The sequence below is a fragment of the Hypanus sabinus genome, chromosome 28 (genome assembly GCF_030144855.1).
Source record: "Hypanus sabinus isolate sHypSab1 chromosome 28, sHypSab1.hap1, whole genome shotgun sequence".
NCBI lineage: Eukaryota > Metazoa > Chordata > Chondrichthyes > Myliobatiformes > Dasyatidae > Hypanus > Hypanus sabinus.
Window position 1 is genome coordinate 33203581 of NC_082733.1, and position 144179 is coordinate 33347759.

The 144179-nt window shown below is 39.8% G+C and overlaps 1 protein-coding gene across 2 annotated transcripts; it reads right to left on the reverse strand.

Moving 5' to 3' along the window:
• Positions 1 to 1785: 1785 nt before the first annotated feature.
• On the reverse strand, positions 1786 to 87509 carry LOC132382567 (monoacylglycerol lipase ABHD2-like). 2 transcript variants are annotated; one of them, XM_059952897.1, is made up of 12 exons: positions 87451 to 87509; positions 67667 to 67769; positions 66254 to 66331; positions 65108 to 65316; positions 42450 to 42625; positions 41620 to 41787; positions 29588 to 29771; positions 22429 to 22521; positions 21778 to 21891; positions 19229 to 19298; positions 17598 to 17682; positions 1786 to 11745 (listed from the first exon to the last, which is right to left on the reverse strand). In XM_059952897.1, exons 3-12 carry the CDS (start codon positions 66287 to 66289, stop codon positions 11543 to 11545), a joined length of 1338 nt encoding a protein of 445 aa, XP_059808880.1. In that variant the 5' UTR covers positions 66290 to 66331; positions 67667 to 67769; positions 87451 to 87509; the 3' UTR covers positions 1786 to 11542. The 2 variants fall into 2 exon arrangements, with proteins under 2 accessions (XP_059808880.1, XP_059808881.1); XM_059952898.1 differs by lacking the exon at positions 66254 to 66331.
• Between the last annotated feature and the right edge of the window lie 56670 nt (positions 87510 to 144179).

Consider the following 144179-nt stretch of genomic DNA (forward strand, 5'->3'; position numbering starts at 1 on the left):
AAATCCCACACTGGACAGTCTCACTGCAGAAGGAATATTCTCTCATTTTATGAGCTATTAGGTATAGCCACTGTTTGTACTCTACACTTGGTCTAAAGGTTAAAACATAACACACTTGAACTCAGTCTGTACTGAGAAACACACACAAAATGCTGGAGGAAATCAGGCCACATCTCTTGTACACAAGTGTGAAGGGGAATGACATAATTATTCCTCTGGATCCAGTGCAACACACAAAAAATACAATAAGATAAAGATCATAATAATAATTTAAAAAACACAATAAATATAAATACACAGCTTAAATACATAGATTGATTGTATATCCATAAAGTGACGCTAGGTACACATGCGTCTGTACATAAAGTGACTCTAACCGGAAATGATAAAGTAGTGGTGGTGGGGAATGTGGACGTGTTAATCAGCCTTAAGGCTTGGGGAAACTAAGTTTTTGAGTTTGTGGTCCTGGCGTGGATGTTACGTAGCCTCCTTCCTGACAGCAGCAGCACTGTGGAGGTGCTGAAGCTGCACAATGCAGAGTGATTTATTGACTGAGAGACCAAAATTCTTCGCATGCCAAGGGCCAGCTTTACATCAGGCAAGTTTCTTTTTACAAGCTTGTTATGCCACAACATTGGATGGCCATAAATATTTCGACTGCACTCACTAATAAAATAACTATCTGCTCTTTCTTTGGCCATCCTGATAGCCATTCCACCTGTCCTCTGCATTCCTGACCTCCGTTCTGCACACTAGCCTGAGGTTCCTTCAAGAACATCTGTGTCGGCAACAAATGAACTGTTGGATGAATTCAACAGGTGAAGCAGCTTCTCTGGGAGGAAAAGAATTATCAACGCTTTGGGTCAAAAACCGTGCACCAGTCCTGTGTTACCCACATCCGGGTCCTCAAACAGACTGGCCAGACCAGATCAAGCCTCTTATTGCACGGTAGTATAGTGGTTCATGCAATGCTGGTGATCACCGATCAGGGCTCAATTCCTGCCACTGTCTGTAAGGAGTTTTTTTTACTTTGTGAAAAAAATAAATAGTTGACATTTCAGGCCAAGACCCTTCTTCTAGACTGGAAAGGAAGGGGGAAGACACCAAAATAAAAAGGTGGGGGGGAAGGGGAAGGAGATCTGGCCAGAAGATGATAGGTGAAGCCAGGTGGGTAGGAAAGGTAAGGAGCTGGAGAAGAAGGAATCTGATAGGAAAAGGGAAAAGGACCATGGAAGAAAGGGAAGCAGGAAGGGCAACAGGGGAGGTGATGGGCGGGTGAAGAGAAGAAATAAGCCGTCAAAGTGGAGAACAGCAGAAAGAAAAAAAATATCAGAATGTACTGAAAAACCAGTGCAGTTCTCAGGAAACACTGCATGATTATAGGGATTACATCCCCCGTGTAACAAAATCAAAATGTTTGTGTTTTAAAAACTTCTGTGAAAGGTTCTGCACCCCCTCTTCAAGAGAAGGGAGTTTTAACCAGTGTCCTAGCCAATGTTTCACCCCCTAACATCATACTTCATCGCTATCACATTAGTCAGTGTTGTGTGAATTAGCTTCCACAGACCCCACAACAGTGACACCCATTTCCACAAAAAATCAGAAGTAGATTTAAATACTTAGATTTTAGACTTTAAACAGTAATATTATTCAGGCTAAAGGACAGAATGTGAATGAAACTTTGCCACTGCAGAGCTCTCCTCATTTACTGCAGAAGACTGGTTAATATATGCAAGGAAAGGGATTGGATGAATATATTTAAAAAAGAGAAAGCTGAAACATCTGTACTAATTCCTCAGATTTACAACCTTTATTTCAACAATTCAGAACATAAAACACACAAACTCAAGAAAACAATTCTATAAAATTCTGCAACAGTATTAATGTAATAAAGAAAATAATTTTAATACATCTTTAATTACATTGCACAATTCCATATAAGCAAACTGTTTTAAAAATCAGCACAAAGAACTTGTGCATTTTGCACATGTAGATAAACAAACGTTGCATTGCTAGTTGCTTCTTGCTTCAAAATCTCATTTCATCACTTATTTGCTTGGAAAAACAGATCAACACACACCGGTTCTTTTCAAACAAAAGGGATCTCCAATACCAGGCAGCAACCTATCAGATTTAACAGACTAGTTAGGACATCCAGTTCCTGAAGCCAGGAAAATAGTTTGAGTGATTTAGTGATTTTTAGTACTATATCTTTCACTTCCACAGGCACAATCTTTAAAGTAGGCACATCTTCTTGTTCAAATATTCTTTCTTCAACCACCAAACCAGGTTCTAAACTTAAACAGCCAATCCCTAGATTAAGATCTGTCACTTTTAACACCAATCTGTTGCCATGCATGCTGTTTATTCAGTATCTGATAACCGGCTCTCAGGTATTGGTCACCTCTGTGTGTTCCACGTTACATATCCCAACTAATGGACCGATTGTCCAGAAAGCTGTGCAAGTGTCACAGTGCAAGGCAAGTGAAATAGAGACCACTCATTCAAATCACACTAATCCAGCAAATATAACCTTCATTCATTCTATAAACAAAAGCTACAGCAATAGTAACAATATAAAGAAAAACTGGAGAAAGAGAAGTCAGTCTTTCATTGAACACTGAAATACAAAGAATGATAAAAAATAAACAGATTTGTGCTGTCACTTTGCAAAAGGCCATAATATTTTCATTGGTGTTTCGTAATTTCATTTTTGAATGGATTTTTGTTATAAATAAAACTGCAGTCTTCTCCCCTCTCCATCGCACATTATAACAATCAATATTTGCTTGCATCAGTTAGTGGGCATTGCATTTTTAGTTAAACTTTTGTTTTGCATCTCTTCCACTTGGCCCTCTTCAGGACCTTGTACAAATGTATCAAGAGGCTTTAATCTTGACCTCTGCTGAATGGAATGGGCGACTGCTCCCTCAGCTCCATTGTTTAGGAATGGAATCTAGCCATAATGTATCTATACAGCAATGAGAACCTAGTGTAAGAACTCCAAAACCTTCATCCCATCTTTCACCTCACTTGACGTTTGTACTGAATATTGTCACTTCTTTTCCCACGTCATTTTATTCTGTTTGCTCTGTCAGTAGAGTCTGGCTGTGGAAAATTAGGCCTCAGCCATGCATTAAGTTTTGGGGAATGTTTCATGAGGAACAACATACGAAAGGATGAAACTGCCTTTTCTTTAAAAAGGAGAAAAATCATCTTTGTTAAATTGCCCTATTTTTGGCATATGTAATGTCTTGCCTCAAGAGAAAGTTAGTAAAGATACAGTGTTGAAAATAAATCATGAAGATCTTGAACGTAATTAGTAGCTGTATTGTACTTTTAACAGTAGACTTCAGCATTTAAACAGAAAGGCAAAACCCACCCATCCATCCAGATTTCCACCTGGATTGGATTCAAATTCCTCTCAATAAGGAGGTGGGGGGACAATTACATATATTGGGGAATTGCTTTGGGCATCAACAAAATGGATTTTAAATTAAAAATATGCAAACAACAGTTTACAACGGAGTTTCCAAATACAGATCCTCCCCATCTTACATATGCCCAGCTTACGTATAGATCATACACAAGAACAAATGTTTCTGTGACCTGTGGGATGGCTTTGCCGGCTGCTGCAGGGCTGCAGGCATTTTTGCTGTGTGGGGAAACGTGGTTTGTGGCCGCATTTCCAACTTGCAAACTGTTCTGGCTACGAACAGTTCACAGCAGTGGAATCCTGCCTTAATTTGGGGAGGACCTGTATAGGGCAGAAAATACTGGAAATGCACAATATGTTGGTTAGCATCAGGAAAGGATAAACACCAAATACATAAATGCACACACAAATGGTCTTCATCTCTCCATTTTGGATGCTAACTTAGTAAACATGCCTTATTTTTGTCTGTTTGTGGATTATTTTCCCTATGTAGTGTTTGGCCTGAATCCTGCCAGAACAAACTGGAGATAAATGTATGCCCTGTCCCCAAGAATAATTCATGTCTATTACTACATTATTCAGGGGAAGCTTACAAGACACAGGCTGAGACATGCCAAACCAATCAGTGCTTTCAACAACACTTTAAAAAGACAGATCAGAATCTAGAACCAAACAGGAGGCTAGTATAGGAATGCTTACCATGGGACATTGCCAGAAATTTACTCAGATTTCTGGGTTTTATCAAATCTGCAAAGGTTTATTTCTAAATATTATAGCTACTGATTCCTGGTTCCCATAAGCATACTTTATTTTTACTGGACGTTATTGGAGATCATATCAATTATCTTTAAGAAAAAATACTCAAATTTGGATAACTAATTTGAGAGCTGAAATGGAAATTGTTTTTTTTGGATCTTGATCAGTATCAAGTAATAAATATATATTCATGCTAAATTCACATCAAAAATGTTAACTCTGGGATGTATGATGCCACTAACTTAAATCCATGTATCCATCTACATCAATAGACCAGTCAGATAAATACAGAAGCTTCTCATTGAAAAATTTACTGGATAAATGCAAGTCCTAAAGTTCAGTGAAGAAAGTACTTGTAACCCCTTGTTGCAGTGGCAGTGAATAGTGCTTCACCAGTTAATCCATTCACTGGTTTGTGCAAATTATCTGCAACCGCATGGCTTTCGTCTGGGTGCTCCAGTGTCATCCCACAATCCAAAGACATACCAGTTTGTAGGTTAATTGGTCATTGGATAGTGAATTGTCCTGTGATTAGGCTAGGAGGGTTGCTGGGCAGTGTGGCTTACCTATTCCGTGCTATATCACTACATTAGAAAAAAATACATCTGTTTTTCTTAAACTACTGAAATCATTTTAACTTGCTGTCAACTAATGACAGAGTATTATCTAAATGCACAAATGTATGGGGTGTGGATAAAGGAGTAGAGTGCTTACTCTTTACAAATACATCCCCACTCACAAACGACATCGCCAATAAACAATCAAAGCTGCTTATGGAATAGTACTGGTCTTCAAAGTGGCGGTGGATGCTTCTTTATGCTGCTTCAGTTAGCAGGCTCTGAGACCATTTCATAGACTACAAAATACTTTGGATCTCAACCCGGGACATTAGCTGTTTCTCTCTTCACAGATTCAGCCTCCCCGCTGAGTAAATTCAATATTTACCTACCCACCTATCTTTCCCACTTACCTTGCTTCACCTATTGCCTTTTAGCTTGTCCTCTTCCTCTCCACCCACCTTCCTATATGGGCTTCTTCTCCCTTCTCCCTTCTTTTCCAGTCCCAAAGAAGGATCTCGGCCCGAAATGTTAACTGTTTTTTCTTTTCTACAGTTGCTGCCTGATCTGCTGAGTTCCTGCAGCAAATTGTGTGTGTTACTCTAAATTCCACATTTTCTATTTCTAATTTCAGTTTTTCAGCATCTCCAGTGTCTTGGGGGGGGGGGGGGGGGTCCTGAGATCATAAAAGGCACTGTATAAATATTTCTCTTAAATGTCACTGGTATCTATTTTGTGGCATGATTCAGAAATAAAGGCTTACACTGTTAATTCTAACAAGTGGGGTTAATTATGGTAAAATGGAATCAGGAAAACAAAGTTATTCAATGTTGGAATTGTGCAGTCTACCTGAATGGAACAGGCTCAACACCAGTGAATCCTTACTGCATCTTCTGGATCTGTCTTCCAAGCATTCAAAGCAATGAAAGTCGCACAAAATAGAAAAGGGCTCAAAGGAAATAGAGGAAAGATTGCCTAGGACAGTGGAAACACTTTCACAATTCAGTATACAACTGAACATTTTTAAATCGCAGGTGAAGTAGGCAGATAATAAAAGTCATTGGAGATAATCAGTATTTTCATCAAGTAGATAATTTAAAGAAATTTTCCCAATGTAAAAAGAAATTCCATGCACTATAATGTTCTTCTCCCAGAATCTATGCAAGTTATTGTTGCATGTACAATTAATTATTTTTGAGGCACGTTGACAAAACACAAACATTAATAATAATAATGGGAGATTTTTTCTGCAATACTGTTAGCGCCTCACAAAGCTGACATTTGCTACGTCTTCCTATTTTTATTGACAAATTCAGTCAAACATTCAAGTGGAATATTATCAGTTAAGTACTATGAACTATTACAAGTCAACTGTATTTCTCTAGATCCTCTGCATTGTGCAATGAAATATCTACCTGAGATCTAAAGTCAATAAATAACTAACATTACTATTCCCTCTCTTGTCCCATCAAAAACTGAAATTACCTAGATAGAAATTGGAACAAGCAAAATACTGCGCTTAACTAAAGTCAAGTACACATCATTGACAAAACTGTGCTTTACTATCAAATTACATTTTGTATAAAAGGGAAAGCTTAAATTATGAAAGTAAAAATGACAATGGAGGATCAGGATAATGCATATTCAGCATTGATTCCAGGTTTCTGACTTCTGAGTCTACAGTCAGGTAAAAACATCTGATTTTATTATTGCATGCTGGTAGGAACTCAACATAATAACAAGTGAAGATGGATACTTCTTTTGACATTTGCTTTGGCTGGAAGTGCACAATATGTGTGGCAGCAATGTATCAGGAGCTTGATTTCAAATGTTAATGTAATAGTTGGAGTTTCAAGTAGAAAAGCACCAGGAGAAAAAACCCCATTGCGATCCTATGGTTACCTCATTTGAGATGTCTTAACAGTTTATGTAATATCAGATAACTTTCAGATATCACCAGCTTGATCTAAATAAATGCAAAAGATTCTTTGCAGTGAAGATCTTTGGTTAGGGCTAGGTTAACAAACACGTCGAGTAACTGAAACCCCTTTTGAAACTAATTAGAGCATGTTTAAAACACTGCAGCATTTTGATACACCTTTTATATGGTGCATTGCTGCCAAATTGCGAACTGCACACCTCAAAATAATGCCTTACTTCAAAAACATATTTTCCACCAACACTGGCAGATCCAAAAACATAAATGAAAAAAAATAAGCAAGGTTCCTCAAACTTAGAATTCAAATTTAACCTCCAGTGTCCTTGCTGTGGAATACTCTAGTTAAAGTCATGTATTAGACAAAACTGATGAACCACAGAAATTGTAATTATGTTTGAAATGTACAATACTGTGCTGAAATTAGGATATTTTTTGCCAGCACAACCAGAGTTGAAGTCCCTGCACATGTTCTCCATTCTTCAAGTTTCTTCCATGAAAATATGACAAGTTTTTATACCTTAGTGAAATCTTTGTAACTCAATTTTCAAGGCTTTAAAAGCAACTGCAACTTCCTTCTCGTATTTCTCTGATCTTTAGCAATGAGCCCTAGAAGAACTTGCACTTGAAAGCAGCCAAAACCCTGAATTTTCACCTAGCATAAGAGAATAGAATAGAAGAAAATGTTGAGCTAATCTACTAGGCTACATGCATCCCAGTTAAGATTCAAGACTAAAGTTTATGTACATCAAAGCACATAGTGAAATATGTTGTTTGCATGTGTTGGAGGCAGCCCACAAGTATCAGCATTCCAGCGTCAACATAGCACGCCCACAATATTCTGCAAATCAACACAGAATACAACAAACGACAACCAACAACTGCAAAAACAAGCCTTGATCCTAGCAATGTACTGCACATACAGTGTCCCTTAACCCCAGGACTGTCCTACAGCTCAAGCCTCTAGGAATCTGAAAGAAGTCTATTAACTAAAGGCACAGGAAATGCAAACCATACAGTACTTACCTGGTAGGGATAGTCACTGATATAACATAATATTGAAATTTGCAAGCCAATGAAGATTCCGAGACCAATGAAAACTATTACCAAAACCAAACCATTTCCCACTACCATTATTAATGATACCATTTCCTGATCAGTTATGGCAATAACAACATTAAACACAAGAAACATCCTCAAACAAAAAAGTAATACAACGCACCTTTCCCTGTACCTTCCTGATCCGCTCCAACTCATTCTCACCTAAGTACTGAAAACAATTAAAGAATCATAATTGTCACGTATCAAACCAGAACCTTAAAAATCTAGTTTTTCATCCCATCAATCAACTGATGCATCATTGTGAAATAATTTCTCAAAAGCAAAATACACATCTATGGGCAATTATGGCATCTGCTTTATAAAATTTATTTGTGCCATCTTACCAATGAACTTCCTATATACCAAAAAAAATCAAACTGTTCATAATGCAACAGAACTGTAATGTTTTTAACTGCTCAAGTTATTATTGATTAACCTAGTTTACTAACTTTATAAAATCACTATTATTCCCAAAATATGCGATATTCACAAACACATCAATACTTAAACTATTGTATCTTCTGCACTTTGAGATTCAAAATATCTGCAGCTAAATGCATGCAGAAATATGTAGTTGAGGTATCAATGTCATTGGCTAATTAAAAAAAGCTCCCATCAATTTCTGAATGCCCTATATGTTAGCAGGGATATTTGATAATAGATTTTGCATAGGCTGACTATTCGAGAGCAAGCAAAACTCTCATTAATACTACACGTGCTAGTCACTAATACCAGTGCAGTAACTTGAACTTGAAAACCGTCCATGGATCTGGCATGGATTCACTTCAGAATTTCAAACATCCCAATAGATATTATTAAATTCTCAAGCCTAACCTCTCTACTGCAGTTCATTTTATTTCAATTAAATCTGAAATCGATGTTGTACAGTCTAACCAGAAGAAAAATTAGGTATGTTTTCTTTGGTTTTCACTTAATAAAGATTATACAAGTGCAGTGACCTATATGAATGAGAAGAGGCATCTAAAGCAATCAACTAAACAAGTACCATTCAGTGGATCTTTAAGGATGCCTAACAGAATCCAGGAAATAATTTTAATTACAGAAGCTGAAGCTACAATCAATATCCTTCTAAATGGGATGCTTAAAGCCGGTACATAAGCCTAAAGATATTGAGCATTGATTGCATTTATGTTGCAATACCTCACAAGACCTTATCATCCACAGTAATATTTTCAAGATGATAAACTCAAATTTTAAACATTGTCAAATATCAGGAAAAAATCTTTAGATATGATGGAATAGACGTGTCAGTAATAGGCTCTCTAACATGATGTTTGCACAAGTCCCTGTATAATATCAGAAGGATTAGAAGCAGATTTCCCATGGTATTAAGACTTATAGTTGCACTGCAAAAAATGATTTGTTAAGTGTCACAATGTTTTTACCCTTCCACCACTCTGCCACCTACTCAAGCACAATATTATCAACTGATGCATCTGTGTACAGATGTTTGCGCTTCATGTTGTACTCTTACAAGGCAAACTTAAGAGCCATGAGAAGTGGGGGCTGTGAATCATAAATCATTTCTCAAACCTTAAAATACTAAAGTGCAAATGAATGAGTTTCCTTCTCAAGTAGAAAGTAGCAAACACAGTGCAGCATTGACTACATTTTGGACATAGTCAATAAGAGCCTGTACTACAAAGAGACTGTTGCTGGCATCACTTTGGTGATTAAATACAGTCTCCAGTTTATTAAGTTACAACACGAAAAAGCTGTGGTTGATTCCACAAGATGGGTAATTATTACTGGATATATCTCAAAATTAAAATTGATTTAAATTTATCTTTTATTTTTATAATTAAGTGTAATTGCATTGTGACCATTTTCTAACAGAATTTCTAAAAGTCATCCAATCAAAAAAACAATTTTAATTAAACTTGACCAAGAAAAATTTGATTTACAAACAGCAAAATTAACTGCAATCGGGTCCAGAGGGGAAAAAAATTGAGAAGAATGTATAGCTTGGTAGGTAATCCAAGATGCAGTAAGAATACAAAATCCACCTGAATGGATATCAATTTATCTTGTGCTTGTGTACATTATTCAAGAGGTAGAAAGATCTCTGGTAATGGGTTGAATTTTTTTTTACTATATTGATGTGTTGCTTTTTACAACAAATATATTTTCTGGCATTCAGGAATCCAATAATCCTTCAATCTTGACAAACTCCCATCCCTGCAATCATTCAAACCACCCAAAAAATCACATTACTTTGCTAAATCTCACATCTACTTATGGTTAGCAGCCAGTAATCACTACACAGCTACTCCTGAAACTAGACAATGTGGAGCAAATCCACAGCGGAAGTGAAGAGGCATCAATATCTACTTCAGTCTTCTCCAATCCTGATGGTGCTAATACTAAATACCCCTGGTAACAATTGTGCTTGAGGAGCATCCATTTCCAGAGTGGATGTTTCTTAACTAAATGCAGAGGATATTGGAAAGTGCTCATCTAAAACAGAGGCAAGGGCTTTTCTACTTTTTAATCCGGAAATACAGAATCTACTTGATACATTTCCTCTTGCTTATGGAGCCAGAGGAAATCAACCAATTCAGTATGGTTTTAGAAAACCTTGGCATTAGAATTCTATAGGACTGATGAGATAAATTCTAAAGATTGAATCAAGAGTAAAGCATCAGCAAGTGCCTGAACAACTTATTCCATTTCTCAGATGTTGAGCTGTTACAATGCTTAGGTACTTGACTCAGCATCAAAAGCAACAGATTAATCAGGAAAGGATAATGTCCAAATTTATACTTTACTGGAATGGTGGAACATTCACCTCGTCCTCCAGTGCAATGATCAAGATAGGATTTCTATATATAGGTAATTTACAGATTCTGTGGACAGTACAAACTCTTATTTAACCTGGATTTTCAAAGTGTGAAGAACTATTTCACATCCATCACTACAAATGCTGGACCATCCATACCATTCTTCTTGAGGAATTTTCAGAAAAACTTGGACAACATTTCATGGAAAAATTGTTTGTCTTTAGGTATTAGCGGTATTCTAAGTGGAGCTAAAATGACAATGAACAAACATAGTGCTAATATGTGCCATGTGGGAACAAATACTCTATTTTGAAAGGAATTAATTGTTGCCCCTAAATAGTGAATTTGAAAAAGGCATCGCTGACAACCAAATGGAGGTTAAATGTGTTCTGCAGGAGATTTTTTTCATGTAAGAATTTTACATTTTGTTTCCTGTGAAAGACTTAACTGTCTGCATATTTTTTAATTCAAACACCGCTGCACTTAACCTGATCACATGACCACAAAACAAAGGATTAGTCCAAGGGGCAGAAAAATAAATGTCATTTTTAAACCATAACTTAAAAATATATATATCAGAAGGCACAAGTTTTCAACAAATGAACTCCTGAAAAAACTTCTAGGACCTCTAAGTGTTGGCTCATTTGCTCAAATTGACAGCAGATCTCTTGTGATACAGGAACTCTTGTTCCATGTCCTGATGAATATAAAACTAAGTTATTGTCAAGCACAGTGAATTGTCATGTCTTGTGCACCCATGTTTCTTTGACTGAAAAAAGATACAGAAAGGGTCTTACAATCACATCTAAACTGTTGTGATAAAAGAGTATAAATTGGCCGGATGAACTACATTAATAGCTGGGAGTTGTTAAGATAATCAAACCCAAGCCAGGAATGAAATGATGATAATGGACTGAATGATTGAAGAATTTGGCAAATAAAGTTTGTACAGTGGCTACTCGCTGTGGTCTGAGCAGTTCTGATCTCCTGCTGCTGTACATTGTGGCTTGTTCTTCTCCCAGTGACAAATGGCGTTTGTGTATTCAAGAATAAGCTTATCCATCCAAGTTAAAGGTTTTGGAAAGAGCACTGCGCCTTCAAAGAATCCAAGGTGCCCTCCATGTAGAGTTAACACAAACATGACGTTTTCTTTTTTCCCTAGAAAAAAAATAATTATCAGAGATTTACAAAGAATATGCTACACAAAAGCAAATGCTATAAACTACAGCCAAATATTTGCAACTACCAACCTTTCTAAGTGCAAAAAACTAACATTTTTTCTCCTAAAATCAACTTTAGCTTGCTCTTGTCCTAATTTCATACCTTTTAGTTTACTTCATAGCTCAGTAGGTTAAATGGACTACTGAGTCCATTTAACCTACTGAGACATTGTGCTTCACTAGTCAGATAGAAGTTGATCGATTTTTGATTAGTAAGGGTGCTAGAGATTACAAAGAGAAAGCATGTGAATGAGGTTGAAAGGGAAAATGAATCAGCCATTATCAAATAATGGAGTAGACTTGATGGGCCTATGGCCTAATTCTGCTCCCATGTCTTATTGTCTTCAGAACACCCATTCCAAGTTAAAACCTCATGTTGTGTCAAATTAGAGGATCTCAACTGAGGAACTAGCAGTTGCTTCAGAATAACTATCAATGGGAGGCAGAAACCTTGGTCATTATCCAATAACATCTGCCAGAATGTTTGCTTATGCTTGGTAGGCAGGGACAAATTGAACCAAGTTGTGATGGCAACGGGAGAGTCAATAAGAGGTTGAAATCCCACACAAATATAAATTAAACCTTCAGTTGCATTAAGTGAAGCATGTGCTTTGTGCTGTTTATTAAGTACCATCCTTTAAAATAATATTTCAAATGCTGAGGCTTTATATGACATTAGTTGTACTGCACCTGGAGTACTGTCAACAGCTTTAGGTCCCTTATTGAAAAAGGGATGAATAAGATTGCACTGCAGTAGTAGAGGACTCATGGGTTGAACGGTCTAACTCTGCTCCTATGTATTATGGTCTTACATCCAAATAAACAGTAAGAAACATCACAAAATTAAACACAAAACAATTCTATTTAACTTTAAGTTACTCCAGTTTCTGAATACATCCACTTTAAAAGATAAAGAACAGTGGCAAAAAGTGTAGAGTATTTGTTCAGGAGATGGTATTGAAACCAAATATTTACCAACAGCACCTGCTGTCCAACTCATTATTTGCTTGATGGCCTCATAGTCAATCAGCACCGTGTGAGTGCAAGGTAACTAAACAAACATAAACGAACTTCAGCAGTCACCAATGCTGAATAGTGTTTTTCACTGATCGACCCATGTTCCTGTGTACAAAACAGGAAATCAACTGCTCCGCTGAAGCAATTGAGAAGCTTCATTGGTTTTAAACAACATCTTTGCTCTAAGAGGGGAGTTATGTTTACTGCAGGCAAAATCAAATTGGAAGATCAAAGATACAACTAAATGATCAAAATATTTTCCCACAAGCTTTGAACAAGGATGAAAATGAAGATTTGTGCTATAGATGTCACAGTATTTATATCACTCAGTACACAGCAGATTTGACCTGCATTCTTTAGCAAACTTGTTTTCTTCTACAATAAATGGCTTCTAGGAATAAAACACAATTAGGGTAAATATTTGACACTTTTACAATAACCCAAAGACTGCAAAATAAGGGCAAAAGGATGGGGGAAAAAAAATCGAGCAGCAGCCACAATCACATTAATCTTCTAATTAACAATACAGGCAGTCCCCAGCTTATGAAAGGGCTCAGTGCCTAAGAATTATCTATATGCTGATTTCCCCACAGATCAGAAACCTACATTTTCAATGATAACCCAATTGTAGTGCTTGACATATACTTATTGTGATTCATTCACTGAACATTCATTTTAACGCTACTCATAATAAAGTAAATAGAATTTAAACTCTCTCCAATCATTCATGAATACTGCATCACAAAACATTATTATTGTTTCCTTGAAAATGCTTTAAAAAATTATGGAAGAATTTGCATAGTCATTTCATCCATAACCTGGGGAAACTTTGTATCTTTCCGCTTTGCCAGGGTGGCTTCTCCCTGAATATCTCTCAGGGTTGTGGCAGAAGGATCAAGTCCTTTTCACCATTCAATTGGTTTCAAGGAGGTCACCCCTCATTCTCCAAATTCTAATGAATACAGGCCCAGAGCCGTAAAATGCTGTTCATATGACAATCCATTCAATCCTGGAGTTATTTTTGTGAACCTCCAATGAACCCTCTCCAGTTTCTGCATTTCCTTTCTAAGATAGGGCCCCAAAACTGCTCAGAATACTCCAAATGAGGCCCCACCAGAGCTTTATAAAGTTTCAACATTACATCTTTGCTTTTATATTCCAGTCCTCTTGAAATGAATACTAATATTACATTTGCCTTCCTCATCAGACTCAACCTACAAATTAGCCTGCTCAAGGACTCCCAAGTTGCTTTGTGCCTCAGTTTCATATATTTTCTCCCCACTTAGAAAATAGTCAACACTTTAATATCTTCTACCATGACCATAAACTTCCCAAAACTGTATTCCATCTGCCACTTCTTTGCCCATTCTCCTAATCTGTCTAAGTCCTGTAGTCTCTCTGCTTCCTCAAAACTGCCTGCCTCGCACCTATCTTCATATCGTCTTCAAACTTTGTAAAAAAGCCATCAATCCCATCATGCAAATATTTAGAATATAATGTAAAAAGAATCGGTCCCAACACAGACCCCCATGGAACACCACTAGTCACTGGCAACCAACCAGAAAAGGCTCCCTTTATTCCCTCTCTTTGCCTCTTGCCAATCAGCCACTGCTTTATCCATGCTAGAGTCTTTCCTGTAATACCAATATCAGAATCCAGTTTATTATCACTCACATATGTAATAATTCTTTTGTTTACAGCAGCAGTACAGTGTGCCTAAGACCTTTGCACAGTGCTGTATATATACAGACCACAGATAACATTGGTTTGACAAAGTCATCTTCACTTCATAATCTTAACCTGATTTTCCTCTTTCAGATTGTCAACCACATATGCTTTCCTAGATGCCTTTAAAATATCTAAAATTGACTGAACACAGCCACTCTGTCCTGATTGTCAACACATTTTGCAACAGAATGTTGTCATCTACAATTTGTGTTGCAAAGATGGAACATAACCACAAGAGCACTTAGCCACTTACTACTTATGGAATAAATTAATTCCTGCCCGTGCAGAGGATTAGTTCACAGCAGTCAAATGCCTCTGCTGCTTAACTGCATGCACCAATTCATTCTGCTTAAATCCACAGCTGTTACAGTTGAAAAATACATTCACTGTATTTTCCAGTGCATCTCCTGCACCTAATAAAGTGCCCAATGTGTTTGTTTGTGATCTTCTGCTGCTGCAGCCCTTCCACTTCAAAGTTCAATGTGCTGTGTGTTCAGAGATGTTCTTCTGCACACCACTGTGTGTGGTTATTTGAGTTACTATTGCCTTCATGTCAGCTTGAACCATTCTGGCTATTCTCCTTCGACCTCTCTCATTAACAAGACATTTTCACCCACTGAGCTGTCCCTAGGGAGATGTTCTTTCTTGTTTTTTTTGCACCATTCTCTGGAAATGCTAGAGACTGTTGTGCATGAAAATCCCAGGATATCAGCAGTTACTGAGATACTCAAACCACCCAGTCTGGCATCAACAATCACTGCATGATTGAAGTCACTTAGATCACATCTCTTCCCCATTCTGATGTTTGGTCTGATCAACAACTGAATCTCTTGACCATGTCTGCATCCTCTTATGCAATGAGTTGCTGCCACATAACTGGCTAATGAAATATTTGAATAACAAGCAGATGTACAGGCATACCTATTAAAATGGCCACTGAGTGTATCTATTACACCTGTGACAGTTCTGTAAGTGTTATCATTACTAATTCATATCTTAAGGGGTTTCTAAACTAAAAACATTTGTGTTTCACTGAAAACATCCTCCTGCTGACAATTGACACCAATCACGAACAAATCAACTGAGAGCCACTGACTAATGCTACATTTTGGCTGCTGAAAGTTATGCTTGATGTCTGAATTATAGGATAACAGCAAATCATTATGTTCAATTACTGATTTGTTACATCTGTTACAAACATTTCATTGGCAGAATTCAACCAAAATGTCATTGACTGCTGGGTGTTAAGAAGTGGATCAAGTTAATTTAAATATTAGATCTATATTGCAGTAAAAAGTTTGAAAGGCTTGAAGCCTATAAAATCAGAATCAGGTTTAATATCACTAGTATACGTTGTGAAATTTGTTAACTTTGCAGCTGCATGATGATATAGAAAAAAACTGAATTACACTAAGTATATGAATGCCAAATAGTTAAATTAAATAAGTAATGAAAAAACAAAAATAAAAACATAGTGAGGTAGTGTTCATGTTTTTAATATCCATTTAAAAGCTGTTCCTGAATCGTTGCGTGTGTGCCTTCAGGATTCTGTACCTCATTCCTGATGGTAGCAATGTGAAGAGGTTATGTCCTGGGTGGTGGGAGTACTTAATGATGGATGTTGCCTTTTTGAGGCATTTTTAAAACCAAGTACAAATATTACAAGTGCAGATAAGTTATTTTAGTAAAGAATGATATTAGTTTCTTTGCATAGCAAGGTTTAGAATTTGGAATAATGGCAGTATTTAAAATGCTGATTTACCAGCCTACAGTTCTTAATTAACCCCGTTTTGCAAAATTAGCACTATTCTTCCCAATTTTCTTTCAATATCACACACAGTGTCCTGTACATATAAAGTTCATTCACTGGTAACTGCAAGCATTTTTATACTTCAACCAACAGAAGGCGCTCACAGGACAAAAAAGCTTATTGAAGATCATACCATTTTTGTAGAGTGTGAAAATTAAGCATATAATACTGGGACTGACACCTCTTTTATCATCTTATTTTAATATTACTTTGAGCCCAATGCGAGCATGTAACAATGTTAAAAACAACTAAAGAATTCTACAAATGCTGAGAACCCAGAGTAACACACAAAAATACTGGAAGATTGTCCTGATGCTACATGACCCGCTGAGCTCTTCCAGCATTTTCTGTGTGTTACAAATAACTGCCTATAATGGAAGCTGTGCAATTTTTCCCCTACCTTCCCAACTTTCCCTTACCCATGCAAAACTTTTGAACTTGACACGCCTTGCATCTAGAAAGTGCAATGTGTGATCTAAAGTGATTAGGAGGCCTAAAACAAGCAAACCTTTGTTGATCCCTGGTTGATTTCCACTTAGGAAAGGTTGGGAATAGAGTAGAGAAAGTTTTCTGGTCTTATCCACTGCCAGGAAACACTCACACAGTCTGTGAAGTGGATCTTGAAAGCACAGCCCTTTACTCTTAGTGTCAGTAATACTTCTTGTAAAGCCCATGAGATGACTACAAATAATATGCTGAACCTGGATTAAATTGCAATAAAATACTCTGTCAAACATAAAGGTGTAAACTGTATGCATCTCATAAGTCACAAAGGATACAGACAGCATTTGCATTACTACATGCAGATCCATTTCAAGACCACATCAAAGAGTTGGGTGTTGACTTCTTTATCTCCCCTACCATGTGTAAGGTTCATGAAGCAATGAGGCTTCACCATAACACATTCCGTAGAACTGCACAAACTTTGGTACAAAGGGAAAATTTAGTTCAGTGATGCTTGGATATCCTGTCTCATACATGCCCCAAGATGTCACATGTGGATCCAATAAGTCCTTTCCTGATAGCTTGTGGATGAAATGATTTGTACATGTAAATGATTTGTACATGAAATGATTTGGAGAAAGGAATGCTGAAGTAGTTGGATAGTTTGATTTTATGGATTTTCGATTTCTCATCTGCACAGTCTGTTGAAGAGCATTAAAGATTGATGGGTCTCTAAATATCAAACTGTCAAAAAGGCACTCTGTTTTAAACAGCATTATTATTTAACTTACCTGCAAGTGAACGAGGAATGGTCAGCAAGCTTTCATGCACTAGGGGGTCATCTAAAGCATTCACTAGCAGTAGAGGGACCTGGATCTGTGTAAGGTACAGACATTATATTACTAATAGATTCCATTTAGTGATAGGAAGAAGAAAAAAAGTCTTTCACCTTTTCATTGGCATTCAATTAGTCTTTGTACCAGTTTTAGCTAGCCCTTCCCTCCAAGTACAAGTGCCACAGAAGTGATCATTCAGAACACTTAATAGTGGGTAAGAGAATGTTTTATGAAATACTTGGCAAATTTGTCTTGCTTGGGCTCAAAATCCAGAATATCAGTAAAGCAGAATGTGTGAATGTTTGTTTCTCAATGTGGAAAAATAGTACTTAGATAAATATTGTCTCAGGGGCTTTTTTTTTGCAAAGATACCACTGACTAAGGATCAGTATTGGTAGGGCGTTTCCAAGAATAGCAAGGAAAATAAGGGTGAGACAGAAGAGACTGCACATATTGGAAACTGGAGCAACATACTGTACAATCTGGTGTAAGAATTCACCAGGATGAGCAGCATCAGTAATAGGGAAAAAGAACTGTCAACATTTTAGCCTGAAATCCTGCATCAGGGCTGAAAGTGGAGAGGCAAAATGGCTGGCATAGAGAGGTGAAGGGTTTGGCGAGAAAGGTGGTAATTCAAATGATCTGACTTTTGCAATTTTCCCTAATGTTTAAGGTTAAATAACCTATGCAATAGTAAATTTGAAGACCAATATAAAAGCTTGTCGCCAGGGGCATTTATAACCAGTGATCCAGTATTAAAGTTCACCGTGATGGAGGTACTTAAAATGCAACCATTGAAATCAGCATTAACATTTATAAAGAGTATGCGTTATTGTGCATAAGCATCAACATCTGCATTTTAGAAGATAAGCATTACACCTGGTTAAATCAACTTTTGTTTTTTAAACAAAAGAATTGGGAAGTGAAGAAAGCAAAACCTCTAATCCTCTTTACCTTAAACAATTCTAAGTGGGCACCCCACAGTTCTGTCTAGTCCATTCTCCAGGAAGATAAATATAAATCCTACAGTTGCAAGACATACTTACAACACACTTTCCGGCTAGGGATTTAAAAGAATGACTTAAATACAATTCTTATCTCAATAGCACACGATGCTTTTGAAACAATTTAGACGTGTGTAACATAACCTAGTGCTTTCCATCACCTGCATGGAATTGTACTCGAGCTGAAAGATGACATATTCTGGGAGCCACAAAAAGGCTTCAGTACACAGTTTTCCAAGCCAGGTACTTCTGCAATTGTTCCACTGAACACTGGTTTGTGTTTCAGTTTGCATTTGACCGGCGGGCATGCTGAAGAAGCAGGCAGCATAAATGTGCCTTTGAGGAATGTTGAAGCCTGAAGGGGCAATGTTTGGGTTTTAAATTAGCTATCACCAAGGACAAATAGGAAACGGTGGGGTAAACTGCTGCTGCCTGTCATAATCAGGACTATCTTGCTGAACACATAAAACGTTTCGCTCTTTAGAATATTAAATTAGCAAGTCTTTTTATTGAATTTGGGGAATTCAATGCATAGCACAAAGCAAGAACCATTACAAATTAAAGCAGGATCTAGTAACTTACGTTGTGAAGATAGTGCATACAGCTTTCTTGCTCATAATATTCTTTTAGTGTGTTATAGCCATGGAACTTTCTGAAATAGACAGATAGTATTGTAGATTCAAAATGCACCAAGCAGAATTGCTAGTTATTTTGATAGGTAGGTAGATAGATAGATAGATAGATAGATAGATAGATTATTGATCCCAAAGAAAATTACAATCAAAATAGCATTACAAGTGCACAGATATAAATACTTGAAGAGAAGCGGAAGGAATAAAAAATAAGTTACCACAAACAGTCTAACAGGAGGGGTCATCACTTCCACAGCTATAGGCTGACTCATTATAAAGCCTAATGGCCGAAGGTAAGAATGACCTCATATAGCGCTCTTTGGAACAGCACTACTGATGTTCTGGTAATTTATTTTTATATATTGTGTATTTTACATATTACAATAAAAGTACACATTCAAGTAGAACAGCTAGAAGTCAAACACACAATGTCTAAGAATGAATTACTGGAATATTAGCATCTTCCTATATAATAACAATCCATGCATTTACTGGGTGAACTAAGAGTTATAATAGAATTGAGAAAAGTTATTTAAACTTCAAGATTCACACCGATGACACAAGATAGGGTACGATAGCATGGTTTTAAGGTTGTTCAGGTTTATACACAATGGCCAGGAAATCAAAGGAACAATTAACGCTATATTGTTATAGAACACTACAGCACAGAAAGAGGTCAGTTGGACCATCTAGTCCCTGCCGAATTATTAATCTGCCTAGTCCCATTGACCTGCACTTGGACCATAGTCCTTCCATCCATGTACATATCCAAAATTCTCTTAAATGTTGAAAACAAACACGCATCCACCACTTCTGCTGTTAGTTCATTCCACACTCTCACAACTTTTGTGTGAAGAAATTCCCTTAAACACTTGACCTTTTGCCTTTAACTTTGAACGGCTTCCATAATTTTCTTTGCTCTTTAGCTGTCTAGAGAAGATGAATCTCAGAGTTAAATTCTGCCTACATACTTTAATAATAAATGCACTTTGAACTTTTTAACCCATGACCTCTAGTGCTAGTCCCACCCAACCTCAGTGGAAAAAGCCTGCTTGCATTTAGCCTACATATAGCCCTCATAATGGTTCCAGATTTAAATCCAGCCGGCTCCTTGCACGAGGTCCACCTGTGCTTGGTTGAGCATCGAGCTAGCAACTCAGTAAAACAGACAAACGCTAAAGAAACAGCAAAGTTGACACCCGATGCGCCAAATGAGGCACAGAAGGAACATACCCGTCATGCTGTGTACCTCTACTAAATCTCCTCTCATTCTCCCACACTCTGGGGAATATAGTCTTAACCTATTTAACTTTTCCTTATAACTGACGTCCTCAAGTCCTGGCAACATCTTTGTAAATTTTCTCTGCACTCTTCCAATATTATTCACATCTTTCCTGTCGGTAGGTGACCAGAAGTACAAACAATACTCCAAGTTACATCTCACCAACATATTATACAACTTCAACATGACATTCCAACTCCTGTACTTCTGGTGGCATAGTGGCATCAGTGCCGGACTTCGGAGCTAAGGCTCCTGCGTTCGAATCCAGCCAGCTCCGAAAGACCTGGACAGGGATGGGCTCTGGCAGGTTTCAGATGCCCAAGACACGCCGTATGATGAGCAATCACCAAAAAAAATGTTATGATGGCGCCCCGACGACGCCACCAGGAGTTAAGGACAAGAGCGGAGACGTGCACACACAGACACACAGACACACCCTGTGATGCCACTTTCAAGGAGTAACGGACCTGTATTCCAAGATCCCTCTATTCTAATGCCTTACTGCTCACCATTGGATGCAAGTTTGTCCATCTTTATAACAAAGGAACAGTTGAGAATTTCAATGAGATATACTGGACAGAGGAGGGTGATTCCATAAAAGTGCAATCTCTTTTTAATTTTAATTTAGAGATACAGCACGGTAACAGACTCTTCTGGCCCAGCCCAATTACACCCATGTGACCAAATTAATCTACTAACCCTTATGTTTTTGGAATGTGTTAGGAAACCAGGTCACCGGGACGAAACCCATGAGGTTGTGGGGAGAAAACACAAACTCCTTACAGACGGTGGTGGAAATGAACCCGGGCTGCTCTATATAATTTTTATCATGAAAAGTTGATTTTTGAAATATAAAAGAAAACTATCTACTATAGTCACTAAATCAAAGAAATCAGTTAACCAAAAGATGCAAGTCCAAAGGAATAATCTCCTCAGCCATTTATTGAATAAAAGATTTAAAGTTAACTTGTACTGGCATCTAGGAGGAGTTGAAAGAGAACTGTAGTTTTGGAGTCAGGTTTTTCATTGAAATTCACGGACATTTCGATACACATCTGAACATGCACCTCCACCTATGTAGCACTCCCTTCATAATTTGCTGGAGATTAATATTAGATTAATTTAGATTAATAGGCTGAACTTCTATAGAGATGGTAAAGCACAACTTTTAAGAGGCAAGATCACTTTCAGTACCACGGAAATAGATCGTCACTTACCTCATGATGTTGTCATCAATGTGCATGAGGGAAGTTGCTGTGTAAAGTTTGCTCAGATCTACATCTACCAGAGCATTAGGTGATTTGCAACCGTTTTCCCCAAACAATATTTTTCTGCAACAAAATATTAAAACCAAGAACAGAATATTAAATTATTCATTAATATTCACAGCAAACAATTGAAAAAGCCTAAGATCATGAACAGATATTAACCACTAAGACCATCTTATTTCAAATTTGTAACAAAGTCAACTTTATTTAAACTATTAAATATAGGCCTAGGCTAAAATTCTTTACATTAGCTTTATTATTAGGAATGGAAAACTAACACTTAAAATGCTTCTCCAAGACTATCTATGCCTCTGGGGTATCTCACCTCTGCAGACATCTTATTCCATGTTGTAATTCAGTTCATGGTCGAAGTTCAACTTGTGAACAAATCAGGTGACAAAGAGCTCTCAGGAACAGAACCCTGCCATAAGTAGAGAGGACTGTGGAGGACCTGCGAGCTTTCCCTTCAGTAAGCACATAATTATGCAATAACTTTACTAATTGGCTGCTACATAAGTTGCTCTTGTTCAGTAAGGATCACTTAATTTTCAAATGCATCTATAATCACAAAAGAAAATTAACAATGAAAATAAAGGTCACCTGTGAAATAAAATAATCTTTTTCATGTTGTCTGCCATTAGGAAGTTGTAAAATCTCCGACACTGGTCCCACTGCAGGAAAGTTTCCTGTGCCCTGAGAAAAACAAAAACCTTAAGCATAAGGTACAACAACATAAACACTCCATTCATGAGGTATTATACAAAACTGGTTCCTCCAGTAAATTAAGAGACAGATAGAATTGGACCTCATTATAAATTTAAGAAGTGAAGTAACGTTCTATTATCTACATTTACAGCGAGCTAAAAACCTGGATTTCAATTCTCAGGAAGTTCTTTGGCACAGTCCTGACATTCCTGCCCAGGAGGCAAGCAGCAGTTTCCTGTCTGTTGGACAATTAGTACTCCTGCCATCTTCAGTACAACTTTTCTACGGTGCATCTAATCTACCGATCTGGTAAATCACTACAGATCCAAAATTTACTCCTGACATATCCCAAAAGGCTACGCCTTACAATGTTGTGGTGTGGTGTTTTTTTTACATCAAATGATTCCTTTTAGGATAATAAAACTTTTGAGCCTTGTAACCCTTACAAAATTCAACACCATGACTGTGTGATGTACATTGGTTTCCCCTTATTCACTTTTGACCTGACTATTGGCTTACTCAAAAGGGAACTGGTCCTCAATCTAGACAACGGCAGTTGCCACAACAGCAGACTTCATAAAAATAACCACTTCAATAAATAACTTGCAACAATTTTTCTATAATTGAGGATAAGACATAGGAGCAGTATTAGCTCCTTCAGCTCATCATGTGTGCTCTGCTATTTCTTCATGGCTGATTTTTTTACAATTCCATTTCAATCTCATTTTCCTGCCTTGTCCCTGTAACCTTTGATGCCTGACAAATCAAGAACCTATCAAGCTCTGCTTCAAATATACCCAATGATCTGGCCTCCATAGGTATCTGTGGCATTTTATTCCATTATCTAGCTAAAGAAATTCACCCTCATTTTTGTTCTAAAGGGATGTCCTTGTATTCTGAGGCTGTCCCCTCTCGTCCTAGAATGCCGCACTATAGGAAACATTCTCTAATCTGAGCTTGTGTCCTCTGGTTGGCAGACATTATATTAGATTAGCTTTATCTGTCACGTACATCAAAACATATAGTGAAATGTGTTGTTTGCGTCAACGATCAACACACTCCACAATTGTCATCATGCTTCCAGCACCAGCATAGCATGCCCACAATTTTTTTACCCTTAACTGGTATGCATTAGGGCTATGAGAAGAAACTGGGGAACCCTGAGAAAATCCACAGTCACAGGGAGAACATACAAACTCTTTACAGATAGCGGCAGGAATTGAACCCTGATCTTCTAATCACTTGTGCTGAAAAGTTTTGTGCTGCTACACTACCATAGGAATAGTGGTAAAATTCAAGTATTAAATAACTAATAAACTGAAAGCAGATATTGCATTAATAATCCAAAGAAATAACATTATACAAAAATGCCAGAGAAAATCAGGAGAGATTCATATGTACTGCAAGTACTATGGAAGGAATAACCTTCATGAAGTAAAGTTTCCATTTCTTCAAATATTTTCTAATCCATTCAATTATGCAACCAACTTATTCAGTATACATTCACAAGGGAGAAAGTACAATTTATGTACATTAGGCCATTTTTTGTGATTGGGAGTCTAAAAACAGTAACATTCCTCATTGCAGAGTCAGTACCCAACCTGCATATTTAGAAAAGTTGATTTCCGCTGTATATAATCAACATTGCTGCAATAAAGAGAATGGCAACAACCAGATGTTTTTACTTCCAACTAATTACTTCTTGTTGTTAATTACAGAAAGCCAAGCCAGAAATTGACCCAACTATGGAGTCATCTGCTGATGCATCAAAAACGCAGACTAAATGATCACTGCTCTGTATCAGACAGGGCCACGCTTGATGGACTTGCATTAGCCTCAGAGCTCTGAAGCAACAGCAAATAAGCTCTGATTTACATCTGTGTTGTATAAGATGTATTTTTTTAAAAAACACAGAATATGCACATGAACAGCTGTCTATTTTAAATCTACAGGGCTTGTCTCACATTCTTTTGATACATATGTAATATATATGTATATATTAAGAGTAGATTCCAAATAATTGGAGCATTTTTTTTGGGACAACTCTTAAAGAACATAAACTAATGGATAAAATATCAGGGATTCCCTTTGTTTATTTGGGACACAATGCCACTTAATTGGGACAGGAGACTATTGCCGAATAGTTTCTAAATTGTGTCAGTGGTGTGCATTTGTGTGGCCGTTAAGGCACTACAGTGGGCTTAGAGTGATCAATTGCATGTGTTTGTGTTCGAAAAGCAGGGATTTTTTTTAAATATCACTGAGAAGTAAGCAGTAAAACAATTTAGAACTATTTTGCTCACTGCAATTCAAACTTTCAGGTGTGGAGAAGTCAAAAACAGTGGGGAATGAAATGAAGTGATTTCACTACCTCAGCAAGTTAGGAACTTCAAAGAATTTGTAGGTAGTTATCAACAATCATCTTGAAAATGAAAATGAACACTGTAAGATAGTCTATTATCTGCACTAGGTGTCTGCAATAATTTTATTTACAATCAATCAAAAGAGCACGGCAGAGTTCCCAGGAAAAGTTCCTCTGTCAATATCTATAAGAACAAATACACAATTTAATAGTACTATAGCAATAGTATGTTCTAATTTGTTCTGTATTTCATATAAGTACATAATTTGTTGCTCAGTTGAATGGTAGTTCGACTTTTTTTTTAAATAGCTTTTTAACTACTTCCAGGAAACTTCAGCTAATTGGGGCAGTCGCTTAATTGGGCCAAAATGTAGTGGTCCCAATTAACCAGAATCTTCTGTATATGTAAATAAATACACATATTTACATATTATTTAAAATCTAAGCCAAAGGAGCATGCAAACCCCTTCTGTTCAAGCGAAGTAAATTTTCTGGGGATAGCTTGGTGTTTAGTCAGCCTGCCAAGTTTAGAGTTAACAAAGAAGAAAATTCAGCAGATGCTGGAAATCCAGAGAAACACATATAAAATGCTGGAAGAACTCAGCAGGTCTGGCAACATCTATGGAAAAGATTTTAAAGTCAACGCTGAATTTTATAAATCAAATGACGTTTTGAGGCAAAACCAAAGTGCTGCTTACATTCCATGACATGACTCTCACTGCTAAGGGCGGAAGTTCCCACTTGCTTCAAAAAGGCAACAATTATACCAGTGCCTAAGAAGAATAATGTGAGCTGCCTTAATGACTATTGTCCGGTAGCACTCACACTGACAGCGATGAAATGCTTTGAGAGGTTGGTCATGACTAGACTGAACTCCTGCCTCAGAAAGGATCTGGGCCCATTGCAATTTGCCTACTGCCACAATAGGTCAATGGCAGACACAGTCTCAATGGCTCTCCACACGGCTATAGACCACCTTAACAACACAAACACCTATGTTAGGATGCTGTACATCGACTATATCTCAGCATTTAATACCATCCTTCCCACAGTCCTGATTGAGAAGTTGCAGAACCTGGGCCTCTGTACCTCCCTCTGCAATTGGATCCTCGACTTCCTAACCAGAAGACCACAATCTGTACGGAATGGTGATAAAATCTCCTCGCTGACGATCAATATTGGTGCACCTCAGGGGTGTGCGCTTAGCCCACTGCTCTATTTTCTATATACACATGACTGTGTGGCTAAGCATAGCTCAAACACCATCTATAAATTTGCTGATGATACAATCATTGTTGGTAGAATCTCAGGTGGTGACATGAGGACTAACAGGAGTGAGAAATGCCAACTAGTAGAGTGGTTCCACAGCAACAACCTGGCACTCAACGTCAGTAAGACAAAAGAGCCGATTGTGGACTTCAGGAAAGATAAGATGAAGAAACACGTACCAATCTTCATAGAGGGATCAGAAATGGTGTCAGTGAGCAGCTTCAAGTTCCTGGCTGTCAAGATCCCTGAGGTTCTAACCTGGTCTCAACATATCGATGTAGTTTTAAAGAAGGCAAGACAGCAGCTACACTTTATTAGAAGTTTGAAGAGATTTGGCATATCAACAAATACACTCAAAAGCTTCTATAGTACTGTGGAGAGCATTCTGACAGGCTGCATCACTGTCTGGTATAGTGGGGCTACTGCACAGGACTGAAAGAAGCTGCAGAAGGTTGTAAATCTAGTCAACTTCATCTTGGGTACTAGCCTACAAAGTATCCAGGACATCTTCAGGGAGCGGTGTCTCAGAAAGGCAGCGTCCATTATTAAGGATCTCCAGCATCCAGGGCAGCCGTTTTCTTGCTTTTACCATTAGGTAGGAGGTACAGAAGCCTGAAGACACACCGTTAGCAATTCAGGAACAGCTTCTTCCCCTCTGCCATCCAATTCCTAAATGAACATTGAATCTTTGGACACTACCTCACTTTTTTAAAAAATAAACAGTATTTCTGTTTTTGCACGTTTTTTAAAATCTATTCAATATACATAATTGATTTACTTGTTTATTTATTATTTTTTTCTCTCTGCTAGATTACGTATTACATTGAACTGCTGCTCCTAAGTTAACAGATTTCACATCACGTGCCAGTGATAATAAACCTGATTCTGATTCTGGCTTCTGTATTTAACTACCAAACATATGTGGGCAGAGGATAAAATTTACCACCAATTGTATACTAATGACAGGAACAAGCAGTTTTCCTTGTGATTCCGATCATTCTATAACACAATGTGCATGTCTTGTAAATAATGAAAACCCATTCACTTTGTACAATGAAATAAAAACATTTCCAACACCTTTTAATTAAAGGGATTAGTATTCCAAAGCTGCAGTGCAGTTATTCAAACACTAGAGGTCTCATGCAGTGTACAAGGAACATAAGATCTGAAATGCTGTGAAAGGTCATTTTGGGATTGTTTGGGCTCAAATTTTATAGAGGAACTCTGCCAAAGGGGAATGTTCCAATCTTGATAAAAATTTAGCGCATGTTTCACTAGAAGTACTATAAACTTACTTATATTATTGGATTTTACAAACCCACAGAACTTCAACAAAAGCTGGCATTTTAATACTAGAGAGGATAAAAGGAAATTCTACACAGAGAACTTCATCAGCTCTAAAGTACTCGGTTGATTCTCAATTTATTCCTGTCAGTTGATTTCTAAAAAAATTTTATTGGAAAGTTGCAGCTGCTACACATTATTTTGCAAAAACATCATAAAAACCTCCAAGACTTTTCATTTACCTCTTGTACCTTGTAACCAGGCACTAAGTTTTGGAAGATTACAAATCTTTTATTTCATCCTCTGTAATATGATGCTTTGCTACACTCTTCACTTCTGAAAACACCACTTACCAAAAATATATAATTTGCTGCTGAATCTAGAATAAATCTTTGACACACTTTATGTTCTGAATATAAGAACATAGAACAGCACAACATAGGAGCAGACACTTTGATCCACAAGGCTGTGCCAAACTAATTAAGCTGGTAACACCTATTGACACCAATTCCTTTTGCCTGCACATGACCCATATGCCTCATTCTCTGCATGTTCATGTGCCTAAGAGCCTTTTAAAACCTAAGGTTTTTGCCTCTACCGCCACTCCTAACACTACATTCCAGTCATCCAGTACTCTGTGTTTTAAAAAAAACTTGCCCCATGCATCTCCTTTGAACTTGCACCTCTCATCTTAAATACCTCTCCTCTAATTTTAGATGTTTAGATGCTGGGTAAAAGATACCAGCTATCTTCCTATTCCTCTCAAAAGGCCTCCGCTGCTAAATTCAGAAATTTGAAAAACAATTTTTCAACATTGTGCAAATACATTACAACTATTTTGTACAGAAAGATCTAAGAATACTGAGTTGAACTAAATCCATTTTCTTTATTTACATAGAGAGAATAGGTAGGCGAGCAGCAAGTCCTTTTTATTGAATACAAGAAATAGAATCACTGGATCCACTAGTTTAGGCAAAATATTTTAAAATATTATATATTTTTACATCCTTTCAAACAGAATCAAAACAACAGCTTACAGCTAACGTCTTGAAATCCATTTGAAAGGAAACTCAGCTGTCAGCTACGTACAAGACTGATGGGAAAAGAAAGAAACAATCTGAATCTCTACAACTAAATATTTGTAAGGTTCAAATATATAGCAACATTAGAAACATTAAGTTGGAACAGAATTCCTCTTAAACTGAACTCAAAACTGCTATCCCAAAGTGATGTTACAAAGCTTTCTGTCTCTTAGGCCCAAGTGAACAGTTGTACAAAAATTAATTCAATGCATTCAAGGTCACAACTTTGAACTGTAAAATGCCCTACTAGTCTAAAAGATTCCCTTTGATCAATCTGCATAAAATCCATACTTCACAACACTTAGTCAACGTGATTCAACTAATTTGTATTCGCTTCCATTTGCAGTAAGCATCTCAAAGTTATACATCATAATATTGAAATAAAAAAACAAATGGCAGATCATCTACCTCTTACTTCTTTCAGAAGTTAATGGGTACTTTCATTCTTTCCTTAAAAGGAAACACTTTTTTTTTAATGAGCATTCAACTGCGGTCCAGTTGCCGCTAAAGCAGCTTTTTATTTCACATTTTATTAAACCTTTAGTATAAAATTCCTAGCAAATTGAACTTGTGATTCCAAACTGTTAGTTTGGGTCTCTAAACTATTAGCCTCATTATGTATCCACTAAACTGCCTTGCCGTACATTCATAACCAAAGTTTCAATATTTTCCATCATCAAGGAAGTAATGGCTGATTGTAGGGTGTAAAGGCTCCCCTGTGTTTTGCTCCCCCATACAAAGAACCATTCATGCCTGGCTCTAAACCAAGGTCAATTTATTACTGAATGAAGGAGACCATCACAGAGGGATCAGATCCTGACGTTGTGCATTAATCTTGGTTACTATTTTTCCAAGTTCTTTTGCGCATGTACATGGGAATTCGCTATTTATACTTACCTAGCTCCAGTACACTGAAGCCAACCCCAGCAGCTTCAAGTGATGTCTTGGTTCGGATTGAATATAACAAGAGGTAATTGGTTTTTAAGTACAGTTAACATTTTTTTGCACCTTGGCAAGAACTACATAGATATATATCTTTTATTTCAATTCAACTTACCGTAGTGCACTGTAACCTTGACACACACTGATACAGCAAAGAACCTTTTCCTGATTGGCTCGATTTTCTCCAAGAAATTTGCAAACTATGTTTCCACCAAGACTGAAACCCACAACCACCAGCTGGGTCTGAGGGAAGGTTTTCTTTATGTAGTTTACCATAGCGCCAAACTCCCACGTACAACCTACACACATTTTTAAAAAAGATTAGTTTTCAATACAATTGAAGATAAAAACAAATTTCAGACCATTTATTTGAAGACTTAAATCACCATTTTACTTCAGTTCTCACACAAACTGCGGTCCAAATGTTCCAGTAATCTGACAAATTTAAAAATGCTAGTTTACGGTTAAAATGGCTCAAAATAATGAATATTTTAATGAATTCCAATGATTGTCAGAATGCAAATGCTGCTAATGTTTTAGAATTCATTTTCAAGGTTCTTAATTCAACTTGAGGCTGACTAGTAAACCATATTATATGCACTTTCATTCTATCTTTCTGTACTATATTTAAGTTGGAAGATGTACCTAAGAAATCCTAAGTCAGTATGTTCTGCAATTCTTTAATTTTGCCCAACTATGCTAACAAAAGTAAGAATGTAATTCAGACAGACAGGTAGGCTGCAGATGGATACACCTCCAAGTGCCAGGAGGGATATTAGTGCAAAGGGATAATGGACAAGGAAATCATGGAGGAAGCAATCCCTGAAGAAAGCAGTGAGTGTGGAGAGGTGAAGATCTGTTTGGTGGTAAGGTCCTGTCGAGGATGGCACAAGTTGTGGAGGATGATGTGTTGGATGCAGAGCCTCATAGGGTAGTAAATGTGGACGAGGTTCTGTTCCTGATAAGGCGGCAGAAAGATGGGGTAAGTGGGTAACATCCTTGCAAGCAACAGAAATGCTACACCTGCCCATTCACTTTCATACTCACCTCCATTTAGGGCTCTAAAAAGTCCATCCAGGTGAGGCAACACATCACCCATGAATCTACTGGTGTTGTCTACCATATCCACTGCTCTCAATGGAGCCTCCTCTACACTGGTGAGATCTAACATATGCTGGAGGACTGCTTTGTCGAGCACCTCGACCTCATTCACAAAAAGCAGAATTTCCCATGGCCAACCATATCAATTCTAACGTCCTTCTCCCCCCGCCCAATCTCTTATTCTGGAATCCTTCCCCTTCCTTTCCAGTCCTGGTGAAGGGTCATAGTCTGAAATGTTGACTGCTTATTCATTTCCATGGATGCTCCCTGATCTGCTGAGTTCCTCCAGCACTTTATGTGTGTTGCCCTCAAGTAACCAACTCCTTTATCATGTTAATCTTGTCATGATAAGGAATAGAAAATGAGTCAAGGCCCACAGAGCAGAACACCAGAATAAGAGATGGACATGGCTATATGGCCTGTGAATACAAGGATGCCCCTTTAGAACAGAGATGAGGAGAGATTTCTTTAGCCAGATGGTGGTGAATCTGTGGAATTCATAGCCACAGACATCCAAGGAGGGCAGTATATTTATGTATATTTAAAAACAGAGGCTGATAGGTTCTTGATTAGTAAGGGGTGTCAAAGGTTACAGGAGAAGGCTGAAGAATTAGGTTAAGAAAGATAACAAAACAGCTGTGATGGAATGGTGTAGCTGACTTGGGCCAAGTAGCCAGACTCTGGTCTTATGTTTTATTGTGCTGTAAATGCCAGAAAAATCACCTGAAATTTGTAAAACCAAGATGAAAGGAAGCATTTAATAGGCAAAGAGATCCCAAGTTTTGAGTTTCTACAAAAGGGTAGGATTAGAGATGGCAATATTAGCTTGATTTTAAAACTCAGTGAGTGTGCAAGGAAAAAGGAACAAGTGAAGAAAATTTCTGTTCATTTTATTAGTGTGATTAAAACAGTAAAACAAGGAAATTTTATGATATAAATTTTATTGTATAAATTATAAAGCATTAATCTTGGAAGGAATCAACCAAGAAAATTTAACATTGCCATTTCTCTTCCAACTCCCACAGCAATTCTTGGCAAAGACAGTGGAAGAATCATGTCTGCATAGAAAAAGAAGATTAAAAAAAAAGAGGATTCAGCTGCAAGAAACTTTGGGACTTCATCAGATCTCAGAAAGTAAGAGAACGGATACAGAAGAAGAAGCGCAATTCCATATCTGGGTTATTTCTTTCCATCTCTTAAAACCAAACTGAGCTTATAGGTTGTGCAGTTTCTCAAGTGATCACCATCTTCCTGCAATATGTCAAGATAGTCTTAAGAAGAGTGTTAGTCAGTCACAACACCAAAACAGCTATGTCAAACCTAATGCATTAAAGAATTTACAAAATAATCTCATGTTCTAAATTTGTAATAAAAGGGTTTTCATGGCAAAATAAACTTAGAGTTTATTGGTTTTCCAAATAGCTAGCTTTCTTAAAAAAATAAAAACAGCTGGACATCTTCTTGGTACAATCCTTTACAACTGTTAAGATTGATTTAAGGAGAATTAAATGAAATTAAGTTTTGCTTAACTAATAGCAATAAGTTTTTAACTATATGTATGCTCTTCTGGCACATGCATGGAAGATGTATATGTAAAGAATGAAAGCTGTATCATCCAAATTAAGAATTAATTACAGGGCATCAGCCATGACCTGACTGAACAACAGATACAACTTTTAAAACAAAATGACCTGTCTCTGCTTTCAGCTCTGTGCTTTTATTTATGGGATGTAACCATCAATAGTTGAAAAGCTTTTTCATTTGTATTTGGCTGATTAAATCTGGTCAAAATATGAGTAAGTTATCAAAATGGTATTTTATAAAAGACAGAAAATGAGTACAACCCAATGCCAAAAAAAAAGCAACTCATGGGATTTTCTGCAAATCAAAAAAGGAAGTGGAAATAAATTATGCTTCAGCATAAGAGCCAGAACATTGCTCTTTGATTACACATCTAAACTAAGGTTTTGAGATGCAATCATAGTGAATAGTTATTAATAATAAAATTTTCCAAATAAGTGGAACATAATCTTAGTAATCTTTCAATTATTCCAAAATTATATATTCAGATTTTTAAATGTAGTTATGAGGGTCAATGAACTAAAACAAAACAGATATGCCAAAACTTGAATGATTAATTAATCTTAATCATTTAAATGATGTTGAAAACTCCACTTGAACTGAAATTTAAACAAATGTGAAACGATAGGTTTTTAATTGATGAAGTTTTGTCAGCTGTGGAAACACTACAATCAGTTGACTCCAGCATCTGAAAATAGCAACATCCAAGAAGCACATCTGATTCAATAGTTCCGGAATATCCACAGGTGAGAACATGTTTTCTCACTACTCAATCATGGGTGAAATTCAGGTAAAAGTTTATTAGAAAAGGGCTTTAGGCCTTCCTAATTATCTAGTTACCTATATAAAAACATCCCTTGTTTTAATTTACACCTGCATTCAGGCAGCCTGGATCAAATAGTAGGTAACATTCAATGGTCATGACATACCCAACTTCATACAAAAACAGTATCTACCTGAACAAGCATTATTACAGCCTTTGGCAATTCTAATCAACAGAATCACAAAAGAGATTTAACACAAATGCAGAACTTTGAAGTAAAGCGGTGACAGTAACTCACACGAGAAAATCAGCAGAAGCTGGAAATACAAAGCAAAACATACAAAATGTTGGAGGAATTCAGGAGGTCAGGCAGCATCTATGGAAAAGAGTAAACAGTCGATGTTTCGGGTCGAGACCTGAAGAATTCTGAAGAAGGGTCTTGGCCCGAAATGTTATCTATTTACTCTTTTCCATAGATGCTGCCTTTCCTGCTACGTTCCCACAGTAGCTCATACTAACAGAAACAAATTACAGAGTTAATCCAGATCTAAAACAGAAAGATACAGCCGGGGAACCTAGGGTCATAATGCTGGGCACCAGCAAGATTAATGAAGTAGTAAGCAAGCACATTATATTGCTCAAGTGTCACAGAATTCTGAAGTTCATGAAATTATTTGCTCAAAGCATCTATGCCAATACTTCGCAAAAGCAACCCAAATTTGCCAATACTTCGCAAAAGCAACCCAATTTAGCAAATACTTCACTTTAAAACTTCTTTAGTGTCATGATGACATGCACATACTTGCCCCTTACCTTCCAGTACTCCAAGTTTTTAATCACTCTTACAGGCATTCAATTGCTCCAGCATTTTTGGTTTATATTTTTTTTAGGGTATTGCCTGTATAGTTTTGCCTCTTTGACTACTTCATTCTAGTGAAAATACAGTAAGATGCTCATAATCCTGTAGTCAGAATTTTGATGCTGCCAGAATGGCACATCCTACTGACAATTGGATGGTATACATATTATCGTCTCAACACATTTCAAGTTCATTTCTTAAAGATGTTACATGATATTATGAACTCTCCAGTAAACCCAACAAACTTAAAGGGTGTGTGGAAATATGGGCCTCAGAGAGTTTCTGGGGAACACAGCAAATGAGCCATCAGTATATCCAAGTATATAATATAAACTTCCAAATTATACAGATCATTGGACGTTCACTCTGGTCCCAGTGTCTCAAATGATTTTTGTTTGCGCTTTCATTCTGTTAAATTTATACTCTCAACAATTTCATTGTACTTTCTATAGCAGATCTAGAAAGCACAGTGGATGTGGCCTGGTGTGTTTAAATTTAGCACTCTTGTACCTATGGATGATTGCCCAAACTCAGGCTAATAATTTAGGTCAAATGTATCTACTTGCATTTGCAGATACTATGTCCAGATTGCTAGATTTGTTTGAATCTTTACCCTTTAAACACATCATAATTGCACTTTCCTAAAGTCACTGACATTCTGCTGTCTAATTTTACAAACTTTGTTTTAAAGGCCCTGTAAATCCTATGAGAAAGGAAAGACAGACACATTCTTAAGAGTCAGAATAAACTGCTACATTAACTATTAATTTCAACAAGAGTACAAGACAGCAAAATAAGTCTTGGAGCAACACTAAACAAGTTCGACAAAAACACAGCCTCAATATATTGTTCAGCTAGGTGCAAAAAAAAAATCGCTTCTTTTGTGCGTCTTCAAGTTTACACCAACCTAAATTTCTGAAGCTATTTTCATATTAAAAGAGATGGTGTCAAAGGCAGTACCCAATTCTCCAACTCATCAACAATACTTAACTGTGAAGTTGAGAATCCCAGGAAATCTAATATTAAGACAGAGCTACACACACAAAATGCTGGTGGAACACAGCAGGCCAGGCAGCATCTATAGGAAGAAGCACTGTCAACGTTTCGGGCCAAGACCCTTCGTCAGGACTAACTGAAAGAAGATAGTAAGAGATTTGAAAGTATGAGGGGGAGGGGGAAATGTGAAATGATAGGAAAAGACTGGAGGGAGTGGGGTGAAGCTGAGAGCTGGAAAGATGATTGGCAAAAGGGATACAGAGCTGGAGAAGGGAAAGAATCATGGGACGGGAGACCTAGGGAGAAAGAAAGGGGGAAGGGAGCACCAGAGGGAGATGGAGAACAGGTAGAGTTATGGGGGAGGTGGAGGGGGAGAGGGAGAGGGAGAGAAAACTAAATATATCAGGGATGGGGTAAGCAGGGGAGGAGGGGCATTAACAAAAGTTAGAGAAGTCAATGTTCATGCCATCAGGTTGGAGGCTACCCAGACGGTATATAAGGTGTTGTCCTCCAACCTGAGTGTGGCTTCATCTTGACAGTAGAAGAGAACTGACAGTAAGACAGAGCTACATTTTTGTAGAGAGCTATCATCACAAACTGAGGTGAAAGTGAATTTAAATTCATAATCATCAACATCTCCAAACAAGCAAATGTAATAAATTGCACACAGTGCAATTTATTATACACCTCCAGTACCTAATAAAGTGACCACTGAGTATATATTTGTGGTCTTCTGAACCACTTCATGGGGATGTGTTGCGCATTCAGAGATGCTCCTCTGCACACCAATATTGTAACTCGTGATTATTTGAGTTACTGTCGCCTTCCTGTCAGCTTGAATTAGTCTGGTTATTTTTCCTCTGACCGCTCTCATTAACAAGGCATTTTCGCCCATAGAACTGCCACTCACTGGATGTTTACAGAGACTGTTGTGTGTGAAAATCCCAGGAGATCAGCAGTTTCTGAAATTGTCAACCACCCCATCTGGCACCAACTGTCATTCCATGGTCAAAGGCACATTCATTCCCTATTCTGATGTTTGAAGAACAACTGAACCTCTTGACGCATTGAGTTGCTGCCACATGATTGGTTGATTAAATGTTTAATTTAATGAGCAAGTGCATGGGGTACCTAATAAAGTGGCCACTGATTAGATATTTGCATTAACAAGCAAGTGAAAGGGTAAACCTAATAACATGGAACCAAATGTATACACCTCCATGAAACATCACTCACTTGCAAATATAAAACTTCTCTAAGAGTTAATATATTCTTTTTTGATTCATACAGAGTTCGTGCCACTACCAAAGAACTCTCTTGATCATACAAATTATGTTCTAATTTATTACAACTTCAGTAGACATAGCTGTAAATTCTAGGGGCTGCTTGAAGTATGGAAAATTGTGTATAAAATTTCAAGAAACATAGATTCTTAGAGGGAAAAGGTTAAGTTGAAAGATTACTTTAAAGGAATATGAGCTGCTTTGCTTTATTAGTTGACACAAAAAAAAGAGTAGAAACTTTATTCCAGGTGGGTGCACTGTACTTGCTAAACCACAACTCAAGAACTACATACAACTGCGGTCACATTACGGAAACGCAGAGAAGAATTATGAGGATGATGTAAGGACTGGAAAGTTTGAGCTAAGAAAGACAAGAAGTGCTGGTGCTTTCTTCTGTAAAACAAAGGCACCTGAAGGGCAGATTTGACTGAAGTGTATAAAGGAACCTAAATACAGTAAATACAAAGGACCAATTTCTCATAAGAGGTGTCAAAAGCAGAAAAAATGCGGGGGGGGAGGGTGGTGGAAACAGATTTAAGATCATCTTTAAATATAACAGATAAGAATGAAGCAACATTTTTCATCCAACAGTCTGGAACACATTACCAGCAAGTTAGTTTTTTGAAAGTGCATTTGTGGAGGCCTGACCTGCAGGGTGATTGACCCCGTGTCAGAGGTGAAATTAGGTTGGTAGGTTTTTCATTTGCATGGATATGGATCAAAAACTGAAACCTAGAAGAGTACACACATGAACTGATCCTTTTACTCACTATGTCCGTGTCGAACAGGATGCCAAAAAGTTCCATTTGTCTGTGTACAATCTGTATTCCTCTACTTTCTACCCATTTGTGTCTGTCTAAATGTCTCTTAACTGTTGCTATTGTAACTGCTTCTAGCATACCTCTGGAAGTAGCATGTTCTGGACAGTTATTATTCTATGAATAAACTTGTATTACAAATCTTTAAAAGTTCAAAGTACATATATTATCAAAGTCACTATATACAACTTGAGATTCACTTTTCTGGATTTTCTCAGCAAATCCATAAATTAGTAACTATAACATAATCATGAAAGACCACCCAACTTGGGCAATCAACCAGAGTGCAGAAGACAGCAAACTATACATTATCATTTCTTCTTTTTACTTTTGCAAATAAATAAGCAATAAATACTGAGAACTTGAGATGCAGAGTCTTTGAAAGTGAGACCACTGGTTCAATGACGGGGAAAGTGAAGTTGAGTGAAGTTATCCCCTCTGGTTGAGGGGTAGTAACTGTCCCTGAACCTGGTGGTGTGAGTCCTGAGGCTCTTTTACCTTCTTCCTGATGGCAGCAGCAAGAAAAGAGCATGGCTTGGGTGGTAGAGGTCCCTGATGATGAACGCTGCTTTCCTGCAACAGCGTTTCATGTGGATTTGCTCAATGGTTAAGCGGGCTTTACCAGTGAGGGACTGGGCTGTATCTACTACTTATTGTAGGATTTCTGTTCAAGGGTATTGGTGTTTCCAAATACTACGCTGTGAAGCAGACAGTAAATATACTCTCCACTACACATCTATACATGTTTGTCAAAGTTTTAGAGGTCATGCTGAATCTCTGAAAACTCTTAAGGAAGTAGAAGCAAAGTAAACTACCCCCCTAACAAAGCTATATCCTCAAGTATTTCCACCCCGGGAAAAAGACTATCTTTGCCTCTCAGATAACTGTACATAGTTCTAACACTTAGGATAATAAATTACAATAAAGTTTTACCATGTCTGATAACTAAATATTAATGGATAATTACAAATAGTAATTATATACTTTAAAGATGTCAAATTCACATCACTGAACAACATTTTTCTCTCTACCCTTGCCTGAAAGTGGTTACCTTTGCTCTTTCCTATGGTTGTCACTCCTTACACATTAGCCAGCACAGGGGAGTCTAATTTTCCCCAAGAAAACCTATTAATCCTAATGTGATCTTCAATCATTGCACTTACTAAATTACCAGCAGTGATTAGAGACATATAATCATAAATACTTACAACACAGGTGGCTCCCAATGGGCTCACTGTGTCCATGCCAGCCAAAAGACAGTGCTTCTTAGGCACTTCATACCTCCTATCTAAAACCTCACAGCTCAACGCTCGTAAGTGCTTTTGATTTCTGCACCCCCCACACTTTCAAGCCTCTAACAGTCTTTGGGTATATAGATTTTTCCTTAACTCCCTTTTAAACCTTCAGAAATTATCTTAAACATATGTCACTTTAATTATTGACTACTTTATTCAATGGATTGTTTCATTTCTGTTCATCAATATAAAATAAACCTTGAAAACAGAATAGAATTTACCTCAACCTTCTTTGAAAGAAAACCCCGCTTAATTAATATCTCACTTCATAATCAAAATTGTCTTAGTATGACAAAACCCTTAAAGAGATTCTCTGCGCTCTTTTGAATACCATCACATTCTTAGTCTACTGTGATCTGACTAGTAGAGACTACTCTATCTATGACATAACTAGCATTTTAGGTAGTTCTTTTATGACGTCCCTGTTCTTATACCTGCTGCTACAGTTGATAAAATTCTGATCCACAAACATTTTCTCTATGAAAAATAGACAGCCCCTGCCAATTTTAACCACAAAAGGCTAGACACTTGTTTCAGATCATTATATACATACTATTGTGCATGAAAATCTCCAGAAATCTGCAGTTTCTGAGACACACAAACAAACCCATCTGGCACCAGCAAAAATTCCATGGTCAAAGTCACGAAGATCACATCTCCTCCCTATTTGGGTGCTTGATCTGAACAACTGAACCTTTTGACCATGTCTGCATGCTTTTATGCAATGAGTTATTGCCACATAATTGGCTGATTAGATATTTGCATAATGAGCAGGTGTACAGGTGTATCCAATAAAGTGACCACTGAGTGTATACACATGGGGAAGTGGATTATAGGCTAGCTAGTTATATCTCACCAGACAGCAGGCTTTGGATCAACCTTTCAAACCAGTCTGCAACTGGCGTGCCCAACCACTAAATTAAAAGGGCAATATTCCAGACTTTGGGTTGTGATATCAGAATCAGAATCAGGTTTATTATCACCGGCATGTGTCTTGAAATTTGTTAACTTACTGTTAAGGAGCAGAGAACATTTGACTATACTAAACCCAGCCTCCAAAATAGGTATTATTCTTGTTAAGGCAGCAGCAAAAATTAATCATAAGTAAAAACAAGTAGGCATAGGTTAATATAACACAAGAAACAGAAGGAGTAGGCAGACATTGGAGTCTCAGATGGCAGATCCACAATTCGAGTTAATTCATGACTGATTGTTTTTTAACCTTTGCACTATTTCCTTGAACAAGCTCCATATTTCTCAAGTCCCCCAATATGTAAAAATCTCTCTCTTAAATATATATTCAGTGATTGAGTCCAAATCCTTGTGTACAAAATTCTAAAGATTTATGAGCCTCAAAGTGAAGATATTCCTTTTTGTTTCAGCCCCAAATGGCCAAGCTTCTATTTTAAGACTGTTCCAGACAGACCAGCTAAGGGAAACTTCAACCCAGCATCCACACTGTTGTGTTCCAGTTAAATCATCTCTCATTCTTCTAGACTTGAGGGTATAGGTCCAGTCTTCTTAGCTTCTCATCCAACAAACTCACAATCCTAATCCAAAAATCATATGAATATCCCTCCCAAGGTAAGCAAACCAGAACACACACAACATTCCACAATCCCATCGGGGTTCTACATAGCAGTGATTGTAAACTATTTTCTAGAAATACTCAGCGTATTAGAACAAGGTCCTTTTAACTAGCTCAACGGGTTTAGTGCTCTACTTCTGCTCTTTAATTTGTAGATCACATCTTCAGCATTTCCGGAGAGAGAAATGTAGTTTTTAAGTTTTAAGCTGATCTTCCATCGGATGATTTTCCAAGTGCAAAAGAAAGAAAATAATTGTGCTTCAAGTTCCAAGAAGCTAAAGGGTGATTGTAGTGGAGAAAGTAAAGGAAATGTCTATCATAGTGCGGAAACAAAGGGTTTGCTCAGGTGACACATTGCTTTCAAAAGCCATAATTTTAATCAGGAGGAATATAAACACAGGAAAAGAAAATTAATTTGGAGGGAGAAAAATGTACTGGAACAATGAGGTCCAGAACACAGAAGTGGCTGGATACCTGAAAGAAAAGGATGGTGTAACTATTTAGCAGATTAGTTAGAGGGAAACTGAATTAACACTAGGTGGACAACATTAATTTAATACTGGTCTGCTCTGACAAATCAGAATGATGGATTTTCTGAAATTATTTAAGTCAATTTTGAGCTATGGGGTCTTTAACATGCCTACTTGGGTGCAGCATCATTCTCAAGCTTACATTAAGCCTTTCTGGAAGACTGCTAATGAAAGTGAGAGATTATGTGTAGAATGGAGAATTAAAATGACAAGTGATTGGAAATGCAGGATCATCAGAAGTACTCTTAGAAAGTCGTCTAATTTACATTTGTTTTTTCTTGAATATTTACACATTTCCCTTTCAATCCCCACATAATAGGAGAAAGACTTGTCTACTCTTCAAAACAATGCCCACAAAATGCTTGAGGAACTCAGCAGGTCAGGCAACACCTATGAAGGGGAATAAACTGTCCATGTTTCAGGCCGAGACCATTCTACTCTTCAAATTCCTCTTCGAATAAGTCAGAATGAGACAAAGAGATCGAGAACTGCAACACAGTCCAACTTGCTTTATCATTTATCTTCTTCATCTACCTCCCACAAATGGAGGTGCTTTGTTTATCTATGAATTGCTGAACCAGAATTTCTGCAATTCTGAGGGTGGGGAATTTTGTTTTGCAATCCTCTTCCCCAGAGTCTGCCTCCCCCTCTCCCCCCCCCCCCAACCGGTGATGGTACAGAGATCAGTAGAGCTTGCTTCTGAGATTTCAGATCAAGTTCAGAAAGGATATCTGCATTCCATTATCTGCACAACCCATGTGTGGATGTGACAAATGGTGACCATAAAAATGACCAATTTATGGCAAAAATGTAAACTTGAATTTTTATATTCACCTTTGCCTTTAGTGCAATTAATTGTCAGCAACCAATTAACAAAACTCTGATCATTTGTTATCCATCTATTTGGAAATGTTACGGCCATTATTATTTTTTTGGTGGAGGTGAGGGGTACTGCAGATAATTTCCCATCTACTCAACAGTTGTTGTTTGCCTCATTCGCTTTCCACTCACTGGGGTTCCTGTCCCCAGGCTCCCTTTGAATTTACCTGGTTCACTGGAAAATTCATTATGGTACTGTGTAACATCTAAAACGTGAATTAAAAGTGTTGTAATATTAATAGAAATATTTGGAAAATGCAATAGTTTGGCAAAATGCATTAGTCTGCCAGAACATAAAAGTTTTATTGTATGACAAAATCTTTGCTTCACTTAAATATTGGAATATTACTGATGTTTAAATTCTCTGTAACTGCACATTGATGGCATAATATTTCATGAAAACTCTGCAAAATGTTTCTAGTAGCAAGAAAATGGTAAGTGAAAATTGCCTTACCGTATGTAAACATACGAGGAGAGGTGAGTTCAATATTTGGCAAAGCACCAAGATGGTTGAGAACAGCACACCGGTATCCGTGCTTCTGAGCATAATCGACAAACGTTCGAATGTACTGCTTTTCACTGTGGTTGGCGATCCCAGGACAAATCACCATAGTAATATCCTCTATCCAATACAATAAATTCACGGTATTAAACAGCTTGATAAGAAATTTGTTTCTCCAGGAAAAAGGACATTTGAACTAGAACTAGACACCAAGTCCTCTGGACTGTGCACATATCCTTTAATTCTGTCCCCTCTGCCGATATGCAATACAGAAAGTTATTTATTCCATAAATCTACTACCTTTCATTTGAAAATATACCACTTATCTTTAACTACTTTTGCATTTTGCTCATTGAGCTATGTGCATGCATCAAATTTATCAAAAGCAATACCTTCATGGATAAAGGGATCAGAATCCTTAACAGTGTATGACCAAAGCATTACCCAGCATTGTGTGTCAACTTACAGCTGACATACCATTCATCTGAAAGCTTCAGTGAATTAAATAGCATCCTTACTCAGCAACCACTCCAAGCTTTTAAGTTGTTTCTGGATAATGAATAGAAGTAAAAAAACACATGATAATTTACTTTCAGCTTTCCCAAATCTTGCTGTGTAGAAGGTAATATAATGACTTTATTGCTGCAACAGCAGAGGTCACAAACCGGAATTCAAATCAGTCACCCTTCTCCTTTTACATACTTGGATGGAAGAATGAAGATTGTATGAATTATTCAAAATTCCACCAAAAATGCTCTACAGTCACACTTGATTTCACTTACCTCCAGTGTTGTGCTCTGCCAAAGGCTCAAAAAGATCCCAGGTTGCAGTAGCTCCATCTGGCATAGGGAGATACTTGCGTAAACCATAGGGATGCGGAGAACTTACACGTCCCATTTTACCATATAAAGCTGTCTGTACGTGTCCACTCTTTCCCCAAATGAGGGGTGGAATGTATCTGTCCAACAATATAAACATCAAAATTACTAGCCCCTTCATAAGCACATTATTCCACATCCCATTTTCTACGTAAACAGATCTCTTCCTCTTCCCACATATTTCAGTAGTTGAAAGTGTTTTGCCAGCAGTACTATTATTCTTATCCAGAGACATTTTATGAGATGTCTAACTTTTCATTCTTCATTTATCACTGCCATTTCAAAAGTGAATTCTCCAGAGACCCCATAAAATAAAACTAAAAGTAATATCTTTATTCAGTTGCCATACTGAATTTTTAATTAATCATAAGTCTGGGTATTCCTTATTAAACTGATTAATCATTTTAGTAAGGAAAACCTTATTAAACTAAGGAAATATAGTAAAATTTTACTAAAATTATTTGCCTACTTATGAATTAAGTAGTAACAGGAGACATACGCCACAAGAAATTTCAAACATACTCTGCTAACTGCAAAAATCAATCCATTGGGTGGGTAAGCAGATAATCAAATACCTAACTTTTCCTTCCAAGTCTTTATTTCTTAATTTCCAGTGTCCAAAAATCTATCACCTAGCATTGAATCATTGCACAGCTCTCGTCATCCATAGCTTGGTAGACTAGAAAATCCCCAAGGTGCATAAAAAACCAGAGAGGAAAGGAAAGGATTGCACTTTGGAAGGACAAACCAAGGTAAAACATACAAGGTAAATGGTAGGACATTAAGGAATACAGTAGAACAGAGGGATCTGGGAATACAGATACTTAATTCCCTAAAAGTGATGTCACAGGTAGATAGGGTCGTAAAGAGAGCTTTTGGCACACTGGCCTTTATAAATCAAAGTATTGAGTATAAGAGTTGGATTGTTATGGTGAGGTTGTATAAGACATTGGTGAGGCTGAATTTGGAGTATTGTGTGCAGTTTTGGACACCTAATCACAGGAAGGTTATTAATAAGGTTGAAAGAGTGCAGAGAAGGTTTGCAGGAATGTTGCCAGGACTTGAGAAATTGAGTTACAGAGAAAGGTTGAATAGGTTAGGACTTTATTCCCTGGAGGGTAGAAGAATGACGGAAGATTTGATAGAGGTATATAAAATTATCATGGGCATAGATGGAGTGAATGCAAGCAGGCTTTTTCCACTGAGGCTTTGTGAGAAAAAAACCAGAGGACTTGGGTTAAGGGTGAATGGGGAAAAGTTTAAAGGGAACATTAGGGGGAGCTTCTTCACACAGACAGTAGTGGGAGTGTAGAATGAACTGCCAGTTGAAGTGGTAAATGCAGGCTCACTTTTAACATTTAAGAAAAACTTGGACAGGTACATGGATGAGAGAAGTATGGAGGGATATGATCTAGGTGTAGGTCAGTGGGACTAGGCAGAAAAATGGTTCGGCACAGCCAAGAAGGGCCAGAAGGCCTGTTTCTGTGCTGTAATGTTCTATGGTTCTATGGGGAAATTTCACCAGCTTACTAAATAATTAGTCAGCTCTCCTTATCCGCGAGTTCCGTATGCACGAATTCAACCAACTGCGATTCAAGAAAACCCGGAAGTGCTCTTCCAGCACTTGTTGTTCAAGCATGTACACATTTCTTTTTCTTGTCATTATTCCCTAAACAATGCAGTATAACAACTATTTTACATAGCATTTACATTGTATTAGGTATTATAAGTAATCTAGAGATGATTTAAAGTACACGGGAGGATGTGCGCAGGTTATCGTGGATCAGGATTGAAAAAAAAATCAGAAGTTCTCTCACTAAGTAAGTCGGAACAGGTCCATCCAATAGTTAGTGTCAGTTAGTCAAACGTTTGTCTTAGTATATAGTATATATTTTACCTTTCTATGCATATAAAACACTAAACATATGTTTCAGCGCCGGGCTTGGAAACGAAAGTTCCCGAGTTCGATCCATTGACAGATCACTTCCAAGCACGCTCTCCATCTGTGCCTGGTTGATGTGGAGGATCAAAAGCCCAAAACCCAATAATTAAACCACTGCATTGCTTAGTAATAATTGTAGCTTTCATCGGGGCAGGGCCTTTCTCACTTTATCCTTGAAAATTGGTCAGATCGTCGACTGATTGTAGCCTAATGCTTTTCCAATGACTGATGGTGTTTCACCTCTTTCCGATCGCTTTATTATTTCCACTTCATTTTCAATCGTGGTCATGATTAGTTTCATGAACAGAAACACTGCGGATTCAGAGCTCCGCCGCCAAGTCCTAATGTCCACCGTAAGGAGACAGGTTAAATAAGGTCTGGGGTTCCACTGGGTCCTAAGGTCCACCGCATTGATACAGGTTGAATAAGAGACTAGAGCATCCGCGTTTTTTGGTATTCGCAAGCGGTCCCAGAACCAATCCCTCGCGGATAAGGATGGCCAACTGTAATTTAACCAGAAACATGTCTAACTCTGTAGCCAAAAAATTGAAACATCCTCTAAGTATCCAATCCATTGGTCCTGCTCATTGTTTTTAATGAGGTTGTCTCTCATTCTTCATGCTTCAAGAATGTAAGCAAATTCTTCAGATGACAGCCCTATATATCCATCAAATCACTGCAATTACTGAACTACATCACATTGCCTCCAAGTTTAACCTCACTGAGATATGGAGAGCACAATTTTACGTAGTACTCCAAATGAGTTCAATCTAAAATTGTGTAAATGATACAAGGTTTCTTTCTAGTTCACAAAATACTTGCAATAAAAGTCAACATATCACTTGCATTCCTAACCACTCACTGCACCTTCAAGATTCAAAGGTTCAAAGATTCAAAGTACATTTTGTATTAAACTATGTATGCAGTAAACAACCCTGAGATTTGTCTTCCCACAGACAGTCACGAAACTAAGAAAGAAAACCATGGAACCTGTTCAAACAAAAACATCAAACCTCCCAATGTGCAAAAAAAAACCAAATTGAGCAAATTGCAAAAAACAAGTGAAAACACACAGAATATAAAACACCAAACCACAAATCATTGGAACCATCCAGGCATATTCAGTTCATCTCAGTTCAGTTCAATCTAGTGTTGTATCAACTCATTATCTTCAGGCCGCAGAGCTAATCTGCTCCGATCAAAAATCGCACAAAAATAGAAGGGTCTCGGACCAAGACGTCGACCGTTTACACTTTTCCATAGATGCCTGCTAAGTTCCTCCAGCATTTTGTGTGTGTGCTGCTTTGGATTTCCGACACTTGCAGATTTTCTTGTAACAAAAAAAGCAGCAACCAGAAGCACATCATAATGTGAGCTACAGAGTCCAATTCACAAACCGTATTGATTGAATCTTGCCCAAAGCCCAGAACTCCGGCAATGTCGAGTGAGAGGGTGAGAAAGACCTTCCTTCGGGAGCAGCAAGCAAGGAGAGAGAGTCCCTCTTTGTCATTCACAGGTAGATGGCAGTGAGCACCAGCTCACCTTCCTTTCTCATTCTCGATGTTTTCAATCTTCCTCAACACTTTAATCTGTGGGATTTGTTAGAAATAGTGTCTATCATGGGCTTGCGCTTTTTCTTCAGGCTCCTTGACATCCAGGCCACACACTTCACTCAAAGCCTCATCGAAACTCCTCAGAGACAGCAAAGTGCCAGATCGCTCAGTCAGCCTGAAAACATGCCACCAAAACAGGCTCCAACAGCAGCAGAAATTTAAAAGAAAAAAATGAAGTAAACAGAATTGAATAACAGAATAGTTTTATGAACCACGACCTTGGTTGTGTTGTTCACTGGCACCATCTTCATCGCCTCAAGTACTGTTAGTGCACAAGACCACACAAAGGCCTTGATGAACCATTTTATTTACGATAAGATTTTAAAGGAACATTTCCGCTATCAAAATGGAGTAACAGTCCTCACTGTCATATTCCATATACCAATTTGATACCCAAACAACGCATCTCTTCATGCGTGCCTTGCAACTTATTCCCAGTTACCTTTATACAGACAGTAGATTTAAATTTATTACACTGCTTTATCATTTCAGCTATTAATATTAATTGTCAACTACTCTGATCCTTGCACATCAAGTAACAACTTATCAACCCAAAAATGACCTTCGTTTTATTTCCTGTTAATCATTCTTCATTTTAGTTGGTTAACTTTCAGCAACTCTGCAAACTCTTACTTTCAGTTATCTTTTGCATGGCACCAAACATGAGGCTGCTAAACAAGAACAAGAATATTACAGGAAAAATACTAGCACAGATACTTGCATGGTTGACTGGCAGGAAGCAAGGGGTGGGAATAAAGAGTGCCCGACCTGGTTAGCTGCTGGTGATTAGTGGTGTTCTGCAGGTGTCAGTGTTGTTACCGCTTCTCATAATGTTACATGATTTAGATGATGGAATTGGTGGCTTTGCGACCAGGTTTGCATATGATACAAAGATAGGAGGAGGGGTAGGTAGTGTTGAGGAAGCAGGGAGTCTGCAGAAGGACTTTGACAAATTAGGAGAATGGTCAAAGCAACTTTGATAGAAGGAATAAAAGTGTAAACTATTTTCTAAACAGGGAGCAAATTCAGCAATTGGGAGATGCAAAGGGACTAGGGAGACCTCGTGCATGATTCCCTAAAGGTAACTTGCAGGTTGAGCTGGTGGTAAGGAAGGTAAATGCAACATTAGCATTTCATTTCAATAAGATTAGAATATACAATAATGTGAAAAAGTCTTAGGCACGTTTAAAAAAAAATCTGTAAAATGAAGATGCTTCAAAAGTAATGAAAAGGAAGTTTCTAAATATCAAAAAAATCACTATAAAGAGCTGGAAACAGTAAAAAAAAATTAAATCAAATAAATATTTGTTGTGACCATCCTTTGCCTTTAAAACTGCATCATTTCCTTTAGGCACACTGTCGTAGTTTTATAGGAGAATCTGCTGGTACATTGTTCAAAGCATCTTGGAGACTTCCCAAGTTCTCCTGCAGATTATGGCCATCTTGCTTGCTTCTGGCTCTCCAGGTAATCCTAGACAGCCTAGATCATGTTGAGATCAGGGTCTGTGGAGACCATACCATCTGTTCCAGAACCCTTGTTCTTCTTTTTGCTAAAGACAGTTCTTTATGACCTTGGTCATGTGTTTGGGGTCAATATCCCACTGCAGAATGAAGTTGGGTCCAACCAGATGCCCCCCTGATGATATTGTGTAACAGATCAGAATCTGCTTGTAATTCTCAGCATTGAGGATTCCATTAATGATAACCAGATAACCAATTACATTTGCAGAAGTGCAGCCCAAACTTACAGGAATCCTCTGCTGTGCTTCAGTGTTGGCTGCAGACACTCATCCATGGAGCGTTCAACAGCTCTTCTATAGACAAACGGTTTCCAGTTGAGTCAAAAATTCCTAACTTTGACTCTTCAGTCCAGGGCACCTGCTGCCATTGTTCAGCACCCCAGTGCTTGTGTTTCTGTGTGTAGATGAGTCTCTTGGCTTTGTTTCAACTTCAGAGGAAAGGCTTTTTGGCAGCATCTCTTCTATGAAGATCTCTTCTGACAAGACCTCTCCGGACTGCAAAGAGGTATACTTGGGTTCCAGTGGTTTCTGTGAGTGCAGAGCTGAAAGCAGTGCTGGACTTCTTCCAATTTAGAAGGGACATTAGTTTGATGCATTTCTCATCTGCTGCACTCAGATTCCAAGCTGTCCACTGTGTTTCTGGTCCTCAACCTGGCCTGTTCTTTGTGCTTCTTCAAAAGGGCCTGGACAGTACTTCTTGAAACACCTGTCTGCCATGGAATTTCTGCTTGGGAGAGAGGCCTTGCTGATGCAAAATGACCACCATGTGTCTTGTTGCTAACCTCACCCTTGCCATGGTGTACAAACTAATGATTTGAAGGTTAAACTGTCACATTTGCCACACTCTCACATTTTAGTTTGTTTGTTCTTCACCCAGTTTGATTCCTTCTACACCCATTTCTGTTCATTCAACTATGTAATTGATCACTTTGTTGTCTTTGTTTAATCATGTTCTGGATCATATACCTACAAAGTAATCAAATTTTTATTTGAAAAGTGGTCCATTACTTAATATGTTACTTTCTTTAACAAAATAAAAACATTCACTGCAACATTTAATTTTTTGGAAAATGAATATTTGGTAATCTAAAATTTGCTCTTTTCTTCTTACATACTGATGTAGAAGACAAAAAAAAATCTAAAACAAAATTCATATAAAAAATCTAGGGTGCCAAAGATTTTTGCACAGTTCTGTAAATGTAATTTAAATGTAATGCTGAGGCTATATAAGGCTTTGGAGTTTTGTGAGCAGCTGTGTACCCCTTATCTAAGAAAGGATGTGTTGCCATTGGAGAGAGGCCAGAAGAGGTTCAGAAGAATTATCCCAAGAATGAAAGGATTAATATATGAGGAACATTTGATGGTTCTAGACAAGTACTCACTGGTGTTCTGAAGAATGAGAAATCTATCGAAAGGCCTACTGAATATAGTTCTTAAGGTTTTTATAGCTGGGGATGGTAATGGAGACAAGCTCCCACTACCTATAAAGTGATCTCAATGGCGTGTACTGAAAATAGCCTCTGACAATCAAGTTCAGCTCCTGGCCTTCACATGTGGCCGATGGAACAGTTTCCACTGACAGGAGAAAGGGCGAAGGTGGGTTGCTGGAACCTTAAAACCAGTTGCTTCGGTCATGGTAGGCAGCTCACCTAGGATAAGGAAAACACTGATCTTAGACCTCCGCTGCCTTGCAGCTATACCCACTCATGGGGAAGGCTTCAGGAGTAAACCCTGAAGGAAAAATCCGGAGGTGGAGTCCCTAAGGCACTCCCTCATTGAGCTCAATGCTGACTGGCAACTCCTGCGATGCTGCTGGTACCCAACTGTATTGGTCTCTGCCGTTCCTTTGGGTTCATCAGTTGCATGGAAAGGGGAGCTTGCTCTCCATATCATACTGCCCAGGCTTGCGTATCTACACAGCTGGGACACAATGTCCATGGTCGTCTCTAACCAATGGAGGCCTCAGAAAGACAAATCGAATGTAGAGTGGAGGTGGAGAGGATGTTTCCTATAGTGCAGGGTCTAGGACCAAACAGCACAGCCTCAGAATACAAGGACAACCTATTAGGAGTGAGATGAGGATTTCTTTTGTCAGACACTGGTGAATCTATGGAATTCACAGCTCCCAGACAGCTGTGGAGACAAAATCATTAGGTATTTTGAAAGGCTGATAAGTTCTTGATCAGTCAGGGCATCAAACGTTATGGGGAGAAGGCAGGAGAATGAAGTTGAGAGAGATAATAAATCAGCAAATGATGGTATGGTGGAGCAGACTCAATGGGCCAAAAGGCTTAATTCTACTCTCTTATGCTCTTCTATTTTTACCTATCTAGTTATCAAAACAAATCAGACATGTCAAACATGTCCGCAGATGTCAAATGTGATTTTATTTCCAGAAAACTGCTGGCTTTTGCCTAACCATAATGAACTTCAGTACTGCTGCTTCATTAATTGATCTAGCATTTACCCACTAAATACTTGCAAACTAACAGGTCTCAAGCTACCTTTCCCTCGAAAAGTTCAACATTAAGTTAACCACTGGTCAAGATCCACGTGAGACAAAAATACTACATACTGGCAATTCAAGACACAATTTGTGCACACCATCATAAATGTCTGAAACAGATGGAACACGCAAAGCCAGAGAGCTTTAGGGGAACTGCTGTAACTGATGCAGTGCCTTACATGGCACAACACACACAAAATACTGGTGGAACACAGCAGGCCAGGCAGCATCTATAAGAAGCACTGTCGACATTTCTGGCCGAGACCCTTCGTCAGGACTAATAGAAAGGAAAGATAGTAAGAGATTTGAAAGTAGTGGGGGGAGGGGGAAATGCAAAATGATAGGAGAAGATCGGAGGGGGTGCGATGAAGCTAAGAGCTGGAAGGTGATTGGCGAAAGTGATACTGAGCTGGAAAAGGGAAAGGATCATGGGACAGGAGGCCTCAGGAGAAAGAAAGGGGGGGGGGGGAGCACCAGAGGGAGACAATGCTTCTCCTTATAGATGCTGCCTGGCCTGCTGTGTTCCACCAGCATTTTGTGTGTGTTGGTTGAATTTCCAGCATCTGCAGATTTTCTCGTGTTTGCTCCTTACATGGCACATTCATTTTTTAACTGCAAGTAGAAAGTCATAAACACGAGAAAGTCTGCAGGTGTTGGAAATCCAAAACACACACAAAATGCTGGAGGAATTCAGTAGGTCAGGCAGCACCAATGAAAAGGATTAAACAGCTGATGTTTCGGGCCACGACCTTCTTCAGGAAAAGATTTCTTTGTATGTACGGTAATGAAATTACTCACCAACATGAAAATGATTACTTACCAACCACTTCCAATGAGACCGGCTCTTTAAACCAATGACTAAACAAAAGAGCCTTCTACCTTATCCACCTATTATCTCCCTCTGCCACCCACCCACCTTCCCCTCACCTGGTTTCACCTACCCACATACACCTTCCCTTCCCCCCACCTTCTCATTTTAGCTTATTCTCCTTTCTCTCCAAGTCCTGATGAAGGATCTCAGACCGAAACACCAATTGTTTATTCCCCTCCACAGATGCTGCCTAGCCTGCTGAGATCCTCCAGCATTTTGTGTGTGTTGTTCAAGACTTCCAGCATCTGTAGAATCTTCTGTGCTAAAAGAGAAAAAAAACATTTTCAGTTGAGCAAATGGGTAAAAACCTGGCACATGGGGTTTAATATGGAGAAGTGTAAGATCATCCACTTCAGTAGGAGGAATCAGAAGGTGGATTGTTAGCTGCGCGAAATACATAAGACCTGATAGAAAAAAGTAAGATTATGGGAAACATACATAGAGTAGATAGTCCAAATCTTTCTCTCCACAGTAAAGGCATTAAAAACAAGAGGGCATCAGGTTTAAGATGAAGTGGCAGAGTTTTAATGGGAACCTGAGGACTGTGTTATATTTATACACAGAGTGGATGATATCAGAGGCGGTACTGAAATATTTGAAAGGCATTTAGATAGACACTTAAATAGGCAAGGATTAGAAGGATACTGGCCTCATGTAGGTAAATGAGATTAATGAAGAAGGGCAAAAAAAGTTCGCAAGGACGTATGACCATTAGACATCGGAGCAGAATTAGGCCATTTGGCCTATCAAGTTTACTCCACCGTTCAATCATGGCTGATCCTTTTTTCCCCTCCTCAGTCCCACTCCCTGGCCTTCTCCCTGCTAGTTTTGATGCCGTGGTCAATCAAGAACTTAACAAGTCTCCACCTTAAATACACCCAATAACCTGGCCTCTACAGCTGTCTGTGGTAAAAAAAATCCACAAATTCACCACCCTCTGGCTCAAGAAACTTCTCCACATATCTGTTTTAAATACACACCCCTCTATCTTGAGGCTGTGCCCTCTTGTCCTAGACTCCCCCTTTCCACATCTACTCTGTCTAGGCCTTTCAACATTGAAAAGGCTTCAATGAGATTCCACCTCCCCCCATCCTTCTAAATTCCAGCAAGTACAGGCCCAGAGCCTTCAAACATTCCTCATATGATAACCCTTTCATTCCCAGAATCTGAACCCTCTTCAATGCTAGTACATCTTTTCTTAGATGAGGAGCCCAAAACTGTTCTCAATACTCAAGGTGAGGCCTCACCAGTACCTTATAAAGCCTCAGCGTCACATCCCTGCTGTTATATTCTAGACCTCTTGAATTGAGTGCTAACATTGCATTTGCCTTCCTCACCATTGACTTAACCTGCAAGTTAACTTTTAGGGTGTTCTGCATAAGCACTCCCAAGCCCCTTTGCATCTCAGATTTTTGGATTTTCTCCCCATTTAGAAAAACAGTCAGCACATTTATTTCTTTTACCAAAGTGCATGATCGTGCATTTTCCAACATTTTTTTTAATTTGCCACTTTCTTGTCCATTCCCCTAATCTAAGCCCTTCTGTAGTCTTTCTGTTTCCTCAACACCACCTGCCCCTCCACCAATCTTCATATCATCTGCAAACTTGGCAACAAAACCATCTATTCCATCATCTAAATCACTGATATATAGCATAAAAAGCAGTCCGAACACCAACTCCTGCAGAATACCACTTGTCACTAGCAGCCAATCAGAAAAGGATCCTTTTATTCCCACTTGCTGCCTCCTAATAATTAGCCAATGTTCTAACCATGCTAGTAGCTTACCTGTAATACCATGGCTCTTAACTTGGTAAGCAGCCTTAAGCACATAGTGGTATAAAGAACCTGCTTTGCTGCTGTATGACTCCAGGACATTAAAATTCTTTAACTGATTAACAGACTGCCTTACAAATTAACTACATTATCTTTTGACTACTAGCCATCAGATTAAAAGCAAATTAGGTAACTTTACATGAAACATTAGAAGTCACAGTATCAAGGACCATTTGAGGAAACAGCTTAAATTGTAGGCTCTGAATGTCAGGCCTAATAACTGCTTGTCATCTCAGGTCTTTAATTTATGCCAACTTGGAAGAACATTAGCTTCTACTTTACTAAATAATAGATGCTGCATCAGGCACTATTGACAGAAGCAATGTAATTAAGGTTAATTTAAAATAACTGCAGTGCTGTCCAAAGTTAGGTATGTCTTTTAATTTCCTTGCACGGAGACTGTATGAGGCCCCATCCATTATTAAATAAAGTAGGGTTGGTACATGATGGTGTTACAATGTGATATAGAGTTACACTGATGGATCTTATGCCTCAATTTAGCATTTATGCACTAACCATAATTACACAAAAACACTAACTTCTGGACATATGGAGATCATTCAAAAGATCTGAGCTTGAAAAACTGCTGAATGTTTTCATATTTTTTATTTTACTTAACATTTTTTGCCATTCACTCTTTACTCGTGGTTTCATCATACACCCTTTGCATAGACATGCATCCAAAAGTTTTCATCAACAGGAAAGCAATTCTATATCATCCCATTAAAATTACAGCAGAGCACAACTTCTTGGAAATTAGTTTACTGCTGAACCACTCCAGTAATTAAAGTACCCAAGTTGCCATTAGTTAAGTCACTAAAGGCAGCATTAAAATGTAATTTTCTCAAAATGTTATGGGATTTAAAAAAACTGGGACAAGCTCTTTAATTATATGATTTTAAGGTCAAACAGGAAATAATTTTGTTCACTTCAAATTACACATATATAAAGTTAATGGCAAAGGATATTAAACATTCAGTCGGGTGTGCGGGACATGGCTCAACAGTATGCAAAGATCACAAAACTCAATGACCCCTCTCTCCTCTTCTCATAAAACCAGAACATTAATGGGGTGAAAGGTGAACCTGGAACCACATTTTCAGCAGTGAGAATATTATCAAACCTTGAAGTTCAGAGCCTAGAAGAATTGAGACTTTGCAAACGAAGATCTAACAATGGCAAACCTACAAATAATGCTTAGTCTTAAACCAAGTTCCAGTTAAAGCGGATTCCGGTTAATGATTGGGACAGCTGCTTATTTGGGACAACTATTAATGAACAAAGTCTAATCGAAAAATGGCCAAGACTCCCTTCATTTATTTGGGCCACTTAGCCACTTAAGTAGGACAGGAGACTGTTCCCAAACAAGCGCATACAGTTGTGAGTCCATTAGAAAAAACACCATGCTTTGAGTGAACAATTTTTAAGTAGCATCAGTTGCATGTAACTTTTGATAATTTTGTTTTTATTTTGGTTTTTAAAAATGGACTTTTAAAGTCCATTATCTGCACTAGGTGTCTCTGTTGAACTTGTGCATTTACAGTTAATCAAACAAGCACGGCAGTGTACACTGGGTGAATTTCTCTGTCGATGACTATTAGAAACTAAAACATAGTTTTACAGTACTGTAGAATTAAAATTGGTATTGTTTGATTTTTTTATGTACTTTGTTATTCAGTTAAAAAGTACAAAAAATTCAAGTAAAAACTCAGCATTTAAATTTAGGATTCGTTCATAACCAAGAGGAAACTGGTATTAAAACAAAATTAAACAGTTTGACTGATACAATATACTCACTTTTATTTCCAGTGGCCTTTCTCCATCAATCCCTCCCCACTCCGCAAGTTTCATGCCCAAGATTTACAAAACTCGCTTTTCTGCATATATTCACCTGACAAGCCAGCTTAAAAGTATTCTCAAATATATCCATCTCTCTGTGCTGATTAAATGCTCAGATTGTGAACTGGATTTTGAAACAACAATAAATTTGCCACGTTTTACCACATTACCATTATAGCAGCAACTAAAACATTTGCTTGTACAAGTTAAACAGCACTATATTGCTTTGAGTTCACACCTCCACCTGTAGATATATCTCTCATATACACATGTATTCTCCATATAAGCATACTCCAGATTTTTTCAGTGAAATCATTACCTATTTACAACCACAAGACAGCAATGCATTCACATACAGTGATTTCCTCATGAACCCAATCTTTGACTGTTCTGAAAAACTTAACTCCACAAAAATGAGAAAAAGCATGTTTCAGCAAACCAATTCATCTGTGAACTGATTAACAGGCTAGTTGAATGATGACACAACTACTTCGCAGTTGATGTCATCAAAACCACGGAACTGATTGTGGACTTCAAGAGCATGAAGTCAAGAAAATGCACAAGAAAACCCACAAGTCCACATTGAGGGGTCAGTGCTGGAAAGGGTGAGCAGCTTCAAGTTCCTGGGGCATCAACTATCTCTACATCTATCCTGGACCCAACACTTGAAGCAATCACAAAGAAGGCATACCAAGAGCTCTACTTTATTAGAGACTTAAGGAGATTTGTTATGTCACCAAAGATACTTACAAATTTCGACAGATGCATTATGAAAAACATTCTGTTTGCATCACAGTCCAACATGAAGCCTCCAAAAGCCTGTGCCTCAAGAAGGCAGCAGCAATCGCTATCGCCAGCCAGAATATGCCCGCTTTAAGCTATCGGAGGTACAGCAGCCTTTAAATCCATACTCAACTTTTTCAGAACAGCTCCTTCTCTCTGGCTTCATTTTCCTGAACAGTCCATAAACCCATGAACATGATCTTCCTATTCCTCTTCTGGATTATTTATTTTTATTACTAATAGTAATTTTTATGTCTTTCGCTATACTGCAGTTGCAAAATAACAGATTTCATGACATACACTAGTGATAACAAACCTGATTCTGATCTAAGCCAGTCATGCAGCTCCATCCCTTTAAAAAAATAATCAGAAGAAATAGCACTGATACTGTAGTTCAGCTAAATACTTGGGCGTCACAGGAGTTGGATAAGATTTAAAAACACTGCCAACTCATAAGATCATAGCTCTGCTTAGATCAGGAGGAGAAAATCATTAGAGTAAATGGGACTGGGAAAAGTGACCATCCAAAGATCAAAACAAGCAGTAGGATTTCATTTGACAACCAACCTAGAATAAAAAAAGTCAAACTCAAACTGAAAATATCCATTTATTTACAGTATTACTATCTAACACTGCTTGTTCATAATAATAGGAAGCTTTATGCATGGCTGATGTTCAAGAAGTTCCAAAATGTACAGCCAGTTAAGATCTTGAAGTTAGCAAGTTAATGTTAAGCAATGACTATGTACAGTGGCTTGCAAAAGTTTGGACAACCCTGGTCAAAATTTCTGTTATATTAATAGCTAAGCAAGTAAAAGATGACCTGATTTCCAAAAGGCATAAAGTTAAAGATGACACATTTCTTTAATATTTTAAACAAGATTACCTCTTTATTTCCATCCTTTACAGTTACAAAATAAAAAAGGAAAAGGGCAAAAAGCAAAAGTTTGGGCACTCTGCATGGTCAGTACTTAGTAATATCCCCTTTGGCAAGTATCACTGCTCGTAAATGCTTTCTGTAGCCAGCTAAGAATCTTTCAATTTTCTGCTTGGGGGATTTTCACCTATTCTTCATTGCAAAAGGCTTCTGGGTTCTGTGAGATTCTTGGACCATCTTGCATGCACTGCTCTTTTGAGGTCTATCCATAGATTTTCAATGATGTTCAGGTCAGGGGACTGTGAGGGCCATGGCTAAAACTTCAGCTTGCGCCTCTTGAGGTAGTCCATTGTGGATTTTGAGGTGTGTTTAGGATCATTATGCTGTTGTAGAAGCCATCCGCTTTTTATCTTCAGCTTTTTTACAGACGGTGTGATGTTTGCTTCCAGAATTTGCTGGTATTTAATTGAATTCATTCTTCCCTCTATCAGTGAAATGTTCCCCAAGCCACTGGCTGCAACACAAGCCCAAAGCATGATCGATCCATCCCCATGGTTAACAGTTGGAAAGGTGCTCTTTTCATGAAATTCTGCACCCTTTTTTTCTCCCTTGCTCATTGCGGCCAAAAACTTCTACTTTAACTTCATCAGTCCACAGGACTTGTTTCCAAAATGCATCAGGCTTGTTTAGATGTTCCTTTGCAAACTTTTTTTTAAATTTTTTTTTGTAATTTATTTTTTTATTGAAGTTCATCATCAAACCAACATTTCCATAAGATGTGTTTCAGACATTGTACCTATATATCATATAATCATTTATATCACAAATCTCCACAAAATATTTATCTGAGGTACACACTTATAGAAAAGAGCGGAGAGAAAAAACAAGCAAAAGGGAAGAACTTTACAACAGATTCATTGATTTGTGAAAATAAAGTCAGGCCTATGAGGCATTATTTAGTTAAACCATTTTTCCCCAGTATGAATCAAATTGTTCCAAATTGGATAAAATTCTCTTACGTTTGATTGGATTTAATAGCCCATTGACATTAAAAGAAATGAATTTTACCTTGTCCTTAGCCATCTGTATTTATCTGTCAATGTACCATTGAAATTAGAATAAAACTTAATCGATCTACTCCCTGAACAAATACGAACCAAGAAACGCAGATAATAACAAAAATGGCAATGAACGTGTGATTCCAAGGCTGAGTAGTAGATGACCCTGCGTTGAGCTAGAGGAAAGGTCTAGCTGTGGGGGATAACCCCTTCCTACTTGTGAATTGAGGGCCCCCAATGCAGTATTCATAAAAGTCAATGAACAAATCCATTACACAGAAAAGATTTCCCTGTGTACTCCTCCTATATATACACACACACACATACATTACATACATATATATATATTTTCTCATTTTGGTGGGGAAAAAGGAGTAAGTAAGTGAATAAAGAATAACAACTAAGTAATATAAAATCCACATTATAATAAGTATTTCTTGAGATAGGTATATCACTGTGTACTTTTGCTTTCATTTAGCTTCTCAACATTTTTAAAGTTAGCTAAACCTTATGGCTCTTCTGAAGGGGGTGAGGACTGTCTTTGGGAAACTCCCCGTCTCTTCCTGATATATTTCTCTCAGTCTCCTCCCATCTCCTGCCTTCTCGATTCTTGCATTATTTCCCAAGCAGAGCAGGACAGTTCCTCAGTCAGGCTTTCCCTCATTTTGGTGACACTGACGGGCAAACCTCTGACCTTCATGTCTGTAGTCGCCTCTTCCACCGTCTGGTACAACTGCATCCCATTGTCATAAAACACTCGAAGTTTAGCAGGGTACGGAGTTTGAAATCTAATCTTATTTTGCTTTAGTACTCACTTTACTTCAGAGTACTCTTTGCATTTCTGCAGGACCGCAGGGGGGTAATCTCGGTCAAAATATATTAATTTATCATCCAAAAACACTCTCTTCTTACCCCAGGCCTTTTGTAGAATCTGCGTCTTGGTGCTGTACCAAAAGAATTTAATTATAGTAGAGCGCGGCTTTCTGTCCTGGTTAGGTTTCGGAACCAGCGCGCGGTGCGTCCTCTCGATTTCCAGCTTCATAACCAAGAGAATATCCAGCACATCCCGCAGTAGCTTTTCGACAAACTCCGTCATAGACGAGCCCTCCGCTCCTTCGGGAACGTTGTAGATTCTGATATTTTTCCGCCGTGATCTTCCCTCCAGGTCAAACAGTTTACCTTCTTGGTGATGTAATATTTTTATTGTCTTACTCAGTATCCGTTCCACGTTTGAACGTGATCTTCCATCTTCTCGATTCGAGTCTCTGCCACCACTATTTTTTGATTAACGCTGGCGAGCTCTGCCTTAATATCCTGGAGCTGCTGCTTTATTTCTTTCTGGACCTCCATTATTTCTTTCAGGATTTCGAAGATATTCGCCGCTTCGCCTGAATGAGACCCAGTAGCCGCCTCGCTCGCACGCAGTCGGGTCGGAGAGCCGCTCGCTGCACTCCTCTCGGACACAGGCTCCGCAGTGTCACTTTTTTTATTTCCGTTCCTTTTCCCCATTCTTGCTCCTCTTTTCAGTTCAAATATTTTTCGAAAAATATATTTGATGGAATAACGGGGCTTAATACGCGTTTTTCCAGAGGAGCTAGTGACTTAAGCTGCCATTCTCGACGATGACATCACCGGAACCCCCTTTGTAAACTTCTGACTCTGAATTTTGTGGTGAGGGTGCAGGGAAGATTTTCTTCTGATGACTCTTTCATGAAAGTCATATTTGTGCAGGTGTCACTGCACAGTAGAACAGTGCACCACCACTCCAGAGTCTGCTAGCTCTTCCTGAAGGTCTTTTGCAGTCAAACGGGGGTTTTGACTTGTCTTTCTAGCAATCCTACGAGCAGTTCTCTCAGAAAGTTTTCTTGGTCTTCCAGATCTCAACTTGACCTCTACCATTCCTGTTAACTGCCATATCTTAATTACATTATGAACTGAGGAAACGGCTACCTGAAAATGCTTTGCTATCTTCTTATAGCTTTCTCCTGCTTTGTGGGCATGATTTATTTTAATCATCAGAGCGCTAGGCAGCTGCTTCAAGGAGCCCATGACTGATGATTGTTGGAACAAGGTTTGAGGAGTCAGGGTATTTATAAAGCTTTGAAGTTTACATCATCTGGCCTTTCCTAATGATGATTGTGCCCTAACAAATTAATTAAGGTCTGAGACCTTGGTAAAAGTTATCTGAGACTCAAATCTCTTGGGGTGCCCAAACTTTTGCATGGTGATCCTTTCCTTTTTTTCACTCTAAAATTGTACAAAACAAAAGTAATACACTAAACTTGCTTAACATGTTGAAAGAAATGTTTCATCTTTAACTTTATGACTTTTGGAGATCAGTTCATCTTCTACTCACTTAAGTATTCATAGTAACAGAAATTTTGACCAGGGGTGCCCAAACATTTGCATGCCACTGTATATTTAAGCCATTAACCTTTTTTCTCTTTAAGATGCAAATTAATCTGATCTACAATTCCAGTTTTATTTTTTAACTTCATCTACTTAACTACTATTGGTAAATTTTAAATGTTGTGCATTTTCCTTCGGACATGTACATCAATAATTCCAGAGGTTACCCATGTCAGAAAATACCATATTGTGGCGACTCACTTCCTAGCGCACTCGAACCGGCTCACAAATAGCCAGCGCGCCAGCACAAAGGTCAGTCCCAAAAGGGCGCCAGGTCTGCTTCACCAACAAAGGGAAAAGCCTGCGCAGGATTGTGAGTATGTGCCCCCTACAGCATCCGCGCCCGGGGAGAGCGGGATCAGGGAGGCTTTAAAGCAAAGCTATGAAGTTCGAATAAAATCTTCTTTAACTGCAGTTTACCAACTCCGTGTCGTTATTTTAGCGTTGCGTGTAGCACACCGCTACAATATACTCAATTATCTGTGCCTAGCAAAAGAAGTAAGGGCAGAAAAATACTTGAGCCAAAATAGAGGAGGTGCAGCTTTGTTACTGGAATCACCTTCATGATGAAATATTAAACCTATTTGTTCAGGTCTACAAAAGATCCCACAGCACCTTTTGAAAAGTGCCCAGATTGGACTTTATTCACTAATTTGTTACCTAGACAGCCATAACAAGGGTAATGGTCCACTCTCCACTCCTATCAGATTTCTCTTTCTCCCTTTATCTTTCCTACCCACCTGGCTTCACTTATCACCTTCAAGCTATCCTCCTTCCTCTCCCTATACCTTTTTATTCTGGCATCTTCCCCCTTTCTTTCCAGTCCTGAATTAGAGTCTTAGCCCGAAAAGCTGTCCAGAGGGGTCACCTGTATTTGCAATCTTCATAAATATTTTCAATTTTCGTTGAATTTAAATAGGATGCAAACACATGAAGAGAACTTCTTCAGCTACTATTTGAAGTGAAAATACTTATGCAAAATATGATTTAACAAGTACAAATGAACTAGAGGTATGAATGGTATTGGCAGACTACTCAATGAGGAAATGAACAAAGTCTTGCCAGAGGTTTGCACTTTTGTAATACTTTATATGGACAATAAAATTGCTTCAAAGACTACACAGCACTTTCTGAAACAGATCAAATAACAGCCACGGTTCCTTAGAATCTGATGGGATGGAAGTGACAAATTAAGCTGCTTTGGTTGATGTTACCTTTGGCATAAATGTTAGCCAGTGCCAATGTTCCCTCTAAGGTGTGCATGTGTACGAGTGCACACATCTTTTGTTACCAGTGCACAAAGGAATTTAAACTGCACAAAAAAGCTTGTCATTCTCTAATTCATCAGCATGTTACATATATTTCACAATTGTACACAATTACATTTCCTTTTCCGGTTTCTGATCTTCACAATGTGAAGTTTGTGATGATTTGTCAGCAGGTTTTAAAACTGGCTTATCAATACTGTTTTCATTGAAGGAATTATTGATTCACTCTGGCAAATTCCAAAGAAGCAAAAGGGCAAAGCACAAATGAACTACTGGTTCATTAAGCAGAATGGCTTACTATCCTTAAAAACAGCTTCAGGTTTACTTCCACTTAAAAATTCAGTTTTCACATGTTGGCAAAAAAAATTGCACAGCACAAGATTTTGCACACACTGGCCATTACAAATTAGAGGGAACATTGGCCAGGACACTGGCTGAACTGCCCAACTTTTCAAAAAGTGCTGTGGGATCTTTTGTAGGCCTGAACAAATACATTTAATTATTCCTTGCTAAATGTATCAATGTAGTACTTCCTCTGTGTTGCACTTAAGTATTGACCCAGATTATTTACCCAAATCTGTAGCAAAGTGAACCCAGGATATTTTATTCAACAGCATGCAGTCAAAACAGCCAATCTGCCACTACATTATTGGTGGTATAACATCATCAATTCAGCAACTCCATTCAGGAGCCAATAAAACAGGACAATAATGTTAGTAAAGGATCAAAGCTAAAGGTAATTTGCTAATATTTTCAATAAAATTCAAACCACCTAAGCCATAAAGAAAAATAGTTTTGCGAGAACAAACTTAACTGCACAGTTGGTTACAACATACATCTTTTCATTCAGGTGAATGTTATGTTTATCTTTCTCAACATCTCACAGAAACATAATTGAAGACACCAAATTAACTTTTATATCCCACAAAACTGTGATGTTAAACTTCCCATTCAAGAAGACCAGTTCTCTCTTCCGTCTTTAAATATACTACAGAAAATGGCTGAGTATCTGGGTGTAGGATTTAAGTTGCTGAATCAGTCAGGCAAATGAAATCCAATTCTGACCCAGCCAGGCAAATGAAATTCAATACACTTCTGTCTGCCAGTCTGTCCAGTCAGGCCTACAGAGCTAACATTTATTTAATAGAAAAGATCCAATCAATGTTAATGCCAGCTAGACTCAATCCATTTTTTTTAAAAAAAAAGGTAAAGAGTTTGATTCCATTTCAACAGAACTATGTTCATTTGAGAAATAATTTTCACCATCTTAATTTTATAATTATCTTTGTCCTCACCTCATTTAATTCTAGAATATTCTCTAACACACTAACCTCCCATATCTTTGCAGCCTCCTGCCTGCTCTCCACTTAGTTTGTTCTACTGTTAGCAATCAAATTCTATCCTCTGGAATTCCCCCCTTGAAATCTCCCTTACATTAAACCTTTCCTTGACATTCATCTCATCAATCTCCATTTAGCCTCAATATCAAAGGCAATTTTTGCCTCTGTCTTCCTTTATTAAAGGCCCTTGTGAATTATCACAGACAATGAATGTTTAAAAAGTAAACAAATGTCATTTCCAATGATTGACATAATATGGGTATTGACACATAAAGCTATTGATGTCTATTGCTGTGAAAAGGAGAATATCAAGTAGGCACCAGGCCCTTTGGCAGAGGAGTGGAGGGCTAGAGGAAATTTGCGAACATGAGGCATTCACTCTGCCGAACAAAGACCATCCTGACAAATTTACAAGTTTGCCACTGCAAAGAATGGCACTGTCCCAAAATCATAGGGATACTAAAACTTGGATAATTTTGCAATAACTTGGTAATTTAAAATCTATACATCCATATTTATAGTGGTGTGATCTCAACTGTCACTTGTCAAAAGAAACAGAGGAGAAAAAAAAGTCATAAAATGGCGTCAAAGGTTATGGTGGGAAGCCAAGAGAATGGGGTTGAGAGGGATAATAAATCAGCCATGATGGAATGTCAGAGCACACTCGAGGGACCGAGTGGCCTAATTCTGCTTCTATGTCTTATAATTTTATGGTTTAATGTAAGTTGGAACAACATAGGATCAGTATGGCTCAAGTGGTGACCAATTTTACCTCACATCAGTTTGACATTTCAAGTTAAAATTAAGGACCTCAAGGTTTTAATTTATAATTTACATCTGCACTTTTTATGATATCTTATTGAAAAAGCAGATTATAAATTAAATAGAGATAAAATCTTAAAATTTATGAAATAAAAACATTGCTGTCAAAATGGTTAAGAGGAGACCTGGCGTATTCTAATAAGTCCTTATGAAAGGTCTATTAATATACTACATTTAAATAACTCTTAAAATTATAAATTTGGATGTGATACTGATTGTTAACAGCCCTAGCATGATTTGCACATCATCTGGAAGAACTCACTGCTCTGTGTCAAAGGAAAATGTTTCCATTATCAATATCTAACAGTGGAGTCAAGCTGAATTACTGCAGCCGTTAAAACGTTGAACTATTGCTCGGCTGAAACTGAAATCAACAAACTACAAGTTTATCTTCAAACTTTCGTAATATTCTTGTACTGTATTAGTAAATGATCAGTAGGATTACTTTCGACCAAAAAACATAAGTTCACTCATTGTGAACTTCCAAAGGATGTGCTTTCAAGTTTATTGCAAATAATCCCCTTGAAAAGAATTTCCATATTCATGATCCATATACCCCAATACTTATAGATGAATCATAATCACAAGACATTCTGCAGATGCTGGAAATCCAGATCAACACACACAAAATGCTGGAGGAACTCAGCAGGTCAGGCAGCATCTATGGAAAGGAATAAACAGTCAACATTTTGGCTGAGACCCTGCATCAGGGTAGAAGAGTCCTGATGAAGGGCCTCAGGGCAAAATGTTGACTGCTTATTCCTTTCCATAAATGCTGCCTGACCTGCTGAGTTCCTCCAGCATTTTGGATGTGTTACATGAAAGTGAATTACATAATCATTCAACAAGATCCCTAATAACCATTTGTGCCGGCTTTTGTCAGTACACACTAAACTTTAGGGAAATTATTAAATATTCTCCTAAGGAATTCCTGAAAATTATAATTATAAGGAACATATTACTGGAAGGGCCACAGATCAACAGAATTGCTCCAATGAAAAGATATACCTCAAACTCAAAATTGCTCCCTTCTTTACACATATCAATGGCAGTTATCAACATTTTACAGTTCAGATAATTGCATTAATTTAGCAGTTTAGAAGTTATACATTGGTATTTCATGTGGCACGATCTCAATTGTTCACTTGTCAAAAGAAAAACATTATTTTACATTTGGCCATGTATTTCTCTAGCTTTTGTAGATAAAATCTAAAAAGCACAATTGCAAACTTGGAAAAGAATCATTTAAATTTTGATAAAATTAGCACAAGCAGTTAAAAATGTTGTCTGTGGATTTTAAAACACTTTTATAAAGGGATGTCCAATCCCAGTTGCTTGTGGAAAATGCTGGTCAGTGATGTAATAGTCATTAACTAATTGACAATGGTACACATTAATAAGTTAATACAACTTGGAATGTGCACAAATTGGCATTATTATATGGTCAGTGATGTAATAGTCATTAGCTAGTCAACAATGGTACACAGTAATAAGTTAATACAACTTGGAATATGAGCGAATTGGCATTATTATAAATTGCAATTTAATTGGACCTTGGAGACCAGAAGGTTTTCATTTGACTGAACTCTTTTTTAAAAAACCAATCACACCTGATTATGCCAAATATTAAATAAAGCCAGCAGAGACCAAAAAAAAAGAGTTCAACTAGAAATATTTGTACTTTGCATCACAAGAGAACTAAAAAATGTAAAGTTTAGTGTTATCAGATCTAGGTAGGAGGCAGTTTAATAGCAATTTCCTTGAAACAAAAATTCAATCATGTGCATTGAAGAGTCCTTCAAATTAAGGCATTGGGCTTTTAACAACACATGTAACTGTTGTACACCTACATTTAATGGAAATGCAATTAAGTTACTTACTCTTTGGTCAGCAGTGGGCATGATTTCAGCAAGAATCGAGTCAGTGGGGTGTCCTGGAACGTCAGCTCTGGAGGAGCAGTGGGGCTCTTAAGATTCAGACATCTTACAATGATATACAACACTGCAGCTACTGCAGCCAGCTTCATCCCATCAAACATGGCTGGCATTTCTGGAGCAATCCTTACACTTTCGGAGTCTGCCATTATTACCTGTAGGTATTTTTTAAAAAATTGTTTATAGAGTTATTGAGCACTACAACACAGAATCAGGCCCATCAGCCCATCAAATCCATGCCAAGCTGTTATTCTACCTCGTCCCATCAACCCACACCTGAATCCATACCCTTCTCAACCATGTACTTATCCAAACTACTCTTAAATGTTGTGATGAAACCAGCACAACTTCCGCCGGCAGCTCGAACTGGACTCGCTCTATCCTTTGAATGAAGATCCCCCTCAGGTTTCCCTTAAAATAAATTATCTTTCACCCTTAACCTCTTCATCTAGCCTCACCCAACCTCAGTGGAAAGAGTCTGCTTGCAACATCCTGACCTACACCTCTCATGGTATACCTCAAAATGGTTGTTGTGACCCATCTAGTGTGATAGTGTAATGGGTCATGATTGTCACTCTCACTTTCAGCTTCCACTGCTGGCTAGCAGTTTTGCAAAAAGGACAGCAGAATGTGTAAGTCTCTCCCTGCCAGTACATAGCCTCTCCAACAGCAAGCCTCATGTAGCACCTCCTCGCTGGCGACACACGGAAACTTGAACTCCTTTCAGACTCAGGCTACAGAGGATAGGGAGGAGGTCTGATCCCTGCACACGAAGCATGCATGCCCACCAGCGTGTGGACATGCCCTGGTGCTTATGAACCAGATCCCTAGCTATGAGTTAAAAGCCCCATTGCCTTGTGGGCAGCCTTGGGAGAGATGAAGGCTATGGGAATAAACCCAGACAGCAAATCCAGAGCGGATCTAGAGCACCACCCACTACACTACACTAAGGCGGCTGGACATTATTGAAAATTCTTCCAGCAGTTTCTGCAGCCAAGCTGGTGGCAAACCTATTGCTTCATAAACTTTTCTTATGACTACACTGGTGAGGCTGAGGGATCTTGATGACTGGGCATCTCAGGATCTCCATACCTTCCACTCAGGCTTGAGATGATGATCATCACCCATTCTCCTTTGAGGCAGATGAATGCCAACACACCACTCATAATACTGAAACCATAAAAATAGTCCAAATCTTTGAAAAACATTGGCATTATGCTTTAGGTACAAGATTGCTGACTACCCAACTCAAATCAATTTACTTGGTTCTAGTTAATTCAAAATAGTTCCTTAGAAGTGGTCTGTGTGGTGACAGGTGAGAAATGAATACTTAGATGCTGGGAAGAAACAACTACAAAGGAATCAGTTGGATTTGATGAATAAAAGAGATTCCACAGATACTGGAAATCCAAAGCAATGCATTTACAATACTGGTGGACAGGTCTGACAGCATCAATGGAGGGGAACAAAGAGCTGACATTTTGGCTGAAACCCTTCATCAAGACTGCAAAAAGGGAGAAGAAGCCAGGAATAAGAAGGTGGGGGGAAAGGGGAAGGGAAGTAGCTACAGTTACAGAGAGTGATGTGTTGGATTTGATGTTCCCTCACGGATTTCTCCAAAAGAAGCTGCAAAGGGTCATAAATTTAGTCGGCTCCATCTTGGGTACTAGTCTACAAAGTACCCAGGGCATATTCATGGAGCGATAGGTACAGAAGCCTGAAGGCACACACTCAGCAATTCAGGAACAGCTTCTTCCCCTCTTCAATCCAATTCCTAAATGGACATTGATCCTGCGAACACTATCTCACTTATTTAATATGTTACAGTATTTGTTTTTGCATGTTTTTAATCTATTCATTATATGTATACTACATAATTGATTTACTTATATTTTATTATTACTGTTTTTTCTTCTATGTTATGTATTGCATTGAACTGCTGCTACTAAATTAACAAATTTCACAACACATGCCAGTAATAACAAACCTGATTCTGATTCTATACTTAGCCAGCATTTCCCAAGCACAATACTACATACAGTAAATTGAGTCATTCTTTGAGAGGAGAAAATCAAAACAAATTTGTAGACCTGCATATAATTCAATGACAGTTACAGAAAGTTCCTAATGTCTACAATGATACTTCTTCACATTGCAATTTGCTGAGACAAGGCAGTCCATCTTGATTCACAAGATAATTCAATTTGCTCTAAGTGACAGTTATGAACAAGTTATTAGTAATCTTACCAATCTCATGGACCCTAAAAACACTATTCTTCTGTTACATTAGGGGGTTGGTTATTACCTCGAATCAACAATGTTAAAAGCAATCATAGACACATTTCTCGGAGAAGTCCATTTCCATTACATGAGGTTCAAGGATGGATTGGAGTTGCATGGCAGAGGGATTACATAATCTTTAAACCACTTTTCCCATCTTTGCAATAATTCACTTTCATAACACACAGTAAAAATAAGAAAATTTAAAGAGAAACAAGAACTTACCAATTAAGCTAGTCACTTTGATCAAAGGCAAAATCAATCATCAGAATAGTGGTGAAAAAATGGTTCTCTTCAAGTAACAGGATTTGAACTTCTGACTGCCAACCTAGTAAAACAAAAGCTACTTTAATATATGTATAGGCATAAATGGTCTGAGGTTAAAAAGATCTAATAAATTGAAAAAGCAAGGCAATAAATAGGGTTTCACATGAAATTCACATCATGACAAACATACTATTTGCACCTATCAGAAAATAATTCTGTTTTAGATGAATCATGATTAAGACAATCCTTCACGCACTGACTTCTTCACGAAATTTACATTGCTATTTTTAACTCTCAATTATCCCATCAGCTTGTAAATTCTAGCTCCATCTGGAACATCAAAGGTGCTTCTGCTGTGGTTACTCCACCATTGTTCTTGTTGCCAACACCACACACCTCAGGAAAACTGCTCTTGCACACTCATGAATTATTACTGATTTCTTCCATATTTCAAGAATTGAGAGTCCAGTGAAATGCATTATATAATGAGCTATATTTATGGCTTTCTAACAAAAACATGCATTCACAGGGTACCTTTAAAATGGGTACTACTTTAAGTTGAAGTTATATTTAAGCAGAATCGGGGCAGTAGCAGAACTATTGAAAAGACTATTTATAAATGTGAGTCACAAGAGAGGCCAAGAGGAATAGGTCAAAGTTACCTGAAAACACTGACAGAATACGGAAGGGTGTATATTCTAAATAAATATACTGGCACTAAGTATTGAAAGAGGTTGCAATACTGAGGAGCAGTGAGATTGAACAGTTAAGGAAGGCTATCAACATGGAACAGTGGGTCATAAATACAGAAATGCAGTTTTGAATGGTTCTTACGTAGAAATTCATTTTTACGGTAATTAAAGTGAGTAGCACAGATGTATTTGAGAGAAAGCTTAAGGCAGAAAAAATAGTAAGTGGTTGTATTAACAAAGATGAGATGAAGCGAGGTGAGCTGAATCCACGCAGAGTGTTAACACAGACACTTAAACATACAGTGGTGCTAGAAAGTTTGTGAACCTTGTAGAATTTTCTCTATTTCGGACATGATACTTGTTCATTTATTTATTTATTGAGAAAAATGATCCAATTTTTCACGTATTTGTTGGAAAAATTATGTGAGCCTCTGAGGTAATGCCTTCTACAAAAGCTTTTTGGAGTCAGGTGTTCCAATGAATGAGATGAGATAGGAGGTGCGAGTTGCCCCATAAAAAAGACACACAAAGTCAGGTTACAGACATAACCTGCTCTTCTCAAGAAAGATCTGTTTATGTGCACCATGCCTCAATCAAAACAACTTTCAGAGGACCTTAGAAGAAGATTTGTAGAGTTGAATGATGCTGGAAAAGCTACAAAATAATTTCTAAAGAACTGAGTGTTCATCAGTCCACAGTAAGAGAAATTGTCTACAAATGGAGACTACTCTCCCTAGGACTGGGCATCCTGCAAAGATCACAGCAAGAGCACAATGTGCAGTGCTAAAGGAGGTGAAAAAGAACCAAGGGTAACAGCAAAAGACCTGCAGAAATCTCTAGAACTTGCTAAGGTCAGTGTTCATGTGTCCGCTATTAGGAAAACCCTGAACAAGAATGGTGTTCATAGAAGAACACCATGGAGGAAACAGTTGCTCCAAAAACATTGTTGCAAAAGACCACCTGGATATTCTACAACCCTTCTGGGACAGTGTTCTGTGGACAGATGAGACAAAAGAACTTTTTTAGCAAAGATGCACATTGCTACGTTTCGAGGAAAAAGGGCACTGCACACTCACACCAAAACCTCAACCCAACTGTGAAGCATGGTGGAAGGAGCATCATGGTTTGGGCCTGCTTTACCGCCTTAAGGCCTGGACAGCTTAATAGAAGTTGGATAATGCAACAAGACAATGACCCAAAAGACAAGAATAAATCAAAAAAAGAATGGTTTAAAGAGAAGAATATTGTGCTTTGGAATGGCTGAGTCAAAGTCCTGGCCTTAACCCGATAGAACTGCTGTAGAAGGACCTGAAGCAAGCAGTTCATGCAAGGAAGCCCACCAACATCAGAGCATCGAAGCAGTTTTGTAAGGAGAAAAGACCTAAAATTCTTCCAAGCCAATCTGCAGAACTGATCAACAATTAGCATTTCAGTGTTTGGTTGAAGTTAATGCTTCCAAGGGGGTGATACCAGTTACTGAAAGCAAAAGCTCACATACTTTTTCCAACAAATACATGTAATATTGGATAATTTTTCTCAATAAATTAATGAACAAGTATTATGTTTTTTGTGTTACTTGGTTAATTGGGTTCTCTTTATCTAGTTTTAGGACTTGAGTGAAGATCTGATCATACTTTAGGTCATATTTCTGCAGAAATAGAGAAAATTCTACAGAGTCCACAAACTCTATAGCACCATTGTATAAAGCAAGGCTGGTGAATTGCAAGGAGTGTTAAGTCAAGTGGCTAATTCTCTTACAATATAATTTGAGATCATAAGAGTAAAGTACAATTGGCAGACAACAGGGCATATAACAACAAAGCCAATGAGAATGTGGTTGGAATAAAATGGTATATGTGTAAATGCTGATGGTCGACATGGTCTTGGTGGATCAAGGCCCTAATTCCATACTGTACCACATTATGAAAGGACAAGTTTGCACTGATAGACCCCCATCCATTTCCCATGGAAAATGCTGACTCCTTTTCTACTCAGACTTCTCGTTTCCTTCTCCTTCTACTACAATTACTCATCATCCAACTTCACTGTTTATTTTGGGGGTACTTCATCTCAATATTGGCAACTTATTTAAATAGTAAGAAAACTGTTTGCCCTCAACCTGCATGTAGGAAACCACTGAGAAATAAAAGCAGAACTTCAAAGTGTATCACTTCACTTTTCCAAATTGACCTCCATCTGCCAATTCCCACCCAACTCTGCATCCTATGTCCCATTGTAACCCATAACAACCTTCTACACTAACCACAATGCCTCCAACCTCCGTGGCATCTGCAAATTTAGTAATTTACCTCTCCACTTCCAAATCATTTACAAAAAATACATTGAGCAAGGGTCCCAGAATAGATTCCTGTGGAACATCATTAGTCACTAAATAGATCCCTGTGGAACACCATGAGTCATCATTTTATAGATAGCATGTTTCAGGCACTTAAGAAAGAATGGCAGCAAGGAAAGGAAGAACTGCCAAATAAGTACCTCTCATTGATAACCCAAATTCAGTTCCAATTTATAAAAATCCTTAAAATACTTGATTGATTTGGAAATAATTTTTCACACTCCATTTCCATTGCTCTTATTACTTACAGCTTTAGGCCTCAACCGTGACACAATACACTCTTGAACAACACACACAAAATGCTGGAGGAACTCAGCAAGTCAGTGTTTTAGGCCGAGACCTTTCATCAGGAATGATAAAAACAGTGTCAGAAAAACAGAAGAAGAATTTGAGAGGAGGGTGAAGAGTACAAGCTGTCAGGCAATAGGTGAGTGTAGATAAGGGGTAAGATGGGTGGATGGGTGAAAGACGGGGGAATGAAATGGAATAGTCTTTTAACTCCTGAGATGTTCCCTGACCTGACGAGTCATTCCAGCATTTTCTGCTTTTATTTCCGATGCAGCATCTGCATTGTTAAAAAATTTTCATCACGGCATGTTCCAAATGATGAGGGTGCTTAGTGATAGAAGCCACCTTTTTAAGGCAGCACTTCTTGAAGATGTCCTCATGGTGGGGAGTGTTGTGTCCATGATAGAGCTGTCCTGAGTCTACAACCCTCGACAGCCTCTTGCAATCCTGGGCACTGAAGACTCCATACTAGGTTGTGATGCAACCAGTCAAAATGCTCTCAATACATCTATAGAAGTCTTTTTCTCAGTGTGGAGTAAGCTACCAGTGGAAGCAGTAGAAGAGGGTTGTTTACTAACATTTAATAGAAGTTTAGATAAATTATGTGTATGAGAGAGATATGGAGAGTTTTGGTCCAGGTGCAGAAAGACTAAGCAGAAGACTAGGTTGGCATGGGCTAGATGGCTCAAAGAAATTGAAACAGATTAGGTTATTAATCACATGCATATCGAAAAATACAGTAAAATGCATTGTTTGCATTAACAACCAACATAGTCTGAAAGTGTGCTGTGGAAAGCCCACTAGTGTCACCATGCTTCCACGCTGACACAGCATGCCCACAATGTTCAACAGAACTACACACAGGCAATGTACAACAAGGCGAATACAATAACAACAATCCAAACCCTTTCCTACTCTCCAGTGCACGCACAGACCTCCTACCCTGGGTCTTGCCAACCTCAGAGATTACCATCCCTTGTCCTTGGGGCCCAATGACCCCAGTCCTTGACTACAGGGATCGTTGGTCTTCATACTCAGTGCCGGCCAACCAATCCCTGGAAATCACTGCTATTCAACCCTGTAACATTCCGAAATCCAGCTCTTGCCCCTAACTCTGCATTTACTGCCCCTGACCTACAACTCTCTGTGCTCTCTGATCCGAAACCCTAAACTGACCCCTAAATCTCTGTACTGTCCCCAAAGCCAGCCCTACAAACCTAAAGAGCAAAGAACCATGACCTTGACTGACATCACAGCTTGTCACCATCTTAAGCAGGAGAGACTATTTTTATGCTGTCGTGCCCTATGATGCTATTCATGACAAAGTCTGTACACAACCAAATTCCCTGTAAGATATTGAAAACAACACTATGATTAAGCCTGTAGTTAAGCAATTAGAAACACATGTGTAAGGTGAATTAAAAATAAGAAAAATGAATTTTTAACCGATTTTGAATCTCACAAGTGCTTGAAACATCTAGACCAGACATAAAGTAGAATCAGAATTAGGTTTATTATCACTGGCATGTGACGTGAAATTTGTTAACTTAGCAACAGCAGTTCAATGCAATACATAATCTAGCAGAGAGAAACAGAAAGATAAAACATAACAATAAATAAATAAGTAAATCAATTGTGTATATTGAATAGATTTAAAAGAATGTGCAAAAACAGAAATACTGTATATTAAAAAAAGTGAGGTAGTGTCCAAAGCTTCAATGTCAATTTAGTAATCAGTTGGCAGAGGGGAAGAAGCTGTTCCTGAATCACTGAGTACGTGCCTTCAGGCTTCTGTATCTCGTACCGGATGGTAACAGTGAGAAAAGGGCATGCCCAGGGTGCTGGAGGTCCTGAATACACTGCCTTTCTCAGACACCACTCCCTAAAGATGTATAAGCAATATAAACTTTATACCAAGCAAACACCAGTTTCTTCTGAAAATTGCCCACTTCTCTTTGAGTGTAAGAAGAGGAAACATATATTAAGTGAAAGATAACTTCTCATTTGAAAGAGTATTCAATAAATTTTTTTTAAAGTTCAAAGTACATTTATTATCCAAGTATGCATATATTATACAACCTTGAGATTTGTCTCCTTACGAGCAGCCACAAAACAAAGGAACCGAAAAGAATCCATTAAAAAAGATTGTCAAACATCCAATGTGTAAAGAGAGAGAAAAAACAAATTGTGCAAACAATAAAAATAAGCAAATAGCATTCAGAATGGAAGAGAGTCTACAGACACGAAACCCAGCATCACTGCAGCCTGAGCAAGCCACAGCCTCAGTTCAGCAGAGAGCTGTGTAAACGTCACAGAGCAGCAAGCAGAATCGGCCTGACCCTCGCCTCTGGTCCTACACCCTGCCTTTTAAATTGTCCAAACATCAGGTCGTTCCTTGCTGTGGGACCCAAGCCCTGTCGATACGATACGCTCTGGGCCTGGACCTCGCCACCACATTTCAGCTCATACTCGACCTTTCCAAATCCGATGCGTGCTTAGAGCAATCAAACCTCGGGTCTTTCTTTGCTCTTGGTTTTGGTGAACAGGCCTCGCCTGCACTCAGCTCAGCTCTACCTTGAACTGGCTCGTCTACCTCTGCCTTGACTCTGCTTCCCATCCGCTCGCCTTGACTCTGCCTCACCTCCACTGTTTGCGTTGATCGTTTATCAGAAAAAGTGTTATTAATAAAATATTTGTTTGCCACTGATAAGTAGTTGCTGGGTTTCACCATCTTAAACTGTACACCAACAGAGGAACCGGTCTGAACCTACATAGTCAATCATCAATCAGTTTTGTTTCAACAACTTTGTTGTTATCCTGCCAGATATACAAAAATTCTCAAATGAATATTCAATAATCTCTACTACTTCATTACACCAAGATGCACCACTGAACACTGAGGAGATCCTTTCTACCTGTTGCTATAAGACTCTACAACTCCTCCTCCTTAAATACAGGTATACGGTTTCATTGCATATCTGTAGTTTGCACTATTACTTTTTAATGCCCTTTTTGGGGTTTTTTTCATACCTCAATGCTTACATTTTGTATTTTAAAGTATGCATTTCTGACTAAGCAACCTGGCAACAATAACTTCCTTTGGGATAAATAAAGTTTTATCTCATCTTCATCTTATTTTATCTTATACTTGTTTGGTTTTGGACGTGAAACACTGGCTTTGCATATTGTGCTTTGGAAGGGTGTACAGATCAAATATCATTGCTAATGCTGCACTACATCAGGATATTCTATTTATAGTTACAGTTGTTTTAAGAATAAAACATTTAGAGTAATTTCTAAACAAGCATAATGGCTTGAATTGTTTTTTGCCATAACCTAACCCAATTTGTAGCTTGCTAATACTTAAGTTCATTAATGCTTAGAAGCAACTGTTGAAACATTTCACCCAGAGATAGGAATAACAATCTAAAATACAGAAGTCAAACCCCTAGTGTTATACAAATATTTAAAACAAAAATTGCAATACAGAAAGAAAACCCACGTTGCTATTGGCTGCTGTGCAGAGTTTCAACCAAAGTACCTATTCTAATCCTACTCTCCTGCCATTTCCCTCCATCCGTCCAAATGTACCCACTTCTCTTAAATGTTGGTAAAGTTTCTGTTCAATTGCTATGGAGATAAACCACTCCATTCTCATGATAGCTTATACTAAGAAGACAAAACTCTTTCACTTCCTGTTCTCCACCACTTATTTTAAGTAATAAATATATTTAACTCCTGAAATACCTTGCGAGTTCCAAAGATGTTCCCAGCAACAAAAGATCAACACAAGAGATTCAGCAGGTGCTTGTAATTTTGAACAATACACACAATAATGCTAAAGGAACGCAACACGTCAGACAGCATCCATGGAGGGGAATAAACAGTCAACGTTTCAGGCCAAGATCTCTGTGAGATCCTCCAGCATTTTATGTGTGTAGCAACAAATGAATTATGTTTTATTTATCTGAACTTCATTTATTGGTTTCTATTAGCAACTTCTCCTGTGTTACTTTCTACATGCCAGCTGTTTATATCTAAATAACAGATAATATTGATCCCAGAGTCTGCATCAATGCCATTCTACTAACAATCACTTTCTGCATACTAAGCTTACGCTCATCTCATTATAACAGCATCAGATAAACAGATGTACATTCTTGTTTATTCAAGGTCCAAAACTGTTTAAAGTAATTTCCAGTACACAAGTGTAAAGGAGAATGAAATAATCTCACTCCAGTGCAGCATACAACTAACACAAAAAGATAAGGAACACAATAATAATTTAAAATTCACAATAAATATGTAAGGTAGCTTACACATATATATTAACTGTATGTTCAAAAGGTGACATTAGGCACAGGCGTGCCTGTACATAAGGTGACCACATTCTGAAACATTTACTAATAATGGTAACAGTGATAGGTCAGGAAGGTTTTTAAGAAGATACTGTAAAATAATAAAAATGTATTTCCAAATTAGAAGAATTGAAAAAGCTTCTTAAAAAGAGAAATCAACATGCCACAACAACAAATCTCAAGGATGTATTGTGAAAGACTCCATTCCTATGCAAAGCAGATTTCAAAATATATCCATGATACGGTTTACTGCTACTTACAGATTACGCTATATAGCAGCTTGACAGCAGCAATTCTTAGAACTTCAGGAGGAAGCTGTACAAGTCTTATCACCTTTGTACTATAGAGCAGCAAAGATACAATCTGCCGTGAAAGAAGATTCAGATAATAAACACAAGAGACTCTACAGGCACCAGGAATCCACAGCAACACATGAAATGCTGCAGGATCTCAGAAGTTCAGGCAGCATCTACAGAGGGGAATGAACAGTCAATGACTCAGGCTAAAGTTCTTCATCAGGGCACTATATATAGCACTGTGCAAAAGTCTTGGGCACATATATATAGCTAGAGTGCCTGAGACTTTTACACAGTACTATGATAATTTTATGTATTGCACTGTACTGCTGCTGCAAAAAGGATTCATAACATATGTGAGTGATGATAAACCTGATTCTGATCTGGGTCTCTATTGTGGACTGACAATGGGAAGGGTGCAGGTGCCTGGTGTCTCAAGGTTGGGAATGTTTGCACTTGCCCCAAAACTCCTTCTCTGCAACCTGTCCCACACCCTTCCTGTGACACTTCAACCTCACTACTTCCAACATCCTTTGCTCCTGACAGATTTACAAACCTGCTCTCTGCTTCACATTGACAAACACAGTATTGTGCTGGTCTTAGGCAACCTAGCTATATATACATAGTTCCAAAATGTAGAGCCAGTTAGGATCTCGAAGTTAGCAAGTTAATATTAAACAATAACAATGTACAGTGGCTTGCAGAAGTTTGGGCACCCACCCCTGGTCAAAATTTCTGTTACTGTGAATAGCTAAGCGAGTAAAAGATGACCTGATTTCAAAAAGGCATAAAGTTAAAGATGACAGAGAGACAGACAGACAGACATACTTTATGGATCCCAAAGGAAATTAGGTTTCGTTACAGTTGCACTAACCAAGAATATAGTAGAAATATAGCAAAATAAAACCAGAAATAATTAAATGATAATAATTATGCCAAGTGGAAATAAGTTCAGGACCAGCCTATTGGCTCAGACTGTCTGACACTCCGAGGAAGGAGTTGTAAAGTTTGATGGCCACAGGCAGGAATGACTTCCTATGACGCTCAGTGTTGCATCTCGGTGGAATGAGACTCTGGCTGAATGTACTCCTGTGCCTAAACAGTACATTATGGAGTGGATGGGAGACATTGTCCAAGATGGCATGCAACTTGGACAGCATTCTCTTTCCAGACACCACTGTCAGAGAGTCCAGTTCCACCTTGCGAATGAGTTTGTTGATTCTGTAGGTGTCTGCTACCCTCAGCCTGCTGCCCCAGCACACAACAGCAAACAAGGCAGCACTGGCCACCACAGACTCGTAGAACATCCTCAGCATGTTTCTGACACATTTCTTTAATACGTTAAGCAAGATTACTTTTTTATTTCCATCTTTTACAATTTCAAAATGAAAAAGGAAAATGGCCAAAAGCAGAAGCTTGAGCACACTGCATAGTCAGTACTTAGTAACACCTCCTTTGGCAAGTATCACAGCTTGTCAACACTCTCTGTAGCCAGCTAAGAGTCTTTCAATTCCTGTTCAGGGGATTTTCGCCCATTCTTCCTTGCAAAAGGCTTCTAGTTCTGTGAGAATCTTGGGCCATCTTGCATGCACTGCTCTTTTGAGGTCTATCCACAGATTTTCGATGATGTTTAGGTCAGGGGACTATGAGGGCCATGGCAAAACCTTCAGCTTGTGCCTCTTGAGGTAGTCCATTGTGGATTTTGAGGTGTGTTTAGGATCATTATCCTGTTGTAGAAGCCACCTTCTTTTCATCTTCAGCAGTTTTTTTACAGACAGTGTGATGTTTGCTTCCAGAATTTGCTGGTATTTAATTGAATTCATTCTTCCCTCTACCAGTGAAATGTTCCCCATGCCACTGGCTGCAACACAAGCACAAAGCATGATCGATCCAGTCCTGTGGTTAACAGTTGGAGAGGTGCTCTTTTCATGAAATTCTGCACCCTTTTTTCTCCAAACATACCTCTGCTGATTGCGGCCAAAAAGTTCAATTTTAACTTCATCAGTCCACAGGAGTTGTTTCCAAAACGCATCAGGCTTACTTAGATGTTCCTTTGCAAATATCTGACGCTGAATTTTGTGGTGAGAACACAGGAGAGGTTTGCTTCTGATGACTATTGCATGAAGGTCATATTTGTGCAGGTGTCGCTGCACAGTAGAACAGTGCACCACCACTCCAGAGTCTGCTAAATCTTCCTGAAGGTCTTTTTCAGTCAAACGGGGGTTTTGATTTGCTTTTCTAGCAATCCAACAAACAGTTCTCTCAGGAAGTTTTCTTGATCTTCCAGACCTCAACTTGACCTCCATCGTTCCTGTTAACTGCCGTTTCTTAATTACATTACAAATTGAGGAAATGGCTACCTGAAAACGCTTTGCTATCTTCTTATAGCCTTCTCCTGCTTCGTGGGCATAATTTTATTTTAACTTTCAGAGTGCTTGGCGGCTGCTTCGAGAAGCCCATGGCGACTGATTATTGGGACAAGGTTTGAGGAGTCAGGGTATTTATAAAGCTTTGAAATTTGCATCACCTGGCCTTTCCTAACGATGACTGTGAACAAGCCATAACCCTAACAGGCTAATTAAGGTTTGAGACCTTGGCTAAAGTTATCTGTGAGCTCAAATCTCTTGGGGTGCCCAAACTTTTGCATGGTGCTCCTTTCCTTTATTTCACTCTAAAATTGTACAAAACAAAAATAACACACTAATCTTGCTTAAAATGTTGAAAAGAATGTTTCATCTTTACCTTTCTGACTTTTGGAGGTCAGTTCATCTTCTACTCACTTAACTATTCACAGAAATTTTGACTAGGGGTGCCCAAACTTTTGCATGCCACCATATGTGCCTAAGACTTATGCACAGTACTGTAATAGTATTCCAAAGCCAAATGTGGCTTAACATGTAAACATACATTTTTTTTTCCCAACTCCATATTACCATAAGAAAAATGTAGCCCAACTCTATTGGACTTTTTATAAATGGTCTTATCTACATTACCTTTTATGGCCTTATTCTCCACTCAGCAAGATTAAAAACAATTCCCATGCAAGGATGATTATACTCCCCCATTTTTAAAAGCCTAAATGTATTATTTCACATATTTAGCGGCAAGCAACAGTCTAATCATCCTGCTAGTCTGTAGATATCTTCTTGCATTCTTTCATATTAGTGAGCAGTTTTCTTTCTACCTCTCTCCAAACCCACCTCCCTTCACCCACTCTAATTCTCAAATGTTGCTAAAATCAAATACCAGGCTCTAATGTAATTAATGTCAGCTTAACTGTTACCTCCAGATTATTTGTCAATTTAATAACCAACAGCCTTAAGGTGAGAACTTTCATGGTTGATAAACTTTCCCTCAATCTTAAAATCTATTCCTCCAGTTATTTTTCTATCTACAGAACTGGGTCCCCCTTTATTGCAACTTGATGAATCTCTGATGAGATCTTCTTTCTGACATGATTTCTGAGGCTCTGCTCTGGTCCGCCTGGATGTTTATTTTAACTTGTTGAATCCCTGACGGGATCTTCACTCTGCTCTGGACCATCTGAACAATAGAAAATTATACGTAAGGCTGCTGTTCATCAATTACACCTTGGCACTCAACACAATTATCTCAACATTATCAAGCTTCAAAGCCTGGGTCTCTGTTCCTCTCCCTTCAGCTGGATACTCGACTTCCTCACAGGCAGACCTCAACCAGTGAAGATTGGTAACAACATCTCCTCCTCGCTGACAAGTGGACCTCAAGTCTCAATGCTTAGTTCCCTGCTCTGCTCACATATGACTCACAATGCTATATACAAGTTCGCTGACAATAACAGTTATTAGACAAATCACAGGTGATGATGATGAGTCAGCAAGATAGGGCACCTGGTTAAATGGTGCTGCAGCAACAACATCTCTCGCAGTCAGTAGAACTAGAGAGCTGATTGTTGGATTTTAGAAAGGAGAGGAGGGTGAACATGCCCCAATCTACATTGGAGGATCAGTGACAGAGTGAGTTGGCAGCTTTAAATTTCTATGCATTAACCTATCAGACCACCTGTCTAAGCCCGGCACAGATGTAATTACAAATAAGGCACTCAAGCACTTTTACTTTCTTAGGAGATTAAGAAGGTTTTGCTTGTAACTGAACACTAACAATTGTAGCTAAACTCTTTGTTTCTCAATACTGCTTTCCCATTTACCTGCTATAACCTTTACATCAGCCTAAAAAATATTCAACAGCTGCTTCCATCACCCTTAAAAAAAGTTCGAATGACTCATGACCCTCAGAGAAAACGGCACCTCACACATGCCTTAAATTGGTAATGTTTTTTTTTAAAACAATGACCATAGTTCTAGATTGTCTCATAAATGGAAATACACTTTCTATGTCTAACCTATCAGAATCTTCAGGATCTTGAACCTTTCATTCAAATCACCTCACACTCTTCTGAACACATAGCCTATTTTTCCAGCCTTTTCTTATAAAACAAAAAGCCCGTACCAGATATTTCTCAAGTAAATTTCTCAAGTAATTTCTCAAGTTTACTGAAAGACCTCCAAAGTATTAACAATATTTTTTTACACTGGGATAAACAAGAAATGTATTGATCTGCATCAAGCTCATCAGAACAATTGAAAGAAATCACAAGCATTGAAACACAAAAATACAAAAATGATTCCTGATGAAGGGTCACGGCCCAAAACGTTGGCTACTCTTTTCTCACGGATGCTGCCTGACCTGCTGAGTTCTTCCAGCATTGCGTTCATATTCTCACAAGCATTGAGACCCAAGGAGCTCTTTGCAGTGGTGAAGTTTGCTATAATGTTGATCACCACTTGCAATATTCTTGTGGGGATCTCAAACTGAGATACTACTGGTGAACCATACCTTAAATGCAATTATGCCAGAGATTTCCAAATTACACATATGGGACTTGAAGACTAAGGCTACCCAAGAGACAGCTTAGCTCCAACAGCTGCACTCTTAACAAAAGCAAAGAAAGATGGAGATCATGTCAATATTTCTCTTACCAGACAATCGGGGCAAATTCATAAAGCACTTCCCTTCTTAAAGTTACCTTGGCTATATTATAAAATTGTAGAGGCCATTGTCATTGAGCTATTGGAATCTTTTCCTTTCTTGTTATTCAAAGAGTTCCACAACCTTGCTTGTTCCTCCCATAACCCACTTTTTTCCCTCTTTTCAATTTTATGTTAAATTCCCTTTTGCAAATTGCTATCAATTTCGTATCAATTTTTCAGGGAGTGAATCCCAGATCATAACTTGCAAAATCTCCTTGTTGTTTTGGAAAAACGCATTAAGTCTTTGATTTAAAACTGAAAAGCTGGAAATACTCAGCAGGTTAACCAGCATCATCGGTACAGAAAAACATAAGTGATGCTTCAAGTCAACAACTAGTTATTCTAAATTAATTATTTGTGCAGATTTCATTGATTATCCTGAGAAAGGAAACAAGATTCCCTTGTTCACTCTAATTTAAACCTTCCATAACTTGACCAAGTTCTAAAAATCGCTTATTGCCATCCTGTGCATTATGAACAATACTTCCAGCTTTTATAAGTACTCATTATATGTGGTATCATTCTGGTAAACGTCAAGATCTTCTTATAAGACTTTGGCTTTGTTCCTGAAGTGTAGTACATTAGTGCTAGACAAAATATCCCAAGTGCCTCTATAAAGGTTTAAATCCCCAAGAAAGTAATTTTCCTTCCAAGCAAACAACTTCAAGAAACCACTCACAAATATTATTGCAAGCTGCATTGCACTTTACAGTACACAGTTTAGAACATAGTACATTCATGCTTGATTCATCACTTTAACAGGCCAAGTTGCCTGATCATATCACTTTGCATACACAAAGTGAAACCTTTCAAATAGAAACTAACCAATTACTAAAGAGTTTACTTTTCCAATAATTCTGGTGCTTATATGCTTTTCTGTACTCCAGAAGACTATCTTCTGGATACTGGTCTTCCAGAATCAATTCAGGAAAAAAAACTAGGAAAAGAAATCAAATGCGCAAGGGAATAAAAAATCATCAAGAGAATTTCCAATGTAAAATTTAAAACTAAAAGATATTTCTTCAAAAGCTCTTTCCACAATTCAACACATAGAAATCCAAGTACTTTAGTAATATGTCACACATTACATATTGTTCTTAGTTATCAATTACAACTTTCAACTGGAAAGCAACTTCCTTATCAAACTGCCACATAAATTTTCCCATCTCCAAATGTTCCACCTAATAATATTTACTAAATGACTAAAAAATTGATTTGCTGTCCTAAAGTCACTGTGGGATATCGATTATGCTGTGTACAATTCATAGAGGTCAAGAATCTCCTACAACACCGACATAAAATTCATTAGTCAGCATATGCAAATCTCTTTGAAGAGATTAGTGCAGTGAAATATAACGTAATCATTGCTAACAATAGATATTTACAAATAATTCCAAGACTCATATCTAATTTCAGGTTTCATTTGATAATACCAACTGGAAATTTCACTCCTGTAATCTGAGAAACAGCCAAAGATCAAACTGTGGATGTAACACAGGCTAGACAGAATGCTAAAGGCAACAAATTTTAAATTAATTGGCCTCAAAACAAGAAACTGGCACCTACCCAAGGTGGACACACTGAACAGCTACAAAATCAACTAACAAGTATTCTTCCAAAAATATTAAATATTGATTGGAAATGTAAATGGAACTCTAAAACTAAACATAAATACTTCACAAAGGACGATGGGCCAGAAGTGTTGCTCTAAAGAGTTGCTGGTAAGACTGAAAACAATTACTAGAACAATATTCACTTTGAAATTCCTGTTTGGAGATGAAGGTTCACAAATGTTCCTCTACAGTGAAATATCAAACTCAGTGCAGAGTTCACACCACATTGGACAACAGGAATTCTGTTGTGGCATAAAAAGTAGGTAAAGCTAGTGGACTGGACCAAGCTGCTTGCCAGCTATCTTCAGCCATTAGCAGTTTAGTTTGTTTCTATCGACTGTGCACTCTCAAACAAATACGGAAGTCCAATGCAATCACTCCTTCAATTGTTGAACTCACCAGTGAGCCCAAGGACAAAGCAAAGACAACATCCCTAATCAATGGAAATGGTTTATTTATATCACATCTAAGATTTAGATTTTTAATACTTTTACAGTGTCAATTTATTAAATACATTTAGAACGTAGAACATAGAAAAACTACAGCACAATACAAGCCCTTTGGCCCACAATGCTGTGCTGAACATGTACTTACTTTAGAAATTATCTAGGGTTACCCATAACCCTCTATTTTTCTAAACTCCATTTACATATCCGGGAGTCTTTTAAAAGACCCTATCGCATCTGCCTCCACCACCATCGCTGGCAGCCCATTCCATGCACTCACCACTCTGTGTAAAAAACTTATCCCTGACATCTTCTCTGTACCTACTTCCCACCTTAAAACTGTGCCCACTCATGATAGCCATTTCAGCCCTGGGAAAAAGCCTCATACTATCCACATGATCAATGCCTCTCATTATCTTATACACCAAATACATCTCATACCTTTAATAGTTTTTAGATATCTATGATTAAAGCATTTTACAGCAGTGATCTTCAAAATATGCTGTGTAGTCCTGAGATAAAGCTGCAGTGGTGCACCTCCCAAGACTGAGTTACCTCTCAGAACTCACTCCACCTTAAAGGATAGCTCTCAGATGTGAAGATTAAAGTGTGAACTCCTACACATGCAAAAATGCCAATTGCAGTAGGTGCCTTGCCCAGGGAGCAGGCTGGATGGCACAACAGAGATCTGAACATACAAGGCACTTAGGGCAAAGGAAAGTGACAGATGATTCAAAGACATTATGGGAAACAGTAAGATGGCTGATGATATATTTTCTCTTTGCTCTCTAGAAACTGCAACATACTCTGGATTTAAAGCAGGATTGTAAGATATTCCTGCCAGTAAAAATTAAATTCCCAATCTTAAATGCATACCCAGCTGACACACGGCATTTAAGTTAATGAAAAAAACAAGATATGTTTAAGTACGCTCGGCATTTTTACACACCACACAAGCAACAATGTACAAAACAGCAGCAAGTTACTGACAAACAAAACACCATCAGTGGTTAAAAAATGTTGTAAATAAATTATTCTGCAATGATCCCAAGGACAATTATGAATACTAAATAATTTTTTAATACTGTTGCAGTTCAAACCATTGGACAGCAGAAGAATTTCTTCCACTTAATTTCAGTCATTATTAAATAGAGAATATTTTTGTTTATTAATAAAATCAATGTAAAGACTATAAACAGGTTGAAGGACACTTGTAAATCCATTCACTTAGTTTTTAATTCATTTGAACATTCTTGTGGTAAACATTTTAATTGTGAATGTTCTACAATGAAAAATATGCAGTGAAAACAGTTTTCGGGTCAGCACACAAAAGGACTTACATGACAGATGAAACCGTTTGAGCTACAACTGCAGTTAAATCATCGCCTGCAGAATTGTAATTATGAGTATAGCATCTACATCAGCATAAAGCAACAAAATAAAATTTTATCTGGCAATTCAAAAGAGTCTGAATTCAAAAATAACAAAAATAAATCTCATCATCACCTCTCAAGGGCATCTCCGCAAAGGTGATATATGCTGGCCTTGTTACCAATGCTTAAGTCTTAAGATTGAAATGCAGAGCGTCATGAATTCAAAGCCATGCACACAATGCATGAATTTCTTGATACCATGAGGTTCATAATTTTATACCAAGTACGGTATTATAAAATTCACACCAATGAATTCCAGATTACAGTCAAATATTTTATGACAAATGTGATACACAAGCTGATCATATTCATGTGTAATCCTTTTCGAAAAGCTTATATACTACAAATAAACTCTTCTCAGTTTTCCAGCGGGGTACAAGTATCGATTTTAACAACACTTGGATGACAAACTCTACCATCTTCATCAGGAATGATGCCTGGACATGACTGTCCGTATTTATACCTGCGTAGTCCATCCTTCAAATTGGTTAGTCCTCATCCACACAAAATGCTATGCTGGAGATACTCAGCAGGTCAAGCAGCATCTATGCAAAAAAAGTACAGTCGGCGTTTCGGGCTGAAGGGTTTTGTGCCATTGATATCAATCCTATCGTTATTGCGAATGCAAGCATCTGTTACCGCCAATTTCTCTGTCGGTCGCCGCCTTCTGTGGTGTTTTTGGGACTGCCTGGTAAAGGAAACTACTTAATTAAAATTAGAGGAAAAGAATTTTAACAAAGACAAAGGTCTCGATCCAAGTAGGAACTGGAATTTGATTTTAAGCAAGGTGGGAGAGCAGAAACCTGACTGGATGAGGACTAACCAATCGAGGGGAACAGATCTTGAGTGTATAAATACCACCAGACTAGGCATGGCCAGGCATCATCCCTGATGAAAATGGCAGAGTTTATCAATGAAATGCTGGTTATAGTCAATACCTGTACCCGACAGGAAGCCCGAGAAGAATTTATTCATCATATATACCAGAAAAGCACTGGATCTTCTTTCAGCTTATCTATCAAAGGGAGTGATTATGGAAACCGTTCAAAATTAAAAGAAACATTTTCAGTGAAATAAAAGTTAATTGATCCACAATCTTGTGAAAAGGTTTCTGCTTATATAAAACATCCGAAATCCAGTATCTTGGATTCCATTCCATAAGAAAAATATTTAAACCAAAAAGTTATCACCCAAACTGCAGACACTTACATAGCAAACACGAGGAAATCTGAAGATGCTGGAAATTCAAACAACAACACACACAAAATGCTGGTAGAACACAGCAGGCCAGGCAGCATCTACAGGGAGAAGCGCTGTCGACGTTTCAGGCCGAGACCCTTCGTCAGGACACCTACATAGTCCATTTTGTTATGCATATTTGTTTGAATGCAGAATGTGGTTTACCCTGTTGCAACAGAAGCCAAATATAAAATTCCCCTATTGATGTAATATCCAAAAGGCAATAGAATAGCTGATATGATGGACCCTTAAAACTATTTCACAGAGTTTTAGTTTAATAACATACATCTAAATATTTGATAAATAGTAGATATTTGTAACACTTTTAGTAAAGTTATTTCACACAGGAACCTCAAAAGTATTGAAAGCAAGTAAAAAGAAACATCCCCACAAGTTGACTTTTAAGTAGGTACAGTGATATTTTCCTCATTGGTACAACTTTCTCAAAGGTTGTGTACTCAATCAAAAACTAAGGAGCAGCTTTAATTAAAGTCAACTGAATCCTCACAGTCTAAGTACTACAGCCAGTGTAATCACTGAGAAAAAGCATCTTTCTCATCTGTCTAACTTAAAAGTAAAATTCCACCAACAGATGGACGGAAGAGAGAGACCAGATTGATCACTGAGGAACATTATCTACCCCATGCTCCATTTATCAGTCAGAATTACATCAGAGGCTGGTGAATGCAATGAACCACTGCAGGTTGGCAACTTCCAATTCTGTGCTTGACTCTCCAGAAATAGGATGGGTCGAATGTAAAACACAGCAGGCTTCCAATGGCAATTCAATTATTGCTTCAAATAGCCAGGAATGCCATAGCAAACAGTAATGAACATTCAGACTGTGGCCTTAACTTCCTTCAGCACTGAAATGGAGACTTTTTTGCCTTCTCAGGTGCTGGGAGGCAAAGGATGCTGACTGCAGAAATAAGGAAGGGAAGGGGAAGTGGGGTGATGAGAGGAAGAGGGGATGCTTAATGCAGGAACACAGGATGACAGATGGGGATGATTGAGGGTGGAGGGACAACTGGACAGGGGATGAAGGCATGTAGGATGGAAGCAACATCAGGGGGAGGGGGGTGACTGACGGAGGGGAAGAGGGGGACTGGCAGGATGGGAAGGGGCAACTTATGGGGTTTAAAGAGGCGAATGATGGGGGTGGGAAGAGGGTGACCAACAGGGGCCAGAAGAGGAACTGTCTGGGAGGGAAAGAGGTGACTGATGGGGAAGGGAGTGGTTGACTGGCAAGGGGAAGCAGGTGTCTGATTGGGGGAAAGGGGTGACTGATGGTGGAGGAGAAAGGGTGACTGACAGGGGAGGAGTGACTGAGGGGGTAGCGGAGGGGGGGGAAGGCAGTGACTGACACGGAAGGGGTGGCTGATGGGGGGGGGGGGGCTGACTGACCGAAGGGGAAGGCTGACTGATGAGGGAAAGGGGATTTCTGACAGGAGGGGAAGGGGGTGACTGATTGGGGGAAGGGGTTAAATAAAAGGGGTGGGAAGGGGGTGACCGATCAGAGGGAGAGGGGAGAGAGGGGAAGGGAGGTGATTGACGAAGGAGGGGAAGGGATGACTAACGGGGGAGGGGAAGCGGGCGGAAGGGGTGACCGACCGGGGAGTTGGAAGGAGTGGATGGCCGATTGGTGGGGGGGGGGGGGGGGTGTGGAGAGGGTGACTGACAGAGGATAGGGTAATTGGTGTGAGTGTCAGGGGTAGGAGTTGATTATTGAGGGAGGGTGAAGAGTGAAGAGAGAAAGGTACTGGCCGGCGGCTGCAGGAAGGGAAAGGCCGGCCGGCAGCTGACGGGGTGGTGTAATACCGGCGCTTCCTACTCCTGAAAATCGCAGGCCAGCGCCCACACTCCGACTGCATCCATTTGTCCTCCACAGGGACACCACCCGCTCCCACCCTTTCATTTCCCCATCTCCCCTCACATTACAGCACTTTCCTCACCTCTGAGCCCAGACACCACCGAACAACTCCTCTCCGCCTGGCAATGACCTAGTCCCGCCCAACGGGCACCACTCACCGTCATTGGCCTGAACTTCCCATAATCCCGCCTCCATCGCCCAATTCTGAATAACCATTGGTCATTGCGGAAGCCCGTCGACCCGCTACCGAGCTTCCTACGCGTCCCTTGTCCTAGTTACGTCACAAGTATAGGTCTAGCTTCCTGCCTCCATCTCCCTATTTGCCGCACGTCACCCATAGGAGGCAACACGATACTGATGATTGACAATGCAGTCAACCAATGCCTGGAAACCTCCATCAAAGCAAAAGTATCGTAAAAATTAAAAGAGTAATCAGTGGGAACTTCTTATTAAGTTAAGACAGAGTTAACAATTCAATTCTGAAATAAATCAGAATTACTGGAAATGCTGAACATTTAGGACAGAATTTTTCATAACTGTCTACGGTATTTACAATGGATTATCATTATGGCCACACTGATTAAATTGTATACCTGAAGTATTTATGTTCCTTTTCCAACAATCACAAAGGAGGCCATTTGCCCTGTTGACTCTTATGCAGTTGTGTCAATCCAATTTTCCCCACTTATTTCAGAATCAGAATCAAGTTCTGGATGAGCCCAATCTGTCTAACAGGATCTTTGGTGGGAAAGTAACTGCTGCAAATGTTTTGGGTTGAAATCCTGAAGAATGTGCAAGATCCACACAGACAACAGGATTGAACCTAGGTCGTGGAAGTTGTGAGACTGTGGTATTATTTGGTCCTCAGTAATCTATGCCTCAGTTAGATAATAGTTCAACAGAAGCACTTGAACCTTAAACACTAACTTTGACATATACGGATCGGCACCTTTAATATAGCAAAAATTCACCACAATCATTAACAAATGTGCTTATTTAAGCAAATAAAATTAACACAAGGATACATGGCTGATGTCCTAATGCTTGGAGAAACATTTAGTCTTTAAAGAGCTTGTGGCAGGAAAATAGCTGTAAAGAAGTAAAGAGATTTTGAAAGGGAATTACAAATCCTAATACCCTGATACCTGAAGGCAACAATTAAAATTGGGGGTCATTCATTCATTATGTGCCATGTTGTATAATGTGGACGAGTCTGGTCTTTCCATAACCATGATTGTTCTTGACAAATTTTTCTGCAGAAGTGGTTTGCCATTGCCTTCTTCTGGGCAGTGTCTTTACCCTAGCCATTATCAATACTCTTCAGAAATTGTCTGCCGGGCATCAGTGGTCACATAACCAGGACTTGTGATGTGCACCAGCTGCTCATACAACCATCCGCCACCTGCTCCCATGGCTTCACGTGACCCTGATTGGGGAGGGAGGTGCTAAGCAGGTACTATACTTTGCCCAAGGCTAGCGGAGAGAAGGATCACCATACACCTACTTCGGTAGAGAAATATCTCCACCACACCACCCAAAATCTGGGTTGTTGAGGCCAAATTTGAACATGTTAAAGGGGAGCAAACAGTGAAAAAAAATCTGAATTCTAATGAAGACACTTTTTAAGTAATTGGTGATTGGTTTATTGTTGCCTCATGTACTGAAGTACAGTGAAAGGTTTTATTCTGCATGCCTGCATGCCTTCCCTACAGATTCCTTTTTCCTCCTTCTATTCCTCTTTTACACAATTTATTCACACAATTTATTCATTTTTGTGACTTATAGTGATTCTTGTATCTTACTCACAAGATCACAATACAAAGGAGCAGATGTAGGCCATTCGGCACTCCACCGTGAGTTAAACTACTCTTCCATCTAATTCCAGTTTCTGGCTTTTTTCCTATATCTCTTGATACCTTGACTAATTAGATACCTATCAATCTCCTCCTTAAACATCCTCAATGATTAGGCCTCCACAGCTGTATGTGGCAATGAATTCCATAAATCCATGACCCTCTGGCTAAAAAAGTTTCTCTTCATCTCTGTTTTAAATGGGTACCCTCTAATTCTAAGACTGTGACCTCTTGTCATTGACTTACCCACCAAGGGAAACAGCCTTTTCACATCTACTCTGTCCATGCTTTTCATCATTCAAAATGTTTCTATGAGATCCCCTCTCATTCTTCTATACTCTAATGAATACAATCCAAGTGCTGACAAATGCTCCTCATATGTTAGTCCCTGCATTCCAGGAATCATCCTAGTGAATCTCCTCTGAACTCTCTCCAACATCAGCACATCTTTTCTAAGATAGGGGGCCCAAAACTGCACACAATATTCTAAATGGGGTCTCACCAGTGCCCACTAGAGCCTCATCAACAACTCCTTACTCTTATACACTATTCCTCTTGAAATGAATGCCAAAATAGCATTTGCTTTCCTTACTGCCGATCCAACCTGGTGGTTAACCTTTAGGGTATCCTGCACTAAGACCCCCAAATCCCTTTGCACTTCCAATTTTTGAATTTTATCCCCATCTAAATAATAATCTGCCCGATTGTTTCTTCTTCCAAAATGTACAACCGTACATTTCTCAACATTGTATCTCATCTGCCATTTCTTTGCCCACTCTCCTAAACTGACCAAGTCTCTCTGCAACCTTTCCATTTCTTCAACACTTCCTGCTCCTCCACCTATCTTGGTGTCATCCGCAAACTTAGCAATAAAACCATTTAAACCTGATGCGCCATCAATAACTCTCTCTGAGACGTAAAGGCGAGATATCGGCTTTTATTGACTGGAAGAAGGAACAAGCAGTGGTTGACCACCATACGACATCCTGGAGACTGAGAGGCGGGGCTCAGGCCTCAATCGCCTTTATACCGGGGTCTATGGGAGGAGCAACAGGAGCAGTCAGCAGGGGGCATGTCCAGACAGGGATATGTTGTTCACCACAAATCCGTAATCTAAATCGTCAATATACAGTGTAAAAAGAAGAGGCCCCAACACCGACCCCTGTGGAACACCACTAGTAACACTGTATTGTTGCAACAAACTAAAGAATTCATGACACATTTCGGTGATAATAAACATGATTCTGCTTGCATTCTGAGATCATTTCATCACATTATATTAAGGTTGTACAAAGTAAAAGCAATAACGAGATACAGAATATACTTGAGTTACAGTTTTAGAGAAAGTGCAGTCCAGATGGACAATAAAGTGCAAGACCAAGTATTTCCATGTTTCAAATGAATATCGATCAGTGAAAATTTCGAGGAAAATGGTGAATCCACAAAAATATTTCACCACACGGGCTTTTGGTCTTCCAGAGATTATGCTAACACTGGCACCTCACCCAAGTTGACTGGATCACACTCATCTTGGCTGTTCGGTTATCCAAGCTCTCAAGCTCAATAGGTTCAATAGATTCAATCCAATGTCAGAGAAACGTATTCAATATACATCCTGAAATTCTTTATCTATACAAACATCCACAAAAACAGAGGAGTGCCCCAAAGAATGAATGACAGTTAAATGTTAGAACCCCAAAGCTCCCCCCGCTCCCCCCTCCGACACAGCAAAGTGACAACCAGCAAAAAAGCATCAGCACTCTCCACTGAGCACTCAAGCATGCGGCAAATCAACAAAGAGACAGACTTGCAGTACCTCAAAGACAACTTGTTCACCCAGTAATTCAACATACCACAGGCTCTTTCTCCCCCTAATGAGGGAAAAAGAGAGGAGACGTAACAAATCAACTCAACAGTCTGTTGCATCGCATTTTCCGAGCTCTGTGCCCAAAGATCTCGGGTCTCTGGGCACTCAGGCAGCAGCCAGCTCGCTGCTTACAATCTTCCATCTCCCACGACGCACCAGTTTTCTGCAGCAGCACCAACCTCAAATCTGCCCGCCTCCCAAGCCATGAAAGTCCAGCACCCTGAAAAAACGCTAGTCTACTAGGCCGCATCCTTGACATGTCGATAAACGGCCAGTCGTGAGGCCCTGAGAGCGAGTCCCATTCCCGCAAAGAACCAAAATCAACGTGTAAGCTCCTATATCTTCTCCCAGAAGGTAGAAGAGATAAAAATGAACGACCAGATGTTCTTGATACAATTAGCCTTCCTGAAGCAACGTGAAGATGGACAAGATAGACGGAAGTGATGAAACTATGAAGGATTGGGTTGTGTTCACCACTCATTGCAGGCTCAGTCAGTCAAGATCAGTGCAGTTACCACATCAGGCTGAAATGCAACTGCCAAAATACTTTCTATGTCTTGTACCGTTAATAGTCTTAAGTTAGTTTAATATCACAGGCATATGTTGTGAAATTTGTTGTCTCTGAGATTTCCATCTCCAGAGAGACACGAAACAAAGAAAACAAAGGAAGTCGTTCAAAGAAATTTAAATCACAATGGCAACAAGGGCGTCGAAACCCAACCCCAAAGGAGAAAAAACTAATCAGTGATGCGTGAACATCAAACCCCAGCCTCCCACAAGCAAAATAAAGCTTTCAATTGCCCAAAATTTAAATGGCAACAACAATAAGAGTACCTACCGCCTCATCCACCCATGCAGAAAAACAACAAAACGGGTGAACTGTAAGAACATCATACCCCAAACTCAACTCCTCGCACACGGAAAACTTACCGGTGAAAACACAGAACAGACAAAAAACAGACAAAAAACATAAAAGAGACCAGTCCAGTACCCAAATCCATTAAATCGCAGAACTTCAATACTAGGTGGGTACTCCCCAAGGGAGAGGGAGACCACAAATGCAGAGACAGAGCAGCAAGGGAGACAGGCCTTCACACACAGACATCTTATCCACACCAGTGAGTGATAGACCTTCACCAACATACACTTCATCCAGCAACAGTGAGCAATAGGCTGTCACCCACAGACACCTTATCTGGCAAAGATCCATCACAGCACGGCGAGAGGCAAGTCATCGCCAGCGCTGAACACTTGCTCACCTTCCGCATTCGTCGTGATGTTTGAATCACGACGGTAATTGGTGATTGTTGGATGCTTTAATCGGCAAAATGGAGTCAATCATGAGCTCGCACACCGTCTCTACGCTTCACCACATGACCTGCGCCCATCCCCTGGAATATTCTTGGACACAACAGAGTGCTAGATCACACAGTTGATCTCCAAACTGTAAATCATAGGCTCTGTCAGTTCCAGAAACACATTTAAGATAAAGAGAAGGCATACAAGAAGTGAAAAAGACCATTTTGTGGATTATATGGAAGACATTGCCTGAGGAATCATAGTCTGCTGGTGCCATCTTGGCTGGAAGTTTAAATTGTTAAATTAAATAATTAGTGCAAAAATAGAAATTAAAAGTAGTGAGGTAGTGTTCATGGGTTCAATGTCCATTCAGATATCCGTTGGCAAAGGGGAATAAGCTGTTCCTGAATCACTGAGTGTGTGCCTTCAGGATTCTATATATCCTTCCTGATGGTGGTAATGAGAACAGGCATAACTTGGGTGACGGGGGTCCTTAATGATGGACACTGCATACTCCTGCATTAATTTCCATCTCCCTTATGCAAAATTCTGCAGGTGCTGGCAATCTAAAATAAAAGCAGAAGCTGTTGTAACTATCCAATAAGTCAGGCAGCTTCGAGGAGAAGAAATAGAATCAAAGTTTTAGATCTACAATTTGATATTTGATGCAAATACTGTATGTTTTCTTATCCAAACTGCAACATATTACTGATAAACTTGCAAAATCAACCATGGCAAGAATGGAGCAAAATGCATCTACTTAAAGATTTCTAGACCTCACATAAATCTTTCAAGAATGTTACAACACAGGTGTGCGCCGCTTAACGTCCATTCCGACAACATCCGATCACATGTACGTCCGTAGTTCCGCTCAGAGAAAGTGACGTAGCGGATGTAACCAATCTCGTGTAAAGCATGTCTCTTGAGTGTAGTAGCGTTATCTCTCTGTTAAAAAGTGGAAAAAATTAAAAAGTTTAAAAAGAAATAAAAAATTACAGTGTATGTATGTATTATAGTGTACAGTATACAGTTTTAGTGTAAGTTCTTGGCTATTTAGTCAATACAGGTACACTACAGTACTCCATATAGGTTTGCTAAGTATTTAATACAGTGTTCGCACAATGTCCAAATCACATAACGTCCGATTTCACAGAACATGTCATGGACATTAAGCTACGCATGTCTATATTGAAGATGCAAAAGATTAAAAAACCATTCTCGGGCTTCCAGTTGAATACAGGTATCAATTTTAACCAACGTTTCAATGACAAACTCTGCCATCTTCATCAGGGATGATGTCTAGGCATGTTTAGTCTGGTGGTATATTTACCCTCGTCACCTGTCCCTCCAAATTGGTTAGTCCTCATCCAATCAGGTTTCCTCTGTTCCACCTTGTTTATAATCGAATTCCAATTCTTACTTAGAGTGAGACCTTCACCTTTGTTAAAATTCTTCTTTCTCTAGTTTTATTTCAATGGCTTCCTTCACCAGGTGGTCACAAAAGCCATTGGCACGGCACAATAGTTCTGTGCCATTGAAGTCAAACCCTATGGCCATTGTGAATGCAATGTTCTGCCACTGCCAATTTCTCTGGGTAATTCGAATGGATACTCCTCCTGTGCTTCTTGGGGTTTCCACCATGTATCCCTTCTGGCCTATACATGCTGTTCTGCATTCGGAGGGAATTTTTTTGGCATTTACAGGATGGTAGCTCTAAGTAAGAACTGGAATTCAATTGTAAACAAGGTGGGACAGCAGAAACCTGATTGGATGAGGACTAACCAATCAGAAAGGACAGATTACAGGGGTGTATATATCACTGGATTAGACATGCCTATTATCCCTGATGAAGATGGCAGAGTCTGTCATTGAAACGTCAGTTAAAATTGATACCTGTGCGCAGCTGGAAGCCCAGGAGGAATATATTTGTCATATATGCCGGGAAAGTACTAGATCCTTTTTCATGTTAAAAATTAGTTATATTTGTCACGTGTACATCGAAACATAAAGTGAAATGTGAAAATTGCAAACTGAATGGTCTGTCATCTGGCATTTATTATGTTCAGGATGAAATACACAGGGTAGGACAGATATTCTCACAGAATTTACAAGCGGTAAGGTGTGAGGGGTAGTGGCAGCAGAGTGTAGAATGGGAATAACTGACTCCTATCCTGGCTTTCACTGGCTGACTATAAGTACCTAATAAAGTGGTCACTGGCTGTACATTTGTGGTCTTCTGCTGCTGTAGTCCATCCACTTCGGGGTTCAATGTGTTGTGCGTTCAGAAATGCTCCGCTGCTCACCACTGTTGTAACATATGATTTCTTTGATGTTACTGTCATTTTCTTGTCAGCTTGAACCAGTCTGGCCATTCTCCTCTGACCTCTGTCATTAACAAGACATTTTTGCCCACGGAACTGCCACTCACTGGATGACCTTTCCTTTGAAATGCACAACTGTTCTCAGAAATCCCATTATGATAGCAACCTCCCTGTTTGCTGGAGAAATTGTGGAAATCAAGATGCAAATCATTATCATATTTTTTGGAACTGCCCTGTTATCAAAAACTATTGGACGGGGATACACAATGCCCTACAAGATATCTTTAAATGTGAAATACCCTTAGAGATTAAGACCATATATTTTGGATATATACCTCAAGAATGGTTGAAAAGAGATAAATATTTAATGAATATACTGTTGGTGGCTAGTAAAAAGACTCTTATGGTTATCACAGGAGAGCCCAACTATAAATATGTGGATGGAAATTACAATGGACATTTACAAAATGGAGAAGATAACAGCATCTGTTAATCATAAGCTGGAACAATTTGATTCATACTGTGAAAAATGGTTTAACTACATAATGCCTCATAAGCCTGATTTTATTCTCACAAATCAATGATTCTGTTGTAAAAAAATTATCATTCCCTACCTGTACATAGTTCTTTCCTTTTGCTTGTTTTTTTCTTTCTACTCTTTTCTTTAAGTGTATACCTCAGATAAATACTTTGTGGAGATTTGTGATATATATCATTATATGATATATATGTACAATGTCTGAAATACATCTTATGGAAATGTTTATTTGATGATGAACTTCAATAAAAAAAATTACAAAAAAAATGCACAACTGTTGTGTATGAAAATCTTAGGTGATCAGCAGTTTCTGCGATACTCAAACCACCCTATATGCCACAAACTATTATTCCATGGTCAAGATCACATGTTTCCCTATTCTTATTTTTGATCTGAACAACAACTGAACTTCTTGACCATGTCTGCATGTTTTTATGTATTCAGTTGATGATACATGCTTGGCTGAAATTTGCTGCATTAACAAGCAGGTGTGCATATGTACCTACTAAAATGGCCACTGAGTGTGTATTGCTAATAGCAGGGCTGTGGGATGTTTAGGTAAGACCATACTACAGAAGAAAAACAATAAGCTGCTATCACAAAAGGATGAGGTATTTCAAAAATGATGGATCTGAAACAGAGATAATGATTTGTTGAGCGTTCCCAGCATCTGCTGTTATCATCTGATGTTCTGAAGTCGTACATATTGGTGTGACTCATTCTAATACTTAGTCAGTTTTACTAATCAGCCACAGTGTAAGTGACAGCATGTTCTGGATTTGCATATGTGACAACTTGGATAGGTACATGGAGGCAAGGGGACTGAAGGGATAGAACAAAAATTGAGATTGGAAAGTGGGCAACATGGTTGGCATTGTCCCTTTGGGCTGACTTGCCTGTATTCATGCTGTATCACTTTGTTACTTGATGAATCTAATCACCTGTTGACAGCACCACCAAGAAAACAGGCAGTGAGTTCCAAAAAGCAGCAAGTGAGGGGATTCCAACCTGTGGAGACTCTCAGAAGATCCTAAGGGCAGACAAGTTTCAAGTGAGATTAAAACGATGTCTAACATTAAAAGTAGTTTTGACAAAATGACAAGAACAAATTTGGGAGAATGAGGGGGAGATAGATAGGACATATAGAAGGGTAGTTACCCCCAAGCAGGACACAGATGTCTGGGTGACAGTCAGGAAGGAGGAATGGGTTAAACAGCCAGTGCATAGTACCCCTGTGCTCGTCCCCCTCAAAAACAGATTACCACTTTGTATACTTTTGGGGGGGGGGGTGACCTAGCAGAGGATCTCTGGCACTGAGTCTGGCTCTGTGACTCAGAAGAAAAGGGGGAAGAAGAGGCGAGCTGTGATGATAGGGATCTATTAGTTAGGGGATCAGAAAGGAGCTTCTGTGGACGAGAACAAGGTACCTGGATGGGATGTTGCTTCCAGACTGCCAGGGTTCAGGACATCTTGGATCGAGTCCTCAGTATTCTTAAGCGGAAGGGTGAGCAGCTTGGCATATGTCAATGTAGGCACCAATGACATAGGTAGGAAGAGTGACGTGGTTCTGCAAAGTGAGTTCAGGGAGTTAGGTGCTAAGTTAAAGGGCAGGCCCTCTCGGGTTGTGATCTCAGGATTGCTACCTGTGCCATGTGCTAGAGAGGCCTGAAATGGGAAGATCATACAGTTTAACATGTGACTATGGAGTTGGTGTAGGAAGGAGGGAGTCAAATTTTTGGATCAATAGGCTCCCTTCCAGGGAAGGTGGGACCTGTATAGAAGAGACAGTTTGCACCTGAACTGGAAGGTACCTAATATCCTAGTAGGAAGCTTTCCTAGCGCTGCACAGGAACGGATTAAATTCTAATTGCAGGGAATGGGATTCAGAGTGCCAGAACAGATCATGGAGAGGTTGTGGAGACAGATGTTGGTAAGACTTCAGACAAAGTCAGGATTCAAAACTTTGAGCAAGGTGTGACAAACATCCTGAGCTGCATATATTTCAATGCAAGAAGCATTGCAGGAAAGGCAGCTGAGCTCAGGGCATGGATCAACACATGGAATTATGACATTGTAGCCATTAGAGAGACTTGGTTGTAGGAGTGGTGGGTCTGGGTTCTCGGGTTCTGCTGTTTTATATGCAACAGAGCAGAGGGGATTAAAGGGGGAGGAATGGCGTTACTAGTCAGGGAAAATTTCATGGCTGTGCTCGGTTGGGACAGGCTGAACTCATCTACTGAAACCCTATGGGTGGAACTGCGTAATAAGAAAGTTATGACCACGTTAACTGGGCTAAATTATCGAGCACACTACAGTCCACAGGACTTAGAAGAACAAATTTGTAGCGTTCTCAGACAGTTATAAGAAATATAACTATTTATAAGTTATATTATTATAAGTTATAAGTTGTTATAGTAGGCAATTTTAAAATTCCACGTATTAACTGGGACTCTCATACTGTAAAAGGGCTAGATAGGATAGAGTCAGTCAAGTGTGTTCAGGAGAGTTTCCTTAATCTGTACATAGAAATCCCAATGACAGAGCATGCAATACTTGATCTGCTACTAGGGCAAGTAACAGAAGTTTGTGTAGGGGAAAATTTTGCATCTAGTGATCAAAATGTCATTAGTTTTAAAGCTAATACTGTAAAAGATAAGGCAGGTCCATCAGTTTAGATTATAAAGTGGAGGAAGTCAAGGATGTAATGTTCAGACTTTATAAAGCACTGGTGAGGCCTCACTTGGAGTATTGTGAGCAGTTTTGGGCTCCTTATCTTAGAAAGGATGTGTTGAAACTGGAGAGGATTCAAAGGAGGTTCATGAAAATGATTCCAAGATTGAATGATTTGTCATATGAAGAGTGTCTGATGGCTCTGGGCCTGTATTCACTAGAATTCAAAATGAGGGATGATCTCATTGAAGCCTGTTGGATGGTGAAAGGCCTAGAGAATGGATGTGGCAAGAATGTTTCCTATGGTGGGAGAGTCTAAGACCACAGTCTTAGAATAGAGGGGCGTCCTTTTAGAATGAAGATGAGGAGAAATTTCTTTAGCCAGAGAATGGTGAATGTGTGGAATTCTTTGCCACAGGCAGCTGTGGAGGCCAAGTCCTTATGCATATTTAAGGCAATCTAGCACTTGATTGGTTAGAGCATGAAGTGATACAAGAAGAAGGCAGGAAATTGGGACTGAGAGAAAAATTGGATCAGCCATGATTAAATGGTGGAGCAGACACGATAGGTGAAATGGCCTAAATCTGCCTCTATATCTTATGGTCTTATGATCTAGCAAGTGTGGATTGGGGCAGGCTGTTCTTTAACAAACGTGTACTTGGTATGTGTAAGGTCTTCACAAGTGAAATTTTGAGAGTACAAAGCTTGCACGTGCCAGTCAGAGCAAAAGGTAAAGATAACAGGTTTAGGAAACCTTGGTTTTCAAGAGATTTTGAGGCTCTGTGTTATGGAGGATGAACAGTTCTAATGGGCAGAAGGGTACAGAGTTGCCCATGTCCCCCCCCCCCCGGGAGAATCACAAACCGTTACTGTTGCTATGCTGCTCATGAGAGAGAGAGATGGAAAAGAAAACATGCAAGAACATCTGCTACAGATAAGAGAGAGATGAGAGAGACTTGTTGATTCACTGTATTATGACTTCTGAGAGGGTTATTTATCTTGTACCATTCTGTTCATTAACATTCTTCGGTGGACAGCCAGAGTGGGCTGGTTTGATGGACACAGCCATTCAAAATTGATTGATAGCTGAGACCCCGTGAGTAGGGATAAAAGTGAGGTCTGGAGAGACACCCTTCAGACACACCAGGAGACACACTAGTGGACACTGATTGAGTGTTGGAACCCATGGGAAGGTGTGGGGCATCGGAGACCGAATAAGGAGATTGGTCAGTAAAACTCACAGTGTTATAGCAGGGCCGGTGGGGGCTTGTGTTTGTGTCCACCACAGAAGAACGGTCTAGCTGAAGGACAAAGGGGTCATTAACTGAATGGCCACAACAACGATACGACGGATCAGGAACGCAAAGGAAGGTTTGCCTGACTGTAGCTGTTACATCTCGCTCTCTCTCTCTCTCTCTCTCTCCAACGACTACAACACAACAACCATATCTACCTCAGCACGTATGAACTGAACTGAACTTTATACTTTTCTATGACAATTCATTATCCCCTAGACATTGATAGAGCTTGTTTATTATTGCTTATTATTATTCCCACACTTATAGGTTTATTATTGCTAACGTGTGTTATCTATATATTTGTATTATTGGTATTGATTTGCTTATTTTACTAATAAACACTTTTGAATATAGTACCACCAGACTCCAACGGATTCTTCTTTCTCTGCTGGCTAGACACACAGTTATGGGGTACGTAACACCTGTTTAAGAAAAATAAAGGAGGTGCATAGCAGGTATAGGCAGGTAGGAACAAATGGGGTACTTGATGAGTATAAAAAATGCAAGAGAAAACTTAAAAAAGGAAATCAACGGGGCTAAAAGATGCCTTATCAGACAAGGTGAAAGAGAATCCCATGGGATTCTAAAGATACTGTATGTAAGAGCAAAGGGAATGCAAGGGACAAAACTGGAAGATCAGAATGGTAATCTATGCGTGAAGCCAAAAGAGATGGGGGGAGATCTTAAATGGAATTTTTTGCATCTGCATTTACTCAGGAGATTGATACAGAATCTATAGAAGGGAGGCAAAAGAGCAGCAAGGTCATGGACTATACAGATTACAGAGGAGTAGGTGTTTACAATCTTGAGGAAAATTAGGGTGGATAAATCCCCAGGGCCTGACACGGTTTTCCCTTGGACCCTGTAAGAAGCTAGTGTAGAAGACCACAGGGGCCCTAGCAGAGATATTTATATCATCCTTAGTGACAGGGGAGGTACCAAAGTACTGGAGGATAGCTAATGCTGTTCTGCTGTTTAAGAAAGGCACTAAAAATAAACCACGAAACTGTGGTCCAGTGAGCCTGATATCAGTAGTGGGAAATTTAATGGAAGGTATTCTAAGGGACTGGACATATGAGTATTGGACTGATTAAGGATAGTCAGCATGGCTTTGTGCATGGTTGGTCATATCTAACCAATCTTATAAAGTTTTCCAAGGAAGTTACCAGAAAAGTGGATGAAGGCAAAGTAGTGGATGTTGTCCACATGAACTTTAGCAAGACGTTTGACAAGGTTCCGAATGAGAAGTTGATCAAGAGGTTCAGTCGCTTGGCATTCAAAATTGTGGTAGTATATTGGATTAGCCACTGGCTTTGTTGGAGAATCCAGAGAGTGGCAGTAGATGATTGCCCCTCTGACTGGAGGCCTGTTACTAGTGGACTGCCACAGGGATTGGTGCTGGGTCCATTGTTGTACGTCATCTATGTCAATGATCTGATTGATAACGTGGATCAGCAAATTTGCAGATGACACCAAGATTGGGGGTGTAGTGGACCGTGAAGAAGACTATCCAGAGCTTGCAGCTGGATCTGTACCTGCTGGAAAAATGGGCTGAAAATGGCAGTGTGGTATAACAAAGGGATTTGGGAATACATGTCCATAATTCATTGAAAGCAGAGGCACAGGTAGATAGGATTGTAAAGAAAGCATTTGGCACATTGGCCTTCATAAGTTGAAGTAGTGAATCCAGTGAATCGGATGTTATGGTGAAGGTGTTTAAGACGTTGGTGAGGCCTAATTTGGAATATGCATGCAGTTTTGGTCACCTTCCTACCTTAAAGATATAAATAAGGTTGAAAGAGTGCAGAGAAAGTTTGCAAGGATGTTGATGGGACTGGAGGACCTGAGTTATAAAGAAAGATTGAATTGGTTAGGAAATTATTCCTTAAAAGGTAGGAGAATGAGGGGAGATTTGATAAAGGGATACAAAAATTATGAGCGATGTAGATAGGGTTAATGCAAGCAAGCTTTTTCCACTAAGTTTAGATGAGACTACAACCAGAGGTTGTGAGTTAAGGGTGAAAGAAGAAAAGTTTAAGGAGAACATGAGGGGTAACTTCTTCACTCAGAGTCATGAGAGTGGGGAGCGAGTTGACATTGCAAGTGGTGCATGCAAGCTCAATTTCAATGTTTAAGAGAAGTTTGGATAGATACATGGATGGTAGGGGCATGGAACACTATGGTCTGGGTGCATATCGAACAGAGTAGGCAATTTAAATGGTTCAGCACAGACCAGATGGGCCGAATGGTCTGTTTCTGAGCTGTATTCTTCTATGACTCTGACTCTAACACATTTCACTGGCAGGAGGATTCTAAAATCCATTCATAGAGGGTTGTGTGTACTTCTTAGGTATTTTTATTTGAGTATAAAATATGAAACTTTCTGCTGAGTAGTTTGAGCATTTAATTGCAATGTACATTCGTCTTTGCTGAAGAACAATTAAGATTGCAGATTGAAGCAAACTGGGAGATTGAAGATATAAGTGACAACAGTGAGTAAACAAGATCACAAGGGGATGCTATGGTTGCATTACTGAGTCAGTTGCTACAGAAGCAAGTTTAGTCTCTGCAAATAAAAAAAGAACCTACAGATATAAATCTAAGATGATCCTAATACATGAAAGAGTAATTGATTATACTAAACTTTGAAGCATGTTGCCCAAAAAATAGGCAAAATACTCCAGCTGAGGCCCAACTGATTACCCTTGTTGGATGCCCCATTTCAGAGTTAGTGGAGGAAAATAAGTTGGACATGGGGATGGTAGGAAAATTCAAACATGGAATGAGAATAGAAATGAGAAGTGTGGAAGGGGAGTTTAGAAAACAGCAGATATCTGGATAGTAAGGTATGAATGGAAGATGTGCAACATATCTGAGTCCTTATTAATTGTTGGTGGTTAATGGACATAACGAGATCCCAAGAGTTGTTGGTGAGTGGGTAGCAAAGTGAGGAATTAAGCAAGTTATTTTCTGTTTGACCTCACTCACCCAGACTTGTGACTGTGTTACTAGCCTTGGGTGTGCAAAATTCTATGCAAGTGATGCCAAATTGTGTATGAGTTGTCCTTGGTCATTGCAATGCATGTCTCGCAGCCTCCATACCAATGCACATAATTTTCAGCAAGGAGACCTCACAGCTTGTGGAAACTGTACAATGCATTCACAAAAGATCTGATCACTTTGAGTGTTTAGGTTTTACATTAATTTCTTTTGCAAAAATTTCCATAGATGCTGCCTGACCTGCTGAGTTCATCCAGTATTTTGTGTGTGCTCATTTGGATTCCCAGCATCTGCAGACTTTCTTGTGTTTATGAATTGCACTACTTGACTTAAATTCAAAGTGCTGACTTTTTATCTACCTCACATCCCCAGCATTTTCTTAAGCTATGACCTGCATTCAAAATATTCGGTCTCCTTGCTGAGACTATTTTCTGAAAAATTGCAATTGAATGTTTCCTTCACTTCCCATACCTTTCCTTGACTTGACAAAGGTGGGAGAAAGTATTTAACAAAATATGAACATGAAGATAAAAAAACAAAAGATTCTACAGATAGTGGAAATCCAGAGCAACACAGAAAATGCTGGAGGAACTCAACAGGTCAGACAGCATCAATGGAAGGGAATAAACAGTTAACATTTCGGGTCAAGATCCTGATCAAGTCCTGATTATCTGGATGAGTAAAACAGATCTGAGACTCTTTCGGTCAAGAGTCCTGCTGGCCTTGTTATTGTCATCTCATTAAGTCCTTGTACTTTTTGTTTAATCTTGTCAAGTTTTGTTTTGCCTGGCACAGGTTTTCAGCCCACTCTGATTATTTAAAGTGAATTCCCAATTAGCACTTATCACGGGGTCTGTGTGTGTGTGTGTGTGTGTGTGTGTGTGTGTGTGTGTGTGTGTGTGTGTGTGTGTGTGTGTGTGTGTGTGTGTGTGTGTGTGTGTGTGTGTGTGTGTTGCAAATGATTCATCTCCCGGTGTCACTTGATCAAGCCACTGAAGTTCAGTTGGAGTTCAAATGAATAAACTTTCATTTCTGTCTCAGCATGGGAGTCTGTTGTCCTTCCATACCTAGGTTCAGTCATCTGCCTATGCACACCATGACAGAAGGACCCCACGCCATTAGGTCTACATTTCTGTTTGCTAATGCTTGATTTCAAACGGCTTATTAATGGAATAAGTATGGCTCCCAAAACAACCTTAGCCGAAATAGCATCGTTTCTTTCTCATTGCCTACTTTCTTGTAATCTATGTCTGTAAGTTAATATCATTCGTAAAAAGAATGCTTGCTAGGCAATCTGCTTCATAAAAAACAAAATTCGAAAGGTGAAACAATTTTAGATATAGCAGTGACTGAGACACATGAGAGCAGGTTGAAAAAATGAAGGCAACGAAAGCTGTGGGAGCACGCGCGCGTGCACAACCGATCCGGCCCACATGAAGTCGCATCTTTCTCAATCCAGCCCGTGACCTAAAATGAGTTTGACACCCCTGCCATAAATGAATCCAGTAGAGTTTCAACAGCAACTTGACGTCGGTTGGCTGGAGGCAAGGGTATCTTCTGTTTTAAGTGATTGCCCCAAGTTCTGAGTTTCCCATATCCACATTCCAAGCTTCTCTAGTCTACGTACAAATTCATCAAGAATTCCTGAGTCACCCATGGCCCTCCAGGTTTCCAGGGACTCTTCAAATTTCAGAGGACTATTCCAGATATCCAAGGACTATTGCAGGTTTCTGAGTTTGATGTTGTGTTCCCAAGTTTGATTCTATGTTTTCCAAGTTATGTGCAATGTTCTTGAATTTTCCAGCCCTGTCTTGAAAGTATCAGATTTATTTTGAATTTACCAGCCCTGTTTGGAGAGCATCAGATCTGCCTCGAATTTACCAGCTCTGCCTTGAGTTCCCCAGGACTCACTGGGCTATCAGATGTCGGCATTGGGGAGGGAGGTGCTATAATGAGCCCTATCCAACTTGCACTCGTATTTGGTGATTGTCTTCTTATCTAGAGTCGTTAAGCCCTAGTGCTTTCTGTTTAATATTGCTAAGTTTATTTTGACTGGCACAGGTTTTCAGCCTACTGTGATTACTTAACATGGACTCCCAATTAATGCTCATCGCGGGGGTCCCTGAGTGTGTTTTGAGAATGATTTGTCTCACAGCGTCCCTTTGTCAAGCCACCAAAGTTTAGTTGGAGCTCTGTTGAATAAACTCATTTCCATGTCAACATGGGAGTCTGTCTTTCTCCGCACCTGGGTTCAATTGTCTGTCAGCGCACACTGTAACACTGTCAGACCAAAATAAAGACTATGGACTACCTGACAGTGACAATGAACTTCAGATTGCTCAGACAAAAAGTATTAGCGTAAGACCATAAGACTTAAGAGCAGAATTAGGTCATTTCGTCCTTTGAATCTGCCACTCTATCGAAGCTGATTCATCATCTCTCTCAACCCCATTCTCCTGTCTTCTCCCTGTAACCTTTGATGGCCTGTTTAATGAAGAACCTATCGACTTCCACCTTAAATATACTCAATGACTCGGCCTGTACAGCCATCTGTGGCAATAAGTTCCAGAGATTCACTACTCTCTGGCTAAAATAATTTTTCCTCATCTCTGTCCTAAATAGTCATCTCTTAATTCTGAGACTGTGCTGTTTGGTCCAAGACTCCCTCACTATAGGAAACATTCCATCCACATCGACTCCATCCATCTATTGAATATCTTTCAATAATCGATAGATTTCAATGAGATCCCCCCCCCCTCCAATTCTTCTAAACTCCAGCAAGTACAGTCCCAAAATCATCGAACATGCCTCATTTGTTACAGAAAGTTCTGTCCTCAGTAAGGGCCTCACTTTTGTTCCCCTGAGCCCATACGTCAGCGAGTTCAGTGCCCACCACGATGCTGCATCGTTCTTCCACCATCTCTGTCTCCGAGCATATTTCTATGGCAAGGTCTCCCCACCCCACAGCAATGACTCCTTCTTCTGCCTTCAACCCTTCTCCTCTTTCTGGACATCCCTGCTTCTGCCTGCTCTGGACCTTTTCATTGCCAGCTGCCATCGGGACATTAACCATCTAGACTTTAACTCTCCCCTCTCCTATTCCAACCTCATTTAACGCTCTGCTCTCCGCTCCCTCTGCACTTGTCCGTCAAACCCGCAGATAAGGGAGGTGCTATAGTAGTCTGGAGAACTGACCTCTACCTTGCTGAGGCCCAGCGCTAACTCTCAAACTCCTCCTCTTACTTACCCCTTGAACAGGACCCCACAAAGAAACACAAGCCATTGTCTCCCACACCATCACCAACCTTATTGACTCTGGGGATCTCCCATCCACTACCACCAACTTCATAGTTCCTGCACCCTGCACCTCCCGTTTCAACCTCCTAACCAAAATTCACAAACCCGCTTGTCCAGGTAGACCCATTGTTTCAGCTTGTTCCTGCCCCACTGAACTCATAACTCATATCTGCATGCCGCAAATCTGTTTTATCCCCCGTGATTCAGTCCCTTCCCACCTACATCTCACACGCTCTTGATCTTTTCAAGGATTTCAGGTTCCGTGGACTCCATTATGTTATTTTCACCATGGATGTCCGGTCCCTATACACCTCCATCCCCCACCAGGAAGGCCTCAAAGCTCTCCGTTTCTTTCTGGACACCAGACCCAACCAGTTCCCCTCCGCCACCACTCTCCTCCGCCTAGCGGAACTTGTCCTCACTTTAAATAATTTCTCCTTTGGGTCCTCCCACTTCCTTCAAACAAAAGGTTGGCCATGGGCAGTTGCATGGTTCCCCGCTATGCCTGCCTTTTTTTTGGCTGCGTAGAACAGTCTATGTTGTAAGCCTACACTGGTGACCATCCCACACTTCTCCTACACTACATCGACGACTGGATGCTGCTTCCTGCACCCGTGCTGAATTCAGTGATTTCATCCACTCTGCCTCCAACTTCCACCAGGCCCTCAAGTTCACCTAGTCCATTTCCAACATTTCCCTTCCCTTTCATGATCTCACTGTCTCTACCTCTGGAGTCAGCTTATCCACTGATATTTATTATAAACCAACGGACTCTCACAACTACCTGGACCATACCTTGTCCCACCCTGCTACCTGTAAAAGTGCCATCCTTTTCTCTCAATTCCTATGTCTCCACTGCATCTGCTCTCAGGATGGGGCTTTTCATTCTAGAATGAAGGAGATGTCCTCCTTTTTCAAAGAAAGGGGCTTCCCTTCCTCCTCCATCAATGCTGCCCTCAACCGCATTTCTATTTCACATACATTTGCTCTTACCCCATCCTTCTGCTACCCTACCATTGATAGGGTTCCTATTGTCCTCACCTACCACCCCACCAGCCTCCATGTCCAGCACATAATTCTCTGAAGCTTCTGAGACCTCCAACTGGATCCCATCACCAAACAGACCTTTCGCCGCTCCCTATTTTCTGCGTTCTGCAGGGATTGCTTCCTATGCGACTCCCTTGTCCATTCGTCCCTCCCCCAATCTCCCTCCTGGCACGTATCCTTGCAAGTGGAACAAGTGCTACATCTGCCCCTACACCTCCTCCCTCACTACTATTCAGGGCCCCAAACAGTCCTTCCAGGTGAGGTGACAATTCACCTGTGAGTCTGTTGGGGTCATATACTGCGTTTGGTGCACCCGGTGTGACCTCCTGTATATTGGTGAGACCTGACGTAGATTGGGAAACCGCTTCACCAAGCATCTATGCTCTGTTCGCCAGAACAAGTGGGATCTCCCAGTGGCCACCTATTTTAATTCCTCCTCCCATCCCCATTCCGATATGTCCATCCATGTCCTCCTTCGCTATTGGGATAAGGCCACAGTTAGGTTGGAGGATCAACACCTTATATTTTGTTTGGGTTGCCTCCAACCTGATGGCATGAACATCGATTTCTCAGACTTCCAGTAATGCCTCCAATCCCCCTTCACTATTTCCCAACCTGTTTCCCTCTCTCATGTTATCTCCTTGCCTGCCCATCACTTCCCCTTGGTGCTCCTCCCCTCCTGCTTTCTTCTTTCTTACATGGCCTTCTGTCACTTTCACCAATCAATCTCCAAGCTCTAACTCTAGGTAATTTCTAAAGTAACAATATGTTTGACACAGCATTGTGGGCCGAAGGGCCTGTATTGCGCTGTAGGTTTTCTTTGTTTCTTTGCTTCATCCTTCCCCCTCCAAGCTTCACCTATCACCTGGCAGTTCTCTCTCCCCTCCCCCCACCTTTCAAATCTGCTCCTCAGCTTTTTTCCATAGATGCTGCCTGGCCTGCTGAGTTCCTCCAGCATTTTGTCTGTGTTGCTCAGATTTCCAGCCTCTATGGATTTTCTCTTGTTAGTCATATGTTAACTTGTTCATTCCTGGGAATCATTCTTGTGAACTTCCGCAGGACACTCTCCAATGCAAACGCATCTTTTCATATATATGGGGCCCAAAACTGCTCACAATACTCCACATGTGGTCTGACCAATGCCTTTTAAAGCCTAAGCATTACACCCTTACTTTTATATTCTAGTCCTCTCAAAATGAATGCTAACATAACATCTGCCTTCCTCACCACCAACTCAATCTGTAAGTTAACCGTTAGGGAATCCTGCATGAGGACTCCCAAGTCCCTCAGCACCTCTGATTTTTGGTTTTTCTCCCAATTTGTAAAATAGTTCATGCCTTTACTCCTTTTGCCAAAGTGCATGGCCATCACATCCCAACAATGTATTCCATTTGCCACTTCTTTGCCCATTCCCCCAGTCCGTCCAAGGCTTTCTCCAGACATCTTGCTTCCTCAACACTGCCTGCCCTTGAACCAATCTTTGTATCACCTTCAAACGTGGCCACAAAGCCATCAATTTATCCAAACCATTAGAGTCAGATAAATTAGGGGGTTTTAATGAACTCTTGGATATGCACATGGATAACAGAAAAATGGACGGCTGTGTGGGTGGGAGGAGTTAGATTGATCTTAGAGTAGGTTGAAATGTTGGAATAAATTTGTGGGCTGAATAGCCTGTAACGTGCTGTAATGTTCTTTTTTCTAGAAACATAGAAAACTTACAGCACTCTACCGACCCTTTGGCCCACAATGCTGTGCCGAACATGTACTTACTGTACTTTAGAAGTTACCTAGGGTTACCCATAACCCTCTATTTTTCTAAGCTCCACGTACCTATTCAGGAGTTCCTTATCATATCCACTGTTGGCAGCCAATTCCACGCACTCACCACACTCTGCGTAAAAAAACAACCTACCCCTGACATCTCTGTACAAAAAAAAATTTCTACGTTTAAAAAAACAACTTTTCATTAATAGTAACACATACAAAATGCTGGAAGAACTCGTCAAGTCAGGCATCATCTATGGAAATGAATGAACAAAGGAGCTGGTTGTGGACTACAGGAGGAATGGAGACAGGCTAACCCTTATTGACATCAATGGATCTGGGGTTGAGGGGGTGAACAGCTTCAAGTTCTTCAGCATAAACATCACCAAGGACCTCACTTGATCTGTACATACCAGTTGTGTTGTGAAAAAGGCATAACCACACCTCTTTTACCTCAGACAGTTGAAGTTTGGCATGAGTCCCCAGATCCTAAGGATTTTCTACAGGGGCACAATTGAGAGCATCCAGACTGGCTGCATCACTGCCTGGTATGGGAACCGTACCTCCCTTAATCGCAGGACTCTGCAGTAAGTGATGTGGACAGCCCAGTGCATCTGTAGCTGTGAACTTCCCACTATTCAGGATGTTTACAGAGACAGGTGCCTAAAAAGGGCCCGAAGGAACATTGGGGACCCGAGTCACTACAATCACAAACTGTTCCAGCTCCTACCATCCAGGAAACGGTACCGCAGTATAAAAGCCAGGATCAACAGGCTCCGGGACAACAACTTCTACCAGACCATCAGATTGATTAATTCACACTGATACCATTGTATTTCTATGCTATATTGACTGTCCTGTTGTGTATACAATTTACTGTAAATTACTATATATTGCACATTTAGTTGGAGACGTAGCATAAAGATTTTTACTCCTCATGTATGTGAAGGATGTAAGAAATAAAGTCAATTCAATTCAACATTTGACATTTTAGGCTGAGACCCTTCTTCAGGACTGAGAAGGAAGGAGGAAGATGGCAGAATAAAAAGGTGGGGGGGGGGTAGGGGAAGGGAAATGTCAACTGTTTATTTATTTCCATAGAGGCTGCCTGACCTGTTGAGTTTCTCAAGCATTTTGTGTGAGTTGCTTTGGATTTCTAACATCTGCAGACTTTTTCGTTTTCATTAATAGTGATGACTTGCAAAAGTCTGTTGGGATATTCATTTCTGTGTGGAGGAAGCAGCTTAAACTGCACAACTTCTCTATTTCATAATAGTATTTTGCATATATTGATAATAGTAATGTGCAGAAACTCCTTTTTTGGGGATCTGGGCAGCAGTGACAAGGCCAATGCTTCATGTTCATCCCTACCTGAATTTGTGAAGCTGTTGGTACCTCTAAAAAGCTGTGAGGGAGAGAGTTCCAGGAATTGGTTGCAGGATGATGAAGGACTGGTGACATATTTCCAAATCAGGCTGGGGAGGAAACTGCAGTGCTTCCCAAACATCTGCTACCCTTTTCCTTCTTAATGGCAAAGGTTGGGAGTTTGGGAGAATGTAAGAAAGTTGCATCCGAAAACCTGAAGAGATGAACACCATGAGACGTCCTTTCCAGACAGGAGGTTCAAAGTTTCTTTCAACAAAATAGGACACACTTAGAGTGTTAATGCCTGATGCCGGTGTGCTACTGGGATGCACAAAGCAAATGGACCCAAGATAGTTGATCCTGGCCAGTAGGGGGAAGTAGTGAGTGGAAAAGCGGGACGTCTATCTGATCTATCAGGCCTCTCTCTCCTTCTCATCTGGCAAAACTACCCACAATGATTGGGTGTTAGATTTTCGACTTTGAGAGTGGAACGAAAAACAATCATGTGAAAAAGGCAACAATTAATGGTTTAGAAATACCTCTGAAGCAGCATATATTGACCTGTGATCAGCATTTTCCAGTTAAATAAGCTGAAGTGAAAATAATTCCAAAGTCAAATGCTGTAACTCATCTGTTGCCATACCCTTCAATTACACATTGGTTTATTGAGAATGGTTATTATCCAAGCTAGGCCATGTGGGAACTTTTAAAGCGTGGCTTCAAGTTTAGGCTTGAAAGACCATAGCAGTTCTATTTGTATTTTTTTTCTGAGTTGGCATACCTGTAATATCCAAGATCCTAAATCTGGAAAATTGTTTGCTTAAAGATGACTTTGAGTCAATGACTTGCACTAATCTATCTATCATTACACTACATCATTTAAGAACTTTAGTTTCATTGAACATTTTAGACAATAAAAAAGTGAAGGAATGCAGATATCAAGCAGGAACATGGATTTGAGGTTGAAGACTGGCCATTATCTTAGTAAATAGTGGAGAAAGCCTGGGAGGTGACAATGGCCTTCTCCTTCTTCCGCTTCCTATGATGTCATTTCATTAGCAAAGCCTCTTTGCCACCACTGTGGCTCTGATGTCTGATGTTTGAACTACAAGGGAATAATGGGATGGTAAGAGAGTCGGAACATCGTGTTGAAGCCAAGATTTGGTCGGTCATGATTTTATTGAATGGTAGGTCTTTCTTGAGGGATTAACTGACCTCTACCTGCTCCTGTTGATTATGTTCGTATAAGGTAGGGAATATGGGTGGCCATGTGGACATGCTGGGATGGTGATAGTTGGGGTAAAGATAGCTATGAACAATACTAAAAAATAGAGGAAAATCTTCAGATGGTAATCTTTCAAAACAGAATATTCTGGAAGCATTCAGTAGGTGACGACATAAATGGAAGGAGAAACAGAGTTGACATTTTGCAATCCAACATCTATCTTCTTTTTCCACAGGAGCTGCCTGAACACTTCCGGCATTCTATGTTTTTGTTTCAGATGCAGAAACATTGGGCAATTGAAACAAAAAAAGAGGAACTAAACATTGCAACACTGAAAAATGTGATTTATTGTTTACTGTTGACATTTTAAGAGAAGAAGTAAGCCCACAAGGTTACTGACAGCAACTTAGTGACAAACTTGCTGGCTCAATATCCTGCTACCGCAGCACCTTCCCCTATCCAATTACTCTTCTTCAGATAATATAAGCTAGTGTTCCAATCACTATTTAAGTAGGAGCTACACAAAAGTTCATTTGTGGTAACTGTCAATATCACAATAGTCTTTCAATCCTATAGCAATCATTGGCTACTTAGCTGCATCTACGTGAAATGCTGTCATAGGAAAGCAGCATCCACCGTCAAAGGTCGTCCCCACCCAGCCCATGCTCTTTTCTCGCTGTTGCCATAAGGTAGAAGGTACAAGAACCTCCGGACTTGCACCACCGGGTTCAAGAACAGTTACTACCCCTCAACTGTCAGACTCTTGAACAAAAGAAGATAACTGCACTAATCTATTGAGATGTTTCCGCAACCAGTGATCTCACTTCAATAACTCTTTTCATGTTCTTGTTATTTATTTATATTTGCATTTGCACAGGTAATGCTCTGTTAAGATTTTTACTGCTATGCTGTAGGTATTTAATTTTAGCTGTTCTGTAAGAGCAGTCTGTTCTGCTCGCTGTCTGTTTGGATTTGAGTTGAGATAAGGGGCTTTGTTGTTCAATTTCACAATGTGGTGTCAGCCAATTAGGATGGTGGAATTCGGAGAAAGTTCTAGAGAATGCTGGGCAGGGAGCTTTTGAGAGGGATACTGGTGTGAGTTGAGGTTGGTGGGAGCTGGGAGAAGACGGTGGGCAGAGGGGAAAGATGGCTAAAGATGCCATCCCTTTTGCACAATGTGCAGATGAGTGGCTTCGAGGCAGAAGGACCAATACCCCTGTGGGGGAGCCCTTTTGCTCAAGATGGATTTTGAGCGACATTTGGAAGGTGCGGTGTGTACATCAAAAAACAATGGCTTCTGGAAATTTTGATCTCCACCGTGCACATGTGATAGTTCAAGTATAATGGGCCCTTTTTGCTTTTCTCTTTCTTTCCTTTAGTAACTGGTTGCTTAAGTTAACATTCTTTATAATTGTATGCCGCATAGGGTCCGTTATTTCTTGCCAGCGGGCGGTTGCTGGGGGCGGTAAATCACACAGCATTCACACAAACCGGGGTTTGAGTGGGCAAGACATCCCAACCTCACAGCTTTGGCGGGACCAAAGCCAGGTACACCCTAGACGTGTGAAGCCTGAGAAAGGTGGGTTTCTTGCCGCAAAGTCCAGTGGCTGTTAGTGAAGAACTAACGAGCCGCATTCCCAGAGACACCCGGTAAAAAGGGGTTTCAACAATTTGTTGTCTTCTATGTTCTACTTGTTCTTTCATTGATCCTACTTACAGTTACTATTCTTTAGACTTGTTGAGTATACCCACATGAACATGAATCTCAGAGTTGTACGTGGTGACATATATATGTACTCTGATAATAAATTTTACTTTGAACTTTGACCACTGAATTAAATCCAAAACACAGTACATTACCCTTTTCTAAGACGTTTTTCTCCGGTTTTCATACAAACAACCAACCACATCAACATGTTTGTCCCTGGCCTGCTGCACTGCTGGAGGTGAGGCCAAGTATTAACCAGAAGAACTATACTCATATTCTCCTTGAATTATCTACAACCCACTGGTATGAACATTGTATTTTCTGATCTCAGTTGACTGCACCACACACCACCTCCTGGTTCTCTCTTCCTATCACCCCCCCCCCCACTCCATTTCTCTCACCTCCATTACCCATTGGTTCCATCTGTGCATATCCAATTCCATTTATCCCCTCCCTTACCTATCAGAATCCAGAATCTGATGTCCATTGTTGTCTCTAGCTCCACCTATCATTTCCCTCCACCCATCTGGCTCCATCAGCCCATTACCCCTCTCCTCGCCTGTTTCTACCTATTGCCTGCCAGCTTCAGCCTCTTAATAATTACACTGACTCTCTCCCCTCCTATTGTCAGTCCTGATGCAGGGTCTCAACCCAAAACATCAATTATCCCTCTGCCTCCACAGATGCTGCCTGACCCACTATTCCTTCAGCAGCTTTTCTCTCTGTCACTAACCAATTAGCCTAACTCTCAGTTGATTAATTGCTCACAACTAGTGGCACTGAACTGGCAAAGGCAATGTACAGAAATTTAAAGCAAAGTTCAATTACACCAGAACTCATAAGCAGAGTATTGTAGATGTCTATGTCCTGATTTTGATTTCCAAAAGTCAAATTATGAACATTTACCAGATCAAAGTATCTGCCTGACCTGTCCTTTCCTGAGAACTCAGTTACCAAGGAGTTGGGAGTCCTATTGCAGGACTCCTTGAAGGTTAACTTGTAGGTTGAATCAGTAGTAAGGAAGGCAAATACAATGTTAGCATTCATTTCATGAGGAATAGAATATAAATGCAATGATGTACAGTAATGCTGAAGCTTTATAAAGCATTGATCAGATCACATTTGAAGTTTTGTGGGAAGTTTAGGGCCTTATATGATACCATGCTGAAGTTTTATAAAGCATTGATCGGATCACATTTGGAATATTGTGAGATGTTTTGGGCCCTAAATCTAAGAATGGATGTGTTGGCATTGGAGAGGGCACAGAGGAGATTTTTGGGAATGACCAGAAATAAAAGGGCTAATGTCTGAGGAATGTTTGATGGCTCTGGGCCTGAACTCACTGGAGTTTAGAAGAATGAGGGGGGATCTCATTGAAACCTATTGAATAGTGAAAGGCCTAAATAGAGTGGATGTGAAGAGGATGGTTCCAACAGTGAGGAGTCCAGAACAAGAGGCCACAGCTTCAGAACAGAAGGACATCCCTTCAGAACAGGGGAAATTTCTTTAGCCAGAGGGTGATGAATCTGTGGAATTCATTCCCACAGGCAGCTGCAGGGATCAAGACATTCAGTATAGAGTATTTAAAGCAGAGAGTGATAGATTCTTGATTGGTAAGGGGATCAAAGGTCATGGGGAGAAGGCAGGAGAATGGAAATAAGAGTGAAAATAAGCCATGATCTATTGGTAAAGCAGGCTCGATGGGCTGAGTGGCTTAATTCAGCCATTCTATATTTTATGGTCTTACTTGATCACCCAGCTCACAGCTCCGTGTTTGTTCCATCACCTGGACATGTGATCTCTTGCAACAATCTCCCTACCACAGATAAACCAGGTCACATGATCATTCAGACACATAATTACCCAATTGCTTGTTCTAGTAACATTATCTTTCAGTCACTCAATAACCCAGTCACATGATCATCCAGCTACTCCAACACCTAACCAATGAATCACTTCGCCTTGCACGCAATCCATAACTTTATCCAGAATCAGGTTTACTATCAGCAGCATATGTTGTTTTGCAGCAGCAGTACATCGAAGTACATAACAAAAAACTATAAATTGTAAGAAGAAAAATATATAAATAAAATTAAATTAAATACGTAGTGTGAAAAGAGAGCAAGAAACAGAAAAAAAAAGTGAGGTAGTGTACATGGTTTTAGTGTCCATTCAAATATCTAATCGGGGAAGAAGCTGTTCTTAAAACATTTGAGTGTGTGCCTTCAGGCTCCTGTAACTCCTCCCTGATGGTAACAATGAGATATTGAATTGTCTAAGGTGTGGGAAACAAGTAAGGAAGTTATGGAACCTATGACAATTAAAGAGGTGGAGGTACCGGCGCTTTTAAGAAATTTAAAAGTGGGTAAATCTCCGGATCCTGACAGGATATTCCCCAGGACCTTGAGGGAAGTTTGTGTAGAGATAGCAGGAGCTCTGACGGAGATCTTTAATATGTCATTAGAAATGGGGATTGTGCCGGAGGATTGGCCTATTGCTCATGTGGCTCCATTGTTTAAAAAGGAAGGAAGCCTAGCAATTATAGACCTGTCAGTTTGACATCAGTGGTGGGTAAATTAATGGAAAGTATTCTTAGAGATAGTATTTATAATTATCTGGATAGACGGGATCTGAATAGAAGTAGCCAGCATGGATTTGTGCGTGGAAGATCATGTTTGACAAACCTTATTGAATTTTTTGAAGAAGTTACGAGGAATGTTGATGAGGGTAAGGCAGTGGATATAATCTATATGGACTTCAGCAAAGCCTTTGACAAAGTTCCACATGGAAGGTTAGTTAAGAAGGTTCAGTCGTTAGGTATTAATGCTGGAGTAATAAAATGGATTCAACAGTGGCTAGATGGGAGATGCCAGAGAGTAGTGGTGGATAATTGTTTATCGGGATGGAGGCCGGTGACTAGCGGGGTGCCTCAGGGATCTGTTTTGGGCCCAATGTTGTTTGTAATATACATAAATGATCTGGATGATGGGGTGGTAAATTGGATTAGTAAGTATGCCGATGATACTAAGGTAGGAGGTGTTGTGGATAATGAGGTGGATTTTCAAAGCTTGCAGGGAGATTTATGCCGGTTAGAAGAATGGGCTGAATGTTGGCAGATGGAGTTTAATGCTGAGAAGTGTGAGGTTCTACATTTTGGCAGGAATAATCCAAATAGAACATACAGAGTAAATGGTAGGGCATTGAGGAATGCAGAGGAACAGAGAGATCTAGGAATAACTGTGCATAGTTCCCTGAAAGTGGAGTCTCATGTAGATAGGGTGGTGAAGAGGGCTTTTGGAACGCTGGCCTTTATAAATCAAAGCATTGAGTACAGAAGTTGGGATGTAATGCTAAAGTTGTACAAGGCATTGGTAAGGCCAAATTTGGAATATTGTGTGCAGTTCTGGTCACCGAATTATAGGAAAGATATCAATAAATTAGAGAGAGTGCAGAGACGATTTACTAGGATGTTACCTGGGTTTCAGCAATTAAGTTACAGAGAAAGGTTGAACAAGTTAGGTCTCTATTCATTGGAGCGTAGAAGGTTGAGGGGGGATTTGATCGAGGTATTTAAAATTTTGAGAGGGATAGATAGAGTTGACGTGAACAGGCTGTTTCCATTGAGAGTAGGGGAGTTTCAAACTAGAGGACATGATTTGAGAGTTAGGGGGCAGAAGTTTAAGGGAAACACGAGGGGGTATTTCTTTACTCAAAGAGTGATAGCTGTGTGGAATGAGCTTCCTGTAGAAGTAGTAGAGGCCAGTTCAGTTGTGTCATTTAAGGTAAAATTGGATAGGTATATGGACAGGAAAGGAGTGGAGGGTTATGGGCTGAGTGCGGGTAGGTGGGACTAGGTGAGATTAAGGGTTCGGCACGGACTAGGAGGGCCAAGATGGCCTGTTTCTGTGGTGTGATTGTTATATGGTTATATGGTTATAAGAGAGCACCTCCTGAGTGATGGAATGTTGCCTTTTTAAGGCATCGCCTTTTGAAGATAATAATAATATTAATAATAGCTTATTTATAGAGTACCTTTCATACAAATTATATATTATAGTTCAAAGTGCCTTATAATGTTATAAAATGCAAACATTAAAATAAACATGAAAATAAAAGACAAGAAGATGTTAGTTAAAAGCAAGGTTAAATAAATCAATCTTGAGTTGGCATTGAAAGGTGCCAACTGAGTCTGCATCATCCCTTATAGTTTCAGGCATTGAATTCCACAGTTTAGAAGCATAGTTTTAAAAAAAGCTGACCTGCCAGTTACACTTTGAGGGAGATTGTTTAAATTTAAGAGACCTGAGAGCCTGAGCAGGATTATAAAAGAAAAATGATTGTGTGATGTTCTCTGGTCTCAGGCCATTAAGGAATTTAAAAACAAGTGAGAAAACCTTAAAACCAAATCTAAAAGATGCAGGAAGCTAGGACTGGAATGATATGTTCCCTCATCCTGGTTTTAGTTAAAAGTCTGGCCGCAGCGTTCTGAATGAGTTGAAGATTATAAATAGATTTCCTTGAAAGGCCAGTAAAAAGTGCATTGCAGTGATCTAGTCTATCCAATATCAAGGCATGAATTAGCTTTTCAGCATCATTACGTGACAGAATCGAACATACCTTTGCAATATTTCTTAAGTGTAGAAATGCTGCCATGGTGGGACTTAAAATTCAAAATCTGAATCAAGGCTAACACCAGGTTTGTTTCACAAGGGGAACCAAGTTCCCAAGTTTATCAAGAATTTTATCTCTTTTGGCTTAGAGACCAACCAAAAGTATTTCAATTTTATCTTCATCTAATTTTAGGAAATTGTTGCTCACTATTTGTTTATTGAAGTCAGTGAGAAGATAAGGTGTTATCATCATCAGGCTCAACAGAAATACACAATTGTGCATCATCTGTGTAATTATGGAAGTCAAGTTTATACATTCTAACAATGTCTCCTAAAGGAGGCATGTATAAGGGAAAGAATAGGGCACCAGGACAGCTTCCCTGATCAATACCAATAGGTACATCTGTCATCATCCTGGCTGGCATTCCCCACCTTTTCCCCATCCTCCCTAATTGGTCCTTAATCCCCACACTTGATTCCCAATTTTTCCCAATTTCTCTCAATCACCAGCACCTGGTTCCCATTAGCCACCAGAGGATAGGACTCCGACAGCTCCAGTCAGCCCTTGCCAGGTTGTTGGTTGACTCGGAGAGAGATTGTGACTTTCCTTCAACCCTTCAACCCTTCAACCCTTCAACCCTTCAACCCTTCAACCCTTCAACCCTTCAACCCTTCAACCCTTCAACCCTTCAACCCTTCAACCCTTCAACCCTTCAACCCGTCTTTCATGTCCTGACTCAGGCTGGTCCCAATTCTACACTCACTATGGAGATTCTGCCTCCTGATCCTGTCTCTGTGTCGGAGTCCTGCACTTGGGTTCGTTTTCCTGCCATGTCCCTGACACAACATTGTATGTATCTTTTAGAAAATTGGTCTCCAAGACAGACAAAAAAAATTAGCTCTCTCCTAAGGTATATGAATTAAACCAATTTAGGGCACTACCAGAGAGGTCAACCCCTTTTTCAAGGGGATCTAGGAGAATGCTGTGGTCAATTATGTCAAAGACAGCATTTAGATCTAAAAGAAATAGAACAGATAGTCTGTTGGCACCAGTGCAGAGCCTAAGTTACTGGCAATCTTGCTAAGAGCCATCTGTGTGCTATCAATTACATTAAAAATTGACTGAAACCTTTCTACAATATTGTTCTCATTCAAAAGTTGTTGAATAAGTTGAAAATTACTTTTTCAGCAATCCTGCCCCAGAGGGAAGATTTAGTGTAGACCTATAGCTAGTTGACTATCAATGTTTGCATTTTTAAGCAGGGGATTGACAGCCACAACTTTGAAGGCATCTGGAAAGGCTCCATTTTCAAGGGATTTATTAACAATTTTCCTAATGGAATTCAAAACACTATTAAGAGTTCTTAAAAAGTGTGGTAAGGACAGGGTCAAGACAGCAAGTATGTAGGTAGTTTACTCACTGTTAAAATCTTATAGAGCTCTGAATCAAAAATACAGGTACTTGTAAATTTTAACATGTTGCTGTTTTTTCTGGAGATTGGCTGCAGAGATTACCAGTATCTATAACTAGACTGTCCATAATGGAAGTAATTTTGCTGATAAATAATATTGCAAATTCCTAACATTTTGTGGCAGATGCTTGACTGTGGACATTATAAGTGGGAGAGGGGTCAACTGCTTATAGTTGAGAACAATGTTCTTGAATTACTTACAAATTTTGGAAACACAGGCTATTCTTGCAGAGCATATAGCAGCGTTGTAGGAGGTTAGTTTTTCCTTGAATATATTATGGTGGACTACTAGATTAACTTTCCTCAATTTTCTCTCAGCCACTCTGCATGATCTCTGGAGTTCGCAGACAGGATTTTTTAACCATGCAATGTTTTACTAAGTGACTTCTTACACTAAGTGAGGCCACTGTGTTTAATCTTTATTTGTTAAGTTATTGTTGAAAGAATCAACCATTTCATTTACTGAACAATTCAGATAACATGGGTCAGATAAACTAGCCAGCACAGACAATTTAGGTTTTGTTCAAGTTTCAAGAGTGTGGCACATGGGCCAAGTGGTTAAGGCGTTGGACTAGTGATCTGAAGGTCTTGAGTCTGAGCCCCAACTGAGGCAGCGCGTTGTGTCCTTGAGCAAGGCATTTAACCACACTTTGCTCCAGTCCACCCAGCTGAAAATGGGTACCGGCAAAATGCTGGGGCTTAATCCCCCAGCCCCCTATCCGGGGGGAGGGGGTGTGAGTCTCGCACTCTCACGCCACGGAAACCGGCCTGATGAGCCTATAAGGCTCGGGACAGACTCCAACTTAACTCAAGGCACTGAGTTCAGTGTTGTTGATGGTGTGGAAAGCCAGTGAGATTGCATCCACTATAGACCCATTGTAGTGGGCCCAGGTCCTTGCTTAGGCAGGAGTTGATTCTGGCCATGACCAACCCCTCAAAGTACTTCATCACAGTAGATGTGAGTGCCACTGGGTGACAGCTCACCCTGTTCTTCTTGGGTATGGGTATGAGTGTTGGCCTTTTGAAGCAGGTGGGAAACTCCAACTACAACAGTGACAAATTGAAAATGTCTTTGGCACTGGTTTTCAGAGTCTGCTAGGTACACCACACCATCAGGGCTTAGTGCCTTGCAAATGTTCAACCTCATGAAACTGATGCACCATCAATAACTCTAGGAGACTGGAAGTGGATGATAGGCTTTTATTAACAGCAAAAAGGGAGCACGACCATGTTGAAGACTGAGGGGGGAGCAGTGCTCCAACCGCCTTTATACAGGGGTCTGTGGGAGGAGCCACTGGAGCAGTCAGCAGAAGGGCACATCCAGACAGGTATACATAGATTACCACAGAAACATGTTCTGATATCGGCTTCTGAGGTTGACCTCTTGAGCACATTGCTAGTCTGTCAACAAAACAGTTGATCACAACACTATTTGTCTGTCAGACAAATGATACCAGGTTAATCAATCTCAAATGATGACAAGAGGGCGTACAGGTGCGAGATATGCCAACTAGTGGAGTGGTGTCGCAGCAACAACCTGGCACTCAACATCAGTAAGACAAAAGAGCTGATTGTGGGCTTCAGGAAGGGTAAGTCAAAAGAACACACACCAATCCTCAAAGAGGGATCAGAAGTGGAGAGTGTGAGCAGCTTCAAGTTCCTGGGTGTCAAAATCTCTGAGGACCTAACCTGGTAGCAACATATCCATGCAGTTATAAAGAAGACAAGACAGCAACGATATTTCATCAGGAGTTTGAAAATACACTCAAAAACTTCTGTAGATGTACCATGGAGAACATTCTGACAGGCTGCATCACTGTCTGGTATGTGGTGGTGGTGGGGGGGGGTGGGTGAGGAGGTGCTACTGCACAGGACCATGACCAACCCTATCTGAAGCTGCAGAAGGTTGTAAATCTAGTCAGCTTCATCTTGGGTACTAGCCTACAAAGTACCCAGGACATCTTCAAGGAACAGTGTCTCAGAAAGACAACGTCCATTATTAAGGACCTCCAGCACCCAGGGCATACCCTTTTCTCACTGTTAGCATCAGGTAGGAGGTACAGAAACCTGAACGCACACACTCAGCAATTCAGAAACAGCTTCTTCCGCTCTGCTATCTGATTCCTAAATGGACATTGAAGCCTTGAACACTGCCTCACTTTTTAAATATATATTACTTCTGTTTTTTGCATGATTTTTAATCTATTCAATATCCGTATACTGTAATTTATTTATTTTATTTCTATATTATGTATTGCATTGAACTGCTGCTGCTAAGTTAGCAAATTTCACAACACCTACCGTAAACCTGATTCTGATCTGGTAATCCAACTGCTAGGCGGCTTTTTATCATTTTAAACTTCTTTGCAAATTCACCTCAGTGAATCAATTCAACTATTATAATTGCTGTTCCTATTAAACAGAATGCAGAAATTTATAGCCACCAAAAATGAAACCATTCAAATGTATGTTAAGATGTAAATTGTATTTTAAAGCCAGCTTCATCATGGGCATTAGCTCTCTCAGCCCTGAGGACATCTTCAAACTATGATTCATTAAAAAGGTGACATCCATCATTAAGGACCATCACCACCCGGATCATGCCTTCTTCTCATTACTACAAACAGGGTGGAGCTGGAGAAACTTGAAGGCACACACTTGATGTTTTAGGAATAGCTTGTTCCTCTCTGCCATCAGATTTCTGAACAGACCATGAGCCCGTCAACACTATCTCACTACTTTGCACTCATTTTGCACTCCTTATTTATTTTTTAAAAATATTTCTTATTATAACTGTTAATACATTTATGTATTGCACTATACTGTTGCTGCAAAGCAACAAATTTCACAACATGAGTCAGTAATAGTAAGCTTGATTCTGATTCCCAAATTCAAAGCCAGTTGACTTCAGTAATAACCTGTATCGCCTTCCTGTGTTGATGAAAGAGGACCATTTTGTGGACAATAAAACCTCTCTCAGGAGGTAGTCATTTAAATATATTAATGAGATTATGTGCTTTAGGATTGAACTCCATTCCATGTTTAACTCTAGTCAGCCATGTTTCTCAGCAGACAAAGAGAAGCAAAGACTGCTGCACAGAAGATTAAATGAAGTTCTTTCTTTTTGTAATTACACATATTAATTTCTTCTGCACTCTGGTTGAATGCCAAGTTGGGCGATCTTTCCTTGATTCTGTTATTCTAGAGATTTATTTAGTATGCCCACAATAAAATGAATTTCAGGTCGTATATAGTGGCATATACATACTTCGATAATAAATTTATTTTGAATTTTGAAGTTAAACTCCATTCATCCTGTGTATTCAGAACTGAAGTGGTTCCAATCATTTGAACTGATACACCAACACATTTTTAATTCAGTTTTGTTTGAAAGTTGCACAGTAGTATCTTAAAATTTCCAGTGAACTTGATTAGTTCAAAGGGAATGCAGGAGTGAGTTCTGATGGGTATAAGTGGAGAATGGGAAATAGACCAGGTAAGCATTGGAAATAATATAGGCAGCACAAGAAATGGATGTGATTGAGTTAGTAGTGGGCACAGGAGCCAGAGTGTTGAAGAGGGTATATGAAATGGCATTTCACCTTGTTAAAAGGAGTACAAAAATCAGAACCTGTTGAGTTAAGTGCTGAACCACCAGATTTTCCAAGCAATTGCCTCATGGATTATTGCACTTTTACTATACCTTTTGAGTTCTGTTTATGAACTGGGAGGAACAGAAATATTTCTTCTCTCTTCTCCTCAAGCAAACCTGTTAAACCCCAGAACAATGAGAAACACCACACCCCACATAGCCATCCTGTGATCATATCCACACACACACACGCACACACACACACACACACACACACACGTAACTCCAATCCATCTATATTTTCTGTCACAATAACAATGTCCCACCCTTCTAATTTTGTCCCATTCTGCTTGTTCTTCGACTTTCCACTGGAAATACCTGTTTCACTAATGTTGGGGATAAAAATTCCACCAGTCAGCTCCTGTTCCCTGTCAATGTGGTCTGTATTTTGTGTTTCTGGAAACTTTAGAGCTATGGAAGTATGAGGGATGTCAGAAACTAACAATTGTATAAGAGCCAATAAATATTCTTCGAAAATGTACATTGCAATGAATATTAAAAAACATTTACTAGATTTGGAAACAATGACAAACTTAATCCACTTTCTATTTTCAAATCAAATTCAACCACGAACAAAAGAAAATGTGCAGATGCTAGAAATCCAAGCAACATACACAAAATGCTAAAAACAAGAGAAAATCTGCAGATGCTGGAAATCTGAGCAACACACACACAATGCTGGAGGAACTCAGCAGGCCAGGCAGCATCCATGGAAAAGAGTAACCAGTCGACGTTTCGGTCTGAGGCCCTTCATTAGGACTGGAGAAAAAATGATGAGTGGAGTAAGAAGGTGGGGGAGGGGAGGAAGAAACACAAGATGATAGGTGAAATGTGGAGGGGTGGAGTAAAGAGCTGGGAAGTTGATTGGTGAAAGAGATATAGGGCTGGAGAAGAGGGAATCTGATAGGAGAGGACAGGACAGAATTTCAGTAATTTCCCCCTCCCCACCTCTCCTTCACCATTCTCCATTCCTATTTGCCCTTACCTTATCCCCTTACCTGCTCATCACCTCCCTCTGGTGCTCCTCGCTCTTTCCTTTCTTCCATGGTCTTCTGTCCTCACCCATCAGAATCCCCCTTCTCCAGCCTTGTATCTATTAAATATTTATCAACTATGAAATATAGTTCAGTTCAGTGAGATAGTGTGATGGGTCAATGTAACATAGATCAATGATGAGCCAAGCGAATGTAGTTATCCCCTTTTGTCCCATGATGGAGCTGAGTTTACAACATTCTGCAGCTTATTTTGATCCTGTGCAGTGCCCACGCCCCCCAATATCAAACAGTGATGCAGCCAATTAGTATGTTCTTTATGGCGCATCTGTAGAAATTTGCAAGCGTCTTTGGTGAGATACCAAACCTCTTCAAACTCCACATGAAGTATAGCCACTGTCACGCCTTCTTTGTAACTGCATCGATAAGTTGGGCCCAGGATAGATCCTCAGAGACCTCGACTGTCTGGAACTTGAACTTGCTCACTCTCTCTTCCTATAATCTTCCCTCATTGTACATATCTACAGACCTCATTACTAATAGCTGTCTGTCTGGGAAACAATATTCTGCAATGCTTTTCTGAAATCTACTTAGTAAAATATTCTTTGTGAACTCTTTCTAAAAATTTACTTTGAACTATGAATTTATTCTTTTATCCTCTGCCTCTATTTTAAACCCCATCATAAATACCACCTCTATCAGAAAAAGCAAGATTTGCTTAATATTTCTGTATCTAACAGTTCCTTCTTTTGCCACATTCCTGCAAAATACTGAGAGAGGTGTTTTGTTTTATATTAAGGGAATGTTATAAATGTAAGTTGTGAATAATCAAATGATCCATTAATGAGTTTGAAGATTTATCATGGGACAAGCGTATGATTTGAAATGGTGAGAAATTAGGGAAAAAATCCTATTTATGGAAAGTTCCTGTAAAAGTGAACCCAGTCACAATATTAGCCTTGTTCTGCAATGTGCCTAGCAGCCATGTGTAATCATGATTAAAGACTTTGCTTAAATGGTGGGATGGAAAATAACATTTTTAAACTTGTAAGTAAATCGTATTGGAAGCTACTCTGACTCATTATTGTACTCTGCACTATTGGATTAAGAGAACATTTGTCTAACACAGTGAAAGCCAGTGCTTCAAAGCAGGTTTGGCTTGTCCACTGGGGTCATGTCGTGGGACTACAGGGCTTTGGGGACAGAATCTTTTCCAGGCACCCACCTACAAAGTGCCTTGAAAAAAACATGAATAAATCAAAGGCCACTGTTCGTTCATCTTCCACTCAGAAGTGATTTATGTGTGAGCAAAATCAAAGAGCAAACATCTTTTACAAAGGTTGAACGATTGTTACTCCCATGCTATGATTATATCTGGGCTTTTAGTGAACATCTATCATTAGAGAAATGATCTGGGCAGCGAAAAGTATCAATTTGGCATGAAGAGAGGCATAATTGGAATCTTTGCAATAAGAAGCAGACATCCTTGATAAGCTAGTAAAGAAATGAACTTTGCTGGCCTAAAAGGTTTCAGGTTTATTCTTGTCTGTGTTACCTGATTTCAGTCTGGAAATAGTTGTACTATTAGATCTGAACTCGGTTGCATTGCCCCTAACCTGTCTCGGCAGAAGCACTCGTCAGAAGATTTAATGGCACTCCGGGGATGTGAGGGCATCATCCAGATTGTCGCTTAGTTACAAGTAATGTTGAGAGAGTATTCCACTTCCAGGAGTGTCATCCTACAGACAAGATGCTAAACTGAAGTCCCGTCTTCCAGCTCAGGATGTGTAAACGATCCTATGATACTAAAATCAGCGGTGTTTGTCCCAGTCCCCAGGCAAAGCAGATACAATACTTTAATTGTTGTTCCTTTGCAATGCACACAAATAGCTGGAGGAACTCATCAGGTCAGGCAGCACCTATGGAAAGGAATAAACAGTTGTTGTTTCAGGCTGAGGCCCTTCTTCAGGACTGAGAAGGGAGAGGGAAGATGCCAGAACTAAAAAGGTGGGGGGGGGGGTGGCAGGGAAAGAAGCTAGCTAGATGATGATAGTTGAAGCCAGGTGGGTGGAAGAGGTCAAGGGCTGGAGAAAAAAGAATCTGATAGGATAAGAGAGTGGACCATAGGCGAAAGAGAAGGAAGAGGCAATCCAGGGGGAAGTCATTGGCAGGTGAGAAGAAGTAAAAGTTCAGAGTAGGAAATAGAGGAAGGGGGGTGGAATTTGATTAACAGAAGAAGAATTCGATACCCATGCCATCAGGTTGGAGGCTACCCAGACGCAATATAAGGTGTTGCTCCTCCATCCTGAGGGTGGCCTCATCTTGGCACAAGCGGAGGCCATGGCCCGACACAGTGGAACCAGAATGGGAATGGGAATTAAAATGTTTGGCTGCCGGGAAGTCCTGCTTGTGGCGGATGGTGCGGAGGGGCTCGAGGAAGTGGCCCCCAATTTATGATGGGTCTCACCCATATAGAGGAGGCTGAATAGGGAGCACCAGTCCTATTTGTCCATTCCAACTCAGAATCAGAATCAGAATCAGGTTATTATGTCATGAAATATGTTGCTTTGCAGTGGCAGGACAGGACAAGACATTACACTTATTACAAGTTACAAAAGTAAATAAAAAAGATGTGCAAAAGATAGATAACAATGTTATGTTCTTGGGTTCATAATAATGATTTGAAGCCCAATTGCTAGCATGGCTGCTGTGAAATTAAAGTTCAGTTCATTAAGTTAATAAAAAGCCAGAAGAAAATGAAATAAAAGTTGTACAATATTAGGAAATGTTGGAAACGCTCAATAGGTCTGGCAGCACTTGCAGAAAGACAACCAGGTTGGTGACCTTTCTTTGGAACTGGGAGATGCATTTGATTCCCTCCTTCATTTCCAACAATTACTCCCTTCCTCATTGTAGCTCCCCATGCTATAATGAGAGAAGCGGCCCTTCTCTTTTCAAGTCCTTCTTCCCCACCACCCACCATTCCAACAGTCCTTTCAGCAATTAATTCGTCATTTTTCCAATCTAGTGCACTGCACTAAGATGCCTATGATGTGCCTAGGAAGGTGCAGATTTCCTGTGGTGCTGCTGAGTTTGAACTGCTCTCGGAAATGGCTCAGTGAGCAAAACATTTAGGGTACAACCAAAGGCGGGCAATAAATTCTGGCCTGAACATTGATTTATTTATTTTTTTTAATTCAGAAATGTTGCACAGGGCCTTCCGGCCCAATGAGCCTGCATCAACCAATTACATCCATGTGGTCAATTAACCTACTAACCCGTAATGTTTTGGAATGTTCGCAAAAACTGAAGCACCCACAGGAAACCCACTCAGTCATGGGGAGTATGTACAAATTCCTTAGAAGCTGTGGCAGAATTGAACCCAGGTCACTGGTGCTGAGATATTGTTCACCAACCATGCTGTCTGCCTACATTTCAACAAATAAATGCTATATGTTTATCCCACATCACTAAAACACTGAATAATCATTTTTATTTTGTTACTTAAAGATGAAGATTAGCTTTATTTGTCACGTGTACATCGAACCATCAAAGCAGACGACATTGTCTAAGAATGTGTTGTGGGTAACCCAGAAGAGTCGCCATTACTGAATGAAACTCAACAAAAGTGAATGCAGGCTCACTTTTAACATTTAAAGAAAACTTAGACAGGTACATGGATGAGAGGGGTATGGAGGGATATGGTGTAGGTGCAGGTCAGTGGGACTAGGCAGAAAAATGGTTCCGCACAGTCAAAAAGGGCCAAAAGGCCTGTTTCTGTGCTGTAGTGTTCTATGGTCCTATGGTTCTATACTGGTGCTAATGTAGCAAGCCCACAACCTACTAGACAATACAGTTTTGGAACGTGGGAGCAAACCAGAGCACACAGAGAAATGCGGTCACAGGGAGAACGCCCACTCCTCACAGACAGTGTTAGAATTGAACCCGGGTTGTTGGCACTATAAATCAGTTGTGCTAACTGGTACTGTTGCTTATTTAATATTTCAATAATATTTGAGTAATCTTATATATATAGAGGTTGATCAGTACTCTTGTTTGTTTAAATAAATAATTCATTACAGGTTTTACGTCTAAGAACGTGAATTGCACACGTCATCACACTACCACGTGATACGTGTGCACCTCACCTAAAGTTAGAGCAGCATAAAAGCGTAGTAGTTAGCACAATGCTTTACAGTACCAGTGACCAGGGTTCAATTCCAACCACTGCCTGTACGTTCTCCCTGTGACCGCATGGATTTTCCTCCGGGTGCTCTAGTTTCCTCCCACAGTCCAAAGACAGGCCGGTTGGTAGGTTAATCGTTCATTGCAAATTGTCACGTGATTAGGCTAGGGTTGAATCGGGGTTTGCTGGGCGATGCACCTCAAGGTGCTGGAAGGCCTGTTCCATGGTGTAGCTCAATAAATAAATAAATAAATATGCTGCTTACTCTGAGTAAGACATTTCATGGCACCCCAGTCTATATGACAATAAACTAAACTAACTAACTACAAAATAAACATAAGAAATTCTGCAGATGCTGGAAACCCAAAGCAATACAAACAAAATGCTGGAGAAATTCAGCAGGCCAGGCAGCATCAATGGAAATAAACAAACAATTGATGATTCGGACTGAGCGTTTTCTGATTTCCACATCTGGTAGTGTAGTGCTTATGACAACGTTTTACAGACAGTACCAGTGACCTGCGTTTCATTCCCACCAATGTCTGTAAGGAGCTTGTACGTTCTCCCTCTGACCACATGAGTTTCCTCCAGGTGCTCATTTTCCCTCTCACAGCCCAAAGGACATAGCAATTGGTAGGTTAATTGGTCTTTGTAAATTGTCCCATGATTAGGCCAGGGTTAAATCAAGGGATACTGAGCGGTGCAGCTCACAGGGCCTGTTCTGTGCTGTATCTCAATAAATAAATCAATAAACCTGAAGTTAGACTCACATTTTGGACTCCCATGTCTTCCTCTGAATTAGTGTAATGTATTGACTTTACAAAATATAACAGCTACACTACGGTGTTGTCCTTGACTTTATGTGCAGATTATCTGCCTTCTGGGACTTTACGAGATCTTGTAAGTCACTGATTCAGTGGACATGGGTCCCCTGCTGGAAACTGCACTGGTTAAACAATGACAGGGGATAGGTTCAGGGTCAGCAATGTTGATTTCCATAGTAAATTAACTCGGCCACAGGAGCAGTCAGGATTGATACACAAAATATTGTCACAACAATGCAACAATAGAATGGCAAGAGTTAAGAGAGAGGAGAAAAAGAGAGTGGCAAAAAGATGGTCCAAATGTATTTTTAGATTTATTTTTGTTGCATCGGAAGGCTCAAGGCCACATGGAAAATCCTGTTCATTCATTATGAGCATTCTAAAATAATCTCAAAGCATTTGACTGCTTCTATCTGGTCACATTAGGGATTTTGCCACAGGGAGTGAATAATGAGCAGTAACAGCGAGGTCCATTGGACATGTGAGATTATAACGCTTGTGAGCACCCTTCAGTGGTATCTGTTTTTAATTCTACATCTTTCATAGAAAAACAAGGTTTTTGAACTTTATTTTATTTTTAATCAACAGCATTATAGACAAATAAATAGATAGATATTATCGATCCCAAAGTAAGTTACAGTATCACAGCAGAATTACAAGTGCACAGATATACAAATATTAGAAGAGGACTAAGAAAGAATAAAAAATAAATTACCTCAAACTGTCTACGAGGAGGGGGACATCACTTCCTCAGCTTCAGGTTGACTATTATAGAGCCTAAGCCTGACCTCATATAGCACTCATTGGAGCAGCGCAGTTGTCTTAGTCTACTATTAAGAGTGCTCCTCTTCTTTCCAACAGCTTTCTGCTAAGTTCAATCTGCCCAATGCTAATTTTTTTAGATATCTCCAAATTAGACACTTCATTGTTCCTAACTTCCCTGAAATGCCTGAGAAAAATGTTATGGACTTTTTTCTTTCCATTAATCCACTAGGTAAAGGTTTAACATCAAGTATTCAAGATAAATTAGCAGCCTTACGACGTGCCCCTGTGGATAAAATTAAAATGGCATGGGAGCAAGATTTAAATACCTCCTTATCTGATGAGACTCGATTCTCAAATCGGTTAATACAACCTCTCTTTGTGCTCGCCATTGCCTCTTACAGTTTAAGATTGTTCATGGAGCTCATATGTCTAAATCTGAATTATCTCGATTTTACCCTAACATCAGTCCGCTTTGTGATAAATGCAAAAGGGGCGAGGCCTCTCTCATTCATATGTATTGATTTTGTCCTAGCTTGGAGAAATTTTGGAAAGATGTCTTTATAACGTTATCGTATATTCTGAACCACCACCTCGAACCAAACCCTTTAATTGCTCTGTTCGGTTTCTGGGGTGAGACAGATTTACGTCTGAGTTCGTCTAAGTGTGGAATATTATCATTTGCCTCTCTCCTGGCTAGATGCTTAATCCTTCTTAGATGGAGAGATGTTGCCCTGCCCACGCATGCTCAATGGCTTAATGATATTATGGCCTGCTTGGACCTTGAAAAAATTCATCATTCAATTCTTAATTCGGACAAAGTTCCATAAGGTCTGGGGACCTTTTATTGAGTACTTTCATAACTTTCCTCCTAACTAAGGTTTTTTTTTTCGGTCCCTTGCTTTCAGCTCCTTTTTTTTTTGGTAGTAGGCATTAATATCTTCTGTTGCTAAGTGTATTCACAGTTTTGGGGGTTTAATTGTCCTGATTTATATTCTCTATATTGTGTTGTGGGTGGTCTGGAGTTTCCTTTTTTTGTTTTGTGTTGTGGGGCTTGGGGAAGACACTTGTCTTCAATTTGGGTGCTTTTTCAATTATCTTTCTCTGTATCAGATTGTTATTGTATGCTTATTTTTGCACTGTATCAATGTCCTTCATTTTGATCGGGGTTTTTTTTTTAAATCTGTAGTTATGTAGAGAATGTATAAAAAAACTAATTAAAAAAAAATAGAGTGCTCCTCAGTTCAGCCAAGATGGCATGCAGAGCAAACACGAGGAAATCTGCAGATGCTGGAAATTCAAACAACACACACAAAATGCTGGTGGAACACAGCAGGCCAGGCAGCATCTATAGGGAGAAGCGCTGTCAACGTTTTGGGCCGAAACCCTTCGTCAGGACTAACCGAAAGGAAAGATAGTAAGAGATTTCAAAGTAGTGGGGGGAGGGGGAAATGCCAAATGATAGGAGAAGACCGGAGGGGGTAGGATGAAGCTAAGAGCTGGAAAGGTGATTGGCGAAAGTGATACAGAGCTGGAGAAGGGAAAGGATCATGGGACGAATCTGCATGGGGCATGAAGAGGGTGAGAAACATTGTCCAGAATTGCCAGGATTTTCCGTAGGGTCCTTTCTTTTACCTAGCCCAGTTTGACTGCTATAATTGAGCCAGCCTATCTACTCAGTTTATTGAGCATGTTGGCATCACCTGTGTTGATGCCATTGCCCCAGCAGACCACCGCATAGAACATTGTACTGGCAACAACAGACTGGTAGAACATGTGTAGGAGAGGCCTGCATTCTCCAAAGGACCTCAGTCTCCTCAGGAAGTAGAGACGACTCTGGCCCTTCTTGTACACAGTCTTTGTGTTGGTGCTTCGTCTGTCTGTCATTCAGTTGCACCCCCAGATATTGTTTATCGCTGCAGTTTGGACCACAAAATGAGAGGAGTTCAGTTGCCACTTGCAATGGGATAGTGTTTATTAAAACCAACAAGAAGACTATAAGACATTGGAGCAGAATTAAGCCATTTGGTCCATTAAGTCAGCTCAGCCTTTTCATTGTAGTTGATTTATTATTCCTCTCAACCCCATTCTCTTCCCTTCTCTCCATAACTTTTAATGTCCTTACCAATCAGGAACCCATTAACCTCTACCCAATGACTTGGCCTTCACAGCCATATGGGGTAATGAATTCTACAAATTCTCCACCCTCTGGCTAACGAGATTTCTTCTCATCTCTGTTCTAATCTCTTTTATTTTGAGGCTGTAACCTCAGATCCTCGACCCTCCTATTACTGGAAACATCCTCTGCACGTCCAATCGAACCATATCCAACACATTGGTCAACGACGTTTCATCAGAACTGTAAGGTCATCAAGCCAAAATGTTAGTTCCATTTCTTTCTTTGCAGATGCTGACTTCTGGGTATTTTCTGTCTGTATTTCACAAACTCCTCAGTGTCCAAAGCTTACTGATCTCTGGCAATATCTTAAACATGAGAGGTTTTGCAGATGTGGTATAAGCAGAGAGTTCTGCAGAGAGCAAAGGGAATCAGAGATCAGTATGAGAGTGAGGAAGACCACAGCTAATCATTTTTTCTTCCCTACAAATTGGGAAAATTGACAATTTCCATTTTCACTGGGACTGGATGTATTTATTGAGACAAACACTGCAGATTTATATAAAACCAAGGGCACCACAGGCAAGATGTATTTTAGAGGATGACTAGAATCTTGATTGATCCCTTCTAAAAATCGTTATGATGAACATTAGCCGAATTAAAACACTAAAAGCACAAACGTTATTTTTTCTCTATTACTATTTACTGCATTGTACTGCTGCCACAAAGACAACACTTTTCATGACAAATGCCAGTGATACTAAACCTGATTCTGATTCTGAAATAGGAGTTGGGATCCTAGCCATTCAAAGCAGGAAAATAGAAGAGAATATTTCCAACAGTCCCCACAACTTCCATGAATCCACCTGACTGGTACAAATTATGAAGGTATAGATATGGTTAAACAGGAAACAGTGCAGAGAAGATTTACAAGTGTGTTGCCTCGACTAGAGGGCTTGAGTTAGAGGGAGAAGTTGGCCAGGCTAGGTCTTTATTCCGTGGAACGTAGAGGAGTGACGTGCGACGTTATAGAAATGCTTAAAATTATGAGAGGTATAGATAAGGTGAATGGTAACAAATTTTTCCCTGGGTAGGGAGACCAAAACAAGGGGGCATAGATTTAGGGTGAGAGGGAAAAGATTTCATTGGGATCTCAGGGGGAAGTTGAGGGTGGTGAATATATGGAAAGAGCTGCCATAGGAAGTAGTTGAGACAGGTATAATAATATAATTTAAGAAACACTTGGATAGGTACATGGAGGGGCAAGGCTTGGAGTGATATGGGCTGATGAGAGGAGATTGGGACTAGCTGGATAGGCACTGTGGTCAGCATGGACTCGTTGCACTAAAAGCTCCATTGCTGGATGACTTTATGAGATATATTTACTTATTTTTTCATCACAATCAAGAGAGCCAAAGGAATACTTTGTCCTGTAGATAGGACTGAATGCATTAGTGGTGGAGAATGATTATTTGTGCAGATTGGTTGGGCTAACTGGCCTATTACTGTCCTGTCACAGTAATTCTATGTAGAATATTCTCCTGCGACTCTCCTGTGTTTGACAAACAGAAGGTATTTCCAACGTGTAAAGCCAAATGAACAATCACTTGGAATCATATAATCATAGAGTTATGAGGCCCAGAAACAGGGCTCTCAGCCTGACACATACATTACAACCAAGATGTCCTGATTTGCCCATCTTTCTTCTTCGTGACTGAGCCATTGGTTGAGTCCTGTGTATCAGCCTTGAACTATTGCCTATATTTCTCAATGTGAACATCAAAACAGGCTGCCTAACCGGAGCCAGAAGTAGTTAGTCAGTGAGCATGGAGCTGAAGCATAATGGAAAAAGGATGCTGTCACAGAGACAAATGTACGAAAATTCTGTTACAGAAACACCAGAGTTAATTTGGATTCTGAGTGATGGTATAAAATGGATGATAGAAGTTTGGATACATGTCATACATCTCTCTTGATTTTTACTTCAATTATTTCAAATACAATAAAAGTCAGGAAGGATGAAAAATGGGTAGCTGATTTTGCCAGAAGACAATTTAAAAATTTTGTCTGGTGTTTGAGTATGTTACGCAACAGTATATTTTTAACTGAGCAACAAGCAGAATGTTGCTTGACTCTTGCCCGTGCCACCAGGTTTGGGCACTGTGCCCATAGAACTAAAGCATGGATGTATCATATTGCACTGGCAGCTCGTTCCACAGTCCCACCACCCTCTGAATGAAGAAGTTCCTGCTCACGAATCCTTAAATATTTCACCTTCCACCTTTAACCCATAACCTCTAGTTCTAGTCTCACCCCATTTCAGTTCAAGAAGCCTGCTTGCACCTATCCAACCTGTACCCCTCTTAATTTTGTATATGCAATACTAAATGGCTCTGCAATTACCCAGCCATTATCCTGGGATTTGCACACCTTGGATGTCGGGGTGGAGATACACCTCTGCCAAAAGAGGTGTAAGGCGCTCCTTCCCTCCACAGTCTAGCCCGTCATCCTTGGGCAAGGTGCAGCACCTGCTTAGACCCCCCCCCCCCCCAACTTGGTCAGGGTCATGTGAAGCCACGGGAGCAGGTGGTGGGTGGTTGCACGAGCAGCTGGTGCATATCACAAGTCCTGGTTATGTGACTGCTGACGCCAAGCAGACACTCCCTGAACTGTATTGATAATGGTTGGAGTCACCCACCTTGTAAAGACACTGCTCAAAAGAAGATTTCTATTGAAAATTTGCCAAGAATAATCAAGGTCCTGGAAAGACCATGATCACCCACATCATATGACATGCCACATAACGAAGGCATCACTTAGAACTAAATTACACCATTACGTGAAAGTAGGGGCAACGTTGACTTTCTGTTCAGAAACAACTTCAAACAATGTCATCGTGGAGATCCTTTTCACTCTGGGGGAAGTAGACTTATTTTAAATGTATGGTGGTTTTGACCATTTTCACAATTGAGGAGATAATGCTAATATATCTGTTTTTGGAGGTTTGGTGAGAAATTCCACCCTCAGCATAACCTTTGTGTTACAGAAAAATTTGAACATCAACCACAGAAGCAATCAGCTGACACCAAACCATACAAACACCCTGTTGTCAGCAGTGCTGTATGGCCAATTCAGGAGATTTCAATTAACCCTGTCAACAGCATACATCACCATTTACTTAAGATTCTTTAGCTCTCTTTCTTTATTCTAATTTTGTCTTATATTCCAAGTACAATTAGCCCTACTCTGAGGCAGTCTTTCTCTTTGAAAGAAAGCAAACGCTGTAATAATAGTTCTCCTGAAGTTTTATTGGTTGATTATTGTTACATGGACTGAGCTATGGTGAAAAGCACTTGTGTGAAGCTATCCATGCAAATCAGAACTAGAATTAAGCATGTTGAGGTAATACAAGGGAAAAGCAACAGCAGAATACCAAATATAGTGTTTCAGTTACAGTTACAAAGGAAGTGTGGTGCCACTATATAAGGGGCATGATGAGATAGAATGTGAGGTCAAGGATTCAACTTTAACAAATGTATAAGAGTGTGTCTTATAACGGTGGGATAAAAACTATCTAGGATCAATGATCAAAAATGATGGAAAATCTACAGGTGCTGGAAATCCAAGCAAAGCACACAAAATGCTGGAGGAACTCAGCAGGCCAGGCTCTTTACTCTATATAGTAAAGAGTACACTCAACGTTTTGGGCTGAGACCCTTCAGCAGGACTGCTGCGTACCTCCAGCATTTTGTGTACGTTGCTTGGATCTCCAGCATCTGCAAATTTTCTCTTGTTCGTAAGTTGATTGCTACGCTGCGAAGTCTCTTCCAGGAATGTCTATCCTGAAGAAGTTTAATCTTCCCTTCCAGTCCGGCGAAGGGTCTCAGCCTGAAACATCGACTGTACTTATTTAAAGAATAAAGGATTATATATAATATATGTGAGAGGTTAAAGTCCAGAAATGGAATAAAATATGCATAAATACATAAATACTAGCATGTATTTATAACATAAACTGCATTCTCAAACTGCTTGGTATGGAAACATAAATGACTTTGAATGGAAAATGCCACAAAAAGGTCGTGGATTCGGCCCAGTGCATCATGAGTAAAGCCCTCCCAACCATTGAGCACATCTACATGTAGGAACGCAGCATCCATCATCAAAGATCCTCACCACCCAGGCCATGCCCTTTTCTCACTGCTGCCATCAGGTAGAAGGTACACGAGCCTCAGGACTCGCACCACCAGGTTCAGGAACAGTTACTAGCCCTCAACTATCTGTCTCTTGAACAAAAGGGATAACTACACATATGGTGTACTCTATTTCTGAAATTTGGTCCCATTGAAGTCAAGAAAAACTTTCTAGCCCATTTTCAGGTTGTGATTTTATTGCTGTTTTTCACACATCACTGTGAGTAGTTTAACTGTGGCCCCTTCTAATGGAAGATTTCAAAACTCATTCAATTCCTTGGGTTTGCAAAACATGCGACGTGATAACTTTGTTCTTTCTGGTGGTATACATGTATACGGTTGAATGACAATAAACTGAACTTGAACACCCTTACTGCACTGCTCCAAAGGATGCAATACGAGGTCATTTTTACTCTCAGCCATTAGGCTCTATAATGAGTCAACCTATAGCTGGGGAAGTGATGACCCCTCCTGTTAGACTGTTTGAGGTAACTTATTTTTTTATTCTTTCTTACTTCTAATATTTTAATATCTGTGCACTTGTAATGTTACTATGATGTTGTCATTTCTTTTGGGATCAATGAAATATCTTGCCTGTCAAATCTGTTGGAACTCTTCTGCAGGATAAACAAAGGAGAGTCAGTAGATGGTGTATACTTGGACTTTCAGAAGCCCTTTCACAAGGTGCCACACAGGAGGCTGCTTAATAAATACGAGCCACTGTATTTACAGGAAGGATGCTAGTATGGATTAGGCTGATTAGCAGAAGCCAAAGAGTGGAAATAATGTGAACCTCTCATCACTGATCACCAGTGATGTTCTGCAGGGGTTGGTGTTGGGACTGTTTTTAGTCACATAATGTGTCAATGATCTGGATGATGGTGCCTTAGTGGCCAAGTTTGTGGGCAATATGAAGGTAGGCAGAGGGGAATGTAGTGTTGAGGAAGCAGGGTATAGTGTAGGAAGTGTACAGTCATACACTTTGGAAGAAGGATAAAGGCAAAGACTATTTTTTAAATGGAGAGAAAATTCAAAAATCAGAGGTGCAAGGGGAATTGGGATTCCCTCAGGGTTAACTTGCAGGTCGAGTCAGCGGTAAGCAAAGTGAATGCAATGATAGCGTTCATTTCAAGAGGACTAGAATATAAAAGCAATGAGGCTTTATAAGGCATTGGTCAGACCACACTTGGGATATCGTAAGCAGCTTTAGGCCCGTATCTTAAAAAAGAAGTGCCAGCATTGGAGATGTCCAGAGGAGGTTCACGAGAATGATTCGGGGAATAAATTGGTTAATATATGAGGAGCAGTTGATGGCTCTGGACCTGTACTCACTGGAGTTTAAAAGAATGATGGGGATCTCATTGCAACCCATCAAATATTGAAATGCCTAGATAGAGTGGATGTGGGGAGGATGTTTCCTATGGTGCATGAATCTAGGAGCAGAGGACACAGCCTCAGCACAGAAGGACATCTATTTAGAACAGACATGAGGAGGAATTTCTTTAGCCTGAGGGTAATTAATCTGTGAAATTCATTGCAACAGACAGCTGTGAAGACCAAGTCATTGGGTATATTTAAAGCGTAGGTTGGTAAGTTTGTGATTATCAGAGCATCAAAGGTTACGGGAAGAAGGCAGGAGAATGGGGTTGAGAGGGATAATACATCACCAATGATGGAATGTGGATCAGGCTTGATGGGCTGAATGTCCTAGTTCGGCTCCTATACCTTATGATTTTGTAGTCTCATGCTGTGCTGGTGCCAGAATCTTGACGATACTTGTGAGCCACCCAGCATAACCTCACTGATTTGGTTTGACACAAAATGATGATTTATTTACATGTTTCAACGTACATGTGACAAATAAAGCTAATACTTTTTTAAAAGGTATATTCAGAAATCCTGATGATAGTGCATATATCACACCAGAGGATGCTTGCCATGCTCCCTGCCAATTCATTGGAGCTCTGCAGTGATCCTTTCCTTCTCTTCAGGGTCCCAGGTCCCAGATTTCCGTTAAACACAAAAGGGTCCTGGATCCTGAACTCCCTCTATACTCATCAGAGCCTTCTGTCCCATACTTTTCTCAAACCTACCAGGATCAGCGGAAATTTTTATTTCAACAATATGTAAATCAATATAAAGTGAATGAAAGATGTTTTGACGTATTAATGGGAGTAACATCTAATAACCTGGGAAGTCTGACAAACTCCAATAAATTTCTGATTGAGCCAGATTATTGGAGCTTTACTATTATCAGAGATTCACTTTATTTGCCACGTGTCTCGGACTTCAACTACAACACAGAATCTTGCCATCTTCAGAAGTTTTCTGATGACTCTGCCATAGTTGGATGCATCAGCAAGGGAGATGACGCTGAGTACAGGGCTATGGTGGGAAACTTTGTCACATGGTGCAAGCAGAATCATCTGCAGCTTAATGTGAAAAAGACTAAGGAGCTGATGGTGGACCTGAGAAGGGCTAAGGCACTGGTGACCCCTGTTTCCATCCAAGGGGTCAGTGTGGACATGGTGGAGGATGACAAATACCTGGGGATACGAATAGACAATAAACTGGACTGGTCAAAGAACACTGAGGCTGTCTACAAGAAGGGTCAGAGCCGTCTCTATTTCCTGAGGAGACTGATGGACGATGCCGAGAATGTTCTACGAGTCTGTGGTGGCCAGTGCTATCATGTTTGCTGTTGTGTGCTGGGGCAGCAGGCTGAGGGTAGCGGACGCCAACAGAATCAACAAACTCATTTGTAAGGCCAGTGATGTTGTGGGGGTGGAACTGGACTCTCTGACGGTGGTGTCTGAAAAGAGGATGCTGTCCAAGTTGCATGCCATCTTGGACAATGTCTCCCATCCACTCTATAATGTACTGGTTAGGCACAGGAGTACATTCAGCCAGAGACTCATTCCACCGAGATGTAACACTGAGCGTTATAGGAAGTCATTCCTACCTGTGGCCATCAAACTTTACAACTCCTCCCTCGGAGTGTCTGACACCTTGAGCCAATAGGCTGGTCCTGGACTTATTTCCACTTGACATGGTTAACTTATTACTATTTAATTATTTATGGTTTTATATTGCTATATTTCTTCACTATTCTTGGTGCGGCTGTAATGAAACCCAATTTCCCTCGGGATCAATAAAGTATGTCTGTCTGTCTGTCTGTCTGTGTGCATCGTACAGTGAAGTGCATCATTTGTGTCAATGACCAACTTAGTCCAGTACCAACATAGCATGCCCCAACTCGTTAACCCTAATCCATGAGTCTTTCAAATGCGGGAGGAAATGCAGAGTCATTGGGAGAACATACAAAACTTTGTACAGAGAGCAGCAGGAATCAAACCATAATCACTGGTGCCATAAAGTGCTACACTAACTGCTGTGCTGCCAGGTATCAGTGTTCCCTGCTGATGTGACTGTGTTTGAACAGCACTGTATTTGTCAATGAGCAGTGGAGCGCATGTTGATGGGAGCAACATGTTTTGGAAACGGTGAGGGTGAGGTGTGGGAAAGCTGGCAGAGAAGGAGTGTCAGGGGTCGGGGAGGCACAGGTGCAGACGCACCCCACCCTGAGGCTAAAGGCAAGGTCATTTGATTCAAACAATTAGTGTATTGATCATTACAGAATGTCTCTCTGCTCCTTCCCCTCTCCCTTCCCCTTTTCCCAACACTGATTTCTCTTTCCCTACCCCCTTCCCACAATAGCGAACCTTATCAGAATCGGATTTATCATCTTATGGAATTTGTTTTTGCTGCAGCAGTAGTTATACAGTGCAGTACATAACAGTCGTAGGCATATTTATAGCTAAGGTGCCTACAACCTTCGCACAGCACTGTATATGTCCTTACCATCAGTCACTCCAATGAAGAACATCTATTTGTACACAGAGATTAGTGGAGGCCTGGAACACACTGCTGGGATGGTGGTAAAGGCTGAACAACAGTGACATTTGAAAGAGTCCTAGATAGATACTGAATACGGATGTAAGAAAAATAGCGGGTTAATAGATGAATAGGAGGCAAGGGTTAGATTGATGGTGGAGTAGGTTTATATCGAATGGGACAACATTGCTGGCCAAAGAGCCCATACTGTGCTGTACTCTTCTCTGTTCTGAAAGCACAACCTCATCTAACTGGGGCTGTTACTTTCAACAGTATTTCTATCCAGACCATCTTATACCACAACTCCTGTACATGGCCTGAACTCTTGATCAAAACTAACAATGTGATAATGTGACAAAATTAGCCATGTACATCTCAACTCATAGATGTAACATTCATGACACATCGGTTACATCAAGGGATGGACAGGCAGAAGTTTTGAAGACCTTATTTGAACGTCTCAGATTAAAGAGAGGTGGAAGACTATGATCGCCCACATCATACGACACAGCAGAAAAATGATGATTATGATATAACCACTGCTTATGAACTGCGAAGTAGCAAGCAGGACCATATCCTCATAGCTAGAACACTTCAATGTCACTAACCAATCAACAAACTGAGCTGCTCAGTTGCCCTTATGCTTATGCAAGAACCTATGCCTGCGTGTTGGGCTTCTTTGTGAATGTTTCCCTCAATTCTACCACTTCTTTGTGTCTACCTGATTCCTTTCAATGTTTGTGAGCCAGCAGATGTAGGCAGGGGTGTTTCCCTGCACTAAAGGTGCCACATAAAAGTGCTGACTAAGTTCAGCCAGTCCAGGGGCTTCAGACTATGATACAGATATTCTAACTGGGTGCTGTCCCACTGACCAGCACCAATGGGTTTATACTGTGGGTTTTAATGGGTTTTAATCTGTGACTTGCGTCTTATCCTTTAATTGCAAGTTATTGTCAAACATTCTACTTTCGGGCAAGCAAGAGAACACTACTGAGTGACATAATTCAGAGTTAGCTGAAGCCACAATGAGAGGTTGGCTACGACGCACAGACACTTCAAAGTGAAACCCTGATAAATGCTAACCCAGAAAAAGTTATAATATTGCTGCTTATTCTCAGATTTGACGTATCCTTGTCTGGAGATGATCCTTGTTTGTCATAGAAATCATATTAGTCATTCAACACAGAAACAGGTCCTTTGGCCCACTGAACCCAACAGAGAACCCTCATTAACAACAATCCCAGTTTTTGTTAGCTATCAGCCCAGAGGTCAACTCTGTCAGTCCAGGCCAGGGACTGGAGACTGGAGGCCAATATCTGTGATTCTGAGAGTCCGGGGCCTGTCATGGTGTTGGAGGCCAGTCCATGTGTACGAAAGGGTGGATGGGTGGGTGAGTAGGATTGTTCTGTTGAACATGGTGAACATGCTATTCTGACACTGAAATTTGTGGCTACCCTCAGCACGTGCTTGGGTGTATTGGTTGTTAACTCAAACAATGCACTTCATTGTATGTTTCGACGTTCATGTGATAAATAAATCTGAATCTGGAGTCCCACTAACTTCCCCCAGATTCTTCCACACATTTACGCACTTGGGGCAGTTTGCAGTGGTCAACTAACCTTACGTCGGTCCATCCAGCATCCACTCTGACACTTTACCATCAGGCAGGAGACTCCGATGCATAAAGGCAAGAATGGTCAGATTGGAAACAGCTTCTTCCCTCAGGCCATTAGGCTTCTGAACTCCTTGCTGCAACACGTTCAAAGTATCAATGGATAATTTGTACTGTACCCTACAATATTTAATTTCTGCACTTTACTTTGTCAACATTGAGTAATGTATTTGTAGATTTGATTCTTACCTTCCTAAGTTATTGTCCTGGAGAGGGATGAGCTCCGCCAGGTATCAGATGCCCAAGACACGCCATACGATGAGCAATCACCAGAAAGATCGGTGCAAAAAGATTGTCATGACGGCGCCCAAACAACTCTCCACCAGGAGGTAAGGGCGGGTACGTGCGCGCGCGCACACACACACACACACACACACACACACACACACACACACACACACACACACACACACACACACACACACACACACTACTGTGTGTTGTGTATGTGTTATGTGTACGACAGTGCTTTGCACTCTGGTCCGGAGAAACATTGTCTTGCTTGGTGGTGTACATGTATATAGTTAAAAAACAATAACCTTGACTTGACTTACATCTTTGGGTTTTGAATGAAACCCCACAGAGTCACACTGAGAATGTACGAATCCTCCATTGGCAGCATGGAAAGTTCAGGAATGCACCTGGGCGACTGGAGATGAGAGGCAGCAGCTCCATTCAAGGAACCTTTGTGCTGTTTGGGAACCTTAACCTCTGTAATTTCCATTCCAGACTGATACCACCAATAGAAGCTCCAAACATTACCATGCAAATCAAGCCTTGGACATTCCTGACTGTACAGAACAGTCCAGCGCAGGAACAGACTCTTCAGCTCACAACGCCTATGCTTAACATGATGCGATATTAAACTAAATCTCTTCTGCTTGCCCATGATCTATACCTCTCCATTCCCTGCAGAGTCATGTATCTATCTAAAAGCCTCTTCAACACGACTGCAAATTCATGTGGGTCTAGAGCAGGGATTCCCGACCTGGGGTCCATGGACCCCTTGCTTAATGGTATTGGTCCATGGAATAAGGAAGTTTAGGAACAATAAGTTCAGCACTCTACAATCAGTAGATTAGATTAGATTCAACGTTATTGTCATTGTGCCGAGTTCAGATACAAAGCCAATGAAATGCAGTTAGCACCTAAACAGAAATGCAAAGAATAGTGTTATTTACAAAATAACCGCAAATAAAAAGTGCTACAGCACACAAATATAAAAGTACTGAGACAGTACAATATGGGTGCAATACTGCTTCGCGCTGTGATGTGAAGTTCAGCAGGGTCACAGCCTCAGGGAAGAAGCTCTTCCTGCACCTGCCGGTGTGGAAACGGAGGCTCCTGTAGCGCCTACTGGATGGGAGGAGAGTAAGAAGTCCATGGTTAGAGTGTGATGCATCTTTGATCATGCTTTTCAGCCTGCCCAGGCAGCCTTTATGGTAGACGTTCTCAATGGTGGGCAATTGGGTGCCGATAATCCGCTGGGCAGTTTTCACCGCACGCCGGAGTGCTTTGCGGTCCAATGCGGGACAATTGCCATCCCACACTGAGACGCAGTTCGTCATTTGAATAGTTCTGATAAAAGGTCAGTGACCTGAGACATTACTTCTGTTTCTCTCTCCACAGATGCTGCCAGACCTGCTGAATCTTTCCAGCAGTTTCTGATCTTAATTTGCATTGACTTCTTCCTAGGGTGAAAAGTGGAAATAGTTAGCATGAGGGGGCATAATTTTAAGGTGTTAGGAGGAACGTGTAGGGGAGGGGGATGTCAGAGGTAGGGTTTTTTTTACACAAGAGGTCAAAATTGGAATCAGGTTTATTGTCACTGATATTAATATACTGTGAAATTGGAACATGCCACACAGGGTGGTGGTTGAAGCAGATACATTAGGGACATTTAAGAGATTCTCAGATAGGAACGTGGATGAAAGAAATATGTAGGGCTGTGTGGGAGGGAATGGCTAGATCTTGGGGGAGGTTAAAAGGTTTACACAAAATTGTGGACTGAATGGCTTCCCCAGTGGTGCATTGTGTTCTTTGTTCTATGTTCAGTGACCTCAACATCACTGAGAAACTCACATAGCAAAACCAGGATATTAAGTGATGTGGGAAATAGAAAAATCACTCCGGTGGGGCACTGTAGGACGATCAGAGCGCTTAGCCATCATCAGCTCCCAGTACAGAAAGTAAGTTCCTCTTTCCCAGCGTCAACTATCTGATTCTGCCGATTCTTTGACGCTCCATTCAAGTCCAATTGATCTTTGACGAGACTTGTTTTGTCGTTTATCACGTAAGGAAAGATGGGTCTGTATTCGCGGGAGTTTAGAAAGTGAGAGGAGTTCTTTACACAGAGAGGGGTGAGTGCCTGAAACACCTTCCAGGCATTGTGGTAGAGACAGAAATATGTATTAGGGATATTTAAGAAGCTCTTAAGTGCGCATGGATAATAGAAATATGGATGGCTGTGTAGAAGGGAAAGGTTAGATTAATCTTAGATAGGTTAACATTGTGGGTGAAACTCCTACAGTATGCTGTAGCATTCTATTTCCCTGAAACAAGTGATTAACAAGATAGATGCTGAGAGTGAACTTCTTCCGAATGGTGAGCCTGGAATAAGAACTAAGCCTGTACTTTAGAACTAAGAGTAGAAGAAAATTCTTCACAAAGAGGAATATGAATCTTTGTACTGCTCTCCCTCAGTGTTTGAAACAGTGATTAGATTTTGGGACACAAAAGGAGTCAAGATGATGGGGGAAGGTAGCTGGGGTAAAACCATCGAATGGATACACATTCCTGTTTGTAGTTTCAGAGATTCATAGGGTCCTACAGCTTAGAAACAAGTCCTTTGGTTCATTGTGTCCATCAAGTACCTGTCCATGCATATTACAACTACCAGCACCTGGTCCATAGCCTTCTGAGTCAAGAGCTCCTCCAGACAGGTTAAAATCTGTGATAGTCTCTGGCTCTGCCATCCCCATCAGGCAGTGTGTTCCAGACTCTCGCTACATTCTGAAATGCTTCCTCAGGCCTTCACTAACCTTACTCTACTGTGAATCTGTACAATTACTCTTAGACACTTATGCTACAGAGTAAACTCTGTTCTTTTGTTCCTTTTTTTGATGTTCTTCTGGGAATTATGCTGAGCTTTCTGGAAAGGTAGAAAAGCAGAAGTAACTTGTC

Coding starts and splice junctions, on each gene's coding strand:
- LOC132382567 (XM_059952897.1), bottom strand. CDS start 66,289: ATGGGTGATGATCATCATCTCAAGCCTGAGTGGAAG. Junction 21,892..22,428: donor AAGATTATTTTATTTCACAG/GTGACCTTTATT, acceptor ATTTTGTTGCAG/AAAAATATTGTTTGGGGAAA. Junction 11,746..17,597: donor CATTCCTCGTTCACTTGCAG/GTAAGTTAAATA, acceptor TTTTTTTTCTAG/GGAAAAAAGAAAACGTCATG.